The sequence below is a fragment of the Homarus americanus genome, unplaced genomic scaffold, assembly GCF_018991925.1.
Source record: "Homarus americanus isolate GMGI-L3 unplaced genomic scaffold, GMGI_Hamer_2.0 scaffold40565, whole genome shotgun sequence".
Classification (NCBI taxonomy): Eukaryota; Metazoa; Arthropoda; class Malacostraca; order Decapoda; family Nephropidae; genus Homarus; species Homarus americanus.
The window spans coordinates 681,813-803,708 of NW_024735503.1; the positions used below are offsets into that span (position 1 = coordinate 681,813).

Genomic DNA, 121,896 nt, shown 5'->3' on the forward strand with positions numbered 1-121,896 from the left:
CGCTGTCCTACGCTACGGTTGAGGCGCGCTGTACAAAATTTTGGCTCGTACGAATTTTCAAATAAACGGGGCAACCATTGCGAATAGTGGAAATGGGTAACGATAAATTGACTGCGGATAAACGGGGTTACGAATACCGAGGCTATGAATAACAGGGTTTGCCTTTACTGGACAAAACAATGTTCCATAATCTGGGCAGCTGAGACATAGTTTATATCTCTTTTTTTTTCTTATCAAATAACAAAGCAAGTTCAATATAACCTTATTATCTGAACATATAAACCAGTAAGTATTGAAGAATTTTTGTTTTATTTAGAGGGAGTAAGGTTGGTGACATCCTTGCTGTAAAGTTGTGTACAAAAACAAGAACATCTGTCTCTCTCGTGTTGTGACTGCCAGGTTTCCTAACTTTTGTCAGGCTAATGTATATTGACAGAGATCCCAATTAATTTAATTCTAATGATGTTTACTTGGTGATTTTCTTTCTTTTGTTGTAACTGTTAACCAGGAATCTAAACACTTCAAGTTAGTCTGTCAAATTGTTACACATTTATAAAAGGAAACAAAGGTTATTCACAATAATATTATGAAATACGAACTAATGGCATAGGGCAATAAAAAACAGCGGATACAGTTGCAGCTCTCATCTACCCATCTATTACTGAACTAGGAATGGTTTCCTTTACTAAAACATATAATATGCTCCTAGTGAGGTTGTAAGCATAGGTGAAAAAAGTAAAAGTGGGTCCCATAGGCATGAATGTCCCTCAGGGATAGTGTGGGTACAGCACACTGTATACTAAGCGAGGCTAGCATTGAACTCAGCCACCTTCACTTCCCCAACATGTAAGGTCAGGTACTCATTTACAACTAGGTGGATAAGGAGTGCCCCAGGATCAAACCAATTATAATTTTAGAAAAGGAGGCACATCCCTAAGGTACAGGCAGTTGTGAACAAACACATAGTTCCTCTTTCTCAGTAATGTACTTTTCTTTGGTGAGTTTCTGAGTGTCACAAAAATGTATTAAGCCTGATACACGGGCACACATGAAAATTTAATACTTGGTTATACATACTTTGTATAACTCTGATATTTTTAAAATATTTCTTTACCAAGCAAATGCTTACCTTAAATTCATCTTTTGAAGTTATACAAAGGAAAAAACCATACAAACACTAAAGAGTGTGTCATGACATTGGAAGAAACAACAGATCTTCTTACTGTTCTGATTTTAAATGAGTAATACTGTGAGAAGCTACGAGTGAGCACAAAGCCTATGAACCTGTATTTAAAAGTTTTCTCTAGAAATATAAAATGACTCAAAACATTCCTGAAACACCTTTATGCATACCTGCACTTTATGTGTAAAACTTACATATGTAAACTATTCAACAGTTCATGCAAAGCATATAAGCAACACCTAAATCTTATGCATCCAGCTTCCTTTTATTCAGATCCTGGGAACTTAAATGCCTCAAAATTCCCTTTAACTGAAATAAATTTTTGGTGTGCTTATTTCCTATCAAAGCATGCAATTCTTATGTTAATGTACAGAACTTAAACTGCCACATGCAAATAACACCCTAAGCCTCTACTCACAGAAATCATTCCCCATCAAAATTCTCAAAAAATGTATAAAAACTCAAAACACTCTGTTTGTCCAAAAAATTACTAGCTAACCATTAGTCCTCTAAAGACCTAATAGTATCTGTAATATCTACCTTCCAACTAATGGTTTCTACATTATACTTTTCAATCTCAATATATCTAACTCAACCTGGTTTAGTTGATTACATTCCCTCTAAGAAGAACTACACCCTCAAATGAAAATAGACTTGAAATAAAATGTTTCATCTTTTACAAAAAAGATGTAAGTCATTCCCATAATTCACAGTCCTGGTGCTACAACATAAAACTTTCAGGAAAAAAGATTGCCATCAAACTCACCGTGTGGTTATTGAGCATAAACTGCACCTCTTCAAGTTTGACAAGTTTACGAACACTGTTATAACTGATGGACAGGTCAGACAGAAGTGTCAAGGTGCGTGTCAAAATTTGTTCACAATGGCCCCAATATTTAAGGTTGGTGATACTGAAATGAGAGCACAAGATTAAAAAGAAATACAAACAATAACTGTGTCTTAACAGCATAATTAATCATGAATTAATTATCATATGATACCTCACCAAAGTAACCAGTACTCAGTGCCTGTACTTGCATCATACTTGTAAGGACTGAAGTTGAGCCAGGAGAGATCCTATCTTAAGTTTTCTGGTGTTACTTGATTTATAAAGCATAACCTAGTCATAAAAGTGGAGGGTTCCTGGTTACCCTTTGGGTCGCCCCTTCAGCTTGCTGACACAAGAACATGAGTTGCCCAATTCACTGTGTCATCATACTCAGACTACATACTGTAAATGTCAATGATATAAAGCTACTCATTTATTTAACTTCTTTAAAATGGTGCATTTTGTTTGTTTTTTATGTTGAGGCTGAACATTTACATATATAACTTAGAAATATTCAACTTAATATAGAAAGGTTTTAAAAAATTAATTACTTACATTTTCCTAACAAATACTGCTAAAACCATTGACTCATCATTAAGTCCAAGAATGTCAGAGAGTCGCCGATAGAACTTGGAAGTCTTGTGAACTTGGTCTCCAACATAAATTTTCCGAAACTGCTCAAAAAAAGAAATTGTGGCTAATTCGCGGCGTTCACATCCTCCCTGTGGCAGACATGTGTCTGTTAAGTTCATCAGCTGTAGAATCCTGTTAAAAAAAAATATTAAACAACAGACGGTGACAGGCATGACAGTAGTGACATTGCATTTGCAATGAAGTACATATTAACATGCCAAACATTCTTTTCATCAAAAGATTTTTCAACCATTTCCCATGTTGACCATCTAATCAGTATTAACAAAGCCTTCATTAAATGGCCCTTCACTTCACAGCTCATACTATACTGTACATTCGATGAATTAAAAAAAATGCTTTGAGACTTTTCATTTTAGAATACATTCCGTATTTAATATTTAATAATGTAATGATTACATTCATCCACTTCCTGTGCATTACCATTACAGTATAGGATGCTCCTACTTCATCACTTACCTACATACTAGCTCTCCATCCATTGCATCATGATCGTCACTAGTGTTGAATGATACACGACCACCAATAGCAGACCCAATCATGTATACCAACCACGTTAGTTGACCTTTAATGGGCAAGTCATACAATAATTAAGCACACTATAAATAATAGACTAAACAGTTCCAGAACCTAAACAATTCTGAGGAACTTATACTTTAATTAATTTATATTTACCACAGGCCATTTGTTCAGTGCAATACAACTTGAGATGCAAATATTTTAATATAAATTCAATAAACACCATACTGTACAGTATTATAGTTAGCAAATGCTTCTTATTTATCAAGAGCTGTTAATATAATCAAGGATTATCATCTGTTCAAAAGAAATGTGTAAAACAAAATAATCTCACTAGGGAAAATAGAGTATGTTTAAGACTTTCAGCTTTCCTGGATAAGCTTATTAACAATACCAAAGAAGAGCAGATAATGTGATAACTACCAGTTCATTCCTTCATATTTGCTTTTTAAACTGGGAATGAAAAGAAGATAACAGAACTTAAATTTGTCGGGTAAAGTATAAGAACATTATCAAAACCTAAAGACTAAAGGAAAAACAGATGTGTAATGATGGAAGTTATACCTTCTAATATTGCTATTTCCTCCATGGAGTGCTGTTGAGACCGGCTGTTCATACGTGCAGATATCAATTCCTGATAACGTTGAGCAGTCTGTTCAAACAGCTGCACCAGCAGTGCACACGTTTTTGCATACTCACACCGACCAATTGTAGACAGCTGAAAAATATTTGTTTAAATAAATTAATATTAAAACTCCCTGACAAAGTAATATATATATATATATATATATATATATATATATATATATATACCCTGTATATATATACGGTATATATACAGTGTGTGTGTGTGCCTGTTAATATTAATTATGCTTACCTGATCAAGCTGTTGCTGAATGACTGTAACATCATCTAATGGATCATCTAAACCTTCTCGCAGCACCACACTGACACTCTCCAACCGAGAAGACACATAAGCACGTACAACTTCTGGAGTGTAGGTTTCTAATAGGTGTGGTTCAGTAGCCTGAAAGTTAACATCAATTAAGTTAACATGATAGGGAGGAAACTAACTTCTTAATCAAAAGAGTTTCCTCTCCACAGCCGAAGAGAAAGTACTCACTGGTGAATCTTGGACTCCAATTCTTAAATAAGAATTATAAGACTCTACTGAGGATTGTCTTAGTGCGAGAAGAACCAACAAAAATATAAGAATTGAGAAAATGGGTCAGATGATTGTAGTAAATATGAATCCTGGTTTACCCTTAATGATTTTGTAAGGGCAGACAAGATGATGGCCCACACCTCCCCATTTCCAATTCAAAGCCAGAGAAGAACTTTCTTGCTCACATGATTTCATCCTCATAAGGGACTTCCTAGTATGAGCCACCAATTTATATGTCCATACCATATTCCCAGGCACTCCAAGTTCACCCAGCTGTAAATGGGTATCTAAGTTTATAGCTTGGGAAGTGAATGCGGTCAAGTGCAGTACTGGCCATGCTGCCTCCTTGTGTACTGAAGACTTAGTATACAGTGTGTTGTATCCTCACTGTCCCAAGTGGGAAATCATGCCTATGGGACCCACTTTCACTTTTCAACATCTTTTCCATTACTCATTTAGCTAGTGCTACTTGTGTCAGATCAGGTCTTAGATTTATAAGCAATTAAATACTATTCTTTTTCCAACAATGAAAAAATGGAAAAGTGTTTAAAGAAAGGTATGTATAATCTGGTTGGAGACCAAATTCAACAATAAAATGATGACTGTAACGTGAGTTAAAAGATTTTGAGTAACCTTAGCACCTAATCGCCATCTTTTAAGGGCAATGGCTGCTGCAGAGGAGCAGGTTAAACTGTGAATTAACCCTTGCCACCTTAGTCTGAGGTTTGCTGAGCCAAATTCATCCAACTTCAGTAGTGCTTATTATAAAGTTGTTCATAGATGGTGTTACTAAAAATTAATATCAACAGAAGCATCATAAATTTATTCCTCCAATCTTGAAGAATTAGAGGAATAGTAAAATATGATAGGTCTCCACATATTCAAAAGCTATGGTAAATAAGCTAGGGCTGCACATCCATAAAACTGAATTTGAAACCTTTACAATTCAAACTTAAGCATTCATCTACAAGTGTGGAATTCCTGGATGATCCACGAAATTATAGCAAAGTATTGTACCTGAATAACAGGAATCAAGAGATGCTTTTTCTTGTCTCAAATTAGCTAGGTGCTCATGCTACACATAATACCAAGTGTACATGGTGCCTCAGGGGTGGGGATCAGGATACTCACCCTGTACTCTAGAACTCATTTATTCTTACATTTTTCGTTTTTACAAAAGAACCACATTTCAACAATAATAAAAGTATAAGTGTAATACAGTAAACATGTAATGATGAAAGTGATGATAATCATATAGACAAACAACACTCATAAGACCTGACCCTTTGGGGGTGCCAGTAAATTTTTCTGCATGACATCTTTGACTCAAAGGTGAAAGGCTCTTTTCATTTTGAGACCATGAGTCACAAACAAAAGTTATGCACTCTTTGGGGGAATTTGCCACAACACTAACTCAATGATCATATACTGTTCTGTACTCTGGCTTAACATAGTGAGTCCAATAACTCCACTTTCTGACCTACAGACATCATTTTTCCTTCCCATTTAGCCTTTGATTCACTTGCTGCACTGAAACCACAAGCAGTGTGTGTCTCCTGTACAGTATCTGTAATTGTGATGTATGTATATAATGATTATGGTAAATGCATATTGAAAACAGGGGAAGAACTTCTTTATCTGTAAAACAACCATTTTTAAGACCAAAGAATGCAGTTCTAATGTACTGCACCTAACATAGTGTAAAGAATACACTAAAAGAAAGAAGCATAGGAAAGCAGAAGAAATAGTTCAATTTGTTTGACAATATGAATGAAAATTTACTCACCAAACATGCTTGGGTTGCACAGAAAAGTGACATGGCAGAGACTCAGCAGAAATGAAGTAACTACATTCTTTTGTTTCTACTCAACATTGAGTATACTGACCTTCATGTAGGGCACAGATCCAACCATGCGTTGCCACAGGGATAGCAAGTAATGCACACTGTTTGGTGCAAACTGCCACATATTTAAGGACTCAACAGTGAACTTTGCTATAAGTTGGATGGCATCTGGATAATGTTCTACTGTCACCAGCTCACCCAACTGATAGTTGCTCTTCAATCTCAGCAACAACCGGCAGAACTCATGGTAGTTTGAAGGGTCACTCAGGCCCTAAAAATAGGGGTGGGGGGTTATAATAATACAATAATCCATAGAAAAAAGGTTCCATCATTTCTGGTATCTTTACATGCTAAAAACCTGTACTTAACAGAATGAACAGCTTTTTCACTATACTGTACAATATTCCACAAATTCCAATTAAATCTTAAGATAAACAATCGCAGACATGCTATTCACATTAAATGTACTTTATAATCCGTCAAAACAAGCACAAAAAACATACATAATACTAAATTTTCTGATGATATTCTAAAGTTTGTAATACAGTACTTACAAGTTAAACAAAAATACCTTACTGAACTAACCTGTGGATTCTGAAGTATATTCCTAACACCATTGACTAGTTGAGAGAGAAACTTGGCTCGTTCCTCATTGCTAAATAGTGTTCGCCTCACAGAGGCTATTTGGACCAGACATGATAACGTCTGAAAAGATAAATAACAAGTTTAGGTTTTGTTATTACATGACTTAATAAAATAATCAGCAATACTTATAAACCCATTTTCAAGGTTCATATGGCTTGAAAGAAGTATGGGAGCTAAACATTTACTATACCTATGGGTATGTATGTGTGTATGTACTGTATGTAAATATGTATATACTGTATGTATGTATGTATGTATAATGTCTTGTTTTTGTATTAGCATTTCTTTTATTTACTAGGAAAATTAATGACATTCCTTTTATAATTTTCATATTTAGTTTTGGGGACTGAGGAGGATGGTTAAGCCATGTGTAACTTCCTCTGTGGTGCTGGCAAAGTTCAGAGTTGAAGGTCGATGTGATGTTTAAGTGACATACAGGAGGGCTGGAGAGTAACAAAATGGGCAGAGCAACACAGGAGATTGCAATTAAGATTGTTGGTGTTGTCTGCAAATGAACTGTTCAGCTTTTGAAGAAAGTGAAGAAGTAGGCACTGATATTTATACCAGTGATGTACCATTTTCGTTTTCATTCGTGCAAGCATTTTCCCCACTGTGATGTAAAGTAACCAAAGTGAAGAGTAAACAAAAAACTCTCCCTTCACATACAGTTACTAGGTTTTTTCATGGAATAAATGATACAGTACATTCACTTGAAGCAAACTATTCTTTTTCCATAACAAGACCTAGACATTCATCTGGTTTAACCTTGTCACTTCCCACAATCTAGTATCAGCCAGCAGTAAGTCAATCACCAAATTCTACTCATCATCATGTTCTCAAGTCATGCCATCCCTAATGCTACACCATGCCGTTACATCTCTTTGTACAGTGCTAATTATTTTCCTTTTACCTAATTATTCTATCTACCACAATCCCTCACCAATAACATGATGATGAACAAGTGTATCAATCAGAACATACACACACACCATAACAAGTAGCTGAATCAATGCGAAATGTTACAATGCTAAATATTGATAGTAATTTCCTCACCAAACAGTAAAACCTTACCACTGGTGACAATGTAGCAGGGAGGGAGGCATACAGGTCAAAAAACAGCTGAACTGTAGAAAAATCAAGGAAGGCAGGCCTCCATGCTGTGGGAATCTGAACTGTTCCTAAGTCATCACTGCTTTCATCCACAGAAGTACCAATGAAGTCAAATGTAAGGCAGTTTAGAGCTGAAATAATAAAAACAAAACAAAATGTAATTTATTGTTCATTTAGATTATCATTTATATTTATTTGATCCATTGTCTTACAATTGCCAATACTGTAATAAGAAAGAATGAAATAAACTGACTATGGAAGAAGGAATAATATTTTAAGATATTAAAGATTATAATATCTATTTCTCCAAGCACTCTCACCTAATCGCAGTAGATGTGTCATTAGTCCATGTTGACTTTCATCATTAAAATTAAGGGTCTTGGAGTTCTCTAGTGCAGTCCTAAGAAGTGTGCAGGAGAGCTGGAAGATATCATACAGCTGTGTGTCTCTGAATGAGCTTGCAATTTTGCGATGTTTAGTAAGGGATTTGTTTGCATCTGACTCTGAAATCTGGTTCACCTCTGCAGTCAGCTGAGCAAGCAGTTGCACTCCAATAACACAGTGGTCCACTGAGCCCTGTAAGGGAAGAACACATTTTATGACATACAATTTCACAGATTTACAGCTAAAAATTTTTTTTAATTAATATCCAAATACAGTGGTCCCTCAGTTAACGAACACAATTCGTTCCACAGTCATTCGTTAACCAAATCCATTGTTTCAATGGGATATTGGGTAATTGGTTCCAGCTCACAGAAAATTACATAAAGTAAAAAAAAAATGCAGTAAAGTACACTTACCTTGAGGTGTGTATGTAGAAGGTTCCTAATTGATGATGATGATGGGAATTAGAAGTGGGGGTGGAGGAGAAGGGAGAAGAGAAGGAAGTGGGGATGGAGGAGAAATCACCTTCCAGGGGACCCATGCTTGATGCAGTAATTTCACCAATAAAATTTTAAATTCACTAGGTGTAATTCAAGATTATTTTATTTAAATCAACACTGCACTATATATTATCAATATGTCAACTAAATTTCAGAATGACCAATAATTTTTATGTAAAAATGCAAAAATATTCAAGATACCAACAAAATCGATGTTCACTCCACTGTAAACAAAGCCACACTGACGCCTGGTGGGTGAGTCAAGCGGCTGATGGGCGCACAAAAAACTAGTTCCCTGTATTGCATATATTATCAATATGTTAACTTAATTTTAAAATGACTAATAATTTTAATATAACAAATATTAAAGAGCACAACTTTCTTGATATTTATTCCACTGGAAATGAATGTAAACATAGAACAGATTACTGAATTGGCAGACTAGCCCATCAGCTGATGCTCACAACAAAACGTGTTTGTCGTAAGGATTTCGTTAATCGAAGTTTTGTTCGTTAACCGAATTGAAGATCCTTATGGGAGATAATTCGTAAACCAAAATTTCGTTAACTGAGGTACCACTGTATAAAAGTTGACCACGAGGGTCTAAGGTCCTCCACACCACAGAAACAAAATTGGCCAAAAAATCCACAAAATATGGAGAGAAAATGTGAATATCAAATACGACCTAGAGCTTGCTAGATTACATACCAGTTTCATCGACATTCATTTCTATCATTTGAGATATCATATTCACAAGATGATTGGAAAGATGCACACAGACAAATACATTCCCATGTAGGCTATACATGCACAAAAACAGTCACAACAGATATTATAATCACATCCCCCACCATGGGGGATGGGGGGGGGGGGGGCAATCAAAGTTTACTTAATTTTACAAACCGATAAGTAGCTTTCACAGTGCTTGTCATCTAAATTTCTTATTTTGGGATACTGTACATTCAATAAAAGGATGAAATGCTTGCAAGAGTTATTTTTACAGTAAGCTGTAAAATAAAATGGTGAGAAATAATTCATAGTAAATTGTAAAGGATACAGATACAGTAATATCTAGGAACAAGAAACGTAAGATTTTACGGATGTCCAAATTCATACAGTCCAGAACTAAAGCAAACCTTTCCAACAGTCATGACAGGGATCATCACTGAAATATAACATTAAAGTACAGTAGATAAAATGTGGTAACTGGAACCTGGAAGTAAAAGTCAACTGTTTCCATCAACTACATCATGATCATACAAACACAACATTTGTAGTTTTGGTCTTTTACATGATACTAACTAACCATCAATACACATGTCGCTTACAGTAGGTGCTATAACATTCTGATTAATATTCTCAACATTTACGAAGCAGCTGGGTGCATGAATGAGCAAAAATCTTGACATCAAGTAATTTGTGGGAAAGGACAAGCTACTGCTTGGTGATATTTAAGTGTAGTGGCGGGATAACCCAAATTTGGGGCCTTTTGCGGAGGGAGAATACAATAGTAACACACATCTTTTAAAGCATTAAATATTAACCCCAGGTTTGGCGTTGGCCAAATAAAATATTAAAAGTGACGGGTTAAATAATGACAATAAATGAAGAGAAAACCATGCTTATGTGTGTGTCTGTGTGCATGTTTGCATGTATTTAGCATACAAGAAAAAAGGTGTGGGTGTGTGATTTCACTACAGTGAAATCAGCAGTGAACTGGTGTGGTGGAGCCCTGAAGGCTAGCTGATACCTACAAAGCCATATCCAATAATCAATGATAACAAAAACTGATCGGGGTTTGGGAACCATTTAAAAGCTCTTTTGTCGTTTTACGCTTAACTAATAACTACAATGTCTGTCATGACTTGTTTCCAATAGGAATCAATGGACTGGGGTAAGTAATTTCATTGCCATTGTACACAGATAGCACAACAATGTAGCAGTGTCATGTGTAGTGCATCTAACTCTAACAGACTATCTGCACACCTGTAAATGATGTAATATACAGATCATATTCATGCTTACCTGAAGAAATTGAGATACATCACCAATAACATTTCTGAATGCCCATTTTTCTTTGTCAAGGCCATCAAACCACCCTAGCTTGGTGATGCGGCCAAACAACACCACCAAGCCCTGAGTAACATAATGAACCAGTTTGGGTCGAGTTGCCAGATAATTCAGAACATAATTTCCTGAAAAAAAAAAAGGATTTATTAAATTATTCACACTGAATCTTTATTTCCTCATATCCCAAAGTTCCACTAAAAATCCTGCCAAATAATAATGACCTTGGCTGTGCAAAGCCAGCATTTCTCCATTCAAAAACCCTGTTTTCCACAGCTAATTTCCATTGATGATGACCACTGTTTTGGGGTTAATGATTTCTATACATTGGGAACCTATGTCCTCTATGCCAGCTGCCAAAATTAACAATCTCCCAAGTGTAACTGACTACCAATTAAGAAGGTGGCAGCATAACATGGATCAGGTGGTCAATCAAGTTAAATGTTAACTACCATGGACTAAGATATGTAAGCTTTAACAAGTTTAAGTGAAGACAGCATTCCTGAGTCATCTAAAAAATATTCACAAACACAAACACAAACACAAACACACACACACAAACACACAAAGAAAAGAGTTAAAATAAGGACATATTCAAACAGCCTTGGTAGCAGACAGAGATGACACATTTCATCAGGCCACAGCTGCCACCTTCAACTGTGGTAACTTGGGCTACCTACGTCCTACCAGGTGCATGGTGTATGACTAAGGAAGAAAGGTAGCAAAAGACGATAAGATAATGAGGAAAGCAAGGGCAAAAGGATAGTCATAACCAGGTATTAAGAGTCAAAATCGAAGTGTCTGTATAAAAAATTGGTACGTCATAAATGGTATGGTTAAAATCCAGGAGTCAAAACCTTATTACTGTATAATGTATTTAATTTTTTTTTATGTATGGGACTTTGAGCTGCAGTGAGTAGCTAAGGATGGGTAGCTTTTAGCCCATCATGGTCCAGTGGATGGCTGCTTTCTTGCCAAACTTAGTGGTCCAGGTTTGAATCCCGGCACTCATATGTGAAAATTGTTTACATTCATTTTCAAGTTAGAAAAATAAAAACTTATTGATAAATTCTAGTTCTACTTTTAGACTATCATGATGAATATTCATGTAGAGGGGAACAAATACACAGAGACATATAGCATGAAAACATAAACTTTAAACCCATATAAATACTGTATTAAACACTTACGAATATCAATCCTCTGTTGGAGTGAGAGTGTACACGGATTTCTTGACACGAGCTTGGTTAGTGTAGTAGCTGCCAAATACTGTGAGTAAGATGACTGAGCTCGATCTAGGAGCAACTGGCACTGACTGAGAGTAGCAGCTCCTCGACCTGACTGGAACTCCACCAGCGCTTTTTCTGCTTCTTGCCGCTGAACGCCATCATTAGCTTCATGAAGCTGCTTGCACAACAATTCTAGCTTGACCACCTCCTGAAAAGTCGATAATTCATAACAATTAAGGAGATGTACAATGAAAGACAAAAGTCGTGTCGTGAAATTTGGGCTAAACTTTTGGTGAGCTCTGCCTTGTGGTAGGGGGTTCTCATAATGTTTCACGAGTTATATTTAATCTTCGGACAAAACCAAGACATGAATTTTGTCTTTGATTGTACATAATTCAGTTACTCTAAATTCTTTGTAAAATTAAAAAAAACATTTTCCTTGCTGAAACTAAATGTCAAGAAAGTCTGGGTGTTTATGTTATCAACTTAAAAAAGTTCTTGATTCATTTTGAGGAAAAAGTGACTAAAGGTGGCAGCACACTGGGCACTTTCCTCCAAACATGTTGTCTGTTTTGCTGACCGTTGGCCTGACGGCCCAACAAGCAGCAGGATTTCTGCTGTTGCAAGAAATGGACAACGGTTTGGTGGGGATCTTTGCTGGCCTGATTAGTGCTCAAATGAGCTTCATATAATTTCAAGTAAAAATTTAAATAAATAATGAAACAATAATAATTTAAAATATACTGTAACACAAAAATGGTGACATACTTCTATTTATTCGCCACTTTAAAATTTCTTTAGTATTATTAAATCATTATTCAGGGTCTTCTTTGACCAGCCAGCCACTGCCACTTTTAAAGAAACTTTTCTTTAGCTTTTGCAGATGCCTCACTTGCTTCAGCAATTGAAGAACTATAGCACAATCCTGCAAGGCCTCAACTGTAGTAATGGGATCCATGGAAAACCTCGTCTAGACGCTTTGTTGTTGTTTTCGTTGCGATGGACAGATGCGCTAACTAAACTGGCCAGACCGTGTTTGCCAAACATGTTTGGAGGAAAGTGCCTAGTGTGCCACCACGTTAATACACAAACCTAGAAGGTCCATCTCTCATGAGGATTTTCCAAAGTGTATTGCTAACTCACTCCAAATGCACTGTACAATACTGTACTTCTGTTTGGTCTCCAAGATATATCAAAGACTGCCAAAAGCTTAGAATATCTAAAGGAGGGCTATCAAACTGGTGTTGGCACACAGACATTTACTTACTTTTGATTTTTTACATCTATATCTGTTGTCTGGTGGGGCCACTTCTCACAAAACACACCAGCCACTATACCCGTTATGTATGGAAGCAAATGTATATTTGAGAGCCAGTACATGCCAAGTACTTATCAGTAGTACAGTTATGTACCTTTCAACCAGCTAGTAAGCTGACAAGTGTTGAATAGGATAAAGTAATCATGTAAGGTAGGCTGGATGAAAACAAAGCCACAGCAAGTTCCACACCTAAAAGCGGTTCCTGGGAGAGAAATCTTGGACCCTGGTGCTTCCCTTGATTCCGGGCCCACCCCCTTAATCGTGTATACTGTACTTGTGCAGTATTATTTGTTTCCCTTGAAAGAACTACCAAAATATTGCTTAACCCTTATGCCCCGGACAACATAAGACCCACCGGACCCCCAACGTGGGCATATTTTGGCATAAAAAATAAAATAATAAAAAATAAAATATAATTTAATCCACACTTAAAAACTGGTATTTTAAGTGTAAAATTAGTGCAGTCACTCCAAGCATACTGTTGTGGCTGGCATGCATGTGGTCACCTACATCCACAACCTCGCTTAAGGGGTGGCTGGTGGGGTGGGGAGGAAGTGAGTGCCACTGTCTGTACCACTGTCCTTGCCACTGGCCGCCTCAACAAACTCTATATCATCATTCTGAGTCTGTTTCCTTCCCATCACTTTTTTTGTCACCCAGTTCTATATCAGTGCCATTCAAATCAACCAACTATTGATGGATAGCACTACTGTCGAGGGTGTGGAGGGACGAGGTGGGTCATGAAACGTCGAAGGACATGCATCCATCATGATAGCTGGTGGGTAACTGGACCACTAGACTTGAGACAAAGATTACATGCGAGTTGAGTTGTCAAGCAAATAAAAATCCCAAACAAAAGTATTTTGTCCTGCATGGACATTCAAAATACCGTACACTCTCTCCAATATTTACAACAACCCGGACTTATGACGGTCATTGTCGTTATATTATATTAACATATTCTACATTATTTTCGAGTCTAGACATTTGGTCGTAATGTCTAACAATGCCGTACGACAACTTCGGCTGGCACGCTGCCACATGCGTACAGCATCCATGTCATATCCCGCTCAGTTTGTGTATTAAAAGGGTAAAAGTTTTACAATTATTACCTGTACTGTACTATGTATTATTTTCGTCTGTTCGACTTACGACCTGGTCAACGGAACTCCGTCGTAAGTGGAGGAGAGACTGTATGCCATGAAAATTAAGAAAGTTGAGGAACGTGACTCGGGCTTTAAGGGTTAATTAAGATCTCCATGCTCTATACTGTAATAGCTTCCTTGAATTTCATTACATTTAGCTATAACCCTGAGGTTATCTACTAAATATATATCACTAACTGTGGCAGAAAAGTTTCATGTATCACTGTATCAGTATTGTACCAATACTGTATACAGTATTTGAAGAGAAAACCTTACACTGTACAGTACTGTACTTCAAAAAATTTTAAAGGGTTTTCTCAATATAGCTAGTCCAAAAATATCACCCATAACTACAGCTATAAAGTAAGTCCTCGATATTTGCGAAGGATGCATTCCTGAAAACCCTCGTATTAATTGATATACCAAATATCGAATACTTAGTTAAATGGGAAAAATAAGATGCGTTCCACACCCAAAATTAAAATGCTCGACCAATTTTTGAGACAAATAAACCATAAAACAAATCAATACAATATTATTTTCAAAATAATAGATAAAGCAAGTGTACAGTACAGTGTACTTAACAATAAAAGCAGATACATCAACTCGGGTAGACGAGTTGATGGAGGTGGTGGTAAAGGTGATGGTGTTGGAGTGACATCTGCAGAGTCATCGGGGTTGGAATCCATATCAGGGAGTATGACATCTCACATAAAATTGAATTTTGTTCACATTAATTGAATTCCTGGTAGGAATAGTGCCTTTTCATATGAGTGAATTCACATATATTGAGGACTTACTGTATTGTTCAGAACATTTCTCTTAAATGGCAACATCAACGGACAAGTGTCCATCAACCGGCTTCCAATAATCATAAAAATATCACCAGTAGCCAGTTACAGTTTTGGATGCCTCAGCCACCAAGACTTGACGCAACCTCTTAACATGGTCTAATGCGAACGTTCACCATTATGCAGCATCACCATATACATACTATTTTATTTTGAGGGTGAAAGGAAGAGGAGTTTTTGGTATACAGTAGTATGCATAAAAAATATTTGCTTGAACCTGGGGCCCTGTGATTTGCACTGGGTGCACAACCCCCCTTCCAGGCCCTGCTAGGAGGCACCTCAGTCTAGCAGTTAAAGATCATATTGCTATCACGTACTGACAATTCTTCTTAAACAAAAATTATGTTTTATCTACCTTAATGCAGGAGGACATGATATTTTCTTAAGAAAAAAAAAGAGGGCTAAAATCTTAAATGCAGTACAGTACAGTATACAGTACATACTGTATATTACAATTAAGACTAATATTTGCTCATACTAACCATGTGCACAATCAAGATGGTCCAGAGATTAAAGGCTATGATTAGGTTCACTTCCTTTGTGTGGGAGAGCTCCTCATTAATCAAAAATTTAATTAAAACTAAAAGAACATGCAGTGGAACAAGGCTTAAGCATATATATATTTGGAAACTGTCAGTCTTTATAGTATAAGAGATCCTCTTCTTAAAATGCCCATTAATAACATTGGTTGGTGTAAACTGTCCAAAACATACTGTTTACTGACTGAATAATTTACTGCATGGCATTTCAGGAATACTACCACATACTGTGAGCTATCTCTTGCCATCTCTTTTTCAACAGTTACAGTACAACAAAATCCACGATAAACTTTTATCCTCTTCACCACAATAAAGCTTCAATAGTCACTACAGTTTATATCAAATCAACACAATCCATTAGTGTGTGTGTTTGTGTGTGTGTAATGTAAATGTTTTGTGAGCAGATTGTTAGGAAAAGTTTGATTCTATTTAAACCTATCCAAGTCTTACATAACCTAATCTGATCTAAGTAATTCTTCATCGAATCTTCATTGTATTTAACCAAGTCTCTTATCCACACTCATCCTTATTCTGTCTTATCCCATTAATCTCTTCTTCAAAGCTCCACCCAAGTTTTATCAATTCAATTGCCATTTTTCAGATCTCCCTTACTCTCCTTTACTAAATTTGGGACTCCACCTTCACTGTATTAATGGCAGTGAAAATGCTGTCCAACAAAAACAAGTATATCTTGGATGGAGCAGCTCTGGGAGGCTAACAAGAGGACATCAACATCATGGTGCAAGTCACAGCCTGTAGCAACACTGCACAACAAAAGCTTCCTCCCAGACACCCTTGGTCTCAGGCGTCCTTTTATCATCTAATTAATTTATTATCAACCTTTAACCATACCTATTTAATCAGAAACATGTTATTGTTATAAATACCACACCATGAAAACGTGACCAGCATCAAACTTAATCGTCTTAAGTCTCTAGCTGTGAGAAGCTATGGCCCGACAGCAGACAGAGAGAGGGAAGTATCAAGCTAGGAGAGCGTGTCTTTAATATATAATTCAATGGATACATAAAGTATTCCATGGAGCATACATTTTATGGTGTCAATTTCTATTCTGCCGCCAATGTTGTCCGTTTAGGCTCCAAACAACAGGCTGTCACGGCAACTGCACAGCCAGACGAAGTTTAACATCAAAATGACGAAATGGGTTACCCTTCTTTACGCTTGTATTTAGTAGCCTTTTCATTCACCAATTTTCATAAAATCAAATTATAATGTTCCCTACGAATGACACTTACAGACTGTTGGGTCATCGTAACATTATTTATTCACAATATGAAATACATAAGATAAAAATAAGATTGTTTTGATGCGTACCTGGTCCTCCGCCATGGTGGTGCTGCCATCTGTCGGGAGCGGGGGTGAGGGGTGCGGAGGTCCCCCCCCCCCCACTCCCCCCCCGGACACGCAGGGGGTCACTGGGGAAACAAATAATAACTTGGGGGAAAGAAAGTGTGGCGTAATAACTTTGTTTCCTTCTGTTTTCGAAACATTGCAAGAGTAGCAAGCAGGAAGCGTAATTACAACTTTTAACAACTGGTGCCATATGCAACGTACTCGTTATTTCAATTGGATTATTTCTAATGACATGTACTGTATTTGCAAGTGGGTTGTATGAATTTGCTTGTGTGCGTGCAAAGGAGCCTGCGCACGTGTGTACACGTGTTGGGGAGAGAGGAGGAAGGGGAAGTTATAGTCTTTTTTTCTCTCTCATCTAATTTGGCTGAAAGATATCTCCAGATTTATATGTCGCTAAAAATATGTTTAAAGTGAATAGCTCACACTGACTTTCTGACCAGAATTCTTTTGGCCTTAAGAATAAAACTGCGGGGGCACCGGTTGGTAGAACGGTACCGCTCTTGCCTCGCAAGCGAGATGTCACGGGTTCGATTCCCGGGCCGGTGGAAAGTTGTTAGGACACACTTCCCAGTTTCCCTTGGTCCCTGTTCACCTAGTAGCAATGTAGGTACCTGCTGTAAATCGAGAGTTGCGAATTCGTATTCAGGGACAAGTTGTTGGAGCTTCCAATAACTTGCTTAGACATAAACCATTGACTCTTCAGGCTTCTACGCCCTCAACTCATGAGACATAAGGCAAGCATGAACTTAGCATGCTTCCCTGTTGGACGCTGTAAACGCTTCTGCGCTTCACCTTACACAAGGATGTAGGGGGTGCCCAATAAATAATAAAAAAAATAATAATACTGCAATACTTAAACTTTTGACAAACTTATTTCTTATCCATTTCCCCTACCTCAACCCCTTAATACCCCGAAAGTAATGAGAGTATTGCAACCGGTGTGTGTGTGTGTGTGTGTTTCCGCACAAGTTAGACCAAAAGTAGATGGATTTCAGTTAAAGTTAGTGAAGGTCATTTTTTATTTAGACACCCTTCCCCCCAAAACCCCTTGGAGGTTGGGCACTGGGCTGAGGGTAGGCATTTTACTTGTAGAAGCTTAGAATTTTTCAGTAGTTTTCTGATTTTCAGCTCACGATATCTCGATTATGGTTAAATGGGCCAAAAGTGTCAGAGATGAAAATTGTCTTGTTCTTATCTGAACTTATAACAATAAACAATATCGAATTATGTCATCTACTATAAAATAACCAATTCCCCTTCTATATTCTCTCAAGATTCGTGAGGTTTATATATTACTCCTGCAGTTAAATTTCCCCCCTACCTCGTTCAACTGTGTCCCAAGCTCTCTCTCTCTATTTATTTCGGGTTTAATTTACTTTTTAATGCAGTACCACATTTCACGATCGGTTTTTGAAACACTAAAGTATGTTGGTGAAATATACTTAAGTAGAAGCTCAACTGTATATGAACCACTGTCCTGCATGGCAGTGAATAGTGATATCACTCACATTAATATGATGTATGTATACTATTATTGAATATGATCTATTTCTTTGTGTATGAACCTCTGTCCTGCATGGCAGTGAACAGTGATATCACCCTCAATGTCAAGACCTGACTGAATTACTCAGAACAGGCAAACTGTACTTAAAGTTTTGCCAATAAATTTGTTCACCGAACCGAGGTGACGGTGAGGTTGCTGGTGTGTCAGTGGTGGCGGCACTATGACTGTGTCCTGTAGACTCCATCTTCATCTCTCTCACAGAGGAGGCAACAACACTCTCACTGCGTCATACCGTGGCCATCATCAGGTGGGGTAGGTGAGACCTACAACAGTGGGTATGGATGGATCATTAGCTGCTTTGCAAGATGCCACTTCTGATAAGGTCATTCAGTCTTTAAGTGGGGTAGTAGGTAGTAGGCAGCTATCAATCAGGGAGGTACTACCGCCTGGGAAGATATTGGAAGCTTAATGTGTTGTCTAATGGTAGACCCTGCTGCCATATGGCATCACAAAAATTGTGACCAAGTCCCAGGTTGCTGATCTGACTTTCTGCCTCATTTACACACAATTGCAGGGTCTCAATTGCTTTTCTTACTTTGACAACACAACATCCATATATCATTTCTCAGTCTTGATTTTTTATTTTATGGTTCTTTATTATTGTTTTCACTATTATCATTATTATTATTATTATTATTATTATTATTATTATTATTATTATTATTATTATCATATTTTCGCCCCCAGGTCCTGATGTGGGTCATTTACCTGTGCCCTGGTGGGCTAATCCCTCAGGAAAAAAAAGTACACTTCTGTACAATTAATGGAACCTCCCCTCTGCTTGTTTCACCTTAAAGTCGCAAATATTATATCTTTATGGTCAGTGTTTCCTCACTCGCTCCCTTTATGTCCACGTTACTGATAAGGTTTTGTCCATGTGACCAAAGTTAAAGTCTCCTACCATTGCAAACATTACTGTCTAGACGCCCTAATTATTTCATCTCCGATAAATTATCCTGTCTATTTAAGTAGAGGACATAATTCGATATTGTCTTTATTGTTGTTGTTGTTAATAATAAGTTAAGACAAAAACGAGATGATTTTCATCCATGACACTTTTAGCTAATTTTAGCTCATTTAACCCATTTACCGAGATATCGGGAGTTGAAGTTTGGAAAGCTACAGTAGTAGAAAAGCTATTATTGCATTGCAGGGGCGGATCCAATAATATCAAAAGGGGGGGGGGTCCAAGAAGTTGTGGGTGGGGGAACATGGCAAGCACAGAGAGACCATCCAGATGGGGGGATGGGGGAGGGAGAAGGCGCTGTACGCCAGTAGAATTTTTTTTTGAGATCTGACCAATATCACGAGCATTTTGAGGCCATTTTGAAGCCACGTGCACTTGATATTAGGAGATATTCTGAAGTCAATAGAAAATACCATTTATTATACAAAAAACGCCTGAGTACAATACTGCATTAAAGAACAAGTACTGGAATTTTCTGGTGAAAGGGGGGGTCTGGACCCTCTGGATCCGCCCTTGCATGATTGTTGCCACCAACCGAATCTCTGGATTTTTCTTTGTAAGCAATAGTTTAGTCAATTCTAATAAGACACTTTTTTAATATGACGTTTCCCTTGCAAACGACTTAGAACCGAGATAATTAATATGCGGGGTCTGGCAGGTGGAGTTTAATGGTTAGGCAAGATTATGGAGATTTGGTTTTTGATATCAACCTCATAACTCAGTTATGGGTAAATTTAGAGAAAAGTTTCATAGAAGAAATTCGTCTTATTTTTGTCTCAACTTATTAATAGGTCGTTAAAAAATGCCTTTTATCGCAACCGCTTAATTTTTTTCCGTAGTCATCTGATTTTTCAATTCCCGATATCTCGCTAATGGGTAAAACGTGCCAAAAGTGTTCTAGATTAAAATCGTCTTGTTTTTTTTGTCTAAAATTATTATACTTCCTAAGCTATCTGGGCGGTGGGTATCGTGTGATGCCAGTGGGGAAGGCAAACTAATGCTCGATAAACCGAAAACGCAGCTGAGAGAAGGCAGGTCTTCCGGTCTCACGGCGAGGCAGGGGGTATTTATATGATTCTGCCGAATCAAGACTCGAAGTGTGAAGATGGAAAATGCTGCTGAATGGCTGAGATGAAGGTGACAACTGGCCAATCACCGCGCAGTTCGAAAGTGAGGGCTGATTTGTGGAACTCGCCGCTGGTTGGCTGAGGAGCGGACGGCAAGTGACCAATCAGCAGTTGTAGAGGAGAGTATCCACTACAGTCTTCTTAGGTTATCTTGTTTATTCATCTGATGAAATAAATTAGGGTGCCTAACCTTCGGGTGAAATAAGTTGGGATGGTTAATCTTCAGATGAAATATGCTGGGGCTGCTAGATTCCCAACGGGATAAAGAAATAACATTAACAGACCGAATGTGAAAAGGACCAGTGTGTGTGTATGTTGACAATGAGCTAAAGTTCTCGGGCCGTTTTGAGAAGGTGAATCAAATAAATTATTAGGTCTTGTAAGAAGGTCGTTTAGATATCTAAATGGTCCGTCCCTCGTAACGCTCTTCAAGAGTTGATTGAAAATGTCCAAAAGTGAGTCTGGTGCCTGCGTTACGGCACCTCAGTTACCCAGAGAGATTAGAACGCCTGCAACTGCCTAGTTTATACTATATCGTGCAAGGGATGACGTAATTGAAGTTTACAAGCATCTCAGAGAACACTTACTCAGTCGAGTGTTTATACCTGGAGGTGGTGGACGCCCGACCCACTAGAGGTCACAGCTTTAGGTTAAGGCTGTAGTGGATTCCTCCCCTACAAACGCTTGTCGCTGAGTAGCCGACCCCGCGAATTCCCCAGTGTATGCCTCGTGGTCCAGGTCAACCAGCGCCGCCTTACATGACGGAGGTCAACTATTAAGCCACGCCTACCTCCGCTATATAAGACCTGACCTCGTGGTGACCTACCTCTTTTTCTACCTACAGCCAATCTTCAAGTAACACCACCTCCTCCGCTCCTGCCTGGCGGCCCTCGCTCCCGCCAGCGAGCATGGCGACCCACAAGCTGGTCCTCTTCTGAGCATCCCCACCAACCAGCTCTCTCTACATCACGCATGTAACCATGCTGCCTTCCCAGCACCAAGCTGCACTGTACATCCAATACAACATGTATACAGAGAGCACATTGTGAGTTTCCTTTCTCCATCCCATCCTGAGTGTGAACCCAAATATCACGTACCCCACAAAGCCACCCAGAAAATTGGGAGAGCAAATTTTTTGGGAGTGAGAATTATAAACTTTGGGAATAATCTGCCAGAGAGTGTTGTCAGAGCACCGAGTCACTGCGAGCTCTTTCAAGACCAGTCTGTACAGATACATCCTGGAGGCTGAGCCAGTACATGTCCAATACAGTATTTACCAACAGTGTGCAACAAAGACGTGACCGAGCGGTTAACGAGCCGATCAGTGGCGAAGAAGATAAAGTAAAAATAAAGGTAAATTAGATACCGATAGGCCTACAGTACCAGGCAGGAAGGCAACCAAAGAAGTGATGTACTGAGATGCTTATATTGGTGACGTATCTTGAAGCCTGGAGGGCTTCGTTATAACAGTATTTCGCGCATTGTGAAACAGAGTGTTATACTTAGAGACTTCACATCAGTGTCAGTGAGCTATGACCATGTGTAAAGTGGTATTTGTGGGTGGAGTGTAGTAATCACTGTGACAGCTTCTGGCATCCACAGTGCCCCGGTGCCCGCGAAGCCTACTCCCGGGCCCGGCCATGTGCCGTGTGGCTCCCAGCCTCACGCTCCTCCCTCCCCTCGCTCCGATATTGGTTGGCTCTTACCACACGTGTTAATGACTTCATGTGGTGTCTCACGTGACTACGGTGGTTATACTGGGCTGGTGGGAACAGGAATTTAACAAGTGAGTTGGTGAATATTGGGTGTAACCCCTATCAGTGTTACTCAAGGCTCACTTCAAGCAACTCAGCCCATTCACACAAGTCCCTGTTACCCGGACAACGCTGGCCTACATATCACCTCTCTGCCCCAGTGTATAAGACCTGGATTCCATTTAAATCTAACCATGGCAGGAGTCGACGCCGGGCGGCGCTCTGCTGATGTTCCTGACGAAGGAGATGAAGAAGACAGTCATGGCATTACTGAAGCTGACTTTCAGAAGTTTAAGACTCGTCAGCAGAAACGCAAAATGAGGACCCAGGGAAGGAGGCGGAGTAGAGCCAATTGGTGCATCCCTCCCATTGCTCCCCGGGCTAACTACATGCGCCTTGCCTTCCCCGAGAACACAACTTATTTGATGAAGATTAAGTGGTTGAGAGCCCTGAATGAGGAATATCACAAGACTACGCTGAATGTTGTCATACCAGGTAGCGCCCCTCGTTTCGTCTATGTAGGCCGAGAGGAGACGGATGCTATCCAACGCTTCATTGATGGAAAGGTCGGCTCACTACATCTCATTAAGCGAAATGATCCTGTCCGACCCCCCAAAAATGATGGAATACCTTCTCACCCACTTCCCCAAGGGTATTCCCCCCAGTGGCGCTCTGTTACTTCCGGGCGTCCACAGAGCAAGAAGACTTTATAAGGATGGTGCACAACTTAGTCAGATCATCATTGTTTGGAAAAGGAAGGAACCACCTCCTGAGGAATACTGCTTCTTCGGCAGTATGTACGGTACCCCTAGTAACATCAGTCGTTGGACTCCTCTCCCTGTGGTGTGCTACAACAGCTTTGGGGTTAATCATGTGGCGAAATACTGTCACAAGACAGCCACCTGCGGCATCTGCGCAGGAATGCATAGCACGAGGAGCTGCCCCACCAAGGAAGCTGCCTCTCGGGAGGGGAGACAGCAGGCCCCCCCCCACCTGGGAGGCAGTGTCCCAGGTGCAGGGAGGAGGGTGTGACGGCCTGGCACCCCGGTTGCCCTGGGAGGCCGCCACCACCCACAACAGCGATCACTCTCAGTGACGCCAACGCCAACACTGCCGGGTCGCCTCCATCGCCTGAAATCAACAGCCACACCTCCCCACCCAAGAGGCAGTGTCCCAGGTGCAGGGAGGAGGGGGTGACAGCCTGACACCCCGTTTGTCCTGGGAGGCCGCCTCTACCCACAACAGCGGCCCCACTCAGTGATGCCAACGCGGCCGGATCGTCTCCACCACCTGAAGTCAACAGCCACAGTGACTCTCCTTCGTTAGCCAATGCAGGTCAGGTTAAAGCCTGCCAAGTAAGTGTACCAGTAAACAATGGCAGTGATAGTGTTAGTGGAGCTTCTGAAGGAGCTCGTGCCTCTTCTCATAATGATGCGAACTTGAGGGTGAGTAGCCAGAGCGAGACCGATAGTGAGGGAAACGTGAATGGGGAGAATGAGCCCCAGACTGCCAGCGTGGTCTTTTTAATAACCCCAGGTCTGAAAATTGTCCATAACCCTGTACTTCTTCCAATATTTTCGGAGGAGGAATATGGGCTGTGAGACGCATTATCAAGAACTCCAGGGGTGATGAATTTGAAACAGGTAACTTATTGGTCAGGTTGATCTATGAAGCCAACGCGCGCCTCTCTATACTCAGTTCAAGGTGGAACGAGTAACACGAACGCTTAGGTTCATTTCATGGAACATCTGGAGTGTTAACCGCAGAATTAATGACCTACAATGGTTTGTTAAAGTTTTTAACATTGATGTAATTGGTTTACAAGAACCTTACACGTCCAGCACCCAGAAGAAAGCTGCACCCAGGATAGCTGGGTTTACAGCATACAATAGTGGAACAGGAAGTGACCTGCTCACTTAGGTAAAGAATGGTCTGGTCTGGTCTGGTCAGGTCTGTAAATGGATCAAAACTCACAATGATGAAAGTATTCACTATCAACAATTTACAGTAAAGACAGCAAACAGTCAATTTTCGCTGTAAAATTCTATGTTCGGTGTAATGAGCTGCGAGTGGACGTGTTACCAAAGCCATCAGGTAACAATGCTATGCTGTGTATGGGTGACTTTAACTCTCGTCACACTGTCCTCGGTGATGTCCGGTGTAACTCTAATGGGAGGGTGTTCGTGAATTACATCAATAATCATAATATCACTGTATACGACACAGACAAAGCGACACATCTGATGGGGGGCAGACTTAATTATGTGGTTGGGTATAACCTAGTAGACAGTAATGTCAAGGCTAAACTCATCTCAGACCACCTAGTCAGTGATCATTATTCAATACTTACTGAATACACTGTTGTTGATGTCAACTTTTATCCTCTTCACCACTGATCGGCTCGTTAGCCGCTTGGGCGATCGGTCACGTCTCTGATTACTTTTCCTTTTCATTTATCCTCTTCACCAAAAGATCGGCTCGCTAGCCGCCCGGGCGATCGGTCACGTCTCTGTCACGCACTGTTGGCTCTTGAATGTACCTGAACCTGCTCCAGTGTTGGTCAAGTCTTGTCTTGAAAGAGCTCACACTCGGTGCCGTCACAACACTTTCTGGTAGATTGTTCCAAGAGTTTACAACCCTCACTCCGAAAAAGTTTGCCCTTACAGTTTTCTGGACTTGCGGCTTCTTCAATCTTGAGCAGTGACCCCTTGTGGTGCGAGCGTCCGCCAGCTCCAAGTAAGGACACTCGACTGAGTAGTGCCCCTTGAGATGCTTATACACCTCAATGGTTACCCCTTGCTCGTCTGTAGTATAAGCTAGGCAAGTTCAAGCGCCAATCTCTCAGGGTAGCAGAGGTGCCGAAGTGCAGGCACTAGTCTGGTGGCCCTCCTTTGAACATTTTCAACCAACTGACAGTCCCTAGCATATCTCGGGGACCAGACGGGGTGACAGTACTCCAGTAATTTATTTGTCTGATTTACCTTCTCGCAATGGCCCGAAAACTTCAGCTCATTGTCAACATACACACCTAGGTCCTTCTCACATTCAGTCTCAAATAGTGCAGTTTCTTCATCCCGTTGGGACATATGATACGCCTCCTTACCGTTGGTACGCCCCAGGTGCATCCTCTTACACTTCGTGACAATGAATCTCAGCAGCCATTTCTTCGACCATTCTTGGAGCCCACAGAGGTCCTCCTGCAGCTCTTCACAGTCCGCTTGGTTCTTGATTTCCCGAAATAGCTTGGCGTCATCGGCAAACATTTGTATGGAGGAGTGTACAACGTCAGCCATGTTATTTATGAAACAAACAAACAACAACGGGCCCAATACACTGCCCTTGTGCCATTCCTCCTTGGCTGGATATATCATTTCCTATTAGTTACACTCCTGTTGGTAGTAAGCAAATGTTAAACACCGATGTGATGAGATGTGTCACACTAGAAACTATTAACAGACACATAGAGAGTATTAAATCAAGTGAATGTTATGCTTTTACTGATGGTTCTGTGCAGACAAACACAGGTAGAACAGGCTGTGCAATTGTAATATATAAAGTAAAAGAGATGATAGTGTCAAACAACTTGTTTGAAGCAAGCAAAGGCTGAACAACTGGGCCAGCACAACACAAACTGAACTAACTAGAATCTACTTAGCTATAGACTACCTTAAAGAAAATGGAGGTGAGGCGATATTCTGTGACTCTCAAAGTGCTTTGAAATCAATGAACAGCCCGTCAGGTTCTATGTCTAAAGTTGTATATGATATTAAAAGAAATGTGATAACTGCCAATGAGACCAACTCTCAGTGTCAAGACCCGACTGAATTACTCAGAATAGGCAAAATGTACTCCAAGCTTTGTTAATAAATTTGTTAAACTAAAAAAAAGTTTCGTTATAAAGTGGGTAAGTCGCCCTGAGAAAGTTAAATAGCGTTCTCACTTTAATACAAACGAAACTATTATCGAGATGGTGGTTTCATATATGAAAAGATGACAAGAAATGTTGACTGGTTAATTATATTTTGACTTTGATAAGAAATCAAGGATCTTTTATATAATTATTTACAGCATCTGAGAGATAATTAATATAAACCTTCAGTTTTTAACCTAAATAAGAGTATTTTAGATCCAGTTATATTTATACAAATACCATTTTTCTTGTGTGATAATTTTTTTTTGTGAATTTCATTATTCATATATGGAAGTCATTGTGTCATTTGACATTGAATTGTTAATATGATATTGTGACGCAATTTAAATTAGTATTAAGTTTAATTGAAAAACCCGTGTAATAAAACCATGATATAAGTCCAAAGTCATTTGAAATCGATATAATCTTGTTCTTTATTATGACTCCGGGGCACAAAATTTCCCTAAGACTTCATTGCGGCAAAGCGTTTTTCCCCCAGGAGACAGAAAGTCAATACAAGTAATCACCATTGAGTGCATGTAAATTATTGTGATAAATGCAAGAAATATAATATATGATTAAATTCAGTTATATTTTAGTTTTTAATTTGTGAAGTTTGATTGCGTATGGTGACATTTGGATGTAATATTCGTTTACATTTGCCCTATTTACATATAGAAAATATCAGACTTGTTCATTATAACAATAAAACAAAGCAACAGTAAAAAATATTATAGTTTGCCGATAATAGTCTTCATTTTATTAGAAATAAATAGACTAGTCGTTCGTCCTAGGAGAAAAATAGTCACATTGATCAACGTAGCGGCCGGGTAAGGGTGGCAGGAGGTGTGTGATGGTTCACCATGGATTACAGCAGCGGGGGCGGCCAGCACCTCGATTACGCCCACACACTCTCACACCAGCTCAACCAACTCAACCTCAGCTCCACAGGCCAACAGCTTGGCGCCCAGGAAGGAAATTATGGAGGGAGGAACGGCAGCCATGGTCCAGGTCATCAAGGCTACCTACCACAGCAGCTGCAGGAACCCATGCAACAGATGCAGCACCAGCTCCAGCATCAGCAGCAGCAGCAGCAACAACAACAACATCAACAACAACAACAGCAACAACAACAGTTCTTTCATCAGCAGGGTCAGGAACAGTTGAATTATGGATTGACAGGTATGCCCCATAAGAGCCAGTCACTCTTGGGGACAACCCAAATCTCGTCGTCTGCACATCATCAGTTTTCTCCTAATCACCAAGTTAGTTTAAGTCTACAGTCACCACATATCACACCTGCACCCTCACAGACTTCCTCACCAATACGCTCTGCATTAGGGACTGCGCATCTGGGCTCCTCCACTCTTGGTTCTAGACTTAATGAAGGTAACGTTGTTGGCGTCGGTTCTCCTTTGCCTGTACACACACGCTTAGGTGGAGCACATCTGGCATCCAGCGTACCGGGCTCATCACAGCCTCAGGAACAGCCGTCTTCTTTGTCTTTCACGTCTCAGCTGCCCATGCAGGAGCGCCTGAGTGGAACTCATTTGGGAACAAGCTGGAATGCCACAGGTGGTCAGACTTCAGGATATTCACATCAGATCCATGCAGCGTCTCAACAAATTAATCGAGGAGGGAACCTTGACATGCTTGGGGGAAACCAGTATGGGATGCCACTTGTTAATGGCCAGATGGCTGCTGGTATTCACTCACAGCAAGAATTGCAATATCAGAACCAGATGCAATATAACAGCATGCAGTACTCAGCACCTCAGCAGCACTACAGTGCCTATGATCAGGTTCAGGCATTTCCTCAAACAGGTAATTTCCAGTTCAATGTCAACTACATCGAAAGTTGTGATCCAAACTTATATCAAGATTATTATTATGGGGATTACCAGTACAATGGCAGCTATAATGGTTCCATGGAAAATCTGGAGCCAAGTTATCTGGGGATACCGTCTGGTGCACAGGCGACCACACCATATGGGGATGAAACGGTGGACGACCTTGGACCGGAGGAGGTCCGATGGTTCTATAAAGTAGAAGCAGACAAAAAATGGACTCCGTTCATTGGCTACGACTCTCTTCGTATAGAGTGGAAGTACCGAGACTTACTTCAAGATAAAACACCAGTAGGAACTGAAACCTCGTCGTTTGTAAATCTAGGTGGGAGTACATCACCCAAGGAGGAGGAGAAAGGGAAATCTCAAGTCAAGCAGAGAATTGTAGTCCGTGGAGGACTATATGAGGTAGACGTGAAGCAGCGCAAGTGTGAGAGCATATACTGGCAAGGTGAGTGGCTCATCTCAGGTTTTGGGTCAAATGAAAACACAAACTCATAATTTACCTTTTTGTATTAAATTCTGGTAATGTCTGAGAGCAGCTCTACCACCAAAAGGAGTTGTTTGATTTCATTAATTTTTTCCACAGATGTTCTTATCATTATAGTAAATACTTTAAAAAAGGCTACATTTATTGGAACCTGATGTAATCAACCAAAGAAACCTACCTAACCTTACCTAATTTCCTAGCGGGAGGATATACCCCCCGGACCACTTGCCATAGTAAACAGAAAGTATTTATTTTTATATGTGGTACTGTACCAATGAAAGCAACTTTGTTGGAGCGTCATGGTGTAATTTTAATTTTTTTTGGACGTGACAGTATGCTCAGACCAAGGGGGTCGGTTATAAACAGACAACAACATGGGATTTTTCAGACACCATATTATCAGTTTTCACCGTGTTTTACCCCACAATTTCCCTCATCCTTCATGTCCTGCCCACTACAGGTGATTTATGATTGTAGATAGAGAAAAAAAATAATGTACTTGTAATTAAAATAAAAAGTTGTTGCCTCTTGAAATACTTACAATAATGAAAAAAACATCTGTGTAAAAATTAATTATTTCAAATAAATTCTTGTGGTGGTGGTGCTGTTTTCAGAAATTACTTAAGTTCCTGTGCATTTTAACTACTGGGTATTATTTCATATTAATGTACTATAATGTATATATCTTTTATGGTGTTTGATATTTTAAGATGGGATCATTACAGATATGTTTAAATTTATAGAATGTAAACCTAGTTCAGTAGAAATAAAAAAGTGTTAACTTAGAGAAAAATTGTGCAAAATGTCCCAGTGAAGATGTTATTAACATTAAACACTGGCAGAGTGTGTGAGGCTAAACCATTAAGATAGGTAAACTAAACAAGTACTGTACCTACCCCCTGTGATGACAGGCAGCAGGTGCCTGTCTCAAGGTGAGGATAACCACTGTGGTTGGGGATTAAATATAATTTTTTTCTTGAATGTGAGTGTAAGACTGTAGGTGGTATGGTTTGTTTTAATGAGTGATATATATATATATATATATATATATATATATATATATATATATATATATATATATATATATATATATATATATATATATATATACTATATTATTACATACATATATATATATATATATATATATATATATATATATATATATATATATATATATATATATATATATATATATATATATATATATATATATATATATATATATATATATATATATATATATATATATATATATATATATATATATATATATATATATATATATATATATATATATATATAATCTCATAATGTTCGTTATGTGAATTCTTGTTAAACAGTACTGTACCTATTTTCCCTTAGGGTCCTATACTAAGAGCTGAGTTGCATTCCAACCCAAACATTTTTGATGAGAAAAAAGTTATAACTTAACTTGTTATGGGATACTGGAAATTCTATACAGTATAATTGGTAGTTACCAAATAGAAGATATATTCAGGGGTGGATCCAGGGGGGGGTTCCCTGGGGGTCCAGACCCCCTCATTTTCATCAGAAAGTTACATTGTTTTTTCTTTAATGCATTACTGTATTGTACTCAGGCATTTTTTTTAGTAAAAAGTAATTACTATTGACCTCAGAATACTATATCTCCTGATATCAAGTGCACATGGCTTCAAAATGCCTATGAAACCAGACAGATTTCAAAACAATTTCTGGGGGCTTAAAAAAAACCCTGCTGGGTGGGTTCGCTCTGCTCGCCATCTTCCTCCACCCATATCTTCTTGGACCGACACCCCCTCCTTTTTATATTCCTGGATCCATCCCTGTATATGTTTGCCGAGCTTTGTTAGTACCGTACCGTACTGTACTGTATACAAGTGCACTGGACAGGCTCCCTTGCCTCACTGCTAAAGCATGATTATTACCCTCTGTTACTATCACTGCTTCCCACCTTATGTATTTAATATAATTTTACAGTAAACATAATTTTGCTAAAGAAATCTTTTGTATTTTAGGTTTCATTAATGTTTGGTTTGATCTACTGTTGGAATACACTGTAGATAAAACTTTATTTAAATTTTGCATCCTTTTATACCAACTAAACCAAGAACTTCCCATCCCATGAATTTATGTTAATTTTACTGTAAACATAATATTGCTCAGCTACTTTACAATACACATGTATAATACTTTAGGTTCTGGTAATGTTTGGATTGTTCTACAATACAGTACACTGTACTGTCATAGTGAGAATTCACCTAATATACACTTTCAAGAACAGATGTTGTTCACTAAATGAGACTTCACTTTACTCGTATATTACAGTACAGTACTGTATGTATTTTTGTATAAGTGGTGTTTATTATTTTCAGGGGAGATTTTTATAATATCTCGAGGAACATGGTTTTATGATGGCACTTGGGGACCTGTGGAGGAAATGAAAGCTGATCGGATAGAGTTGGAACATCTGACTCACTTCAGAGGTCATCTTATGACCTCTCAGAAGGTGGATGACACCACTAAAGAGGGTGAGCTTCATATATAGTTCAGTATTAAATAGGTTCATATGAATTTCTTCTGGGAAATATACACTGTTTGCTTTCTTGTACAGGTATTGCATACTTATGTACTGTACAGTACTACTTGTAAGTTTATATCTGTATTTGTGAGAGACTAGATGAAATTTGAAACAAGGTTTACAGTACAGGTTGACAAACCCTTATCCGAAATCCTTGGGGCCAGAGGCAATTCAGATTTAGGAATTTTTCGGTTTTCAGATTTTTTTTTTAGGCCACCCGGGCACAAGTCACTGACCCACATTGGGGCCTGGGGAGCGAAAATATAATAACAACTATAATAATAATAATAATTCATAGGTCTAGGTCGTGTTTCTCACTTTTTATCTTTTTTCATTCTTGTATTTTTTTATTATTATTATTATTTTGTTAATACAGTATTATTGTTATTATTATTATTATTATTATTATTATTATTATTATTATTATTATTATTATTATAAATTTTAATATTATATATATTATTATTATTATTATTGTTATTATTTTATTTTGGTGTATTTTTTAATTAAAATTTTTATTTACTATGAATAATTATTATTATTATTATAATTATTAATATAATTAGTATTACTATTACATTTTTGCCCCCCCAGACCCCGATGTGGGTCAGTGATCTATGCCTGGGTGGGCTAATCCCTGTTTATAAAAAAAAAAAAATACCAAAAAAAAAACTTTTTGCTCCATTAAAAACTTTCGGTTTTCAGAGCTTTTCGGTTTTCGGTATTTCGGATAAAGGGTTGGCAACCTGTAATACAATACAGTACAGTATATTGATTTCCATTCTATGATCAGAGACATTCTCAATGAAAAAACGAAATCCTATTCTCAACGCGTGATGAGTTATTGCGTCATTCTCAATACTGCTGCTTTGTTTACATGGCGTGAACGTCATCTCAGCTGTCTGCAGATGTTCCACTTACCCTCCCTCATGCATTTCCAGCAATATTTTAACACTTGGGGCCCCACAGGGCACAGGCTGCCACCACCCAAGGTGGGTAGGGTGTGCTGAGCTGACAACAATCATTGTGTATATGTTTGCATTTCTTTTTTATTTCTGACATTATTTTCCATTTTTTTTTTTTTTTTTTTTTTGTATTTCTTCACAAATGTGTTACTACTTCTGTTTACCTGTTGGAACCACTGATGTATTATCCTGGAACTTCAACTTGGTAGGTACACTGGAAGTCACACTAATAAATGTATGTGGGATAAGTTGCAAACCCAAATGATTGTTTCTCCTTTTATTAAGAAAATAGTTTCTGCACACTTGACTGAGGACATCACCATAATTAATGCTATGAGCTGTGAACATTAAATTATATGAAGCGAAATGCAATGAGCTTCGTTAACACACATTCAGCGTGAGTGAGAGACAATGAGGGACTGAGCATAGTCACTCGTTGTGATGGGCTACTGACCGAGCCCTAGGCAGAGGAGGCTAGAGGTCAGAGGTCATTTGATAGGCAGGGAGATTATTTGACGAACATCACTTGCTTCAATATTAGAGTGAATAAACTAGACACTAGCTCATAGTTTAATTACTGTAGGTGATGTAATTATATAAACATAATGTATATAGCTCACATTTATATAAGTATTACTGTGTTTGACAGGGGCTAATACAAGTGATTGCTCTACAATACTATTATACAAACGAAGTTGAATCTAATACCAACATGTGAAAATATGGGTGAATATCGCCGAGTAGCGGGTAGCGTCTGTGCGCAGTAAATCCTTGGGACACACTGACGCTTGCAGGCCCACGTGGAGGTTATCCCGACACCTCATGTCCACCATAGTTTTGCAGCGAGAATGGGAAGACTTGAACCATGAAAATCAAGCTATCAAGAGATTTTTGGTGAATTTTTGAAGTTGATGACAATATTTTTGTTAACGGAATGCTAGCAAAAGTTTTTTGAATGATGAAATATTTGTCATTGGCCCACCAAAGTGTTAATGTAATGTTTTATTTTCTTGCAGTAGTCCACAGTTTATCACTTCCTGAGGGTGAAGTGGACTGGTTCAGTGCCTCTGAAGTGTACCTGTCCTCAGATGCTACACCCTCACGACTTATGCGTTCTGTTGGGAAGAAATTTGGCTTTCAGAAGAGTGAGTTTTGCATTTTTTCACTGCACAACATGGCTGGTCTCTCCACAGTTACTGGCTATAAATGTGTATTCTCCCACTACACACTAGTGAGGCTATTAGTTTCATGAATCATGCTTAATGAATTTACACTGTTCTTTAAAATGCCATGTGCTGTACAGTACAGTATAGGGGTTTGTCCACTTGGCTCTGATACAGATGCATACAGTAGTTATTAATACAGATATAAAAACATAGAGAGTGTATTAATGTTCTTAACCAATTGCTGATTTTAGAGGTACAGTACTGTATTAATAAACTTAACAGGAATATGGTTTCCATTATAGCTATAATTGTCCTTGAAAGGAAGCCATTCATAGATTTTGCCAATTGGTGTGGATCTGTAGCTTCCAATCTTCTTCCTCCTCTATTATTAATTCCAAAATTATTAGACGAAAACATTTGAGTCATAGATTTTCATGTTCGATTATCTCCTCTAGCTGGATACAAACTGCACCGAGGCTACAGTATAGATGCCACATCCAGTGACAAGCCGCCAGATATCAATCACATTGTGTTTGTCATCCATGGCATCGGCCAGAAGATGGAACGTGGACGCATCATCAAGAACTGCACTGCGTAAGAATATTAGCCACATTTCTTGTCCCTGAGAATTCTCTGAAAATTATTATTCACACAAGTCATACCAGTTATCCTTGGTTGCTTTTAAAAGTTCTGTTATTGGGAAGAAATGGATTTCCCTTAAGCCTTTGATATACTGTATATTTTTTCCATAGAGAGGTTATCACACTGGAGATTGCTTAAGGTTTACAGAGACCAGTGTTCCTTGTCAGCTTTAACAGAGAAGCATTATGCTTAGCTACTAATTTAAAAACCATACCAAGAATTTTCTAAGTTTCCCACCTATTTGGCCCATGTAGCAGGGGCGGATCCAGGGGGGGTTTGGACACGTCCCTTTTCATCAGAAAATTCCAATACTTTTTCTTTAATGCAATATTGTACTCAGGCATATTTGTATAATAAGTAATTACTATTGACTTCAGAATATCTCCTAATATCAAGTGCACATGGCTTCAAAATGGCCTCAAAATACTGCATGATATTGGTCAGGTTTAAAAAAAATCTGTGGGCTTACAGCACCCCTCCCCCACACCAAAAAACAGAAACAGCTGGGTGGTCCTGCTGTGCTTGCTTTGTTCCTCCACCCATAACTTTTTGGACCCCCCCTCCTCTTTAGATTCCTGGTTCCTCCCTTTTGTAGTGGCCAATATTTCCTGTTATTAGAAAGAAGAATGATCCAGGTAAATATGTGTTGTCTAATGGTAGACCCTGCTGCCATATGGCATCTCAAAAATTGTGACCAAGTCCCAGGTTACTGATCTGATTTTCTGCCTCATTTACACACAATTGCAGGGTCTCAATTGTTTCTCTTTCTTTGACACCACAAGTCCACAACATATACAGTTAACCCTTGTTATTCGCGGGGGTTAGTTTCCAAGGAATGGCGCAAGTAGGCAAAACTACGAATAGCACTTATACTACCTTAGTGCACTGCTGTATACCTATACCAAACAACCGACCAGCTGCGGCACCACTCATCCTCTCCTTTAACTTGTCTAATAATTCAACTTTTTTGGTTAGGGTCATCACTGACTTCTGCCTTTTATGTTTCACTCCACTAGCATCACTAACACTGATACTAGGCAGTCTTTTAGGGGCCATTTTCACACAGAAACGCTAAAGTTTTGAGAGTACAGCACGAGATGCTGTGTCAGGCAATGGTTGAGTGCGAACAGAGGGAGAGGAGATGCTGCAGGCGCGTGTGGGGTGACTCGTTGTGCTGCGGGAAAAGGCTCGCTCGCTAGCCACCGTAACCATCATCTGCTTACCGCGAATTGTCGAAATTGTGAATCGCAAACCTGCGAATGGCAAGAGTCTACTGTACTGTATACTGTTTCTCACTCTTGATTTGTTTAATTTTTTCCTATTTCTGCACACACACACACACACACACACACACACACACACACACACACACACACACACACAGACCCACACAGACCCACCACCCCACCCCCCACCCCACCCACCCACACCACACACACCCACCCACACCCACACCCACACCCACCACACCCACCCCCACCCACCCACCCACCCACCCACCCTTCCCGGCCCCGATGAGGGTCGGTGATCTAGGCCTGGGTAGGCTAATCCCCATAAAATAAATAATAAATAAAATACACGGGGGTTAGGTTCCAAGGAATGGCGCGAATTGGCAAAACCTTGAATAGCAACTTATACTGTACTACCTTAGTGCACTACTGTATACCTTTACAGTGTATGAGAAACTTAAGTCACCAATATTACTCTCCTTCGTATGTGGAAGTTTGGAGCTTGATGAAGTGTACTGTACAGTAGAGAGAAATTTGGTTACTGAAGCATAAGATCATCAGGTTCACTGTTGGAAAAGGGTGATGCAGTGGTGTTTGGAGAGACTGGGAGGACGGGAGGTGGGTGGTGGAGCGGCGACAGCTGACCGAGTAGGTGAGGGAGATGAATCAGCTGGGTGAGTTGCTGGTTCTTTCTTGAAAACATCGTGATTGGTAGTTGTTTTCTCTTGGCTTTGAGGTCTCTAAATGTTTCATTCCACTAACACTGACATTAGACAGTCTTTTAGAGGCCATTTCACATAGAAACATTAAAGGTTTCAGTACAACATGAGATGCTGTGTTGCAGGCAATGGTTGAGCGCAAACAAAAGGAGAGGGGTGAAAGGAGATGCTGCAAGCATGTCGGGGTGACTCGTTGCACTGTTGGCAGGTTCATAAGATAGCCACCATCTGCTTAATGCGAATAGTTGAAATCACGTATCGCAAACCTGCGAATAGCAAGAGTTTTCTGTACTGTAAATTTAAAGTTTAACTTTATGGGACCTCATTTGTTTCGGCGTATGTTCATAAGTTTGATGAATATAACTCGGGGACCTCCTGTAATATCCTTAGAAAAGAACAGCATCCTAGCTTCTTCTCTGCCTCCTTTTGCAACAGTTACTATGGCAATTGTCGAGCAGGCGGCTAGCATCCTTTGAGATTGGGACGCAGTGTGTATAGTAAACTTGTATAATTTTTATTTTTTTTTTACGCTTTTATCACGGCTATTTATATGCTCTTGTTATTGCTGTTTATATGCCTACAGTTTTTAGTTTTGATGTTACTTTTAGGGGTGAATCTAGCAAAACTTATAAATAGGAGTTGGTAACTGGTGGAAATTTGGTATAAGAGTTGGTAACACTGTTCATAGTGTCAACTGTTGTGGTGGTGGTCACAGCCAAGATGTGTTGGTGTGTCTTGCTACAAATTATGTCGAGGATTATACCTAGTACAGGGTTATTCAGTGGTATATGGAGAAACTCAGGGTCTTTTACAAAAAAATCAGGGGTCAAACTATATATGAGATCAGTTTATACACAAGTACTGTAAACAGTGTACAGTAGGGTGAATTTTTTTTAGGTTGTCATTGTTGACAAGCACTGCATTTCCACTTGTTCAGTGTCCAGCCACTGTTAATACAAATTCCAACACTCATTCACTCACATTCCTACAGTCAATTTGTAGTTTTGACCAACCACGGCTCTTGAGTTGAGCAATGTGTTTTTCCAATAGTTTAGACAATTTTAAGACACTTTTCTTCTATGACATTTCTCTTACAAATGACTTAAATATACCGGGAGATCCAGGGGTTAGGAGGTTTGGTTAGGTAATTTTAGGTCATTGGTGAGGGAAACATCATAGAAGAAAAGTGTCTAAATTATTGGAAAAATGCATTGCTCAACTCGAGAGCCATGGTTGGTCGAAACTACAAATTGGCCACTCCTACTACTGATGATTTGTTTATTATACTTCCTTTTAGTTTTCCAGTAACACATTTATAATCTTTACTATGCTTCATGTTATAACTTTAAATTCTTAAAAGTTTTTCTGTAATAATATAAGGTTGTTGAGCAGGTGCTAATTCCCTGGTTCCTAGTATTCAGCAGCTAATTTGTTACCCCACCCAATGACAGGATGCTTGTCCACCAGTGCTGCTACACCTGAATGTGTATTTATTGCAGAGTCTGCAACATGGTGTGTGTGTGTGTATAAGGAAGGCACCTAGTCCTTCACTTTGGTTGGTGATTGAATCCGGGAACCATTCATTTGTTAGGCAAACACTGCCACTGAGTTACAGAATTAAGGATTTACATATTACAGTATTTGTATTTACGAGACATTTTAGATCTTCCTCTTCATTAGCAAATGTTGATTGGCTTTTAGAGTTCGGATTTATTTTTTTCAGGTTGCGTGAGAATATTAGCTACCTAAAGCACAAGTACTTCCCTTCTATTGTCAATTCAAGCCACACCGTGGAGTTCTTCCCTGTAGAGTGGCGGTCATCATTGGTTTTGGATGCTGGTGTCATTGATTCGATCACACCCCAGAAGATACTCAACCTACGGCAAATGCTGAATGCTTCCTTCATGGACATTATGTACTACAACAGTCCCTTGTACAGGGATGAGGTTTGTGAATCTACAGTTTATTGGAAAATCTTTGGATGCCATTATATATTCAGTTCTAATCGGCATGTATGAAATATCAAGCTTTAAATTTTGCATAACTTCAGTATGTGAACTATCAACATTTACAGTAATACAGTACTGTATTGTACATTAAATTGCTGGTCACCTGCATTGTCTCAATTTTTGTAAGACTGGATTTGTTTTTTCTGACAATTTTATTTTTAGAAACGTAGTACAGTGGGGTATGCTATAACGAACGGATCCTACTACGAATATTCTATAACGAACGGTTTTACCTATAAAATTGAGAATACTATAACGAGCGAAACTCCTACAACCAACATTATTTAAATTTTTTTTTTTTTTATTAATTTATTGTTTTTTTATAACAAGTATTAATGATATTCTTTATTTCAGGGGTTTAGATGCATATTTATGCACTTTTTTACAATTTTTACAATTTTATATTATATTTCTCAGTGTTAAGTGGTTGTATTTGGGGGCCTGGAACGGATTAATCCTATAACGAACGAATGCTATAACGAACAAGGTTCTAGAACCAATTAGATTCGTTATAGCATACCCCACTGTACAGTGATATCTCCGTTAGCCAGAGCAAATGGTGCAGAGCACTTCCAGGATTGGGAGATTTCCAGTTAATGAGACGACTCTCTCAAAGCCGGAAAAAATCCCTCATCCCCGGAATTTTCTGGGTAACAGAAAAACTTTCTCGGAAGTTCCAGAAATTGCCAATTACATCATCTCTTGAACCCGGAAAAATATCCCTCATCCCCGGAATTTTCCGGAAAATGTGCTCCTCAGAAAATCGTTCCCAAAGCCGGATTTTTCAGGAAATTCCGACTTTGGAAACTCTTTTCCTAGAAAATTTCAATTCCAGCTATCGGAGAGTTCCGGGTTTGAAGGATTTCGGCTAATGTAGGGTTGCCATATCTGAACATTAAAAAAAAGAGGACGTTCCCGAAGACCCCATCCCCCCCCTGCCTGACACACACTTTGGCGCTATGTAACCTTGATGCAGCCGTGACCATTTTATGCTCTGGAAAAGTACAACAAATCGTAAGCACTGGCTGTGGCACCAAGCGACAAACCCACAACAAAGACTAAGATCAAACACTGTCACTGCAGGTTAAAGACTGGCCCACCACCGGTCACCGTCATAGTTGTCGACACACGTAAATAATATAGCGAAAGTGGCTAGATTATGGTTGAAAATTGCTAAAATGTCTTAAATGCAGGACAAGAAAAACAAATGCTACAGTGTAAAAAAAGCCATAAGAAAAAATGGTATACTCTCACCATTTCATTTATGGCTGTAATAGCACCAAATACAAAAACAAAAATATAATAATGCGCGTGGCTGAAGAACAAGGAAAAGCAGTACATGGCACTACAGGTTACCCCAAAAACTGCTAGCAGCTAAGTTGGCAGCACCATACAGGCGTACACGTGACTTATCAGCTGACGGAAACTGAACAAGATCTCTACTGTTTCCACCTCCCCTCTCTCACAGTCTCTCTCTCGCTCGTCATTACAGTTTCATGTTTCTTTCCGTGGAGAAAATGGTGGAAGCTGAAATTCCGGACTTTTGAAGAATTTTAAAAATTCCTTCCGGATGAAGATTTCGAGACCTAAATGGAGGACATGTCCGAGAAAATACGGACGTATGGGAACCCTAGGCTAATGGATATATTACTGTAGTAATATCTCAGTTAGCCGATACTTCCCAACACTCGGAGTAGAAATTGGCTCGGAATTTTTCAGGAAAAATGATCTAAATTCCGGGTCTGTGAATTAGTTTCCGAAGTTGAAAATCCGGCCCATTTTCTGAGAAAGTTTCAAGAAAATTCCAGAAAATATCTCCAAATAATGTTTTCCCGGGTCTGGAAGCAAATTTTGGGGATGAAAATCAAGCACATTTTCTGGAAAATTCCAAGAAAGCTCCTGGAAACTCCAATTTTTATCGGGTCTGAGAACAAACTCAGAGGATGAAATAGTGCGTAATTCTGGAAAGTTCCAGAAACTCCATTTTTTTCTGGGTCTGGGAGTAAATTATGAAGTTGAAATAATGTGCAATTTCCGGAAAATTCCGAGAAACTTTTCCCAGTACCGTATCCAGAAAAATTCCGGGATTGTGGGATTTTTCCAGGTTAAAGAGCTTTGCACCAATTTTTCCAGCTAATAGGGATATCACTTGTACAGTATTTGAAAAATAGCATCGCAATAAATATTATCTTCTACATTTTGGCCATTGATGAGTTAACCTTACATTAGCAGTATTATTCCAGTTATTTTTGTTACCATTCATGTCACCTCACATCTTTACAGTCAGCCCATAAGGTTAGTGACAAAAGTAAGGCAAAGGAGCAGATACTGTAGAGAGGAAAGATTTATGATATAAAATTCTGCACACCGATTAATTTTACCTATAGTACAGCATCCAAATTGTGTGAAAACATAGTTACCAAATTCAAGTTCCTTTCATCACAGTGTATATATCATACCAGTAACATCCTTCACTTCATATTCCTTTTCCAAACCTAACTGATTTCTGCTGATGGAAGGAATTCCTTTTGATTCTGTTCGTGTTGTCAAGACATGCAGCATGACTTTGATGCATGTGGGATGATACTGATTGTACGATGATCCCCACATTTAACAGTGTACAGTTTCTACTGTTATGTTATTACTGCTCTTGTAAGGCCTTTGATACATTCTCTCTTTATATACTGTATACATCTTGTCATAACTCAGTCTTCTCCTTTGTCCCTGTGTTGTAGTCTTCTCCTTTGTCCCTGTGTTGTTGAGGTTCTCTGACAGTTCTGTAGGAATGCTATCACTCTGTCTTTCCACTTCACATCTCCTTAAGCACTGGCCATTTTCTCACTTTCAGTTAGATATGGTTCTTTAGTGTTATTTCCAACCATTTCTTCTACCTCGAGTCCAAAGTCTTGTGTTTGTCTTATGCTCTTTGTCATATACAGTAGGTAGTCAGTGTGCCTCTTCCACCTGCCTTTGTTCAACTATTGATCATTTAGCAGGTTCAGATTTCTTTCCTTGAACCCATTTCCTTTGCTGTTGTTTTGCCCTCCTTTTAGTTCCTCCACCTTTGCACTGATCAGATTAGATCGTCCTTATCTGATATTCCATTTCATACCATTATTTTCCCCACTACTCCTCATGTGCTTCTTCAGTCTGAAGTTCATGTTTTAGACAAGTTATGACTAAATATGAACAGATATTTATGGAACTGATTGTGTTATACAGTATAAATAAGAATATAATAAATTATCATAGATTTTTTCATTAAAAGGAAGAGATTCAGGTATTTTGTAATGTATAGTACTGTACTTTACTTATAAAATAGTACAGTATGTCCAGGAATATGTCATGCTCTTCCAAGAGGAATGTCTGTTTTTTCATGAATCTAAAAAAAATTCTGGTATACAGTTCTTTGTTTCATCATGCTTTTAAATGTCATCTACATTTACCTAATTATTTTTCTGTATACAGTATAGTCCGGATTTACGCGGTCAATTGAACCCATGGAGGTCCGCGTAAAACCAGAAACGCGTTAATGAAATAACAGAACATATGGGATTAATTGAAATAGAGACTGGGCCGACCCCCAAACTCCACTTTTTCCGACACAATATGTACCTTGTAGTCAACATAACATCTTAATTTTATGATGGTATGCACACACAATTAATAATTAAGAGAAATATCAATAATATTAGGTTTTTTAACACTTACATTAGTGGAAAAGATGGCTGGGCACAAGGGGATAGGGGATTGGTTCCGAGGCAGAGGGCAGATTATTGGCCCTCACCTGTATCACTTGTATCAAATGTATCAATATCCACCACAGAGGCTTGCAGGGCCTCTTTGTCAAACCCCTCAAAGTCCATATCCTCACTATCACTGACTTGGGCGGCTGTGGTGGGTGGCGGGTGAAGAATTCGGTAATGTTTTGATGACTGGGCGACCTTGTGCGCACCCTGCCCGCGCCGCTTCCCGTGTAAATGACCAAATTTACCTCGTAATTAAAACATTTCATTCTGGCAAGGCACCGCGTAAATGACCAAACGCGTTAACAAAAACCGCGTAAATCCAGACTATAATGTACTTGACATTACAGCATTTAAATGCCCAAAGAAAGCAAATTGGTTTTGTTTGGCTAAGCATCCATCAGGCCAGGACTATGTGGTCACAGTCAACTTGCTTTTGAAAGAATCATTAACCCAACAAAATTGTGTTATCTCAGCCTTGAATCATGTGGACATGTACAGGATGGTGCCAGAAATGTTGCCATGTGACATTTATTTCTTTTTGTTTGAATATGTTATTTAAACAGAAGATCATATGTACAGTATGGTATTATAACTAACCCTCTGAATTCATATCCCGCAACAGTTATGAGACAGAGGGCTCAGTGTGCCAAGACTTATCCCGCAAGTGTTGCTTTACAATTTTCATGGGTCGTGTTTAAATCTAAATTTTTTGCCGAGTTGCTTTGTGGATCCTATTACTATTATGAATTGGGAGATAGGAATGATCTTTGAAGCAAAAACTTGTGCAACATGTAACAAAATGACACTCTGCAACACACTATAAATATTTGCATGTGTATAAATTGAAAATGCATTATACTCCACAAAGGCAATTACTTCATGAAAAACAGAAATGTACTGGAATTTGTTTAATAATTACCACAGTTAACTAAGATATTCCTTAAACTCATCTTTTTACCAGCCTCAAAATGCCTTATCTCCTTCAACACAACATCTAAAGTGATGGCTTTGTTGAGTCTCTGGCCACTAGAGGTATTGTTGCTCTTTATTTCACTTGCTGGTCACTTTTCTGGTTTTTATGAATAGAAGAAATTGTGTAGAAAATGCAAGAAATTGCTGGAGAGTTCTATCAAAACATAGAGCTTGATTCAGAAGATGTGGTTGGGTTGTAAACAATTTTGTAATGACATGCTGTAGCCAGTCAATCTGCTTGGAATATATGTAAAGTTCATTGCCTTTGGAATACAGTAATGGGTAATTATATATTTTCCACTTGAAAAATTAATAACTGCTGTATACTATATGCATTTTAAATTATATTATCATAAAAAAATAGGAAATATTGTAAATAGAAATAAAGGTGTACTGTAAATTGTTTGCTATCATAAATGAAAAATAATAAATGATAAGCGTTATTGTGAAATGAGGTAAACCTTTATTTGACACAAAGTGCACGAGATTAAGTTATATTTCTGAAAAGTGGTGGACTGTGGTTACCATGGAAGCACAGGGATAGGGGAAGTTTACCCAAGGAAGTGTTCGTTCTCTCCTTTATTCGTTTTTCACTGCAGCTACAGTACTGTTGTTCTACAGTGTCTTTTGTTGGTCCACTACACTGTCTCACTTTTTCAGGCAGCTTGAGCTGAAATTATTTTGCTGTCTTGTTTCAGATCATAACGGGCCTGACAGGGGAGATGAATCGCTTATATACAATGTTTACCCAACGAAATCCATATTTTGAGGCCAATGGTGGCAAGGTGTCAATGGTTGCTCACTCTTTGGGCTGTGTCATCACATATGATATAGTCACTGGCTGGAACCCTGCTCAACAGTTTGATCAGCAGCTTGTGCATTCTTTGGTCAGTTTTTGTTTATTCTGTTTTTTCAGATTGCTTGTACATGTATTGTTTTTTATTTTTATAAAATGTTAGATATTTAAAATAACATTTATTTAATAATGTGCATGCTTTAAAGGGCTCTAAAAATAATAGGTCAATAAAAGGAATCAGTTTTATTTTTTTATTTTTTAAGTTGAATTTCTGACCTGCCATCCCCATAAAAGGGGAGAGCTTATTAGTTTTGGTCTTGAGTTGTTTTCAGGTTAAATGCACATTAGTGATTCTGATGCATAAATATTTGTGAATAGATTAATTCTTAGGTTTACTGTACTTACCGGTACCTTGTTAGAGTGTAAGGTTATGTGAGTCATACCATGGGTTCAGAGGTGGTGTTCATACACAACACTGTAGCCTTAAAATTACCAGTTCCTCAACATTTCTGCCTATGAAAAGTTTTTTTTTTTTTTTTTTTGCTATTTCTTAGACAATCCTTAAAAATTCATATGTTCTTGTTCTGCATATTTTATTGTTTTCCTTTTACATGCGTGTTTACACTGTATATGTACCTTTCTTTTACTATTACATTTCCTTTTTATCTTGGTGAGGTTGCCTCCAGTGTTTCTACTCATTTTAAAAACAAACAGATGGAAAAATGTTCATTATATACCAGTACTACAGTAGTTTACAAGTAGGAAATTAAATCAATTGAAACACCACATTTCATAGATGTTGCAAGTGTTACTTCATAGTTATTAGTTTGAATATATGGAGAAATTAATTGACTGAAATACTTTAGATAGATTATACTGTACTGTATATATGTTATTACCCTTCAATTTACAGAAGAAGTAAAGCCTCAGATATAAAGGGACAGACTCAAGACATACTCAGTGTTCAAGCTTGAATGAATACAGTTCATATTTTGGCAGCTCTCCTACCAACACCATCACAGGTTTTTTCTTTGGAACTTCCTTTAGTTCTGATATCTCACTTGTCATATGTTTTGTTTTTTTACTAAAATCCTTGTCTGTATTGCTTGCTCAGTATCTTGGACAGGTATACTGGTACTCCTTTCATTGAATGCATTATTTTGTTTTTGCACTTAGGACTTAGTTTGTTCTAAGTGTTCTCCTCTCTCCTCAGTTTGATCAGATCGACAAAAGCAGAGAATTAAAGACTACTTCACAGATATCTCTTAAGAAAAACTTACAGGATATTCTCTTGCAACATGATTCAAAGCGTTTACAGCCATCCTTAAACTTCAAGGTGAGGACAATTATTTTTGTGTTGAGGAAAGCAGATATAAAAAAGGGCCCCTAACAAGGCACTTTAAAAACCTTAATACTGTACACAGATTTTGAGAAATTGTTACCCTTTCCTGGAGTCATAACTTAATTTTACTCCATATTATTTTAAAAGTATTTGACCTTACCAGTAGCTCCATAGATGAATTATAATATTAATATTTATTCCAGATAGAAAATTTCTTCTGCCTGGGTTCTCCACTGGCAGTGTTCCTAGCTTTACGCACGAAACACTCCCAAGGAGCGACCCCAGACATCATTCCTCAGAAGTTATGCAAGCGTCTCCTCAACATTTTTCATCCAGCTGATCCAGTGGCATACAGGTGACCTCTGCTGTTTCTACTTTACAACAATAAACTTTACTTTCTCATCCAGTGTTTTTTTTTTTTTTGAAGCTTTTGGGTGTGCAGTTTTACTAAAGCTGGTCAAAATGTTTACATGGTGAATGACTACTCTCTCAATGGTTTAAAGCCAGTGCCACATTACTGTATCTTGTGTGTTGATTCACCTGCTATCAAGACAGATCACCTCAAAACAGTTGTGTCAGTTATTTCCCTGAAGCATATCTCCATAGCAGGGAGTAATAATGATGATACAAGTATTAACAATGCCAGGGCTATGCTTTTCAGTATCTTTTTAGCCTTTATGGAATGAAGTGGGCTGGTTAATATACAGTATACTGTAATATTTTTTTCATATTCAGTTTTTATGCCTATTTTCAATTATTATTATTATTTTTATTTATTTATTTTTATAAAACATGGATTTCAACTAGTTTTAATCTTGTAAGAGAAAAAGTAATGATATTTTCATATGTCGAAAATAAAAATCATATGAACAACATTACCTTTTCTGGACCAAGTCACATTTTTAGGAATCTGGTCTAAAAATGACAAGTACCGGATATGTCCTTAGGGTTAAGTGGAAGTAAAGTAATAAAAAAATATCTAAATATTAGTTTGTGGAGGACACTATGAAGGGTGATTTGGAAGAAAGGTTACAAATGTTGATGAATGAATGGGTTTGGAAGAGCGTGTACAAGCAGTGAACATAAGTTTTTCTTTCTTGCAAGCCCTATCTTGTCATGCTGTAAGATGGCTTGAGTTATCCAGTAAATCCTACCAAATCCCTGGGATTTTGTTATGGTAGACCACATGAGTTTTAAACATGAAATCTTAACTAGTTGCACCAGTGATGTTTGAAACCTTGGAGTATGTAAGGGGCTCATCATGAGCCAACTTTTGTAGAAGAAAGGATTAGAAAGGCCTTTAGAGGTATATAAAAAATGATTAAATCAATAAAACTCTGAACAGCTTTTGTGAAAGTACCCTTAATTAATATATTATTTCAGAATTGAGCCTCTTCTGTGTCCAGAATACTCTAATATTGCCCCAGTGTTGATTCACTCCTACAATGCAGCTGAAAAAATACATTACAGTGAGATGCCACTTGAGCCAATTATTGTGTCCCGTGAAAAAGACAGAGAGGGTTGGGATAAATCGAGAGCAGACTCTGGGAATAACACACCTGTTTCGTCTGTGCCAAGTACACCTGTAAAAGGTAGGAGTTTAGTACACTATTGATCTGTTACAAATAATCAGTGGTAGTGCACATGTGGAGTGACATGTGTAAGGAATACTACAGTTATCCCAGATGATTACAATTCTTATATTGCCATTTTGAACCATTTAGAGACATGAATTTAAACCATAAATTTAATCAACCATAACCTTGATTTAGATAATGATTATGATCAGCCATGACTTTTCACTGCTAGCCTCACAATTTTGTGAACTAAGTCAGGAGTGCTTGGGAAGAAACTTTACTAGCAAACAAGCAGGCACAGCATAACCCCCCAAGCTGCCTTCAAATCCACCCTGGAGACCTTTGTCAATTTGCATTTAAAAAAAAAAAGGTTACCTTTCTTGCAAGCATAATAAAGTGTCATCATAGCTTTCCTGTACTATGTCACAAAGTGTCAACCTCACTTTTTAAGATATCATCAGGCCAGATATTTAAACTGATGCTTTGGTAACCTGAATTAAGATTCATTAGAAAAGGAATACTTACCTACCTTAGTACCCCCCAAAAAAAAAGTAGAATTTTTGGATCAGCTGGTAAAACTGTTAGCAGCAACTTCTTTTATTCATTTATTGCCATACTGTATGTATGTAAGTATGTATGAAATTTAAAAAATAGCACAATCTATTTTTGCTGATACATATTTTCCTGTCATTCAAATTTCAAAAGTCACACCCAAGATGCTTTGTACCACATCACACTTGCTACAACCTGCACCACTACACCAAATGGGATTCATTCCAAAAGTGCTATTCTTTTGCCAACTCAGGATGTCAGATCAAGGACCTGTCCTTCGTATTTGAATGACTTATGCTATTGGCATTTTTTATCATGTGTTTTGTTTGATGAAAAAATAAATAAATTACAAAAGCTTTTTGTTATTTTTACTCACAATTGAAAGATGTTGAAGTAATGACACAGGCATCTGGGAGTGTCCTTATGTTGGTCTGTCATTAGTCTGGGTTGTGTAGTTTAGAAAGGAGCATAGAAATTAAACTTGTGTTCAGTCCTCCCTCCTCTGGCAGAGAGGAGGTACATCTGCTTCTGCTCCAGTGACCTTCTCCCTGTAAGAAGCTTCCAGAGAGATATACTTATCAATGTGAATGAGTCAAACTCATTAGCAGTGAGAAAAGCAAATCCGGATTTCATATTTATAGAGAGTACCTTCGAATACAAAGTTAGGAAGATTCTCCTTCAACTGTACAGATCTTAAGTACATCCCAGTCTGGATTATTATATACAGGCATGGAAACCCTTCCTCCAGAAATTTCTAACATCCCTAGAGAAGATGCAACACAGAGCGAGTAAGATGATTTCGGAATTATGTCATCTTGATTATCCAAGTAGACTGAGGGCCTTAGGACTAACAACCCTTCAGACAAAGCAAAATAGGGCAGATCTCATTGAAACAATGAGAAGGATGGAAAAGGTGAAGCCGGGACATTTATTATGTCACGCGCCACCAACAAGAAGGGACATAACTACAAGCTTTACAAGCTATCATGCAGAACAAATACCTGTATAAGGAAACACTTCACACAGGCTGATAGACCTTATGGAACAGTCTACCAGCCCAAGCTGTGGAATCAAGAACAGAACTGGGTTTCAAAATGGCCCTCAAAAAATTATCAAGAGCAATGGAGGTATCCTACACAGGTCACTGACCACATAAAATTTAAAATTAATACAGGCTAGTTATGCTATATTCAACATCTGAAATGTTTCTGATTAGATTTTTTTTTTTTTTTTATTGCAGGAGGGACAAGTTCCTGGAGTTTATGGGGATTAATGAAGGGAAGCAAAAAGCCTGCTGAGGCTGGTGCCAACAGTCTGGAACTGCTTAGTGCTCTCCAGGATGCAAAAGGTAAGTTGACATCAGTAGTTTCATGAATGCTATTGTTATTTGCACACACTGTAGGCCCAATATGCATATTTAGATTACCTTCACAGTCAGCTACTGTTTCATGTATCACAAGGCCAATTAACACTATTGGTTTGTCAATTTATTAAGTGTTTCTTTGATTCTCAGACATTTAAAAGTATTGACATGATTGGAACTAATGAGATACAATAACTGCAAATGCTTATTATGGTACAGGTAGGCTTCTCAAATACATGGTTTTTGGTATCCCACTGTGGCCGAATTTCCAAAAGTCACAAATTTGCAGAATAAGCATCATTTGTTTAAAAACCAAATTTAATTGTACAACATAAATCTCTATTGTTTCAAACTTACAGTCCATTGCCACATAGGTACAGTCCTCTTGACTAGTGCATTTACAGGGGCTTGTCAGGTTTTGTGCAATGTGGCAGCCCTGTGTTTGTTTACATTCGACAGAAGGAAACTCGCAATAGTAAACATAGTTAGGAACCAAAGTAAAGCAATATTAAAACAAATATCTCAATGTAATGATTTGTGGAATGTTTATATGATGAGCCACTGTAAACGCACTAGTGAAGGGGACTGTACATCTCGATTTACACATGTTTGGTTTACGCCATTTTTAGAAAAGCGCGATTAGTCCATTTACACCTTTTTATAATTTATGTGGGTTTATGTTTGGAATGACGCAATCATCGACAAACATCATCTTTGGGCTACCAGTGCGGGCGTGTCACATTACCAGTGCCGCATGAGAAGAACATGTGGCATGGGTATGCAACTTTCCACCTTGCAATTCTTAGTGTGTGAATACAGTGGTCCCTCGGTTAGCGAACACAATTCGTTCCACAGAGTCGTTCGTTAACCGAATCCATTGTTTGAATGGGATATTGGGTAATTGGTTCCAGCTCACAGAAAAGTACATACAAAGTAAAAAAAAAAATGCAGTAAAGTACACTTACTTTGAGGTGTGTATGTAGAAGGTTCCTGGTTGATGATGATGATGGGAATTAGAAGTGGGGGTGGAGGAGAAGGGAGAAGAGAAGGAAGTGGGGATTAAGGAGAAATCACCTTTCAGGGGACCCATGCTTGATGCAGTAATTTCATCAATAAAATTTTAGTTCACTTGGTGTAATTCAAGATTATTTTATTTAAATTAACACTGCACTGCGCTATATATTTTCAATATGTTAACTAAATTTCAGAATGACCAATAATTTTAATGTAAAAATGCAAAAATATTCAATACACCAACAAAATAGATGTTCACTCCACTGTCAACAAAGTCAAACTAACGCCTGGTGGGTGAGTCAAGCGGCTGATGGGCGCACAAAAACCTAGTTCCCTGTACTGCATATATTATCAATATGTTAACTAAATTTTAAAATGACTAATAATTTTAATATAAAAAATGCAAAAATATTAAAGAGCACAACTTTCTTGACATTTACTCCACTGGAAACGAATTGAAGATCCTTATGGGAGGTAATTCGTTAACGGAAATTTCGTTAATCGAACCCTTCGTTAACCAAGGGACCACTGTACTGTACTGTAGCATTGTCATGAGTTTCCCGCCAATTTTAAGCCAATAGTACGAAGGCCTTAGGCCTGTCTTTGACCAATGAGAAAGCCTATGAGGCGTGACGTCATGAAAGTTTTGGCATCCCTTGTGGGCTCACTCTGTTTGAGTAGGAATTTGTGTAGGGAGGTGTGGGACGTCTGTGGTGGCAACATGGCAGGTATGTTTGTGTATTCTATTTGGTAAATCCTTAAGTTCCCATTTGTTGTGAGTTACGTGGTCCCCGTTTAACTAACTAGGAACATAGGCTCATTATTTTGAAGTGTAGCTGTTAAACCCTAATTCAATAAATACAGTAACCGTTAATAAGAGTCCTAATTCGTCCCTCCCTTATTAAGAAAGAGTGATGTGTTATATATGTCTTAGTATTATGCAGTAATATGGTGAGTCCTAAATATATAATAACTATCCTTTATTTCCCCTCTGTGAAGTATTGTAGTTTAATTCCCCTAACCAGCCTCCCGGCCAAGTCTCCCCTGGCTGGTGTGTGTGGGAGGGCCAACTGTAAGCCTATATCACCAGCCGACCGCAACCATAAACAATTACCTCCCTCACCCTCTCCACCTCTCACGAGTGTAATGAGAGAGAAAGAAGAATAAGTAAATAAATAAATAAGTAAATGAACATAAAGAATTAAAAAGACAATGAAAGTGTAAGTTGTTACATAAAATATGTTACATTAAATTAGGGACATATTATCATTATTGTTACAGTACAGTCTTTAGTCATGGAGTGCTACAGTTTTTTTGCGCTGCAGTACCCTCCCTGTACACTGTACTGTTTAATGCACATGTTTTGCTCCTTGCATCTTGCCACCAAAGCGTCATTTATATTTTGGTACCCTTGGTGCTAAGAAGCATAAGATCATCAGCATTGAGAGGCCATGAATAAAAGTTTATACACTTTTTCACTAGCCGTAAATATTTTCGCTCGTGATTGTTGCCTAAATGTAATGGGAGAGTGTTTATATGTGCGAGATATGTAATTTAGACGTTTAGACTCGGGAAGACTTCCCCCAGCACCTATGTGTAGTTTAGACTCGAAAAACTTTCCCCAGCATCCGGAAACATTCCAGGGATGTGCGAGCGTCTGTCTGTGCTAGATGCGTAGTTTAGACTCTTGAAAAGCTTTCCTCAGTACCAGGAAAAATTCCAGGGTATGAGAAATTTGTCTCAATACCTGGAAATTTTTCCTTCCCAGAAGAGCTTTGCCCTGTTTATTCCAGCTAAAGGGGATATCACTACTGTATTTTGCAGTTTACACGTCATGCTATATATTTCAAGTTATGCATGTCAGTATACACATTACTTAATGTTACTCCATAAACTCTTCAGTTCAACATTACAACTTGTTCTTGCCACTGATTGCTTGTTTCACTTTGCATCTCAATATGTATGTGTCTTCTGTTTATAACACATTATCTTTGCTATGTTTCCCTTTACATCTCACCCTCTTTCCCATATGGCCCTTATGTCACTAGTACCCCTCATGTTCCCTGTGTGCCCATAGCCCTTGTACTCCCCTTTGTCTGTGTGCTCAGCATTTGTACCCCCCATTACCCCTGTGTTACCCTTGACCCATTGTGATCCCGTGTTTCTCATGTTCCCTGTGTGCCCCCTGGCTTTTTTACCAGCCATTGATTTTCTTGTTACCCATGACCCCATGTTTCCTATGTCCCCATGTTTCCCAGGCCTCTGTTACCTGTCATAGCTCCCTATTATCCCATGCACCCCATATTTACTGTACCCTCTCTGTGAGCCCTCTTTCTCATGTGCTATGTTGTGGCCAAGTTTGTTTCATCAAGCATAACATTACCCCATCATTTACTTTTTTTTTCATACATTATGGCCCTTTTGAACTAAAATTAATTAGTAAGGTGGTGTATTATTAACGATATTTTAATTTTTTGTCCTAGGTTTGTCAGACCGCACAGATTTTGTGCTGCGGGAAGGCAGCATGGAGAATAGTTACATCTCGGCAATCACCTCACATACGGCGTATTGGAACAACTATGATGTATCACACTTCTTGCTGAGCATCCTGTACCCTGATATAGTGTCTACTGTTTATAAACCAGAGGTTGCCAAGCCTTAACTCCCTACCTTGCCTATCTATCAAATAAGACATTCCTTCTGCTTACACTGTAGTTATGTCTCAGACAAAACTTCTGATGTGTAATATAAGCAGCTTTATCAAAATGAAATGCCCTTTAGTACGAGGCTGCTGCTGTTATGTTACAAGTGTTGTGGAGGCAGTCTTTCATGTTAGCAGGAGGACAGATCCATTCATATAGGGAAATTTAAGGAATTTTTCTTAAGTGAAATAGCAGAGATGCAAATTCAAAATGTGTGATAGAACTGAAGGTGAGCAATTGAAGTCATGTCACCTGCCTCTTTGCTGCTGCTGAAGTATAAGGATAAAGCCAAAATATGGAACACTATCATATGCAAGTTTATACATCTGTGTCCTCATATAGATGTCCCATTTATACTGAAGGAAAAAACATGGCATTCTAACTGTAATGAATGTAAGATTTCTCTGATGATTAATGTTGTTCCCATTTGATATAAAATTGTGATATTGACAGTGGATGTGAAGAGTGTGCAAAACTACCACTTATTTTTTTTTAGTGTAGATTTGAATATATTTCAGAAGTTTAGCTTTATATTTCTGTGATATAGTATTTATTCTATTAGTATCTTAGATTTTTATATTGAGCCTGATTGATTACTTATCTGTATTAACTTTTAATCATAATTTGTTTATATTTACATTCAACTTTATAAATCCAATAGCTCAACATATATTCTCAAGGCATTGCTTGTTTTACAAATAGTATATAGTTTTAGTCATTGCAGAAGTGCACTGGGGGAATTGACAAATATGAGGAATGTATCTTTTTATTAACAGTGTTTATTGATGGATGAGTAAGAGGATAGCATCTGTGCCTAATGATAAGCTGGATAAGAGTTTTTTCCGATGTGATGGTCTGGGTGGGGTGGGGTATTCTTAACAGGTCATCATGAAATGGATGGATATATTCCACTCCAGATTAGCTTTAATTAAGGCCAGAAATGCATTGTTCATTGTTGACCAAAATCTTTTAACATTGTCAGTATCAATTTAAGCTAAGAAGACACAAATGAAGGAGATGTGGTGATAAAGGAGAAACACTGTATTTTTAATGTGTGGGGCAGAGGAATAAGCCAGTATTGGGAGGGTGGTATTCTTTGTGGTGTGTGTAAAGCTGGTAATTTTATGGGTGTCAGGTCCAGAATAAGCTCATCCATCCTGCTCAGTAGGTGTCACTTTACAGACCAGGGGGGGGGGGGGGGATATCAAGGATCAACTAAGTGTGCCCATCCTGCTTGGGAGGTGCTGCAGAAGGGAAATATAAAATTGATAAAATTTATTTCAGTATTTTATTATAAGTGCAATCTCTGCAAAAGTTATTTATTATTAATACCTGTTTGGTATGACTGAATAATCTCAGAAGAAGATTCTCATTCTTAAGAATAAATGCCTTGATAGTAGTTGTAGTTATGGTATATTACATAGATACTAATTTAGTTTATTGTTTTATGAATTGTTTGTTATTTAAATATTTTACTGGTTGTGTAATTTATATGTTTATGTTATAGAAGTTTATATACTGGTACTTAGCATTTTAGGTTATTTGTGAAGAATTAATTGTACCTGAAACAAGAGGAAAAAGAATTAATTAAAAAGGTTGGTCAGTATTTTTCTGATGAGTGAGTGCTATAAAGGTTTTTTTGATACTGAAGTACAATTTTACCATGGTAATGAAAGAGAGATCAAAAGTTGTAGTATTTTCTACAGGGAGTTTCTAATGTCAATGGTGTTGAGAATGTTTATATTACAGTTACATGAAAGATTGTAACAGCATTGTCTCAATGTGGCTTATCTGGTTGTGAGACGAACATCAGTATTGCAATGAGTAAAAATTTTGGCTAAAACTTTGTTAATGTATTGTCTCGTCAATGTTCATCATTACTTCCTCAGACTGTACATTGCACCGTCTTCACTTTACGATGCAGGATGGTGCCAGACATGGTTTATCCAGCTGCAGTATTATTTTAGTCCAGCTCAGTTTCTTGTGAGTCATAGTCATAAGCATTAGGCAAATCAAGAGTAAGTTTTTTATTATCAAAGACAACTTTTATTCATGTATCAACCTTATTGTAAATAGGAAAGATTTGTTATGGTTTGCTTGTTAATAGTGGAGCATAGTTGTCTTAAATTTTTTCTCTTTGCCAGAGTTATTTATACAGCCCCTTTTAGGTGTACGGCAATCAATATATGTCCAGCCACTTTGTTGAAATCTTGAGTTGTCACAGTTGCAGTGATATTTGAGATCTTATAGAGTACGCTAGACATTATTAGCCTACATTAGCCTACTGCAATGGAGCCCCACATCCTGATATGCTCGGGTCGGGGCCAACCTAGTCTGTGATATGCTCGGAGCCTCTCTCTGGTCCCTCGGCTACAGTCCACTGTTGTTAGTCCTGCCGAGTCCTAAATATTAATCATCGTGTATGGCAGATCAAGATTTAATTTTCTTCTTTTTTCTTTGTTAGGATATGCACTTACTGCCATATTTATTGGTTGTGAAAGAGTTACATGTCTGGATAGTAAGAGGAGGGATTACAGGTGGTTGATTTAGCTTGGATATTTTCTTTGTGATGGCCGGGAATCATTTGTATTTGAACATTTTACCCATAATGGGATACACTAAGCAAACATAATTTATCTCAAGACACTTTATCAAGGAGGTGATAAAGTCTTTTATAGAATGTCTTTTGATTAATGAAAGGTTCTTATATCAGTAAGGTTACTTCACATGTGCATCTTGTTTACATCTATCAATGAAGCAGTACAGTGTATTAGATTTAGAAATGATGGCTGCTGGTACTTGCAGTGATTCTGGTATTAGTGGATGATCTTCATATGCATGTGTAGCATAGCTTAGTTTGTATGTGTAACTTATCAACTTTTCTTATATCAAAATATTACAGCATTTATTTCTTTTTAATTTTTAAATGCCAAACTATTCCATAGTTGCTCTGTCATGATTTTCTGGAAAGTAACCTTTATAGATCTGCTGTTGTAATTATTTTCAACTTATGGACCTAAGGGAAGATTATCACCAAAAACTATGGCACTTCTTGTGATCATTGCACAATAAAATGATGGGATGACTACTGGAAGACAGGAGAAGACTTAAGCCAGGCAGGAACACTAGTGGAAGACCAACCATCCTGCATATCCACACCTTGCCACAACTGACTCATTAGTCTTCACTAAGAAATATTCCCTTGACAGGTGGATTTTCATGTGATCTGTTGCTCCCTTAGTTTGAGAAGGGATTACTTAAGCAATTTATGGCAAAACTGATACATTTAAAAGACTCTGTAACCTTCCAGCTATGGATGACTTGTAACTTCCTGTTAGAAGACACATTTCTGGGATGCAATTTGACTACAACAGTACTTGTACTTCTGTATGTCCATGTTCATACAATATCTAATTACTCAGTGCTGAGAAGTATACAATAAATTTGTATTGTATTATATATATAAACAGGTACCTAAATATCTTCTTGAGATAGATGGTCCATAATCAAAAAGATATTGATATACATGTATAGGTATACTTAATTTTGTTGAATTGTTCTCTTGCACTTTGTCCCCTTTGATCCTCTTTATCTTCACACACTCAGCCTCCAGTACATTCCCTGGGAAGAAAACAGATGTATTTTTTATAGGCTGTCACTGGAGAAAATCTTCATTCAAATTAATAGTGATATGTAATGTGAACTTCTTATCAACATAAACACAAATGGTGAATTGAAACATAGAGGTAAGAGATGATGTATTGTGTTAGTAATATACTCTAGTTATAGCACATGTTTGTCTGGCATTAAAAGCTTGCCATACTGAGGAAGGTTCACTACTGAGGACACAAGTCATAGCTGGAGGGTTAAGATCCTAATGAATGTGGATGTTATCGGTAATGATGTATTTCATAATGTATTGTGATTTTATGGATTCTGCATGTGTTAGTTCTAGAATATACTGTATTTTAGGTTATGTCACTTGCTGTGACGTCTTGGTATTCTTCACCAATACCTATTTCATCTTGACAAGGAGCTCGGTGTAGAAGATACGAGCTCAAGTTTGGATATGACTTTAATGCCTAAACACATTTTGACTAGCTACATCATCATTGTATTAGATATGAAGAGTGTTAATTTGCTAAAACAGAGTAAGGTTGTCATGTTTAGAAGTTGAGAGATGTGTTGTGGTCCTTTTGCACTTTTTTTGGATATGTTGTTGGTCTCAGGGAATTTTACACACATCTGTTAGATGTGCTGATATTGTGGAGACTTGCGTGGTGTAGTGTCGTGGTGTCTGGGTACCCTACTAGTCAGAAATTTTACTTTGGTAACCAGAAACCGGGGCAGTTCTGTCATAAATTACTATGGCTTAAGCCATCCAGTATTTTTAAATTCCCCTCACCACTCTTTTTTTTTTTTTTAAATCCATGAATGGAAAATTATGGTAACTACAAATATCAAGTGAAGTAAATTGTTTATGTCCAAGTTAGTCAGAACTTATTAGTCACTCATTTTTGTTAGTTTACTTTGCATGTATTTTTCCATTGGGCTTCTCATGGCAAAGATTAAGATTGCATTACTGGAAATTTCTGGAACCACCCTTACTGTGGAGTATTTGAGGAGCTCTTGTTAAACTGATGTTTGTAACTAATAGTTCAGCATCTTGTCATAGCAAGGCTTGGTCATACAGTACTGTAATACATTTTGGGCTGTATCATCCACAGAGTGATTTAATGTAGCTGCTTTTTCATTGGCATACCGACATCAGTTGTGGAATTTTTCTTATTTAAGATTAAGTTAGAAGTGTACGCCTTGAAATAATGTATACTCATTAATGAAACCCCAAAATTCTAAGAAATGTTGAGTGGTAGAAAATATGAAATTTCAGTTACTTTTTGTGAAAGCTTATGCACATTGATTGACACATTTTGATTCATTATAAATAAAGGTTAATATGCACAATCTCATGATGTGAAAATTGCGAGTTAAAGTATTTAACTAGAAATTAAATGTGAGGGGCTGAAACTCTCAAGATATATCTAGGAAATGTGTGGGAGAAATAATGTTCTTTTAAAATCTGGCAACAATTAAATTTTTTGGACATTATTGTATATTCATGATAAATGATTTTGTAGTCAATGACAAGGATTGAATTATGTAAAGATGTAAAGTCTTCAGTTTCTGGCTATTAGGATAGAAGCCAGTGTTTCTTTGATGTTTATTTTAATCAGAATATTTTATATCTGCAGAAGTGAATTTTCGTGTTCTTATCTCTTTATACCTAAGGTTGACTGATGTACCATTTGTAGAAATCACAGTGATATTGAGTATTCCAGGTACAATGACCTGCACAACTCTGGTTAAGGCCTAAAATAATAAAAAAATATCCCTGTTTCCATTTTCTGACCTACCTAAAAAACTGATCCTGTGACCATAAAGGTCTTTGCACCCCGTGTTGGATGGTGCAACTGTCATATGCTAATCATGGTGTCACAGTTAAGTGCACAAAACTTTTTTCTTTTTTTCTTTACTTCAGTTCAACTTCTGCATTCCAGACTTGAGTAATATTGTTCTAGCCAATTTAAATTTTTTTCCCTCTTGATACATTGCAATTTACCACAGACAAACAAATTTCAAGTTCAGAGACAGTATGTGGCATTACCAAAAAGTGTAGTACAGTAATTAAATTAAAAGTATCTGTATACAGTAGTCTAAATTTTTGGTGTCCTCTCAACAGAAACAGAGGTATTTTTTGGCCGATCTTGTAGTGAATCGGTGAAGTATAATTTTGTAGCATGATAATTTATTTCTTGTTTCCATTATCAAACATCTTTGTGTTACTGAAATTTCACGTGAAGTATACTGTACAGTAGTATTTATGAGTGACAGTTTTCGTATAGGTCATGGGATGGGATTATTTATTGTGGTGTATGTTATCATTTGAACATTTAGTGCTCCCAGGTCTCATAATCTATCAGTTTATATAACTTGGTAAGTTTTATGTCCAAACCTAAAATGGCATATACTGTAGATGATTTGGCAGTGATGGAGTAGGTAGAACTGAAGCAATTTTTTAATCCGACTTGCAAAACCATGAATAATCGATGTTATTTTATGACCTACAGGTCATCCAGACTGACCCGTGAGATCCATGTCTTCAATTGCCTCCTGATGAGCCTGTCCTTAAACCAGGGAACCTATGTAAGGCGGTCAGTGGAAGAGTAACTTATTGACCAAGTGGGGAAAAAAATACCTTGGTTTCAATTTGAAGTTGCCAGAGTAATTTATATAAAACTAGATACATTTGGAAGGTATAATGCCTTGGCAAAATATAGGATTTTCACCCTTGAACTCGATAGCTTTCACGGCTGGGGGATTACTGTATCATTAACCACGGAGTGTAGCCAGTCAGTAGCAAGCAATGTTGTGACCACTTGTGCAGCCAATAAGATTCTTTGGCATGCAAGGGTCTGTGTGGAGGTACAGTTTCCTCCACATGAATGTACCACAGCCTGGGAGTATGTGAGGGCTCTTACCTGTTCCCCCACACACTCCCAGACCATGGTACATTCATGTAGAAGCAACTGTACATAAGGAAACATGAGTTTTTGTTGTTCCTCTAATGGTAAAGGTATGGGGAAGACCATGGACTAATGGAAGAAAGAAGTAGCAAAGAAGAAAAGAAGTTGGGGTGAAGCATATGTGAGGTAGGGGAGAGGAAGATTGGGCCTCCCTGTAAGTAAGGCTGTCTAGCACGTGTGTGTAAGGATATATATCTCCTGAGCTTGTGAGTATTATATTTAAATTTTCATTGATATTTATTGACCATTATTGTAGGTTCCCAGGCGACTCCCTGACTTGTACTTGACTATGAATATTTATGGAGAAGCACAAGTTGATCAATGATTCCCAACACGGCTTCACAAGTGGGCGTTCATTACTAACTAATCTATTAACATTCTTTTCATCTGTTTTCGAATCTGGACGAGGGGCACAATTATGATGTAGTATATCTCGACTTTAGCAAAGCCTTCGACAGAGTCCCCCACGAAAGACTAATAAGAAAAGTGGAGGCTCATGGCATTAAAGAAGATATTCTAAAATGGATTAGGGCGTGGTTACAGGACAGGAAACAGCGAGTGAGCATTAACGGCACTAAATCCAATTGGAACGTCACTAGTGGAGTTCCCCAAGGCTCAGTACATGGACCATTATTATTTATTATATACATAAAAAACATAGATATCAGCGTAGACAGCAACATAAGTAAATTTGCTGACGACACTAAAATAGGACGTGTGATTAAATCTGACGAGGACTCCACAAAATTACAAGAAGATCTAAACAAATTTTTATTATGGTCTGAAAAATGGCAGATGAAAGTCAATGTGGACAAATGTAAAGTACTCAGTATAGGAGATGTAAACAGGGAACCCAGATGAACAACACTGTTATTGAGAAATCCGACAGAAAGATTTAGGAGTAATGATAAGTAGGAATCTTTAGCCAAGTAAACAATGTGTATTTGCTCGAAACAAGGCTAATAAAGTACTTGGGTTCATACAAAGGAGTGTAAGTTACAAGACTAGTGAGGTCATCCTAAAACTATATCTTGCGCTTGTGAGGCCTCACTTGGATTACACAGTTCAATTCTGGTCACTATTACAGAATGGATATAGAATCCTTGGAAAGAATTCAGAGGAGAATGACAAGGCTAATCCCGGGCATTAGGAACCTTGAGTGCAGAGAGAAGTTAAAGCATCTTAATTTGCACTCCCTCGAGAGACTTAGAGTGAGGGGCGATATGGTAGAGGTGTATAAATGGAAGTCGGGGCTGAACAAAGGGGTCATTACAAAGGTACTCATAACAATGGTTTTAAATTAGACAAATTCAGATTTAGGCATGAAATAGGTAAACATTGGTTTGGAAATAGAATAGTGGACAAGTTACCAAATATCATCATTAACTCGAATACGCTGGATAGCTTCAAACATAGGTTGGATGGATATATGAGCAATAGGGGTCGGGTGTAAATGGGACTGCCCAATGTGGGCCAATAGGCCTGCTGCAGTTTCCTCCATTCTTATGTTCTTATCACCTTGGCAACTTCAGTTTGTTTACATATTCTAAAAAATAATTAAACTTCCTATCTTTTGACAACTTACATCATAAAAATCGTGTACCAACCACACAATTTTGATATTCTAAAATTGGTGTAAGCAAACTTTAATCTCAATTATCTCAGCTCATGGTTTTGGCACATACATCGCTCTTCCAATGCTCGCTTTATATGCTTAAAGGCCTGACACACTAGCCTGGCAAAATGTCAAATAATGCTTTCTGCTGCTAACAGCATAACTTGTCTTGTTGGATTAAGGTCATATAGATCTCATTTGAACTGGCATTAGACTTAGAATTCAGAGGATTCAGGTTGAAAGGGTCAAAACTCCATCAAGCAACTAAATCACTAAAGAATCTTCTTCATTTATGAAGGCAAGTTCCTCCTCCAGTCACCACAAATATCCTCCCAATTGCCACCAGCCATCAATGTTTGGGGTTTGCCTTGGTTTTCAGCCTGGAGGCTTATGATATTACAGGAGTCACCTGGTCCAGGCTTTAACATAAAATGGGATTTTAAGATCAGTACTCCAATTTTAGGGTTGAAACTTAAAGTTTGATTGAGTCTTTTTGTCTAAATTCCTTACTATACATGTTAAACTAGCTCACCAGCAGATCATTACTCCATATTTATTAATGTGGTTTTAAAACCCATCCCTTTAAGGAGTATTATCTCTTCGGTATTTTATTCTGACGAATGCCAGACGATTTTATTTGGCTAAAAGAAACTTGTACCACTCAACAGGTTAAGTGAGAAGACATTCAACAAACATGGGTAATAATAATGCTGAATCTAGTACTGTACTTTACTACTGTATATTTTTATTACATTCATAATGAATACATAAATTGAACCATAAATGTTTATATTATTACATTAGGAAATTTAGGTGTACAGTTGACCCTCAATTTACGTTGGTTACATTCTTGTAAAAACACAACGAAAATTAAAACTATGTACAGGTAAAAAAAATACTAAGGGCCTATGGAAATAGGGGGTTAGGTATCAGGATCATAAGATCCATGGAAAAATATATACATTTAAAAATTTGTATTACAGATATTTAAATTTATAACTAGCCTTTAATGATGATGATAACAATAAAATGATAAGTAGGCATAAGGCAGGATGTAAGGTGGGGGTACTTGGGTGATGAGACAGCCCACAAAATTTGCATGTGGGTCATGCAAGTACAGTATACAGTGTATTAATTTTTTCATAACTTTGGGTTTTTAGTACGTAAATAAAAAACTCGCTTTTTTTTATCTCGGGGTTTTTGTAAACCGGATCTGAGTAAATCAGGGACTGCTTATACTTCATAACAGAAGTTTAATACATATGCTTCACTGCTTGTTCACCTGTGGTGGCACCCATGCTCAACTCTGTGCGAGTGAATTCCAACTGTTTAAAAATAAAAAAAAATAAAAAAAAAAATCAAGTGTCCCAGTTACCGGACTGTGCACAAGTGAAACCAGTTAAAAAGGGGGAAGGGGTAAATTGAGGGCCGACTGTATTCAGTAAGGTGTGATAGTTATAGCATTGACTGAATCTTTTTTTCAGTCCGAGATAATGGAGTGTTCAATATTGCTATGATAAATTCCAGCAAGAGTTAGTTGTTTTAAAGTTCAGTACAGGATACAGTATTAAGGTATTTTAGTATGATGCAGGTAGTTGTCAACTTCAGATATAGAGATCAAATTCAAATCAGTGGATGATCAATCTGTGCTACATAGGTGACAATATAGTTATTAAATTTTGGTACCTGTAATGGCCATCCTGCTTAAGTGGAGGATGACTTAAAAGATTCGTTGAATGTTATTTCATATCTTATGATATCTTTGTGTTTAAATGAGTTCTAGTTAAATTCTGTCACAAGGAGGCATGAGGGAATAACTATGAAACTCTGGGATGTGATAACTAATTCTTACGTAGCTGCTGTATGAAAATTCTTCATTTAAAAGAAATTTTCTCTCTTCGACAGTGGTTTTTTTACCACTTTCTGTATGGCTTCCTGATTTTCTTCTTTAAGCTTGTAAGCCATTTCCTACTTCAATGCCAGGTGGTTGTACGGTTTGTGGATTACCCTGCACCCTTTGGTTGGATGCTAGTCCACACAAGGGCTGTACTGTACCACCATTTATTGTTGAGTATACAGGGAGGGAACCCAATCCTCCCCTCTAGTCTGAAAATGAATCCATGACCATTCACTTGAGGGTGAATGCAGTTTTATTGCTTTTGTAAGGTTATTTAAGTTGTTACTTTTTTTATCTGCCATATTAGGGTATGTTGAATTACTGTTCCATTTTAATTACTATATATGGGAGCTTTACCTGCTACTGTACTTGGGTTTACCTGAGTACAAGGGAATTTAAATTGCTGTTATGTTTACTGATGTACTGTACAAGACTCAACAGTACAAGACTCTTTTTGAGTCACTAATGTTTTAACTAGTCTATAAAGGTATTTGAGTTGTGTTCTTGGTAAAAAAAAAAAATATGTATATGAAAAACTACGAATATTATGGTGGCAGGTCATTTACCTCATACATAAATGGTCATAGGTTTGATTCTGGCCAGAAGTGGAGGATTGGGTTCCCTCCCTAAATACTAGTCCTTTACACAGAGTCAAAAGAGTGTTTTGACAATATGACACAGCAGATCAAGGATTTTGATAACCCTACCAAGGGAACAGGAATTGCCATTTTCATTTTGGAATCTAGCAGACCCATTCATAAAGATACTTTTTTGTTTGTGAATAGACACAGCATCGAAACTTAGTGCACCCTCAGTTACTCTTGCAAATCGTGCTAATTTTCCTATGGACTATTATCCTATCAAAGGGGTGGGGGTTGTAACCTACTACTTGCTTAGCACCCATGGATCAGGGCATGAGCACCTGTCTGGCAAAGGCTTACATATACAGCTCCTCCCTGACTTACGACCTACTCGACATACGACCGCCTCAGTCGTACCAGAATTTTGTCAAATTACGTATTTTCGAGTCCCAACGTCGGTGATTGCGCTGTGTACTGACAAAATTTTCGTTTGTAATTCACTTTAAAATGGCTAGCAAGCTTAAAAGTGAGAGTTTTGTGGTGCTGAGAAGAAAAAGAGACACCCATTTTAGATTTTCTATGTATTATTTAAGCATTTTCGACTTACGACCTGGATTTGGGTCCCTAACCCCGTCGTAAGTCGGGGAGGAGCTGTATTACAAAAAAAAAAAAAGCTCAAAAAAGGATTATGTGGGTTTGAAAATTGGAGCCAGCCACCTGTATTAGCAAACTCATGTGTGGCAACAATCAAAACACCAAAGGAAAGAAAAAGTGAAGAATGATAACACATTCTATTATGGAAAATATTTAAAAACATTAAAATTTACAATTACCTATGGATAATAATGCTTTCTTGGGTGATAACAGTAAACTAATAAAAATTTCTGTATTTTATGGTAAGGAAAGCAGGAGCCCCCCCCCCCCCAAGATAAAACAGTTAGGGTAAATTGCAAACTAGTTGCTGCCAGACTTACTTGTCACCTAGAATACTACAAAATAATATGGTTACACTGCACACTAACTTATAATGAAACCATATCAAATGATACACACAAGATAGCTGGTATCTAGATTCAAAGTGATACAGGGTCATAAAGGTTCACAGTCTTTTATAAATCAAAACATGGTTTGTTTCTTACACATTATACTCAACGAGTTTTTGAACATTTTCCAAAGTACACATCTTTCCAATACCATTTTATGCATAACTTGGTACAGTACTAAAATATACGAGACTTTAATTCTAAAACAAGTCTTTTAACAAAGTTATATAATGTTGTATGATGTACAGTTTACAAAAGAAATTGGGAACCTTAATTCTGCATTCAAGAACAATAACTAGTGCTTTTTGAATAATGTTGATAAGAACAATCATGCTGTACGAAAATAATCTGGTTATATAAAAGTTGTGTCTTTATGTACATACAATCACTGTTCAGTCCCAGAATGAATTAAGCCTCTCATATTTTCATAAATCTGCAAGCACAGTACTGTATAATGAACATTTCTAAAATAATGAATATAAGATAACTCCTGAGTCAGTCATTGAACTAATACAGTACAGTACCAAGAAAACTTTCTTATGCCAAGACTATTGAAAAATACACCAATAATCACAAATTACCAGAAGACCCGTGTTAGGGGGTGTTCTGCTGCATATCCTCCATGTTCAATGACAGTGTCAGCAATTTTTGCATAGGTACTGTCATTACTTATGAAGGGACCATTCTCAATGTCCTTCACCATGGTCTTGATACGAGCAGAAGCTTCATCACAAAATGTCATGGCAAGCTGCACCTGTTACAAGTACAAATAAAACTGTTTAATAAAACAAAAGTATACAATATATGCATAAAAATGAGGAATTGATATTGAAACCCAAACAATGGGGGAATGATAAATTGCAACTGGGGACAAAAGGGGCAGATGATGGATTATATTTTTGTGGAAAAATTACAATGAAAATATCAGCAAACGAAATGGTGAAGAGGTGGATTGTTTAATATGTAGTGGAGGAAGTGAGGGACTGGTTGTTGGTGAGGTGAATAGCTTTGGACTGCATTTTGTCGTAACAGTTAATCCATTAAATGTGGCTGTTCTGAATTTCAAGTGTACCCTCAGTGCATCACCTTTGACACACAATAGGTTTCTGTTCCATATACGGCACACCCGCAATTGAATAGGTTAAATAATAGTAAGGAGCACAACAGTACACACAAGCAAAATTTTCCAAGTGAGTGTAGATAGGACAGTTTTAAAGGGCATGAAGTTGTGGAGAACTCCAGAAGAGGAAGATAAATTTTCTGTTAGTCTCGTAAAGAATACTCAAATTATTATCATCATATATTTCATATTGTAAGAGGGAGGCAGCAGTGCCTGATCTAAATTTTCTTAATTCATATTGGAGGAACCAAAAAACTTAATCAATGAAATTATTTCTAGTCCACTTTAAATGGCTTGTGTGAGTACTGTAATTCACTATGTTTATATGTATAGAAAGGTGTAATTTAAACTTATAAAATGGTGGACACTGGTATAAACCAGAAACTTGTTGCTCAATATAAAACATTCACCTTGTTTAATTAATATAACTAAAACCAGTGTGGTATAAGCTAGGACTATTTAATATCAAAGATCAAAAGAGTGTTAGTTAAGTATTTCTTTGTCTGTCCATAGGGCATGACTAAGCAGGTGGTGATAGTCTGACTATGAATAAGACTCTAACTTGGGTCACCATTTCCATGTGATTAACTTGGGGGTTTGAAGTTAGTAAGCTTGTGAGTAAAAGACACCTCTCCTTAATCCTCTACTGATACCTGAGACAACTAATAAATCAGGATACATCCTGGTGAAAAGACTGCACTGCATGCCTCCAGGGCACTGGCAGGCTTTGTAGTGGTTATGTATCACATAACTCATGTGGCTCAATAAACCATAAAACTTGAGCAAACATTGCAGACAGAAGGTGGTTTTCCTCATGAAATTTTAATCTGAACCGAACCAAAGTCCCCTACACCAGTAAAACAGGATAATTTGTTCACAATACTAACTTCATGAGAAGAATTTCTTACTCCTATGCAATATGCACGAGATGCACGTGACAGCACAGCAGTCATGGCAAAAATGTCCATTGCACAATTGGCAAGACGAGCTAACTCCAGCTGATTCTTGGGGTCTGCTACTTCTCGACCTAATTGGTGAAAACAAAGGAAAATGGTTATAATGATAAAGGTATGATTATTATTATTATTGATAATTATTTTTTACTGGGGCAGTTCATAATACAGGGTATTCATTGAGTGGTTCCATATCCTAAAACAAGTCCTCCATATTACCAGCCAGAGTTATGCAGGGTTCAATGAATATTAAACAACAAATAATGAGCATGAAATTTGACTCGTCCACAATTGTACTTATTTCAGCAATAACATCATCTTCATTATAGACAGGAAATCATTCAATGACCTCTCATTTCATGCTCCTACATAAGTCCATCACTGATAATCCATCTGTTCATTCTTTCTTTTAACACTAGTATCACTTAATGACTACTATATTACCTTCAAACTAAATAAAAAGGCAATCAATTTTTTTTTTTTTTTTTTTTTTACTCTTACAAGCCTTTTTCCCAGGACTGCACTGGGTGGTTGAAAACATGGGTAACACATAATCATGCTCATTTGTTGTCTTAAATATTTAGTAGATGTCTTATCACACAAGAAATCTTATTTCATCCTCTTCCACAAGAAGGCCTCATGACATTCATTCATCTAGTTTATCCACGTTGCTATAAGAAAGTTCACTACAGTATACGAAAATTTGCTTATCCAAAAATTCTATTCTTCACCGCTTTCTCACTATCCGAAAGTAACATTCATGGTGTTCCCTCAACACCCTCAGTATCTAAATTAGTTTACCAATTTGTAAGGCACAAGTAATATAATTATGTTTTTTATTTTATTTATTTTTTTTTACAGATTTAATTTTTTGAGTGTAATACTGTGTGTTTTTGTTGCAGTATGTGAAACTTTTTTATTTCATTTTAATATTGGGATTTTCTTGTCATTGGGAACTGAACTCTATTTTTCCCATTTATACAGTACGTATTGTACTATCCAAAATTTGATATCTGAATGGTTTTTAAGGAACATTACCCATTCAGATAGCAAGGGATGCCTCCATTATAAATCAATATACTGTTTACAGGGGGTACAGTCTGGTCTATAACACATGTTTTCATTATGTGAATTGGTTATAATACAGCCAATGTATTAAGGAAAAATTTTTTCGCAGTGCAGATGCAAATTGGGTATAATGTGATTGAGCAAACATAACTATGTTGAGAATGTAAGAATAAGCGGTTGTGCAGCTGCCTCAGCGTAGCATCACACAAGGCAGGATGCTGGTGGATGCTTCTAGATGCTGCTCATGGTGGCAATTTGGTGAACTTGGAGGACAGTGATAATTTTACTGCCCTGTAGAACAACTTTATCTACACTTCAGTTATATAAAGGTAAGCTAATTGCTGTTTTCCTTCATAAAAATTTTGAAGTGAAACACTCAATTTGGTAATCAATCTTGAGGGATCTGGTAATGACAGGATAATCACACATTGGTAACCCCACGTGCCTCAGTCTTTGTTCAGCCTGCACATTTATCACACCTGGACTGTGTTTCACCCTATATTATTTGTCTTCCAAACACTTTTACAAGTTTTTACATTTCTTATGGTTGGAAAAGTTTTGATATAAAAAGGTTTTATCATTAAAATCTGTTAAGTGATTCACACCCCTAATTTCATAATTTCCCTCTTCACCATCCTACACAGCTACGCTTTCTATTGTTTAGCAATGCAGAATAACACACTGTAACAAGCATTTTCGTTCCATTTCATGTTTTTATTCTATTAATCAATGATATTATGAAAGTTAAACAGTTATTATAAAAGAACACATTAAACTAACAATACTATAACAAACTGTAAAGCAAAATGTCAGTAACATTGGTGTTTTCAAACTTACTACCCCGTCCACCATTGAATCAACTGTTAATATTATAGGATGTTTATCAGAAATGTAATTATAGCAACATTCTTGAGTAATTCATATAACTTTCACTAATGTCAGCTAAAAGAAACTTAACACTAAGGTGCTAGTGTTTGTAACATCTAAACTAGAGATTAACACAATTATCAATCATTCATTTATCTTACCATGTCTAGCCAGTACTGTCTCTACACTATATTGGAAGCGCTTAACACAGTACTCGAGAATATCGCCCGCTGCTTTCAGGGATGGGTGGAGGCTGTCGGACAAATTCAGATCTAGTTTGGGATTATCTTTATGTTGGCGTATTCTCTCAATGCCCTTGCCAAGAATGAAGCCAGGATTCATCAGAGGGTTACGCAGTTTCTGGATCATCCCCTTCATTTCATTTCCTGCATGCTGGAGTCCTGTAAAAATATATAAATAGGTATAAAATGCAGTCTTGAAATTAAAGATGACAGCCTCCTATCTCCAAGGGATAAACTTTACCTCTTATCTACTTATTTTGGAGGTGATGCCTGTTATGGGCAACTGAAAGATGAGACAAAAGAGAGTCAAAGGGGGTGTTGGCATGATGGCTAAACCTCCAGAATTGGCTAGTACAGTGGCATGAGCAGCCTGACACAGGGCACCTTGATAGAAAGCTTTGTAAAAAAATGGCTTATATGTTCCATGGTATACATGAGAAGTCTGGCATCCATGCATTGAGTTTATATAGAGTTTATTCTCCCCAATCAGAGGGGTGGAATAGGGAAGATGTTCCTGTATCATTTAAACTTACCCCAATGGAAGGATAAATGTACATAGGAATGTCCTATAAGCAATATAATCTCCATCTGAAGTACAGAAAGTGAAGAAAAGGAACAAAGTGTACTTATTACATCCATATTCTGTACTTAGTGAGGAGTAACTTGAGCCTTCATTTAATGTGTTTTGGTTCACAATCACTTGTTATTGTATCTCTTTTTAGACCCATAGTAAGAGATATTGTCAGATAAATAAACTTACAACAGAGAATGATAGCCTGAGCAGCTCTGAGTGCAAGTAGTAAAGAACCAAAATGGTGCATTAATCACTTATTACTTTCATAGGTGATGTCATTTATAATGATAACAATATTAATTGTTGGAAATCCAAAAATAGAAAGAATGAATCTGAGTTTGGTATGCCAAGGTCCAATAAAGTTTCTGTTAACTGAAGAGTCTGGGACCAAGAGGCCTCTATAAAATGGATAATTGCATAAAGTTGATACCATCAAGGAAAGCATGTAATCAACCATAATAGTTTCTGCAAATACCTGTACACTAACTTACTTCATTATTCTCTTTCATTCTCATTGTTATCAAGTCTACAAATAAGCTATTATTGTCAGCATTCTTCTATAATCTCCATATAACTTACTCCTCAAACTCACGGTAAGACATAAATTCTTCACTCACACCACCACACAGTCACTGAGCCAGTTGGCTGATTGTCCAATTTCTCCTCATTTAATCTCGTGCAATATGTGGAAAATTTAATACAGTAGACCCTTGCCATTTGCGGGTTTGTAATTTGCGATTTTGACGATTCGCGGTAAGCAGCTGGTAACTATGGTGGCTAGCTTGCGAGCCTTTTCCCGCAGTCACGACACGCGCCTGCAGCATCTCCTCTCCCTCTGTTCACGCTCAACCATTGCCTGTGACACAGCATCTTGTGTTTTACTCTCAAAACTTTAGTGTTTCTGTGTGAAATGGCCCCTAAAGGAATGCCTAGTGTCAGTACTAGTGGTGCTAGTGGAGTGAAATGTAAAAGGCAGAAGTCAGTGATGACTCTGACAAAGAAAGTTGAATTATTAGATAAGTTAAAAGAGGGGAGAAGTGCTGCCGCGGCTGGTCGTTTGTTTGGTATAGGTATTAGGTATACAGCAGTGCACTAAGGTAGTATAATTGCTATTCGCAGTTTTGCCTATTTGCGCCATTCCTTGGAACCTAATCCCCTGTGAATAATAAGGGTTTACCGTAAAAAAATTATTCTCTATTATTCAATTTCAAACTCCAAATGGTCAAATCTTTTGTAAAATAGATTAATTTCAGTCAACAGATGCTTTATTGTACTAGTTATGGATATTCAAAGGCAATCCTTGAATCATGATGATGGCTGTACTGTGTATAATTACATGTGCAATCAATATATCTTTTAATTTCACTTCCCAATTAACTCCATATGTCCTACTTGACTCAATCTCAAACAAAAAATTACATGTAATAATAAAATAATAATAATTATAATTAACGGTTTATTGAAAAAGTTCTGAAAAATTCTGCAGCCCGAAGGCTGAAAATATACATTGGACATAAATGACGTATTACATACATTGACACAAAAGATGGGTATAATACAGATATGAAAGGATCTCTTACCACTTAGGGCAATAAACAGACGAAGAATTTCATTTGTCCCTTCAAAGATTAAGAGAATGCGAGCATCACGAAGATATCGCTCGAATGGGTAAGACTTCATATACCCGAGGCCGCCCAGAATTTGCAGACATTCAGAACCCCAATGCCATGCAGCCTCAGAGCTGAACACCTAGAAGAAAAAAAAATAAATAAAAAAGCTTTTTTACTAGAAACAACATACAGAAATCAAGAATTTTACATACATGTATCTATCAATACATCACATGTCGTGTGCCTCTATATTGCAGGGTGGCAAATTAAATTTTTTCTTGATACAGTAGTGCTCCTCCATGTCTCCACCTCTTCCTAAATACTCACTTTGTTGTTACCATATTGATTTGTTACCCTTTCAAGCCTTTTCCCACTTAAAGTAGGATTTTTTTTTTACGGGGATTAGCCCACCACCTACTACACAGGATGGTGGGAATCAAGGGCACGCACACACACACACACACACACACATATCCTCCCTTTGTTTATGTCAGTTATTCGTTTCTACTTTTACAATACAGATACTGTACAGTAAATATGTTCTGTTCAAGGATACAGAAGGTGTTTATCATATACACAAGACAGGATTAGAGGAACAGCTCCATTACTAACCTTGACAATAGCTGCTTCTACTGAACAGTCAGCTTCTTCTTGACCATCTATCATTCCAGCTGTTAGATATGCCATGGATTCCATAGCATAGATGGCAACACTCATGCGTGCAAACTTTTCCTTAATCATAGCAAATTCTGAGAGATGATGCCCAAACTGTTTCCGTGTAACAGCATGTTCCAGAGCCCAGCCCATTATCTTCTTCAAAATCCCTGCAGTGGAAGACACATAAATTTTTTTATTGCAATTAAAGAGTAAACACGCAAATGTACCGATTATTACTAAACTGTAATCTATTGGTCAATGCAATGGGTATAAAATTTAAATTACTAAATGCATGCATGAGATATATGAAATAACATAATGACTGTGTACAGTATAAGTATCTATGTACTGTACAGTACTTAGTATATAGAGTAAACTCTTGTTATTTGCGTGTTGACCATTTGCGGTTTTGACTATTCACGATAAGCAGATGGTGGCTAGCTCACGAGCCTCTGCAGGAGCACTGCGAGTCACCCCCACTCGCCCAGTGTCTCCTCTCCCTTGTTTGTGCTCAAACACTTTCCATGCCGCAGCATCTGTTGTGTTGTGCTCAAAACTTTAGTGTTTTTGTGCAAAATAAAAGACTGGCTAGTGCTAGTGATGCTAGTGCAGTGAAATATAAAAGGCAAGTCAGTAATGCCCATTACCAAGAAAGTTCAATTATTAGATAATTTAAAGGAAGGAACGAGTGCCACTACGGTTGGCCGGTTGTTTGGTGTGAATGAATCCACGGTGCGGTACATTAAAGAGAAAGAACAAGTGAATTGTGACTGTTGTTACAAGTGCTAAAGTGTTTGTGATAAGAACATAGTGAAAAAGGAAAAAGCACTGAAGATTTGATTTGTGGGACAGCACCACAAAAATGTGCTGAACGAGAACATCTTGATTCGTGAGAAGGCTAAGTCTCTATGCATATTTTCATAAATCAACAGGTGGTGAAGGGGCTAGTGCGGCTACTGAACAAACTTTTAGTGTAAAAGGTAGTTCGAGAATTTCAAGAGCGTGAAGACAGTGTTTTCTAGACAAAAAAGAAAATTACGGAAACAATGCACATGTAAGAGCAGAAGATACTTCAAATGAGGAAGTAAGACAAAGTGAATCAACAGAAGTATGAAAACAAAGAAGTAATATTAAGAAGATTAATCATGAACAGTACCAAACATGACTGTAAACGTACCTGCACCAGAGCTGCCCATGGAGAAGCGGCCTGAGTTGAGAATGTTCATGGCCACCTTGAAGCCACCTCCAACTTCCCCAAGAACATTTTCTGCAGGTACTGGAGTGTTGTCAAAGTAGACCTGAGGATGAGGAGTAATAATATTATTGGTATTTCAAACTCATAGAATCAATTACAGATTAAATTTTCATAATTTAAAATTCATTAAAAAGAGTACAGCATAATTTCATTATATCCATATTATCTCTGCACACTTTCATTCATGTCTCTAGACTTATGGCTCTCTCAACAGATTTGTCCACATCACATATACCTCCCACTATTTAACTTATTCTCTAGTTGATGAGTTAATTCATTATTCTGGACTGAGAGGGTTAAGACCAGTAAGAGTATTTACAACAGTGCTGATTTATCATTAACTGAATATTTCAAAGACCTGAAAGGAAGCCACAAACACATTGATTATAAAGACCAACAGTCTCACCTCACAAGTGTTTGATCCTCTGATACCCATCTTGTCTTCAGGAGTGCCGCTGCTCACACCCCCAAATCCCCTTTCCACAATGAATGCTGTTACTTTTTCTCGTACTTCTCCACTAGGTAGTACTTCCTATATGAGGAAAAGTAACTGGAATATTAAGAAGTGATGGTATTTGAAAGTGATTTTCAAAGTTATGGACCTGTTTACAGGGCATGTGGCAAAATATTAAAAACAGTGGATGGACGAAGTTGAGGAGCATGTGTTGAGAAGGTGCAAGTGTTGTACTAAGGAATTTATGGAGATAATGGAAACTGTGGTTTCTGTAGAAGTGCCTGCATGAGCCACCCTTGTGCAGTTAGAAAAGGTGAATCAGATATAAACAGATACTGTAGTAGTATAAAACGGGTAAATGATTGGGAAAGTTTTGTGAAGTGCTCACGTAAACACAAGATGCCACAAAATTTCGATCATTCTAGAAATACATAATTCCATTCCACTTCAAGTGCAGTACAGTGCCCACTTCTCTGCTTTCTTTAATTTAACGACCTGTGAATTAATTTTGTAATTTTTTTTTATCGGTTGGATTTCACTTGAACCTCTCTTCAATGTAGGTAGGAAAAGCATAAATCCATATTACAGAACTGCATATATAATATTTTACAATGAATACTGAACAATTAGAAGAATAACTCAGAAAATACATTCTGTTCCTTCAATTTCCAAAGTATCCTCCTTGGACCATACATCACCTTCATTTCTCTACACTTATTAAGCAACGTGTCACACACAAGTAATCTGTGCTGCAAGGCACATTCTTCCCATTTTATAACCTTTACATCTCTAACAAGTTTCCTATTTGATTTCCCAATGAGAAAGTAGTCAATCTGGGTTTTTGTGCCACCTGGCTCATATGAAATCAGCCTACCCGGTACTCACCCTCTTCTTAAATATCATGTTGCCTACAACAATGTTCATCACATCCCCAAACTCAAGATTTGTCTCCTTTCACATTCCTTGTACCATAGACTTTTCCACTATGCACACCTATATAACCCTCAGTATGTATACATGATCAACAGAGTATTTGTACACGTTTTGCACGAAACAATTTGACACCACAATGTATATTGCAAAATGCCATATATTGCTTGCTTGTGATTTTCCCTATTTTATCCAATATTAAGTACTGTACTGTGTTGTTATTGCAGTACTGTATATGCACATTCATAAGAAAATAGATTAATCTTGCGAACAATATGTAGCGTAGTTCATGTTACATTACGGCATAAGTGTATTGATCATTAAGGAAATCGTTGGACCCAATATGCACAGATACTTTTTGATCATGTGTAAACTCAGTAAAATTTCACTAAATAGGGGTGAAATTATTCAATACAGTACTTTAATTCATCAATCTATTAACCTACTTTAATTTCTACTTATATAGGATGGAAAAGGTGCATCAACTAATGTAGTAAAAAAATGTAGATTAAAACTATACCTCTTTCATGCACAAGACTTTACTGATACCTATGGTCTTTTATCATTCCTTTGGTGAGACATGCCTTTACATCTTAAAACTCACTTATTGACTCAATCCATCTTCTACATGTACAGTTTTCCCCCTCCTACAATTAACTTTAGTAATCTCTATCATCTTCAATTTAATTCTTAATAAAAACAACTTGTATCAGCCTTGTGCCAGATGATTATGAAAGCTAACCATATAATACTGTACATACTTGAAAATATTTTGTTCTTACACAACTGCCATTTTATTATTTTTTCCTTCCTGCATATACTTTGGACTAGTGATTCTTATTAGTCCTAATGTACACCTCAGATGTTGGACAACCACTACACAACAGTTAAAATGCAGTCCTAATAATGAGAACCACTTTTTTTTCCTATGTAAGACAAATCAAGTCAAAATTTAAGAGAACTGTTGATTAGATTATACAGGGTATCAGTAACTCAATTTTTTTTTCTGTTCAGTCTTTATGTGACCAATATAATTTAAGCACTCACATTTTTTTTACATACAAAAATTAGTAATACAGTGTCTTGACAATCTATACCTAGTTTTTGGGTAATGAACTTTTAAAACACGGGCACACAATAAACTGTACTGGATGAAATACTTACTGGAGTTTTAGCAAAAACTGTCATCAAGTCTGCATATCCACCATTGGATATCCAGATTTTGCTTCCATTCAGCAACCACGTTGTACCATCCTCTGAAAGTGTAGCACGGGTCTGAATGGAAGCAGCGTCAGACCCGCTGCTAGGCTCTGTTAGGCAGAATGCTGCTGTCCACTCACCACATGCCAGCTGAGGTAAGTACTTCTCTTTTTGTTCATTTGTCCCAGCAATCAAGATACCCTAAAAAAAGGATAAAATATAGAAAGTTAAGAGATCAAACAGGCAAATAAATTCAATTAATTTTTATATTACTGGATTATCAAAACTAAGATACAGTAGTTTATCATCTGATCTTACATCTACTTTAAGTTACAAACAATTTCAGAAATTTGAAGGGACTAAACTAAATTCACCAGTGCTAAATACAAAGCTTAGTTTTGATCTTTCTATTCAGCCTTTGTACTGGATATTCTCTCAATAATGTTTGTTTATACAAGTACAGCATGCCCTTCAATTTCACGGGGTTGGGTTCTCAAAATAGCCGCAAATAGCCAAACCCGCGAATAACATTTGCTTTAAGAACATGTAAACTATATTCCCTTTATGTGTTTGCCCTTAGGACAATTATTTATTTTACCTGTATTATATATGTGTGTGTCTACACACATATATATATATATATATATATATATATATATATATATATATATATATATATATATATATATATATATATATATATATATATATATATATATATATATATATATATATATATATACACAGTGGTCCCTCGGTTAACGAACACAATTCGTTCCACAGAGTCATTCGTTAACCGAAAAATTTTTAACTGAATCTATTATTTCAATGGGATATGGGGTAATTGGTTCCAACTCACAGAAAAAGTACATACAGTACAAAGTACTGTATACCAATAATAGAATTAACAAAACATTAAATATAAACTAAATACAGTACTGTACTGTACAGTATACTGTACAATAATAAATAAAAAACAATAGAATACTGTAGTTTAACTTACTTTGAGGTGTGTATGTCGTATTACCGGCAGCTTTGTTTACATATCAAACAGCTGATTGTAGAGGCAGTCGATGATGACATGCCATATTCTTTATAGAGTGCATTGGTTCTAATGCCTTCTTCATGTTTCATAATAATTTCTGCACTGTATATTATCAATATGTTAACTAAATTTCAGAATGACCAATAATCTTAATATAAAAAATGCAGAAATATTCAAGAGACCAACTTTCTTGATATTTACTTCACTGGAAACGAATGTAAACATAGAACCAATTACTGTATTGGCAGACTAGCCGATCAGCTGATGCGCACATCAAAACGTGTTTGTCGTAAGGATTTCGTTAATCAAAGTTTTGTTTGTTAATCGAACTGAAAATCCTTATGGGAGCTAATTCGTTAACCGAAATTTCGTTAATTGAACAGTTCGTTAACTGAGGGACCACTGTATATATAAAAGATGTTAAGGAAATTATTGTCTCTAGAACGAATGCCTTATTACAACTTTCACCTGTATTCATAGTGAAAGTGGATCCCATAGGCCTAATGGTAAAATAAATAGCATTAAAAATAAGTAACACCTAGTTCGGGTATTTCAGATTCCGGTATTGTGAAATCTTACTTTCATAATACAGAATATAAAGGAATATGTACTGCATTTGGAAAACTCGGCATGCAGCATCTTGATAATAATGTAGGAACTGACAAAAATTGAATACAACACAAGAGACCAAAGTAATAAATTCTTATTTCACTGTGGTACTGTACCTACTTTTAATCCAATGGCTTGGTGAGCAGCAAGAGTGACAGCAATAGATCCATCTATCGCAGTGATCTCAGCAATGCGTGCATACTCTGTGGCCCCCAGCCCAAGGCCACCATATTCTTCTGGAATCTGTTGCCCATACAATCCTAAGTCCTTCAGGCCTTGCAATGTTTCAGGAGGGATCTTGGCTTCCTTGTCAATCTTTTCTCCATCCACTATTGATAATAATAAAAAAATATAAAACTGATCCTGAAATCATATACAAGAATAACCACAAGGAAAGAAGAAAACAGTATATATATATATATATATATATATATATATATATATATATATATATATATATATATATATATATATATATATATATATATATATATATATATATATATATATATATATATTTATTTATTTCATGAAAAGTAATAGTACAGATGTGACACAACAGCTCACCTTGCTCCTCAAAGAACCGTTCAATAGGAACGATCATCTCGTGCAACAACTCATGCCGGTCCTTGTCTAACACTTCTGGGTATGTCAACATTTCCTTGTCAAATCTAAAATAAAGAACACACACACACACACATATATATATACATATAAGAACATAAGAATGGAGGAAACTGCAGCGGGCCTATTGGCCCATACTGGGCAGTCCCGTTTACACCCAACCCCTATTGCTCATATAAGCATCCAACCTATGTTAATATATAATGTAAGTCAATATGATGGAAGTTACATTCTTTCACAATATCAGTCAACCACCAAGAAACATTCCTACCTGCCCAAAAAGAGGTTTTTGATAAATGGTGGTCGTTTAGGCTTCCTGACAATGGACTGTTGAGTAGGTTCATTATCTGACACCTCCTTCACCTAGGGACAATGAACTTGATTATCATAAATGTTTATTAAAGTTTGTCAGGAGACAAAATTAAAAGCTTGTTTACAGTATTTATTATATCCCCTTTAATTCAACTGCTTTTTTTTTTAGCAAAAAAATTTTGACGGTGGTAATTATGTCACTAATGAGGGAAAGTTTAAAATCATGTATATTTACAATAACATTACAAATTGGTGCTTTTCACGGAGATATTACATAAAATTTATTGTATTAACAGTCATATGCGAAATGTCGATGTCTATTGATATGGCAGTCTAATGCACATACGAGGGCAGACGATACAATGATAGTTACTAAGATGGCCTTTCTGAACTAACCTAACCACTTGCCCAAGCGAAGAAAGCCCCATGTACCACATCTTGTGCATGCGTGAGTCTCTACCATACCAGTAACCATACGGCTACTGTACCACAGTGGATTAATAATTCTCAAACTCTATATTGTAATTTAACAAAGGACTGGCCTACTTTCCCTCATCTATCATGACTTTGCTTCAGACATTGGAAATAAGTGTTTTTATTACTTAATCTGTTATACTTGGTGAAAGTTTATATTTCATACAAATTTGGGTAAAATTGCCCTTTCACTACCAATCGGTTTTGGACCAGAAATCTAAGTTTTTTCTCATGGTATTTGGTTTGATTCATTCGAATTTTACATTCATTTCTGTTGGAAATAAGTAATTTTTTAGTTATAACCCCCCTTCCCTCCAACAATCTTGAGGGACCTGTGGGAATTAGATGTCTTTGGGTGGGGGGGAACCGAAGTTAATAGGAAGCTCATCTAACCTAACCCAACCAAAACCTAAGCAAAGCCTAACCTATTGATAGCTGGTTGGTTGAAGACAATGGAATAGAAGCTACAAGGCTCTGTAAATGAGGGACCTTTTAGGCCCACCAGGTGTCTTTGATGGTAACATTTTAACTCTTGGAAAAACCAATAGATGCCTGTGCGATATTTTATGTAAATTTCCTACGTCAACTGGTAAAATTGCAGATTACAACAACCGTGTTCTGAATTCCCAGTACTCTGTGCTTGCTAACTTAACAATATAACCAAACTAAACCTTACCTAACCCCATAGCCGGGGACTCCGCCCCTGGTTGCCCTAGCCGGGGTTATCGATTGAGTGCAGTGAATTTCCGGAATTCTGTGGTTGCTGTGAAGGTCCATGAATTTACCATCTCGGTTATTATCCATTTGCGACGGAAGTGATATTAGAAAAATTGTTGCACTTGACGAAATAAAACTTCTAGCAAACACAAAATTTCTCAAATCCAATTGGGAGTGAAATTGCAATGTCCGAATTTCTAAAAGAAAAAATCAAACCATACCTGGGCGCTGGTTGAGCTGTCCTGGTTGGTGGTGTTGAGGCACCTGCTGAGTCTTATGTGGGGCCTAGAATTACCCACTATAACCCGGCCATTGCAAGTGTGACCTAGCACCGCCTTCATTAATTGCTTATTCAGCATCATCTCTTAAATAGTAAGAGGGTGATTGAAGGTCTCGTTATCAAATTACAGAAGATGTAACTACAACACAGTAGAGGTCTTGAGGTTCCTGAAACTATAGATTTGATTACAGATGAATTGATGGTGATCCGCTACCACTGAGTGTGTATACTGAATAAGGTTATTTAAACTATCTAGACCTTCCTCTTGTCTCTTTACACAGTCATCAGCTGATCAGTGCTTACACAATCAGCTGTATGGGCCAGAGAGTTGCCAATACTTTTAAGCATCCGTCGTTATCGAGTAAAATATTCAGTTTATAAAAGACATTATTATTTACAAAATTCTTTTATACTAATGTTTGTGCTGATGATATTACTTAAATATTTTGGAAAAATTCTCATGTTTGGATCGTAAATTAGGGCAAGTAAATATTCAACACAGAACTAAAACCCTTTTTATTTTCAATCAACATGAACAAGACAAACCTAAGTTACTCTGAAAGTGCAGTGTTATTTATAAGATAGAATCGACTCATGTATTTTATTTCTACAAAAAATAAAATAAATTATTAGCGGGTGTGTTGGTGTATGTGAACCAGTGTCGTCCATGTTTGTGTTGTGTCAGTGTTGTGGCTCATAATGGAAGACTTATCAAAACTAGAGAGACTCTCACTGGTCTCTAAGATCTGTGTTGAGTTAGAAAATCATTTAGGATTAAATGACAAGGACGTGGGTTAGTATTAGGACACTCAGGTTAATTTTGTCCATGTTTTGAACGTTTTCGTGGGAAACTTAAAAAATTTGGTAATATTGTATATTTAACGGGGATGAAATCTCGAATGCCTAAGTTGACATTAATATTAACAATAATAATATTTAGGTAATAGTCAAGACCATTTATTTGCCTTATTTACTGTCTTTATATTAGTGCACCGTTCTATCTAACCTAACCTAATCAGGCCCCCCCTGGACCCCACCTGATTAGGTTTGGTTGTTTTTTGGCGATTTTCTATGGTGTTTTACAAATATTTCTAATACCCAAAGAAAGAACGGTACACTACTATAAATTTACCTTAATTACCTACTGTATGACGAAAACTGGACGAACAAGACAGTAAGCAGTTGGGTTAAGTTAGGTTGGGGGTATTATTATCTTTTTGGTCATGCAATAAATTTAGGTTTACGTTAGGTTAGGTTACGTTACGTTAGGTTAGGTTACGTTAGGTTAGGTTACGTTACGTTGAAAGTATGTTTTTCAGATTCTAACCTTTGGAGAATGGGTGCATAACTGAAATGATAATTTTACCACATTGGGTTGGATTAGGTTAGGTTAGAATTAGTTTGGTTAGATTTAGTTGGGTTAGTTTTAGTTGGGTTAGGTTTAGTTTGGTTTAGTTTGGTTAGGTTTAGTTTGGTTGGGCTGTTAGGTTATGTTAAAAAAGAAAAAAAAGAAACCCTAACTAAACTGTGACTTTTTTCCTACATTCGTTGAACATATTTGTCTTATATCTCAGCATTAGTGAGATACACATGTAACTAGTATTTTAGGTTAGTCATGGGAACACAAAGTATCAAAGTACAGTACAGTATTGTAATGTACAGTATTCTAAAAAAAATAACAGACAGTACGGTATTTCTTTCATAAATCGTGGTGCATCTCACACACCAGTAGATACAGTACACGTACTGTGGTTCTACTATGTGGTACAGTATTATGTATCTGTATGGTAATGTATTTTGTTAGCTTTAGAGTTTAAAGGAAAGAGAATAGAATAGTGAATTGAGGATGTGTTGGTGCCCTCTGTTCCCCAGGCCTCTTATTTATTTATAGCTCGCCACAGAAATACTTCGTTGATGGGGATTTTAATTAATACAATTAAATTTTGCAGCGGAATTCATCATTTCCCTTGCTGAGAAGAGTAAGCGCCTGGATAAGTTCAAGAAGGAGCTTGAAGACAATGGAGGAGATCAGTTTGCGGTAAAGTAAAAGAAAAGAATTTTTGCAATGCATTATATCTATGATTTATCTTTAGTTTTAACAATTGTTTAACACTTTTTCTATAAAGTACAGGGATTCTTTATGTCACTGAAAATGGAATCTCATTAGACATGTATACTATCTTAGTAAGGTTTTAACTTTTTTAATATTTGGATTACCATCTTTAAAAACCTTTTTTCACAACTATTATAGATGGGACCTATAAGATAAAATAAACGGTGATCATCAGAATCATCAACTTCATATTATGTAGCTACAGTACAGTAAAAGGATGTGAAGCATTGTGAATGCTGAAGAATCACACTATATAAAGCAGGGGTTTCCAAGCATTTTCCAGGGCAACCCTATCTACTGCTGTCACCTATCCAGTGTGACCCCAAGTCATTACATACTGTATATGAGGATTCTTAGAATAAATGCAGATAAATTTTTTTTACACATTTAACTGTAAAAACAAGTAAGGAAAATGATTTACAAGTACTGTACATATTTGAGGAGTCTAAAAGTAAACAGGTTACAGCTCTTTCATGTTTAATATGTGACATGTTTATAACATCATTTAATGTTCTACACCTGGGGGTATAATGTGTATTAAACAACATAACATACTGTACAATTTTCTAAGTTACAACATGTCATATGATAAAACTGTCATACCCGTACTCATATTTCATATACAGTATGACATATATACGTCATCATTTGATTAATTCTTTATACCTGGAGGTTAAGCAATATAGCATACAATTTTCTTAGTTGAAGTTTGAAATACCGTTACAGTAATCATTTTTTATTAACACCATTAATGAGAGAGTTGCCTCACAATCATAGGCAGTTCCAAATTGTACTAGAGCCTTGGTAGCTTGATTTTTAACCATTGAATTTGCTATGTCATCATAGATGTCAAAATTCACCCTTGCCTTGTTGTGAGCCTGTGATACTAATACTGTATTTTGAGTGCAAAAGAGCCACAGTAATTTACATCTGTCTTGAACGGAAACTGAACAAAATTAAAAGACTCAGTAAGCAACTCAGGGAATCTATCATTTATATTTTCTATCTGCACCCATTGGAAGTAGAGAGTGAATTGAGCTGAGAACAGTTCAAAGGTAGGAGTGTGGAACTTCTGTCGCAAAATGTGTCATCAAGGCAAGCCTGACCTGGACTGACCTGACGTGACACAAGGAGAGTAACTGCATTAATCTCGTGACCATAATTTATGGTCCCAACTTAACGAGACAGTACTTGTCAGCCACATCCTTCAGTCCTTGACACTTGGATTAAAATAAAAATCACATGTGACTGCTGCAAGCCCCAGGTGACTCTTGCGACCCCATGAGCTATATGAGAGCCCAGCTCTCTGCAACCCTGTGTTTGAGAACCACTGATATACTGCATATGCAGGTTTGGGAAAATCTGCATGGATATGTCTAGATGCTGTCTTATTCCTTTGTTGTTATTTTTTACACTTGCCTCACCAGACATCACAAAATATTAAAATTTCCAGTTGCCCCTCAGGCAGGCACTAGATGAAATTTGGTAACCTGAAGCTTTTTTCACTTCCCTGAAAATTATGTGCTAGCTATTCTAATTTATTTAGCTGAAACTAAGAGGATATATTTCATCTATGTTATTAATTATTGCTTATTTTTCAGGATTCATTTGTTGAAAGTCTGTGGAGACTGATCCAACACATGATGCCTTCTCTGACAGCTGTTCCTGCTAGTGAGAAGATCAAGGAGGAGGCAAACAAACCCAAAACAGATAAAGAGAGAAAGCGAGCATTATTACCTTTCTTAGCACTACCAAATGATCCCAAGGTCATCCATATGTTTGATGATGAAATCAAACCAGAATTGAAAGTAAAAGAAGAGATTTCTAAAGTATGTAAAACCAGAGTTAAGGAGGAAAAGGAGAAAAAGAAAGAGAAAAAGAAAAAAAGGAACAAAGATCATGACAGAGACAGAGAAAAGTATGATAAAGGTATTAAAAAGGAACCAGAAGCTGAGGTTGATGATCTCATGGCCTTTCTAGAGTCTCATGCTCCTTCCAAGCAGAATGAAATATCCCGAAGTAGGAGTAGGAGCAGAGAACGGAAAAGAAAGTCTAGGTCCAAAGAAAGGAGGAGAAGTCGTAGTAACAGTAGAGAAAGGTGGGACAGAGAACGAAAGAGATCCAGAAGTCAAGAGAGACACAAAAATCGAAGAGATCGTAGTCACAGTAGAGATAGAGAGAAAAGACGTCGGAGTCACAGCAGGGACAGAGATAGAAGAAATCGTAGTCATAGTAGAGACAAGGACAGAAGAGTAAATGGTCATGAGAGAGACAGAGATAGATACCATGACAGGAAGGATCGTGACAGACGAGACAGAAGTAGGTCTCGTGGCAGAGACAAACACAGTAGACATAGCAGAAGCAAGAGTCGTGAGAAGGACTTAAACAGGAATCGTATGGGGAACAGGGATGTGTTTATCAATCGTCCTCCAGATGAGAATCCTGTTGTGGGTAAGGTAAGTGGACTTCACCTCTCAGTCAATTGCACGGTATATACTCCCGCAGTGTTGTGGAGTATGTTGTCATCTGGCATAAACTTTCTGGTCATTGAGTGTATGGTATTCACTCAGTATTTATTGCTATTTTTATCAAGTCCTTTAAAGAATCATTTATTTAAATTATCTTTTATTATTATGTAGAATCATGATCTTATGAACTTTCTTATGACATGACTGCAGGAATGTGTAAGTGTGTCTGGTATAAGGAAGAACATCTGCCTGGGCTGTCATAAATTATGGTAAGAAAACAGATACATATTGGATTGTAGCTAATACATTACAGTATCCCAGATCCTGTTGAATATGTACAGTATGTAGCATCATTGTTGACATAATGGATAATTGTATATTTTATATTCTCTTTCTCCTAAATTTGCAGGTTTATGAGGGTAAAGTGACAAACATCTTGAATTTTGGCTGTTTTGTGCAGCTAGAAGGGTTAAGGCGTAGGCTGGAAGGCCTTGTGCATATCTCACAACTGCGACGGGAGGGTCGTGTTACCAACGTGTCTGATGTCGTTATGCGAGGTCAAAAAGTGAAGGTTTGTATGAGCTCTTTGCCTATATATAATGTTTGGTGTGTACCAGAAGTCTGTGTTTGTATAATATTTTATTTCTGTTAATATCTACTGTATGTAATGTATATTTCAAATTGAGCCAGAATCTGTCACTGTTGAGAAGCTTTCAAAGAAACGTGGATGAAAAATACAGTATATAATTGTATACTTGTTAATTGTTTGTAGTTTAGTTCATTTATTTTAATAAAAGTTTATATTTTTTCTCAAGATACAGAATTTTTATACACACTGTATACACAGGAATTATACTGTATTTTATTATTTGAATTATCAAAATAACTGGTCATTGCAGATGACCTTTAAGCTGTACCTTATGTATTATGGGTACTGTGTTTTGTTTATACAGGTGAAGGTGTTATCATTTACTGGTCAGAAGACATCATTGTCAATGAAGGATGTCGACCAGGAGACTGGTGAGGACCTTAACCCCAATGTGGCTCCTTTGGGTAACAGCAGCCAGGAGGAGGATGCAATGAGGAACCCTGATAGACCCATGTCCCTCATGGAGCTCACTAAAGGTGAGGCCTAATACAAGAAAAACTCATTTTCTGTTTGCTAAGTGAGGCAAGACTTGGTTTGTGGTTGTGGTTCTTCACAAACTAAACAGGTACTGTATATGTAGCTAGAAAAGAGATGAGAGTTAGTGAGAGAGAGTGAGTTTGTGTTGCTCTGATTTCAACTACCCTCTGCTATAGTGGAAAAGGCCTTGCAAGAGTGAAAGGTTTAGTGTATACTGTACGTATATTCATATAAATGTTAATGATCCTTGACCTTTTTCTGTAATTAAATTTCATAAGATTTTTATTACCTGATATTGGGTTTCAGTAACTGCATATACATGATCAGAAAGACTGGGGTCTAGAGCCCGGGTCACAGGGTCCTTGACTTGTGTTATTAGGGTAAAAAAAAAAAAATTGAAGAAAAAAAAAGTTTAAATGCCGGTCTCCCAAAGGATAATCACTTGGTAAGAAGGTACAGTCCCCTGAAAGATATGACTGCCAAAGAGTTTTGCTACCAAGTTTAAGGACAGATGTTCTTCATTTATTGACATTGGCTAGCAAAGAGTGAATGACAGGAAGAAGCCATCAGATGTGATCACACCTCTGCACAGTGTGGATCTGGTCAGCACCTGCTTTGACATTATTATGGTAACCACTGCTTCCACTTTCCCTAGAGTTAGCTTTATACTCTATGGGTAAATACTTCCTAATGCCGAGATTATTTATTTTGTGTTAAAATAATTGTATCATACGTGCATTGTCTAGCCGAGGTTCTTAAGAGGATATTTTGGTTCCTAGGAATTAGTTGCTTTGGTGTGGGACTTCAAGAAGTTCCATATCTGATGTTTACACTGGTTATCCCACCTCAAGTGTTTTTAAGTCTCTTTGTAAAATGTGCTTTTTGGGTTTAATGTTTGTTATTGAACTTATTGAAATCTTTCAGAGGATTTGAAAGCCGGTTGTCTGGAACTAGGTTGTTCAGTGGGAGCAATTACATCAATTAAGTGGCGATTCATCCTATTTCCTATACTGTACCCCTCTACAGTCTACACCACAGTATTTTTTCTCTCCAAAGCCTATTACCATTGTAGTATTCAGGGCATCATTGATCCCACTGCGTCACAATAAATTGTTTTCTTCAGTACATTTCCAATATGATTTTACTTAAAATTAGTTTTCATTGGAGTAGTACAATACTATATAGCAAGCAGATCAGTGTCTACATTATGATCAGTAGGTGAACAATTCAGCCTTCTTGCTTTTTTAGGATATTCTCTTACCAAGTGGTTATCCCTCAGGAGCCCAATCTGAAGGTTCAATAATGGTAATGTTATTTTGAATCAATTTGATTTGTAGATCCCAATCACAAGGTGGGGCCTAGAGTCTTAACCCCTACATTTGCTGGCTATAGAGAGATGCTCAGTCCTGACCTCATTATAAAATGGGGTCATTAGTTTGTCAATTTTCCATTGATGTTTTATATATTAGAGGATTTTCAGTATTGATATATATATATAATGGACAACTTTAAAGATGACATACCCTAACTTTTTGTGACTCACTGTTGATCTAAACAAATACCAAAGGTCATCAAGTTCAATGTATTTTTCCTCCTCATTTTCCATTGTTCTCAGACAAAAACCTAACACTAACAGACACTGATTGGATTCTGATATAATGTAGAATATAAAATTTTTCAGAGGGGATGCAAGTTGAGAATAGATAACCCCTTCCTGTTATCCTCTGTTCCTGTCTTGTGCCACCCTCCCCCTACAATTTCCCCTTTCCTGTGAGGTATTTGTACCCCTTGACCTACCCCTCATTAAAGCTTGAGAGAAATTAAGATAATAGGTTGATAAACAGATAAATAGACAAAAGTGAGAGAGTCTTTAATCAGCTTTCAAGGATCACACGTTTTCAACTCATGGATGACAGATGGATACATTTTAAGAATTTTTTTATTAATCATACTTTTGGAGCCCAAATGTGCATTAGACATAAAAACTGATATAAAAATGGGAGGAGTCCTTGGATACCTCCTTAATCACCTGTGCTTCCTATATGGACTCGGTAACATGAAATCATAATGTGAACTAAACGGTATACTGACCACTTATGCCCTCTTGAATGAATAAATTCACTATGTGGATGAGAATATGAATTACTGTTGGCTATGACTTATCAAATCTCTCTGGGTTTTTGTTATATAGTTTGAGAGACTTCATAAAGCATTTATAAATTGTAGGTTTTTGAATTTCAGGCACTGATGAAGAAGATCTTGCAACATACAAGCGGGTTAATCGAATCTCTTCACCTGAACGGTGGGAGCTAAAGCAGATGATGTCTGCAAGCTGTATCAGTAAATCAGAGATGCCAGACTTTGATGAGGAACAAGGGGTAATGGGTGGTGAAGATGATGATGAAGAAGATGTAGAGATTGAACTTGTGGAAGAAGAACCTGCCTTCTTGAGGGGTTATGGTAGGGTAAGGGAGGAGCTCAGTCCTGTAAGGATCATGAAGAACCCTGATGGCTCATTAGCACAGGCAGCAATGATGCAAAGTGCACTGGCAAAAGAACGAAGAGAAATTAAGATGGCTCAAAGAGAGAGTGAAATGGACTCCCAGCCATCCAATCTTGGACAGAACTGGAATGATCCCCTTCCTGAAACTCAGCGCAATGATCCGACTATGTCTCGTGGGTTACCTTCTCAGCAGCAGGAAGTGCCAGAATGGAAGAGACACATCACAGGTTGAGTAAATCTTGTCAAAAGTTTTTATTGTGCAACTCCTATTCATTCTTTGTGACAACAACTTATACTGTATAGTACTTCAAGCAGAAGCAAGTGTGGAAATTGCCCATAAAATGTTGATGATGATTTAAAGTAATCTCCTGAATATCTAGAATCCTTGGAACTGAGGAGATGCTAGATTTTCAAAATGTGTCCATTTGCTGAGAATAATTTAGGCCCATGTTGAGATTTTATCAGAAACTGGTTCACTGATAAACTTGAATAATTCATCTCTATGATCCTTTGAAAATTTATGTTTCTTGGGAAACATGGTTTGTTATGTGCCTGATATTTAAATAGTTTACTGTATTAAACAGTAATATTATTCTGAAATTAACTCAGTTGATGTGCAACTAATATGAAGTGTGGAAATCAAAATTACATTAAAATACAAAAAAGTTTTATTAAAGTAATACAGTAATGATGACCACTGACATCCTCTTTGGTTGTAAATAATAAAGTAAGTGAGACTGCAAAGAGCATACATATAGAGGAATGCTGCAGGAATGAGTTAAAATGTTAATCTTCAGGTCCTAGTACTGTATTGTACTGTACTAACCACATCCAAGTGTGGTAACTTGGGTTTAACAGAGGTTCTAGTCGGAAATTCTCTTAAAACTGTACTGTAATAAGGCAATAATTGATGGGTTTAGTTTATATACAGCACCTGCATACTTACATCTAGAATAAAATCATTTTATTGCTAAATGAAAGAAATTGAAGCTGTGTTGTTTTCTACAAGCTTCTGCATTTTAGATACCAGTATGGGTTTGACTTCCAAAATTGAAATTCACATTATTTTGAATCATTTTAATTGTTTTACCAAGTGTATTGAGAGAGTAAATAGGATCATCCATACGAATACCCTGTACATGATACATAATATCTACTGTAGGTCCATTAGGTTCATAATAGAAGTCAGGCTTGCATCTTTTTTCTCTCTTTTCATATAGAGTTTGTCTATGTTGTCGATGGTGTCTCACACATTCCTCTAGTAAGATTTACTGATACAATGGAGTCGGGATAATTCACTGGTTAGGTGCCAGAGGACATCATAAATTATCAAATTGTGAATTATACTTGTAGATTAATTGATTTAAACTGAAATAATTAGTTGAATTCCAGAGGTCAAGAAATGTGCATAAACTGTTCCAAAGCTGCTTTACTTAACACTAAATATTGTACAAGATACTGTACTGTACATAAAATATACAGTGACACATTGATATTGTATGTAAAGTAGTTCTACATTACATAAACAGGTCCTTCCCTTCTCATAATCATCCTCTGGGTTACAACATTACACCAACATGGAAACAGGCTGGGGGTGGCTGGCTGGTCAACAGTTAATACTCTGTAAACAAAGCACCAGGAATTTAATACCACACAATACAGTAACTCATCTGGGGTTAAGCATGGGATTTTTGGGGTGTAGGGAAAATTTATTATTTTATGATAATGTTTTATTAACCCGGCACCAAGAGAACCAATAATATGGAAATTAAAGTGAAATTGCATACTGTCATTATAAATGGGTTGTGGGGAGGGGAATTAACATTTAGTCCAGCCAACCAACTGCCCTACCTCCTATCTTTTCCACAGAATTCACTTCCCATTCTTCATTTTTCTTATTTTATAGTTTTATATTAAACAGTGTATGTATTTTCTTTATATCTATGACTCCTATGTTTTTTTTGTATTGTTTTTTAATAAACTATGCAGCACCTGATGCTTGGCCATGAATTGTGAATATTTGATTGCAAAATTTAAAAAAAATCTGTTTTATTATGGGTACTCACAAATTTAAGAACGTGAATTTGTATTTTGCGAATTATCACATCTCTGCTGTATTGTATAGACCCTGACAATTCTCTTGGTGTCACATAATACTGTATATACATTACTGTATTTGGCTTATCTCTCCACCCACCTCCTTTATCTGTCTCACTGAGTTTTCTTTGTTAACTTTGAACTGAGCAAGAGTTTGTGGGTAAGTTGTTGTAGCCTTTTTCTTTTGCTTCTTACTTTCTTCTTACATCACTCTCCTTATTACAGTATTTCCTCTTTTTTTACATTTCTGTCCCCTGTGAACCACCTAAACAAAACAGGAAAAGGAGCAAAGGTATTTCAATTGTTTCTCTTACTTTGACAATACAACGTACATAATGTTTATCATTTCTCATTCTTGATTTATTTTTTCGATTTTGTATTTATTTATGATTATGTTTAATATTTTTTTTTTTTAGTATTTTGTTATTAATATTTATTAATTATTATTATAATAATAATAGTTATTATTATTATTATTATTATTATTATTATTATTATTATTATCATTATTATTATTATATTTTCGCCCCCCAGGCCCTGATGTGGGTCAGTAACCTGTGCCCGGGTGGGCTTATCCCCGTTAAAAAAAAAAAGGTACCGGCTGCTTATTGAAGCTTCCTTATGACTCACTTGAGCCATAAAGTACATTAACATGTTATCTTATTCTCTTTATCAGGTGGTACTCGAGGATCATATGGAAGGAAAACCAATATGTCCCTTCTAGAGCAGCGGCAGAGTCTTCCTATATACAAACTACGAGACCAGCTTATTAAGGCTATTGATGACAACCAGATCCTTATTGTTGTTGGTGAAACTGGGTCTGGTAAAACTACACAGATGACTCAGTATCTCGCAGAGGCAGGCTTTACTGCTAAGGGAAAGATTGGCTGCACCCAGCCAAGGAGAGTGGCAGCCATGTCAGTTGCCAAGAGAGTCTCAGAAGAATTTGGGTGCAGACTCGGACAGGAAGTTGGTTATACCATTCGTTTTGAGGACTGTACAAGCTCAGAGACAGTTATTAAATACATGACAGACGGTATGTTGCTAAGAGAGCGTCTCATTGACCCAGATATGTCAGGTTATGCTTGCATCATGTTGGATGAAGCTCATGAAAGGAGTATTCATACAGATGTTTTGTTTGGTCTTTTAAAGCAAGCAGTGGAAAAAAGACCTGAACTGAAACTTATTGTTACATCAGCCACGTTAGATGCTGTTAAGTTTTCAGAATACTTCAATCAAGCTCCAATCTTTACAATTCCTGGTAGAACTTTCCCAGTCGAGATCCTCTACACAAGAGAACCTGAAACAGATTATCTTGATGCAGCTCTTATTACTGTAATGCAGATTCATCTCTCTGAGCCACCAGGGGATGTTCTTGTCTTCCTCACTGGTCAGGAGGAAATTGATACTGCGTGTGAACTCTTGTATGAACGCATGAAAGCTCTTGGGAGTGATGTGCCAGAACTTATTATATTACCTGTGTATTCAGCACTGCCTTCTGAAATGCAAACAAGAATATTCGAGCCAGCACCCCCAGGATCACGAAAGGTTGTGATTGCCACCAATATTGCCGAGACGTCTCTTACTATTGATGGCATCTATTATGTTGTAGATCCAGGTATGTAAAAACATAATGAGTTTTTTTTCTTATAAAAGAAACTGAAACTATATAAAGTGTACATGTTGCTAAAGGAGGATAAGATTAAAAAAATAGAAAATCCAGAGAGAAAAAATATGTATCATGCATTACAGTTGTCCTTGTAGAGATTTTCTTGCTCATGTATTTCAAGTTACTTCATGAAAAGATTTTGCTGTTTTTTCCAAATTTGTATGCAGCTTATAAAATTCTTGGATGTCATGAAAAAATGCTTTTTACAGGGTTTGTCAAGCAGAAAGTGTACAACCCTAAGACTGGCATGGACTCATTGATGGTCACACCAGTGTCCCAAGCAGGAGCCAAGCAGCGTGCTGGCCGTGCTGGACGGACAGGACCAGGAAAAACATACAGATTGTACACTGAGCGTGCTTACAGGTAAATCTGGCTGTGCTATTGTTTAAATGTTAGAGAACTTTCTTCTTTTTTTTGTAAACCCTTTCCTGTTATGGGACGGTATAGCTGGAATGAGAACAACTAAAACTTTTATTTGGTTATGTTTACAGAGCCTGTGTGTATAGTTTCAGAGAAATATTCTCCTCCAGTTGATTGAAGGCCATTGATATCCAAAGTAGTGTTTCAATGGATTTAAATGGCTTTAATAATTTATGTTTTTATCTTATTATTTATTATATTTATACAATATATATTTAATATGCAATTAAATTTTTCAGAAATTTTCTTGTATAGTTTTGTAATTTTCAGGGGAAAGTCATTGGTAACCTTTGTGAAGAGATTGGTGACTTAAATGGCTTTTGAACTTTTATATACAGTACTGTTTTATATATACTGTACTGTACTGTATATTTATATCATGGCAGTAGTCTCAGAGCTGGAGAACAACTGGCTATAATAATGATAATAATAATAATCCAGTAATAGTACTTGTAATTCATATTAAGGCATCAGTTGTTCCCAGGCAATACCCATCAAAGTACTAACCAGACACAATATCAGTAAACTTCACTGATCGGGCAAGAAGCTATGTTTTCAACATGGTATGGCCATTTACCGTTGGTATGACAACTGGTTTGTTTTAATGTGTGACACTAACTAATGTACCTCACTTGGTGTTAACACAGAGATGAGATGTTACCAACAAGTGTACCAGAGATACAGCGGACTAACCTTGCTACTACCGTGCTGCAGCTCAAAGCCATGGGAATCAATGATTTGTTGGGCTTTGCCTTCATGGACCCTCCCCCAACAGATGCTATGGTAATGGCTCTTGAAACTCTTCACTCTCTCAGGTAAGCCAGCTTTACCTCTTTTCTTTGGGGAAAAATCTTTACTACAATAAGCAGGCAATAAGGATTGAGTGGCTCTCTATGAATAACAGTGAGTAGGAAAGGATATATAGTACATGTATATTAATCCCAAATATGGTAACAAGTATTGTTACTCATGTAAGTCAGGGAAATTTCCATGTACTGTAATTTTGAAGGGAAACACTGCAGCAGGATACCTCAGATATAACAGTTATGAATGACAGTGAATGATGAGAAAGTTTGTGTCATTACTAATTACAGCCACCCTACCTGTTTTGATAAAATAATTTTAAGGATTAAAAAGAATTCCAAGAAGATAAAACTGGTAACATGGCCACGTTGCTTACAGTGCACTAGACGATGAGGGTCTGCTAACAAGACTGGGTAGGAGAATGGCTGAATTTCCCCTGGATCCAAACCTCTCCAAGATGCTTATTATGTCAGTGCATCTACAGTGTTCAGATGAAATCCTTACCATTGTCTCCATGTTGTCGGTGCAAAATGTATTTTACAGGTGAGTTTTCGCGTGTTTTTCCTGTGAAGCTTGATTCACAGACTAAATTATATACATACAGTACTGTATTTATTCCCTGCTGCTTAGGAGGAGGGGACCTGAAGGTTTTGTCCACCTTTCTTATCATTGTGTGCATGATTCTGAGATGTGAATGTGATATCTCAAGAACAGATTTGGTTCAATGTGGTAGCTTTAAATGGGCCTCTTCAACGAGAACAATAACTGCTATTTTCTCTCCATGAACTGAGGGGTCATGGATTATTTGCACTAGGGTTTTGGTCACCAGTTGTGATAGTGAAAGACCAAAATTAACTGGGACTTATTGACAACTAATGTTTTGAATTTTCTTAAATTATGTTATTTATTGTCTTCTTCTTAAGCCATTCTTGCTTTGATAATACAGAATGTATTTCTACTGTACAGTAATAGTTTAACCAAGGAACACAATGATTTAGAAGCTCTTCATTATTACCTCAAGACATCCAGCAATGCAGGTAATAAGTACAGGTACTCCTCGACTTACGACCTACTCTACTTACGACCACCCGGACATACGACCGCCGCAGTGATATAAAATATTTTTCAAATTACATATTTTCGAGTCCCAACGTTAGTGATCGCGCTGTGTACTGACAAAATTTTCGTTTGTAATTCCCTTTAAAATGGCTACTAAACGTAAAAGTGAGAGTTCTCGTGGTGCTGAGAAGAAAAAGAGACACCCATTTTAGATTTTCTATGTATTATTTTCGCATTTTCGACTTACGACCAATTCGACTTACGACCTGGTCGTCGGTCCCTAACCCCGCCGTTAGTCGAGGACTGACTGTACATGTGTATCACCTATCCAATTTATAATTGAAAATGTTGAAAAGAATCATTTTCCAGGTTAAAACTCATGACCATGCTGGGGGAACCTGTGTTATTCATCCAACCAAATATTTTGAAATAAGAACATAGACAATTCTAGATTTCTACAACATTAATGGTAAGAGTCCACTTAAAAGAATAAGAGTTTGTATTTAAAGAATAAAGCTAAAGGATCATTGTCATGTGAGCAATGTTTGCTGATAAGATGGCGAGGCGATCTCAACATTAATTCATCTTCAATCTGAGCCGTGCTTGCCTTTGGTCAGCTTGCACCTGTTCTACTTCCCCAATTCCAATCACAGTATGTCTTTATTTGTCGTACTAGTTGTTTGCAGTTGGGGCCACACAGTTTAGCATTTTTTCCTGGTAGAATGGTTTCGCTTATAAGGAAAACATTTTCTTGCTTCTTCATGGCACTGAAGTCGTGTTTAGTTAGTAACTTATTTTGAGTCTCACAAATCAGTTGGTTACACGGGACCTACATAGCAATTGGTGTTATTAAAAAAATCAGCCATTTTATAAAAAGTACAGTTCAGGTGATATCCCTGTTACCCAGAGTAATTGGTACAGTAGGCCCTTCAAATTTGCAGGGGTTACCGGTAGGTTCTCAAAATGGCCACGAATAGCCAAATCCGCAAATAACACTTGCTGAGGGGGGGGGTTACAAAGAAATGTATACAGTATTCCTTTATGTGTTTGCCCTTAGGACAATTATTTCTTTTACCTGTGTATATATATATATATATATATATATATATATATCAGTATACAGTATTACAATAAGTAAACCTAGTCATACTACAACTTGTCTTTATTGAGATATGTATAAAATGGAAATACCTGTACCCTCTGGCAGACTAACAGTACAGTACATGTATCGGGAATTGCGGATGGTTGCCCCATACAAGGTCACTGCTTAGCAGATTTAGGGATAGACCGGATTGGTACGATTTGTTTTAATGAATGGATGTGGCTTTACACTTCCATTAGTGATTAGAGACGATTTACCTTTGGTAATTATAACACATATACTATATATTAATGAAGGGATGTTTCTTACAGGGACGTTAAAAACATGTACCGAAATTTTGTTAATTGGACCGTTCGTTAATCGAGGGACCACTGTGTACAGTATATATTTTATTTGAAATGTATAAATATTACTTGCCATGACAATATTTAAACTCTTTTGACAGACCTAAAGAAAAGCAGGCTTTAGCTGATCAAAAGAAAGCAAAATTCAATCAAGCTGAAGGGGATCATCTCACACTACTTGCAGTCTACAACTCTTGGAAAAACAATAAATTTTCCAATGCTTGGTGCTATGAAAACTTTGTACAGATGCGCACACTCAAAAGAGCTCAAGATGTCAGAAAGCAACTGCTTGGTATAATGGACAGGTGAGTGTCTTTAAATTTTTCCCTCTGTTGGGAGTAGAATTATTTAGTGCAGTACCAGTAGGTTTAGAGATAAACAATACTAAAGGGAGTTTAAGTTTTTAAAATTGTTGCGTGCAAATGATAAAGTAATAATTGGGAGCCTGTCATAAAAATTACAATCTTTGTTGAAGGAGCCTAGAAGATTGTGTGTGTGTGTTCATGAGAGAGAAAGGGAAAGTTAAAGGACAATAAAAGTCAGGAGGACCCTTCAGAGTAAGAGGAGATGAAGCAAGATCTAGAGTACAGTATTGAATATTGATATATTCAGCAAAGATGCTAGAATGGAGAATGGAGATAGATATCAGAGATAATATTAAAAAATGATGTATAAAAAGAATTTGGAAGACAAAATTTAAGCCATCACATGTGGTAAGGTTTACTGGATAGAATGGCTCAGCCTATTTTAATGCTGTTCAAGCAAGCATGTTATCCATTGTATGCAAAGTTGTTAAAGACATGAGGAAACTTTTAAGGATACAGTGTTATGAAGAACATTATTATTAATGTAAAGGGCAAAGATTACAGAGAGAGCATGTGCATGTGGGTAGATGAAGTTTAGAAAATATAAGTATTTGAAATTGAGTGAATATGGTGAAGGGGAATTATAGGGAACCAAAGATAAATTCTGTGTAAGAGGAGTGGTATTATGAAAGAGTTTCACAAGATGTAGATGGAACTTGGCATGTGAAGGGAATTCAGTAGTTTGCAATAGGTGTGAAATTCGTTGTCTGCTTTAATGAACTTTAAAGTCATTTTGTGTGGATAGCATTTGGAATTTTTGGCAATACTGTACATACAGTACAGCATGCCCTAACAATTCGCAGACCTCAATTATTCATGGATGACACCCTAAATGTACCCAAGAATGTCTAAGAGTAGTTTTAAAGTTGCTGGCATTTACACGGACCAGACAGAGAGCCATTTGTTCTAGAGACAGTAATTTCTTTTACCTGTATAGTACTGTATTGTATATAGTGATATCCCTGTTAGCCAGAACAATTGGTGCAGAGCACTTCCGGGAATAAGAGATTTCCGGGCACCGAGACGACTCTCTCAAAGCCGGAAAGAAATCTCTCATCCTCGGAATTTTCTGGGTAATGGAAATATTTTCTTGGAAGTTCCAGAAATTGCCCATTACATTATCTCTCGAACCCGAAAAAATATCCCTCATCCCCAGAATTTTCCGGGTAACGGAAATATTTTCTTGGAATTTCCAGAAAATCCTCCTGATTGTCATCTCTCAAACCCGTAAAAAACTCCCCCTGGAATTATCCGGCTTTGGGAACGATTTTCCGAGAAAATTTCAATTCTGGCTATCGGAGAGTTCCAGGTTTGAGGGATTCCAACTAAGGGAGATATTACTGTATATGTGTGTGTAGACACACACACAAAGCACATACTACAAATAAATAATAATGGGAAAATCCTCTCACAAATAATCGGAAACAAGACAACAAAATTAAACAAAAATGTGAGTCTACCCTCCAACTAAGTGCTTTATTTTTAAAGGTAAAGCACGGAGTTGACTTGAAGGTAGACTCACATTTTTTTTTTTAATTTTGTTGTCTTGTTTCTGATTATTTGTGAGAGGATTTTCCCATTATTATTTACTTGTATGTGTTTGGTGCATGTCTGTGTGTCTACACACACACTTACACATATATACAATACAGGTACATAAAAGAAATAATTGTCCTAAGGGCAAACACATAAAGAGAATACACTGTACATTTCTTTGAACACGAGTAAAAATGCCCCCCACCCCCCTCTGGTCAGCAAATGTTATTCACGGCCATTTTGAGAACCCAACCTCAGCGAATTTTAAAGGCATGCTGTTTTCTTCTTTATCTTGTGTGATATTTTTCAGCTTTTAGTCATTTGGTACATAATCTCATTTGTTTGTGTAAAGGATTATTCTTTTAGGGATAATTTTTTCTGTTTAACAAAAGACACAAACTGGACGTAGTGTCCTGTGGCAAGAACGTTGCTAGAGCTCAGAAGGCAATCTGTTCTGGGTTCTTTCGAAATGCAGCCAAGAAGGATCCTCAGGAGGGCTATCGAACACTAGTGGACTCCCAGGTGGTGTACATTCACCCTTCATCAGCTCTCTTCAATAGACAGCCAGAATGGTATGTAGAACAAGAAAATTCAGTAAAGCATATTTTCACAATATACTGTATGTATTGCTACAAAATTAATTTAAAATATTGTATCTGCACTTCCAGAGGCTGGGGACACTGAAGTGGTGCACATAAAATTTCCTTTAACATATGACATTGGATTTTAGCCACACTTGGTGTGTTGATACATTACATTATATTACAACTAAATTAGAGAAATTTGATAATTAATCAGTTTTCTCCATTGCTCTAGTCAAGAATTATGGACTTGACAGCAGAAGGCATGACTATTATTAATGGAAAACACTATATTTTTCACTCTCATTCTCTCTTTTTAGGAGTATTGTATTGGATGCCTTACATGTTGAGTGTTATGTCATCTTTCTGGATGGTATTAACATATTCTCTTGCACTGAATGTTAGATATTTATTAGTTGTTGAGTATTATTTCCTAGGGTTTTCATCTACCCTGTATTTCAATTCCATCTGTTTACTTCTAGTCTCGTATATTCCTTCTGAGTATATGTTTAACCACTTAAGTATAGTACAGTATATTCCTTTTATTATTTTCAGACTAGTACTTTACTCTTTTTCAGGCTGTCTTTGAGGGCATCCTATGTTTTCAGACTGCTCTCAATCATTCAGGCAATGTGATACAGGTTGAACCTCACTAATCCGGGAAAATTAGGACCAGACCGGTTCCGGATTAGCGAAAATTCCGAACCACCGAATCCGAGGTTTAAAAAGGCAAAATACTGCATAAATGTACTAATTTGTAAAGTAGAGACATCTTTTCTAAAATAGTTAATGTCACATGCTTACGTTTCGCTGCATTATAACCACTTCCACTGCTTGTTGGTCTCTTAGGAGGCATATTTAGGAGTTAATTATAAGTATTTAAATGTAAAATAGTGGCAACAGCCACTAGAAGTGAGTTACGACATCATCCCGAACCATCGAAGCAACCGGACTATCGGGTCCCGGACTAGCGGGGTCCAACCTGTATATTAACTCAAAGTGTACAGCTTTCATCCCCACTTGCCTGTCTCACCCATCAACCCAAAATTTGGAAGATCAGGTTCAACAGCTGCCATCAGGATGCAGCAGGCATTAAAGGGCCATGTCTAACCAAACAGCACACTTCTTGCTATTCTAATGGCCCCGTCATCCTGTTTCAGAACCATTCCACCATCTTTGATTCAGTTTGTAGCTGTACATTAAATGCAGACATCCACTCTTTTACCATACAGTCACTTAATGTTATACTGAATCCTTGGTTCATCATAGTCTCCAAATAAACTGTATTTACAGTCCCATTCTGGTGGAATCATTTCCAATGTGTAAGCCATAAATATACGATGCAGGCAAGGGGAGCCACATAATTATGTGCTCCCCCTTCCCAAAAAAGAGAATTTTTGACTAAATTTTCTATATCTGATAACTCATATATTCTGCATTTATTTATAATTTTGTATTTGTATTCTATCTAATGTACCTTATTTACTTCAGGGTCGTTTACCATGAACTGGTGCAGACTACAAAGGAATACATGCGTGAGGTGACAACCATCGACCCAAAGTGGTTGGTGGAATTTGCCCCATCATTCTTCAAGCAGGGTGACCCAACCAAACTAAGCAAGTATAAGAAAAACCAGAGACTTGAACCCCTATATAACAAGTATGAAGAACCTAACGCTTGGAGAATATCCCGAGTCAGAAGAAGGAGGAACTGAGCAACATAATGTCCATTCATTTATTTTTGCGTACAAGTTAGTGTTCTTGTATCTCACATAGAAGTCTTGCAAGCACTATTCAAGACAATAAATATTATAGAAATTACTTTGTACTTTAGAATGTCAACAAAATAAATTTATTTATAATAATATAAATACAATATTGTATTTTTTCAAGATATTTTAATCAATCCTCTTTGCCCTTCTTTACTAGGAGCCAAAACCATGGAAGTATGTTCCTACACCCCTGTGGTAACCCATATCTCCAAACAGCCAACCTATATGATCTATAGCAAACCTATCCACCAATCAAGTCTGCCATTACATGACCAATACCCATTCATTCATAAATAGCAGGGGGGTCTGGACCCCCCCTTTTCATCAGAAAATTCCAATACCTTTTCTTTGATGTAGTAGTATGCAGTCAGGCATTTTTGTATAGTAAAAAGTAATTACTGTAGACCTCATAATATCTCCGAATATCAAGTGCACACCTTCTCAAAATGCCCATGATTTTTGTCAGATTTAAAAAAAAAAATGAGGGGGGGGGTTGCTTACAGCAACACCCCCCCCAACAAAAAAAAAACCAGCTGGGTGTGCTCGCCATGTTCCCCCACCCACAACTTCTTGGACCCCACTTTTGATAATCCTGGTTTTCGCCCCTGAATAGTGATATTACTACTGCGACATTGTCATTTGGAGACACGGGTTACTACAGGGGGTGTAGGAACACTTTTCCACATCTGTACAATAATCTCCTAAAAATGTGTTGAGGTAGGGTACAGAATAGCATTGTAGAGTGAAGCTGTGCATGAGCTTAGTTAACTTGTCTTGGGTATAGGGAGTTAGACTTGGATACATAGAGTATATGTATGATCCCACCCATAGGAGAAGTGTTCAAATAAGTATACTGTATATGCTTCTAAAGGTAGGGAAACATTAAGGCCCGTCCACACGATCGAGCAGTGCCCGGCGGGCACGCGCTAAATGCCCGTTATCGGACAAAATTGGTGGGCAAACCAGGAGTGCCCGTGCCCGTCGTTGAGCGAAATCATGGTCCGCCTGCCTGGTGGTTTGCTGCCGGATATGGAGCGACGACCTGAGTTACGTACTGCAAATGTGATACGTATATGTTCCCCGCTCGGTCCAGATGTCCAGTGTATAACCAAATAAGCTTATGCAGTGTACATTATTGGCATGACAATAAACGGGAGATTGTTTATGTATTATGTAATGAGGACATTCGTGTGTGTTCTCCATTCCTGCCGCTCTCCTCACTCTAGTCCCATAGCTTCCTGTCTATGCATATCATAATTCTAACATTATTCAATGAATTTTTATGTTCTACAAATCTCACCTGCAAGTAATCTTCCTTGAGTGTTTCATACATGGCTTGACAAGTTGCAGGTATTTTGCGAGACAAACTTTGTTTTGATATCCTCGTTCTATATTGAAGTGACATGTAGGTGCACCCAGTTGAAAGATATATGAGCATTGCCTCTAGATGAGCCTCTGCAGATATACTCTCCCTCATATTGGTATCCTGTTTTTTTTATATATGGTTCCACTTTTGCTAGAAGTTTGTAAAAGCTGTTGGGGTCCATTCTCATGTAATTGGTGAAGTCTTGCTCATGTCCATCTTGCAGTTCACGTAAAATCGTGGCATGACTTCCCAATACTTTTCTTCAACCTAACCACTCTTTGTACCATTCCCTTTTCTGCATTTGGTTTTTCTTTTTGCACATAGCAGCAATTATTATAGTACACAATGCTATGCTCTTCGCTTTAACTGTCCGGCGATTATTCCTGCGACACACCATGGTGATCGTACCGCACCCGCCACTGCCGACCACCTACTAGCTACCGGCGCCCGACTATGACTGCCGCCAACCACCCCCATGTGTACAACACACAGGCTTTGCCCGGTAAACGGGCAAAGCCCGCTGGGCACTGCTCAATCGTGTGGACGGGGCTTTAAACTGACCAGTGGTGGATGTTTGTGATGGTCAAGGAAGCAGGTGGGCAGTGTGTGCAATTTGTTTTGTTTATAAAGTTAAAACTTTTCATGTTAGCTGTAACCCTCCAAAGGGTACTCAGGAGCCACTGTAATAGACATAGAACTAATACACAGGGTACAGACACAGCACAAAAGCTATAACATTAACTCTGGAGTGCAGTGGTAATCTAGAACAGCAAGAGGTGCATGACAAATGATGCTTCTGCCTCTGGAGGAGTGGCTAGTTGCGGTTTCAAAATACTTTTTCATTTTCTTAATAGCTGTAGTATCACTAGAAAGGTACTGTACATGAGCATTAGGGGGGGCATAATAAAACACAGCTAGTACAGTTGAAGACCCTCAAAACTGGATTTCAGAAAACCAGAGATTCTGGAAAACTTAACATTTTTTTACCATGGGTGAAGATAGATTTTCTTTCCCTTACTATGTCAAGTTTTCCTTGCAGATTCTGGAATAAAATTCAATAAATTAATTAATCTATTTAGAAGTTTAGTTTCCTACAGTTTATTTAAAAGTTGAGTTTTCTAAATGTAAGTTACAATGTTTGAGGTGACACCCCAGCAGCATCTGGCATAAGTTACAATAAATCTTTGGTTTAATTTTACTTGTATTGATTTCAAAAGTTATGTGACAACAAAAATACAGTAATATGAATAAATACAAGCAAAGATAAACAAGGTAGTGGGATATTTTTTTCAATCAGAATAATTATTTATGAACTCTGCTTGTGGCAAATGTAGGGACAACTTAGAAGCTGCTGGGCTGAGGTGTCAACAAACCCTGTAACTGTAATTGGTGTTTGGAAACCTCTCTACTTCTAAATAGACTGTATTTAAGGTAAGTTTTTATCTCATGTATGCATACAACGATTTTTTTAAGATGTTATTTAAAAAGTAAAACAAACATAAGACTGAGTGTGTGGGGAAACAAATATTGTCTGTCTCCAGGTAGGCCTTTAGGTAACATGGATGACCAATTTGGTCTTGGTCCCAGATTTGAGGAGCTACACTACCTGTACAGAGTAGATATAAACTCAAAATGCATGGATTGCACTCAGTCCTGGTGTTACAAAGATATGTGAAAACTAAAAGCCTGGGTAGCTGCCAGTTGTGGTCACAGCAGGTAATGGTGGAGATGGTTAGCACCAGAAAGACTTTATGGAATTGCACCAAATTTTCAAATGTTATTTGGATGATACTGGGTAATAAAATCGAAATGACAACATTGTAGTATTTTTTTCTTTTTAACTTATCATTTGATCATAAATTACTTGTTAGTGGGCATATGGCAGTAATTTTACATCTACGTGCTTTGTAGATGAAGATATAAATTATTTTCCTTAATTATGGCGCCGTCAGATCTCCTGTGGCAACCATGTTTTGGTTCACAGTCTGCTATATGGGAGCATCAGTGGTCTTTGTTTATATTATATATATCAAGAAATGAACGACAATTTCATTGGGCATGTTTATTATGATTTATATTGGGCTGAATTCGTTTATATTTTTCTAGAGATATTGTTTGGTTAGGTTAGGTTAGGTCAGGTTGTGTATTGTGATTTTTCTTACTTAATATCGTCAAAACAACATCATCTGAAAATTTGGTGCAGTATCATAAAATACTTCTGGTGCTAACCGTCTCCACCATTATCGATGGTTCTATCGAACTTTTCTACAGCACAGCGGGCCAACAAAAGTTGCTTATTATCTATAAAACCCTTGTTAATGACTAAGAATTTCTAAGGAGACCCAAATATAGTATGCCACTAAATCTATAGATTTAAACCTGAGGCTGTTATTCAGCAAACACCACCTGAGTTGAGGTAGGGTGAGGATTAAGGATAATCTTGATGACAGTACAATATTCAGGATCGGGTCTGGGGTCCACTGACCTGATCCTGGATACTCAGGAGACAGGTCATGTGACCTGATCCCTTAGTTCTATGTCTTTCTCCCTTGCATTGTTCTGTTAGTTGGCTGAAGAGGGTCCTAGTATACCAGCTCCAATATTTCATCTTTTATTTCTCCATTGTGGGTACTTACTTCATTTACCAGTGTGACCGTTAACACTTTTGAAATATCATCTACATATAATCAGCTCGCCTCGCAATATAAGTGTTACATTTATTTATTACTTAATCATTTACTCTTATTATTGTTTGTACTGTACTACATTTAAAAAAAAGTCTTTGTTTGCACAGTAATGACAAATACTGTACAGTATAATATTTTGTGGCAGCCAAGGCATGGTAATTGATTATGTTTGTTGGTTGGAATAATGAGGAACAATCTTCAGAACGATCCGAATAAGGTGCAAAAACAAATGAATAATTGAACACAAAAATTAGGAAATTGTCGAATACAGTACTACAGCATAATGTCAAAATGTACTGTATACAGTACAGTACAGTATTTACAGTATGTACTATAAAACTGTAAAATAAGTAAACTGAACAGCATGGGTATGTATGTGTGGGATTAGAATGTCAGTATACTGTATTGAGGCAGAGCTGTAACTGTGGCCAGTTGCACTCTCCCTTCCTCCAATGTGACATCACTTCATACAGGCAGCAACCACACACTTCTTTTGAGTCAGTTTGGTGACTGGCTGGATAAACTGTCGTGTATATACTGTACCAGTAAATGTGAGGAATAAATAAAAATAATAATAATAAATAAAAGAAAAAATACTGCATTGCCATTTGGGAATCATTTCACGGGACAAGAGACAGAGAACAGCCGAGAGATATCCCCGTATATCGTGAATTTACAAGTTAAACAATAACAGACCTCACAGCTCAGCCTCACTCGCTCCGAGTGCTTCTGGGTGGCGAGTCGGCTACACAATTACATGCCAGCTCCATGGATATTATTTATTGTTTTCCCTTCATTCAGTAATCATTTCACTTAGCGATAGTTTTTCAGGAACACATCCCAATCACTAAACGAGGGATACCTTTGCTTGTTATAAATAAAGGTAATAGAGATGCATTGTTACATTTAGTGTGTGCCACCCCCTATAACATGCTATGAAAAATATGTGTGTGGGGGGGGGGGAAGCCAAAGCACTAGTCTATTGTCCAAATTTCAAATTCTTAGCTCAGAAGTTCCCAAGATATTGTCCGGACAAGCAAGAAAGATGAAAACAGGGTACACACTTTGTGCAACACCAAGGGACACAATGGGGGAGGATGGATGATGCACTTGTTTAGTTTAGAAATATTATTAACTGTAAATAGCAAGTACAGTATTCATATGACAAAATATATACAGTATATTTATTTAGTAAAATAAAGACCTAGTTTTTTCTGAAAATTTTTATTTTCCAAAGACCTAAACAGATAATCGCTAACCAAATCACAAAATAATTTTAATCTAAAAATGGCATATGAAAAAAATAAGTTGATTAGACAAATAATGTGAGGGAAATCGACATATAAGTAAACAAATATACAATAAATAGAACAAAGATGCATCTTCCCTGCATCCTATAGCTCAAGGTATGGTACATTAAGTTTCAAATGACAAATTTAAAACTACAGTATACAAATCAAAGTAGAAATACTAGTTTATTTCCACAACTTCTTGATAGACATATTCTTTTCACTATCCTTCTGCATCACCTTTGCAACAGCCATCTCAAAATCTTCTTGCGTAACGTGCACACGACGCTCTCGCAATGCGTACATTCCTGCTTCTGTACACACACCTTTCACTTCAGCTCCCGATGCTCCAGGCATCATTTCTGCAATCTTTCGTAAGTTTATTCCTCTTGTCAAGTTCATCTTGCGAGAATGGATCTGAAATATTAATTTAGAAATTTAAATTTTTTCCAAAGACTTCATTCAACTGTTGTTCTTTTGTCCCTCCTAGAAGAATGACTAAGGAAGCAAAGTCCTTGAAAATTTTGGTCAATAACCTCTCCCACTCACAGTGGCAAAACTCAAGCAACAATGTTCTAATTACAGGCAAAAGAATAATGCACATCAGGATAACTATTAAACAAGTGTAGTAGTCACCACTTTCTTGTACTAAACTAGAATAATACAAAACTGTACAGTACTGTACACTCAATTATCTGTAGAAGTCGGGGATCAGGCCTCCTGTATATAGCTGATACCACATTATAAGGGTCAACTAGACCCATAAAGACTTAATTCTGGATACACAAAATATATTAATTAAACACACGACTATACCTTAATATTTTCCATTAACTTCATGTACTGGCTCTTTGCCAGAGCGAAATTTTAAGTAATAAATAATGACAAGCCATGAAGCTTCAAGACTCAAAATACAGGTATCCCTTGATATAATGTATGTATGCTGGATAAACGAGTTTGTTTTAAGTTCCACTTGAGACCTTTTTTTTCTTTAGACTAAAGCAAACAAATAATAATGAAATTTGTTTCCCTTTTCTTTTCTTTCTGAGTGTAAATGTTAGCTTTAATGAATAACTAACATTCTGACACCTCTTTTTCTTAAAAGAATGCGAACTTGTAACTGTTATGCGGTCAACAAGGATGCACTGTGGCATTTGTACACTTTACTATACCAGTACAGTATACAGTAGTGTTCACCATTTTCAATGTATTTATTCTTTACTATTATTTTTACAGGACATAATTAAAGTGGTGAATTTTGTGTGAAAAACCCACTAGTTCCACCAACATTTTTCCTCCCAGGAACATAACCCTCAATAATGCATGTGTCCTACCATTTAATACGTGTTTTTTTTTTAACAAATGAATTTTCAGGAATGCAACTCCTTCATATATCAGGGAATACTTGCTGTTGTTAGACTTAATAGTCAGAGCTTAGCTTGCTGAGAAATTGAGTTTAAAGGCAAATGGAGGAATTTCCTTGAGGCATCCCTTGGCATCAGGTATGTAGGACTCATATCTTGTATCATGAACAGGTTGAGTTAGGATAAGTACTGTATATAACCTCCTCTCTGCCTGGATATTTCTGTACTCTTGTTGGGGTCTTTGCAAGTTGGTAGTTATACAGTTAAACTACTTTGTTTTAGTCAAGCATTACCTCCTTGGTGATAATCTAAGTGTATGAACAGTGGATTCCAAACCCAATTTTATAAGAACTCTGCTACTGTACCTTTTTAAATATGTGAATATAAAATTAAGCAATAAATAATTCTTCAATGGAGCAACCAGACAGATTTAATTCTGTATTCATCCTAAACTGATGTAATGCATACAAACCTTTAGAATGTCTAGCCTAGCCTCTTCATTTGGAGCAGGGAACTCAATCTTGCGGTCAATACGTCCTGGACGTAACAGAGCTGGGTCCAGTATGTCAATACGGTTTGTGGCCATAATAACCTGTTGAGGGAAAAAATACTATGATTTAACTATGATTTTGATTACAAAATTATGGCACTGTTAACTTTTCTTTAAGCCCACAAAGAATTAAGTGTATACTTTCATTTTTATCACACTAAGGGGATAGGGAAAAATATTAACAAACATTGAATCTGGAAGTTGTGAACTCACCTCAAGACAAATAATTCAATATTGTTCTGAAAGACAGACAGATGTCAGGATCTCTCAAGTGAATGATAAAAGTATGAATTTAAGTTTTAAAATGTAAAAAAATTTGCTTATCAGTTTACTTTGAATAAAAAATAAGGGTATGATTTTGAGGTACTGCTCAGCATATTCTTGGAGTTAAGAGATAGGGGAGGGGGTCATATCAAGGCCGTGTTCAGCATATTACAGAGATGGGTGCATAATTTTAGATTGACAGGGAAAGGGAAGTAGTAGGGGGTAGATTATCTGACAATTGGTTGTCAAGTGTGAACAATGAACAGAATAATGAAAACATGAGATGAAAACTCAAATTCTCTGGAAGTACGTGAAAAAGATGAATGAGAATAAGTTAATAAACCAAATGTATGTGGAATGGGTGAGTTGAAAGGAAAATGGGGAAGAGACTGTAATTCATGTGGAAGGTCAGAGTAAAAATACAGTACAGGCTGAACCTATATCAAAGGCAACAATAGAAGAAATCCTGACTTCTGTCTACATTACTGCAATAATATACAGCTCCTCCCCGACTTACGACGTGGTTAGGGACCCAAATCCAGGTCGTAAGTCGAAAATGCTTAAATGATATAGAAAATCTAAAATGGGTGTCTCTTTAACTCTCACTTTTAAGCTTGCCAGCCATTTTAAAGTGAATTACATTTCAAAAATTTTGTCTGTGTGCTGACGTTGGGACTCGAAAATACGTAATTTGACCAAATTTTGGTACGACTGAGGCAAGTCGTAAGTGCGGGTGGTCGTAAGTCGGGGAGGAGCCGTAATGTACTTATTAAAATACCTTCATGCAGAGGAACTTCGTGCATTCATAAATACAATACCTTGATGTTTTTGGTGGCCTCAAAGCCATCCAGCTGGTTCAGTAATTCCAACATCGTTCGCTGTACTTCAGAGTCGCCCCCACTACCCGATTCAATGCGAGAAGATCCAATAGAGTCAATTTCATCCATAAAAATAATAGAGGGAGCATGTTCACGAGCCATCACAAAGAGTTCTCTCACCATTCTTGAACCTTCGCCGATAAATTTCTGAACTAGTTCTGAACCTGAGACACGAATGAATGTACAGTCTGTGTGGTGTGCTACAGCTCGGGCCAGCAAAGTTTTACCTGAAAGAAGTACATTTAATTGCCCAAATTAAATTTTTATGGAAAGTACATAAAGTACAGTATTTTATCCTAGACTGATTCCACCTATGGGTCTTACTAATTGGTTAATCAATTAAAGTTTTGACTAAAATGGTGGATACTGGTTGCATCGTGGAGGTGGTCATGGGGTTAACGAAGGAAATTTGAGATTGGTTATTCTTCATAAATTTTAAGTTATATTTTGTGATCAATTACAAAGACCATTACTGTATACATATAGGCAACATAAATATTGTGTACCAAACATACTACAAAATGCCACCGACAATATTTTCAATTCAGAAAACAGGTTAGTCGATTCTTCAGATTCAACAAAAGCAAATATGTTCTTTACCTGTCCCTGGAGGTCCATACAGCAACACACCCTTAGGCTGAGCAATACCCAAGGCATCAAAGAGTTCAGGATGTTTAACAGGAAGCTCTATGACTTCTTTGATCTCCTTGATTTGCTTATCAAGACCACCAACCATCTCATATGTAGAATCAGGCACCTTCTCAACCATCATCAGACTCACCAGTGGATCAACCTAAATGGGAGAGTCAAAGTAAATGTAAAGAAGTTTTACAATTGACTATTATTTTTATCTCTGAATATCAATAGTGCATTGCTTTAGTTTACAATTAAAGTATCCTTTAATGTGGGATTGATTCCAAAGCTAACATTAAATAATCATTGTAAATTCTTAAATATATATACATATATATATATATATATACCTTATTGGGTAGAATTTTATGAAGAGTATATGAATCGTTCCGTAGTGCCACTCTGGCATTGGCTGTGACCTGATTGATGTCAATGTTTTTATCAAGGTCAACAACAAACTTGCCCTCTGGATGAACCTTAACTAACACCTTCTTCTTGTCCATTGGCTTCACTACTTCCCCTACATAAGAGCCCTGCTCTTGCAGCAGCTGAAGCTCCTCACGAAGTAGGCGAACTGTAATATCCAAGGAAACACACATAACAGTTAATGTATGCAGGCAAATTCTTTTGGTGAAAAAATTAATAAGTTCAATATGGTACTTAGAAATGCAATAAATCTTATATAAAATTTGTCTACATTTGCAAGATCTTCCCTAATTCTCTCTCTCTCTCTGCTATACCCATGCCATTTATATGAAGACCACAATCTCCTCCTCATTGAGCACTTACTGCATATTCTACCATATATAGGTTATAAAAATATAAGCAAAAATGTCAAGAAAGCATTTACCTTTTGCATTTAACTCATTGCGTTGAGCCTGCAGTCTTCTGAGGTCCTGCATTTTCTCTGATATAATAACTTGTAGATTTTCTGTCTTGTGAGTATAGTAAGGCTTGTAGCCCTCACCTTTCTTGTTTTCCACCTCCATCTGTAAAAATTACCATACAGCATTCTATGATCAGTAGCTATGGTAGACTCCAACTGTATGAAAGCACCGTAGAACAGATGATGACTCTTTAATATTATACATGTTTCAGTGTCAATAAATAAAATAGGAATAATGTTCTGAACATGACAAATTACGTAATTCATTTAAATCAGCAATGACTATGTTTAATGGTTATTAACATTAAAGAGACAGTGGTCACTTACAACTTGTATCTCAATAAAAATAGTTCAAGCGTGGCTGAGGATGGATATACAATTTCTGGAGTGAAAACTATCCACAATTTTTATAATTAGTTTCTGGGGTGAATGTAGGCTATTCACTGCATATAAAACTTTTTATTTATACAAAAGTTTCTATTATAGCTGGTCAAGGTGCACAACATTGGTAAGAATTAACATAATTACAGTACTTCTTGAGTCAATACTGGGCTATTGGGGTTGTTGCTCGAGGATACAGTGGTAATGCAAGCACCTTTCACGACTGTCCTGGGTTCAATCCCCAGTCCAACACAAATATGAGAAGGGTGTTATCCAGTGTGACCTACGTGTGACCTACTAAACATTTACTCTTGTATAACACTGGACAATAAAGGCCATAATAAAATATCAAAGAACAGACCAACAGCCCGAATAGCTAGTCAGCTGACAAGCGATGAAATAATTTAATATACTGTAGAAGGAACTATTTTACAATAAAGTTTTAAGAATCTGTTGTTATTTCAAATACAAACTATCGTCAGTGTAGGGAAGGTTCCTTAATCCGGTAATTTTAGAAATACTATAATGAAATCCGCGACCAATAAAGGTACCCATAACGACAAACGATGCACTGATCGTTATCCCCACATTTTAAGGTAAAAGCAATAACAGCACAGTTCCTGTCACTTCCACTATATCAATTTAACTTTTCATTATCCTTTCCTCTAACCTATAACAAGTATATACAGAGAATATTAATAATATACAGTGAGAGCATCACTGTTTACCTTCTCCGCCGTCCCCATTTTGCCTGTCACTGGTTATAGTCGACTTCATATAATAAATTCTGGGATTTTAATTCAAAAACAAATTTAATATACTATATTTATAACTCAATTGCATAAAATTATGACTAAATTTGGTAATAATTAGTTTCATCAAGCCACAAGCTAAAATATTACCTGATATACATGATTAAGTCAACGCTTGATACACGTTCAACCCGCACAACACACTGTTAAAAATGTACCACGAACTAAACCATAAATCTCTTCATATTTTCTAAGTTAATCAACCCCAACAAAAATTACACTATCAATTCTAAATTAAGTTATCTTTGGTTAGGTTTGTGTCAAGTTATCATAAAGCAAATAACATTTATTAAATCGTTTCGGGCTGTTGGTAAATTCTATGTTGCGCACTGTTGGCAAGTACTAGGCATGTACTTATTGCACTGGCTTTTGAAATTAACCAGTGGCGAAGAGGATAAAGGTAAACTTAAAAAAAAAACTACACCATAGAAAACTTAGATACTACCTTAGATAAGATCTTGTTTGTTATGCATCTGTAATATAAATAATTAAGGATTGTCGAGACCAATACTACTTTTATCCTCTTCACCACTGTACAGTACACCAACTCCATCCTTCACTCTTATATTTTTTCTTTGGTTGAGTCCAGGTTTTACGGCTTACAACCAAAGTGGGCTATGTGCATTTCGTAAGCACATCTCTTGTTGGTGCCACTGTAGTATACGGACTACTGGGATATTTACAGTTGTAGCGTCTATTAACCCAACCTAACCTAACTTAATGTAATATAGCTTAACCTAACCTTTCTTAACTTAACCTAACCTAAGGTAGGTTGGGTTAATGGATGCTACAGTGTAAATATACCGGGAGAAACAACTCCAGCTCGGTAGACCGCACACTATAGGAGCTTACGCTCTTGTTAGTGTTACTTTATCCTCTTCACTACTGATCGGCTCGTTAGCCGCTTGAACGATCGGTCACGTCTCTGTTACACACTGTTGGCAAGTACTGGGCATGCACCGGCTCCTGAATGTATCTGAACCTGCTCCACTGTTGGTCAAGTATGGTCTTGAAACAGCTCACACTCTGTGCCGTCACAACACTCTCTGGCATATTGTCCCACGAGTTCACAACTCTCACTCTGAAAAAGTTTCCCCTCACAGTTTCCTGGACTTGCGGCTTCTTCAACCTTGAGCTGCGACCCCTCGTGGGGCGAGCGTCCGTCAGCTCCAGGTAAGGGCACTCGAATGAGTAGTGCCCGTCTGTAGTGCAAGCTAGGCAAGTGCAGGCGCTCTAATCTCTCTGGGTAGCTCAGGTGCCGAAGTGCAGGCACCACTCTGGTGGTCCTCCTTTTGGACATTTTTAATCAACTGACAGTCCCAAGCATATCTCGGGTGACCAGACGGGGTGACAGTACTCCAGTCGGGGAAGCACCTCTCTCTTGAAGATAGTTACGAAGGACGTACCGTCTAGATATCTGAACATCCTTATAAGCCCCAATAATTTAGTTGATTGGTTCACCTTCTCACAATGGCCCGAGAACTTCAGTTCATTGTCAACGTACACACCTAGGTCCTACTCGCATTCAGTCCCAATGCGGTTTCTTCGTCCCGTTGGGACATGTGATAGGCCTTCTTACCGTTGATACATCCCAGGTGCAGTAGAATCTTAGTTTCTTCGACCATTCTTGTCATTGAGATCAGCTCTTCATAGTATAGGTTTTAATGGCATCGTCTATTTGTACTCCCAGCATATCACAAACAACTACACTACTTGTCACGGGTACACATGACGATTTCGTGCCATTAATCAGGCGATCGTAAAGAAAGTATCCACGTCTATACCCTTCCAGTTGCCTTTCATGCGTGTCGAGTCTTTGTCGATCGTTCCCGGGTCCAAATATCTTTGAGTAAATAGGCGTAGTACCCTCGTGGCATACTCTCTAGTACTGGTCAGGCTCACTATACTCTATAATTGTGCGTATGTCGATACAGACTATACTACTACGCTAGCTAGTTGTAATAACAACAACAATGATAATAGTAATAATAAGACTGTAGTGATGAAATTAACAATAATGTCAATTATAATAAAGAGGAAGAATGTGGATTTCTGGTAGGGATCAATGTGTAAGTGGGACGCCAGATATCTACATAATAACCAATCGACCTCCTGGAGATTGCTAATACTTAAGAAAGGTCATCTGTGAAATAATCAATATAGTATCCTGTCCGTGTTACTCACCTATGTGTTTTTATTTTCATAGGAATGTGTAGACTTTTGAGAAACGATTAGATTAACATTCTATGATGGTTTACAGAGGTCTGAAAATAAATTAAAAAGTTATAAGTCAGTTCGCTATAATATCAATTAATGATATCTAATTAGATGAATTACGGGATATACAGAAGTTCATCCCTGTTCTAATCTTGGCAATATTATAGTATTTATTGAAGTAAATAGACAATCCGGACCAACTGGAAGACTCGTTCTGTAGGTCAGTCGAGGATGAGACTGTGAGGGACACGGTGGAGTACAACTTGTCGTCCAACTTTTACATTCCTCCCTCGCTAGTGTTCTTCTTCAAATCAAAATGCCATCGAGATCTGAAGATATTTTACAAGGGTTTAAAATGTATCCTTTACCAAACTGATGGTTGTGTTTTTTGTGGTTAAAGTCGTGATGGAAGTGAGGCAGAGGTCTGGTTGCTAGGGGTGACGCTGTAAACACACTTATGCGTGAAGCAAGGTGGCCAATGTTACCAGGAAAATTATGATTGGAATTGTTAGATATTATATTCACTTAGTATTTCCATGAAAACAATCAAGCCAAACCTTAAGCAGTGTACCAGTATTAAAGTAGCTTTGTAAAGGTATTGTTTGGTTGGTTCTAGGCCGCTGTAAAATGTGTTCTTTTTGGCCATGTTTATAGTATTTTCCAACATTGGACATATCATGTGTGGCTCCATTTATCGCCACATCTACATGTCCTACAATTAAGCTCTGATACTTTTCTAGGTTAATATTAACGACTGGCCCGCCGAAGCATTATTAGTTTTGATGTTTATTTTCTTACTATATTTTCATCAGTGAGGGTAAAGTTATCGTTTCGGGTATCTAACGAATTTTAATATATATATATATATATATATATTGCTAGGAAGTTAGGTAAGGTTAGGTAGGTTTCTATGGTTAGGTTCTGCCACTTGGTTTTTTCTCAACTCAGGTTAGGTTAGGTTAAAATTATAAATAATCACCTTTTAACATAAGCTACGACAGTGTCTACTATAAAACACAGTGAAATTGTGGTGTTTATATAATCGTTTTCTATTAAAATTCGCCGGCAGGTCAGTCATCAATAATTACCCTTATCTATTTTCGCATCCAGTGTTTTCATCCACTTTTTATATATGCATCTTTACACGTGTGTAATGGATTTCTTATACTTGTGGTGCATGACATCAGAAAGGAATATCCCAGGTTCATATTTTCTGTCCCTTTCATGGTTTTGAATGTTTCAATGAGATCTGCCTGGTCAATATTTAGAAGTTGCCACCACCTAATTGACTTTTGGAAATGGGTTTTTATAGTGTAAATTATTGTGTTAAATACAAATTTGACCTTCCTTTCCGTTGGAAATGAGCAGTAGTTGAGATATTGAAAAAAAAAAAAAGGTGGAAGGTCAAACAGTGTATAAACCTAAAAAAAAAAAATTAAAAAACCTGACCTAATCTCACCTCACCTACCTACTTAACCTAACCCCTCGTGTGTAAGAAACTTACCTTAAGAGATACAGGATAGAGTGATGCGACTTGAATGAGGAAGTGGTGTCTTCATAAGTGTCCGTCTATTATCACAGTACTGTACCATACATGGTGATCTACACAGTATTAATACTGAATTACATCTCGGACACCTTACAGGTAAAACAAAAACACAGCGAGCCCTAAAATTGACAACAGCTGCTGCTTCATTGTCCAAAATGCACTGAGTAATGCAGCAGTCAGCCAATGTACATCCATCTCACACACACACACGCCATCGTCCAACTGGCCGTGAACACTGATTAGTGCACGAGTATTACGTCACATCGGCACTCACGCTGATTGGCGTGCACGACTATGACATCATATCACCACTCGTGCTGATTGGCCAAATACAGTATTATAAAATAAAGTTATAATAACTGATCAGAGGTAAAGAGGTTTAAAGTAAAAGTATACAAAGAAAATGGCCAGTAGGCTGTGGCCCCGATGCCTTTGGAGTTTCAGCCAATTGACAAAACCCGTCACTGAATTATGTTTGATATTAGTAAGAAGGAACCAGTGCATATTGCATAATATTTGTCAATATGCCAAATATGCAGATGCCAAAGCATACGTGTTGATTCTTTAATAAGCCAAAGCTGTTTTTACAATATACTGTACAGTACTTCTTTCCCACTGGAATAGGGTTCAGTGAATTTAGATTAACAATAAATGTGTAAATATAAAGCAAGTTTGCGGATGACACCAAAATAGAGCGGCAGATTAATTCAGGGCAGGATGCAAATGCACTACAGGTGGATTTAAATAAACTGTGGGAGTGGTCAGAAAAATGGCAAATGAAATTCAACACCAGCAAGTGCAGCATACTGAATATTGGAAGAACAAATACTCTCAATGTATACAGCCTTAACAACATCAACCTAGAGGATTCGACTTGTGAAAGAGACTTAGGGGTACTTGTAAGCCCTGACCTACGGCCTAGAAAACAGTGCGTAAATGATCGAAATAAGGCAAACAGAGTATTAGGTTTTATATTTAGAAGTGTATGTAATAAGAGTGCAGAGGTCTTATTGCAACTATATCTTGCGCTAGTCAGGCCGCACCTCGATTATGCGGTTCAGTTCTGGTGCCCCTATTATAGAATGGATATCAATTCACTGGAGTCGGTGCAGCGAAGAATGACGAAAATTATTCCGGGACTTAGAAACCTTGCATATCAAGACATTGTAGGTTAAAGAGACTAAACTTGCAGTCCCTAGAAAGACGAAGAGTGCGGGGAGATATGATAGAAGTATTTAAGTGGGTGAAAGGAATCAGTAAAGGGGATATAGATAAAGTTCTTATAATATCCGAGCAGGATAGGACTCATAGCAACGGATTTAAGTTGGATAAGTTTAGGTTTAGGAGGGAGATAGGAAGGAACTGGTTCACAAATAGGGTGGTGGACGAGTGGAACAAGCTTAGCAACTTTGTAGTAAGTGCTGAAACGCTGGAAAGTTTTAAAAGGAGACTAGATAGATTCATGGATGATAGAGAGTGGTAGTAACTTTCGACAGGAGCTGCCATGCACAGGCCAATCGGCCTATTGCAGACTCCTTATTTTCTTATGTTGTTATGATTTCAATATACAGATACTGTACACTTTGTCTGATCCAATGAAGAATTCCAGTTAATGTTTTGGTAATAGTTTAAAAGGCCCTTTGAAGTGGAACAAAGGTACAGATTTGATAAAAGTCAACCATGAAACTCTCTATTGATTTTGATATGGAAAACAAGAAATATAAGAATTATCTTCATCATTTTCATCAGAAATGTATATTTTTCAAGTTTTTCACTTTTCTATTTCACTTAAAAAAATCACTTTTGATCACACAAAGTGGGCAGGGCTTTGAAGTACAGTAGTATATGGAAATTGTGCAGTTAAAATACAAACAACACTGACAAAACCAAACCTAACATAACCTAATTACAGTAGGTATTACAGAAAATTTTACAGTGTAATACTTTAACAGGTGCCCGGGATAAGAAACCTGCAAATGAAAAGATCAGAAAAATATTAGAGCAAAGTATTTATAAATTTTAATCTCTGTCTCCTTATATTCAAATCAATATAGAGTTCCGTGGTTGACCTTTAATGAATCCTAACCAGAACAAATTTAGGGGAAAAATCTTTATACTAGAAGAAAGTTTTTTCTTGCCTATGAAATATCCAGAAAAGGTGGGAGGAATTTCATCATTCCTAAAAAGAAATTCATTATGTTTATATATATTATTTTAAGAATAAAAAGTCTGTTCATACTTTGATGCCATTTTTCCAGTTTAACTATTGGCAAGCTTACCACGGATCAATTTTAATGCTCAACAACTGAACACTTCCCAGAACACACTCTTACTTACTTGACCTAACAACCTAACCTGAAATAATAATGCACTTCCACCCTAGGATAGGTATGTTAGGCTAGGTAGGTTTCGTTTGTTTACCTTGTTTTCAAAAAATCCTCGGTCTGTTGTCGTGTGTATGATGGATTGATAAGATAATGTTTGTGTGAAATTCTACCCAGTACAAAATCTCCAAACTAATAATAAAGAAATTGCTGTGAAACCTTGTTATTTTTGTTTTATATACTGTTCTGTACAGTAGTCCTTCGCCAACAGCGGGGTCAGGTTCCTGAAAAACACCGTGGTTGGCAAGACTAATGATTTATGGAAAATAGGAGGTTAGGTTACACAGCCATGGATAACATTTGTCAAAGCCTAATTAAGTTGCCTGTTCCTTTATTAAACAGTACCTATATTGTACATCTAATTAAATTTGAGTCAAATACATTTACAGTAATATAAAGTAGCTTAATTTAAATAAAGTAGTAATATAAATTTTACAGTAAGGTGGTATTTAGCTTTACAGTATTGAGGACAGTGATGTGGAGAGAAAGGTGGTTGCTACAAGGAAGAGGTGGGCAGAGACCCATAGCACACCCCACTGATGATATATTCTCACCACTTGCTAGTCTATCAAGCAAGTAAACTTTCTTTTCTAATATTATTATGTTCCTTTCCCTTCTCACCTTTATCACTAACACTCAATGAGCAATTAGGGGCAATAGTTAAGGGCAAATTTATTGTTATTACAATAGAAAATAAGTGAGAGAATTTGGAGCAGTACATTACATCAGCACACTGCGAGATCACAACACCGAGAGAGCAGTGGTGGGAGGTGGGTCATTGTGCACAGCAATAGATTAGACTGCGGAGGGATAGAGACACAGCACTAATCCATGAACACATAAAACTAAATGCTGTGGTTGGTGAAATGGTACAATATACAGAGTGAAAACTGTGGATAAATGGAATGCATGGTTGATGACGGTTTACTGTATTATTAATACTGTACAAAAAAGAATTTATAATAGTCAATACCAAAATGTTAAAAAGTTGCTCTGTTTTTTCATGAGTATGGAACAAAAGCATTTATGGACATGAAATGATTATTTGTCTGTCTTTTAATGCTCATAATGCTCAGGTAAACAGTTGAGAATGACAGATTCATGTTCAGGATAAAAAAAAATATATATATATATATACAGTATATGAAAAACAAAGTAGGAAAGTTACAATTTCTCCATATTTCTTTTGGGTATTGTATTGAATGGGTAAGAAATAAATTATTCCTATAGAATTTTTGCCAAAAGATGCTCCTTCTCACAGGGACATGTTGTAAATTACAGTACAATATTAACAATACTTTAATGTTAGGATATATAGATTTAGTATTTTACCAGTCAGTTACAGGTGTCACACAGAGTTCGAATAATACTGTACATTAATTGGGAACTAAAAAATAAATGGCTATAATACTGTACTGTACATGTATGTATATAATTGAGGATGAAAATGTGCATGTGTTCACTATAGCAAGTGTAAGTCAGGTAAATAAAGTGATAGGTGGGAATATGTACCCAAAAGGTAAAACAAAACTTTGTGTTTTAGTTCAAGTTTTATTTACTTGACTTTAATTGATTGGTTAGGCAAAACTTATATTGAGGCTTGCAGTAAATATGCCACATCTCGACATGCTCAAGCAAATTAAAACAAATCATCATTGTACATTGATACGGTATAGCTTAATTGATTTCTTGTTACATTGAAGTATCTAGTACATATACCATACAAGGATGACCCTCTTCCCCCAATCCTACCCCAATCTCTAGCTGTTGCTGATATGGCGAGCAGGCACACCAACTTATGATCATGCAATGGGAATCATATCAAAGCATTTCATCTCACGTTTCAAATTGTAGCGACGGAAAATCTAACAATACTACTGTATTTGGGGGGACTGTACATGTTGGAAATCTTGAAATAAATTTTGCTGGTCATTGTATAGCATATGTTATTCCCTTGACTGGATTTGTCAATGCTGTACTGTACTGGACTTTCACGTGTTCACAGTACAGGACTGGATTTTCTTGTCTTTACCCATATTTTTTTTCTATAACATTTAGTGACAGTGGTCCAGGTTAATCAGTTACTTAACAGAAAATCTTTGTGTGAGAAAACTTATATCCTACTTAAACACTACCCAATTCATGTGAAGAAATTGCACTACGTATTTACATTACAATCAAGTAGTATCCTTAGTTTTTTCCTTATTTTTTTCGTAACTAAAAACACTCGTTCCCCCCATCTGACAATGACACCATGCTTGTTTGTGATTTAATTGTTAATACAGGAGCAGGAAATGTTCATAAATATTAATTATTCCATTTTATACTCGCAAATATACAGCATTTCTAGATTTTCTTTTTATTGATGATGACTACAGTACTTCTTTCTAACATTTAGAATATCCCAGAAATGGACAAGAATAATTTCCAATTTTCACAGTGTTAGTTTGGCGATACACACAAATATTTCCCAGTGTTTTCCTGTCCATACACATGAACACTTAAAAGTTATGTTACATTTGATTAGAGAGTATGTTATGTATGTTACCGTACTTAAATGGATAAAAAAATATATTTTTTTTGTGCTATTTCATATTTAGTTACATCCTTAACACACTCACTACAGCAATTGGATGAACCTTCGAGATGCAGACAGCGGCAAAGTTCTCTGGCAGGGCACAGATGATTTGTAAGTTTTTTTATCTGCAGTACATTACTGTACAGTATGTACTGTCTTTTACCTGTTTTGAAGCAGGCTGTGTAGATCAGCAGTGCCCAGTAGCCCAACCGTGTCCAGGCTGTAGGCTGGGGAAGTTATTTTTCATGTCCATTTGCCTGGCAGACAATCTAATATTTTGAAAGGAACACCTAGATGGGAATTTGTCAGGTGCAGCAACACCCCTCCTTCCCATACCTGTTTAACCAGGGAGGTCCCTCAACAGGCCGCTTGTCTTCAGTGTACCAGGAATAGTGACCTATATCAGGGGCAGGTAATTTATCCCTACATGAAGATGTCAACCTGCCTCTTAGTCAGTTGTTGTCAAGTTGACAACATTTCAAAGGAACCTCCAAGTAGAGGGGCTGAAGACATGTGGTGACAGGATCTCTGGGGTATCAACAAAACTCGTGGGTATTTCCCCTATATGTATTGTCGGTTATGCGAATCGGCAGATTTGGGGTATACCTGTAGTATACTGTATGTTAGTGTTTGGTTACTTCCTAAACAAAATGAAGAAAAGCAAGTTGTCTGTCAAACCAAGAATAATATTCCAAATCCTTTTGCAGCACCAACCCAGACGTAGAACATGAAGCTCGAGTTCCTAGGAAAATCCTCAAATGCCGAGCCATCTCACGAGAAATTTCCTTCTCTTCTGTCCACTCCATGGAAAAGTTCAGGCTCGAGCAACGAGTGTACTTTAAGGTAACAATTAGTACAGTTGAGACAAGTACATTACGTCCAAACCATGCAAGCAGTAGCAGCAGTATATCCAACTCAGACTTTGTGATTTATTTCTCCCCTGAAACCAACATCAGTTGCCCTCCCATTGAGGACTTTTTTTTGTCTATATCTGCATCTTTGTAGAATCAAATTAACTGTATACTATTTAAGGTTTTGTCATTATATCATTTACTCCTCATAAAAATGTATTCTGTGTATGCTAACAGGGTTATTTGATTTCAGGATAGAATGCTTGAAGAATGGTTTTTTGAATTTGGTATAGTAATTCCCAACTCAACAAACACATGGCAGAGCTTGATTGAGGCTGCTCCAGAATCCCAGATGATGCCTGCACAGGTGTTAAGGTGAGGACCAAAGTATGAAATACGTGTTTGTAAATACTGTACTATACAGTATTGTTCTCTTCCTGTATGGTCAGGTAGCCTGTAATGTTAATACATACAGTATATTTGAAATATAGACAGTAATCATGTCAGTGCACTATCATGAAACACGTACATGTACTGTGCGGATATATTTTTGTGTAATTAAGGTGCCATATATCTGTGGCTTTTTTTCTGATATTAACTTCTTTTTTCAGTGGAAATGTTATAATAGAGACAAAATTTTTTGATGATGACTTGTTGGTGTCAACATCAAAGGTTCGTCTCTTTTATGTTTGATGCTGTACCAGCTTCACCTCTGAGATTTCAAAATTATCTACAACAAACAATCCAGAAGTCAACAAACTTACAATGGATGATGATCTTTTCTGGCACACTGAGGTCATTATCATTTTTACAGCTGACTCCAATGACATATCTCGACTTTTACAGTTTTGAGTGTTATGCTCTTCTTCAGGAAATTTGACATTTACTATTTTTTTTTTCACCACATTTTGTCAATCATATATATTAGTTGTTTCTAATTCACAGAATATATGTGTTTATTGAAGTTTGTTTTGATATATACAGTAATAGGTTATTTTGTGGTGTGTAATGCCACATTCCTGAAGAGTGATAACCTTATGGAAAGGGGGATATTGGTCCTCTGAATATACTGTACTGCCAGGACCTTTATTGTAATGTGTCTTGAAATGCTTCTTTCTGGTCAGTTAAAACCTTGTATTTAAGACTGTTATGCTCCAGTAAGCATATTATGCATAACAGTATTATAATTAATGAGCAATATGTTTAAAGACAAAATCATAGTGATTAAAAGAAGTCATTATTTGAACCATAATATGACTGATTGAGAGGACCATCATGCGATATGAATCGTCAGGCTTTAGACATTGTATTGGACACAGTATAAAGGGTTTAAGATGATAATGAAAACTGATCAAATTTTAATAAATATCATAACTCTTGGTGATTAGCTGCTGGAGACTTGTTGATGGATGTTATCATTTCTTGATCATTCACTCCAAAGGAAGCAGTTGTAAACATTAGAATAAGAGATTATTTATTTTAGTTGTTATGTCTTTTATGGAAATCATATTTTGTACCTCTTTATCACCACACCAAAAGGTAATTGATGCAAATGATTAACATATGAAAAGTTCTTCCTTCCATAATTAGTCCACCTCTTTAAAGAAACAATTTGATTTACTAAATATTTATATTATATTGGTCTGGTGAATGTATAATCTGTCCTTTGAGTATAATATATATATATATATATATATATATATATATATATATATATATATATATATATATATATATATATAATATATATATATATATATATATATATATATATATATATATATATATATATATATATATATATATATATATATATATATATATATATATATATATATATATATATATATATATATATATATATATATAAATATTAATATTGAGCATAATCTTTTGGCAAATTAATTCAAGCTGAAATGTGATATAAGTTATATACAGAAGGCTGCATGTGCATGCATTTATTTTTTAAGAGAAAAAATATTGAAAAAGCCTTTATAGTTCATCATAGCACTCCTCGCACTAGCTGCATTAACTTGGCTCACTGCACAAGCAATTAAGAACCTTCTGCTCTTCAAGATGTGTGTTGACTGTCACAAGAAGGTATAAGCAGCTAAAAAAATCATTTTCATCATCATCCTCCTCATCA

General features: G+C 37.1%; 6 protein-coding genes across 13 annotated transcripts in view; 3 read left to right on the forward strand and 3 right to left on the reverse strand.

Annotated features, from left to right (window-relative positions):
* Positions 1–17,392, reverse strand: part of LOC121871169 (exportin-7-like) — a 48,305-nt gene extending 30,913 nt beyond the window's left edge. For 6 of the 7 annotated variants that reach the window (XM_042373330.1, XM_042373326.1, XM_042373328.1 and 3 more), the window contains exons 1-12: positions 17,314–17,392; positions 12,087–12,333; positions 10,855–11,024; positions 8,266–8,521; positions 7,907–8,076; positions 6,776–6,895; positions 6,234–6,461; positions 4,060–4,209; positions 3,747–3,900; positions 3,123–3,228; positions 2,568–2,777; positions 1,950–2,094 (exon numbers count right to left, since the gene is read on the reverse strand). In XM_042373330.1, coding sequence (XP_042229264.1) covers positions 1,950–2,094; positions 2,568–2,777; positions 3,123–3,228; positions 3,747–3,900; positions 4,060–4,209; positions 6,234–6,461; positions 6,776–6,895; positions 7,907–8,076; positions 8,266–8,521; positions 10,855–11,024; positions 12,087–12,333; positions 17,314–17,328 — 1,971 coding nt within the window. In that variant the 5' untranslated portion in view covers positions 17,329–17,392. Of the gene's footprint in view, positions 1–1,949; positions 2,095–2,567; positions 2,778–3,122; positions 3,229–3,746; positions 3,901–4,059; positions 4,210–6,233; positions 6,462–6,775; positions 6,896–7,906; positions 8,077–8,265; positions 8,522–10,854; positions 11,025–12,086; positions 12,334–16,870; positions 16,891–17,313 lie in introns of those variants that run through there. The other variant, XM_042373325.1, reaches the window with a different exon arrangement.
* Positions 17,393–27,471: 10,079 nt separating this feature from the next.
* On the forward strand, positions 27,472–53,588 carry LOC121871172 (phospholipase DDHD1-like). The gene is made up of 11 exons (XM_042373332.1): positions 27,472–28,975; positions 31,390–31,545; positions 33,577–33,705; positions 34,182–34,320; positions 38,040–38,262; positions 43,745–43,933; positions 45,056–45,178; positions 45,388–45,539; positions 46,568–46,776; positions 48,554–48,661; positions 52,174–53,588. The coding sequence occupies exons 1-11, from the start codon at positions 27,541–27,543 to the stop codon at positions 52,350–52,352; spliced, it is 3,042 nt and encodes a 1,013-aa protein (XP_042229266.1). The 5' UTR covers positions 27,472–27,540; the 3' UTR covers positions 52,353–53,588.
* Positions 53,589–63,848: 10,260 nt separating this feature from the next.
* On the reverse strand, positions 63,849–79,447 carry LOC121871174 (complex I assembly factor ACAD9, mitochondrial-like). The gene is made up of 12 exons (XM_042373335.1): positions 79,045–79,447; positions 77,592–77,683; positions 77,264–77,367; positions 76,817–77,025; positions 75,007–75,243; positions 72,865–72,990; positions 72,381–72,501; positions 71,159–71,370; positions 70,517–70,685; positions 68,282–68,521; positions 66,120–66,259; positions 63,849–64,866 (listed from the first exon to the last, which is right to left on the reverse strand). The coding sequence occupies exons 1-12, from the start codon at positions 79,183–79,185 to the stop codon at positions 64,690–64,692; spliced, it is 1,968 nt and encodes a 655-aa protein (XP_042229269.1). The 5' UTR covers positions 79,186–79,447; the 3' UTR covers positions 63,849–64,689.
* LOC121871173 (ATP-dependent RNA helicase DHX8-like) lies at positions 79,381–99,177 on the forward strand. 2 transcript variants are annotated; one of them, XM_042373334.1, is made up of 13 exons: positions 79,381–79,464; positions 81,053–81,141; positions 82,818–83,672; positions 84,094–84,255; positions 84,638–84,809; positions 87,052–87,540; positions 90,087–91,028; positions 91,289–91,442; positions 92,147–92,314; positions 92,682–92,846; positions 94,910–95,113; positions 97,102–97,281; positions 98,782–99,177. In XM_042373334.1, the coding sequence occupies exons 1-13, from the start codon at positions 79,419–79,421 to the stop codon at positions 99,002–99,004; spliced, it is 3,849 nt and encodes a 1,282-aa protein (XP_042229268.1). In that variant the 5' UTR covers positions 79,381–79,418; the 3' UTR covers positions 99,005–99,177. The 2 variants fall into 2 exon arrangements, with proteins under 2 accessions (XP_042229268.1, XP_042229267.1); XM_042373333.1 differs by lacking the exon at positions 79,381–79,464 and adding an exon at positions 79,740–79,896.
* A 5,156-nt stretch (positions 99,178–104,333) lies between these two features.
* LOC121871175 (26S proteasome regulatory subunit 8) lies at positions 104,334–110,131 on the reverse strand. The gene is made up of 7 exons (XM_042373336.1): positions 110,088–110,131; positions 108,943–109,081; positions 108,443–108,666; positions 108,060–108,252; positions 107,400–107,686; positions 106,240–106,359; positions 104,334–104,820 (listed from the first exon to the last, which is right to left on the reverse strand). Exons 1-7 carry the CDS (start codon positions 110,103–110,105, stop codon positions 104,590–104,592), a joined length of 1,212 nt encoding a protein of 403 aa, XP_042229270.1. The 5' UTR covers positions 110,106–110,131; the 3' UTR covers positions 104,334–104,589.
* A 2,461-nt stretch (positions 110,132–112,592) lies between these two features.
* On the forward strand, positions 112,593–120,649 carry LOC121871176 (retinal rod rhodopsin-sensitive cGMP 3',5'-cyclic phosphodiesterase subunit delta-like). Its single transcript, XM_042373337.1, has 5 exons — positions 112,593–112,745; positions 118,948–119,010; positions 119,607–119,742; positions 120,004–120,125; positions 120,362–120,649. Exons 1-5 carry the CDS (start codon positions 112,705–112,707, stop codon positions 120,441–120,443), a joined length of 444 nt encoding a protein of 147 aa, XP_042229271.1. The 5' UTR covers positions 112,593–112,704; the 3' UTR covers positions 120,444–120,649.
* The last annotated feature ends 1,247 nt before the right edge of the window (positions 120,650–121,896 follow it).

Excerpts from the sequence above, each read along its gene's own strand:
- LOC121871175 (XM_042373336.1), bottom strand. Across the intron at positions 108,667-108,942 it reads CAATGAGTTAAATGCAAAAG|TTCGCCTACTTCGTGAGGAG; the intron begins GTAAATGCTTTC and ends TGGATATTACAG. Across the intron at positions 104,821-106,239 it reads CTAGGCTAGACATTCTAAAG|ATCCATTCTCGCAAGATGAA; the intron begins GTTTGTATGCAT and ends TTAATATTTCAG.
- LOC121871176 (XM_042373337.1), top strand. The coding sequence starts at position 112,705 with ATGCCATCGAGATCTGAAGATATTTTACAAGGGTTTAAAAT. Across the intron at positions 119,011-119,606 it reads TGGCAGGGCACAGATGATTT|CACCAACCCAGACGTAGAAC; the intron begins GTAAGTTTTTTT and ends ATCCTTTTGCAG. Across the intron at positions 119,743-120,003 it reads AGCAACGAGTGTACTTTAAG|GATAGAATGCTTGAAGAATG; the intron begins GTAACAATTAGT and ends ATTTGATTTCAG.
- LOC121871174 (XM_042373335.1), bottom strand. The coding sequence starts at position 79,185 with ATGATGCTGAATAAGCAATTAATGAAGGCGGTGCTAGGTCACACTTGC. Across the intron at positions 68,522-70,516 it reads TCTGTTTATTGCCCTAAGTG|GACTCCAGCATGCAGGAAAT; the intron begins GTAAGAGATCCT and ends ATATTTTTACAG. Across the intron at positions 66,260-68,281 it reads GACAGTACTGGCTAGACATG|GTCGAGAAGTAGCAGACCCC; the intron begins GTAAGATAAATG and ends TTCACCAATTAG.
- LOC121871173 (XM_042373333.1), top strand. The coding sequence starts at position 79,803 with ATGGAAGACTTATCAAAACTAGAGAGACTCTCACTGGTCTCTAAGATC. Across the intron at positions 91,443-92,146 it reads TACACTGAGCGTGCTTACAG|AGATGAGATGTTACCAACAA; the intron begins GTAAATCTGGCT and ends GTGTTAACACAG. Across the intron at positions 97,282-98,781 it reads TTCAATAGACAGCCAGAATG|GGTCGTTTACCATGAACTGG; the intron begins GTATGTAGAACA and ends TATTTACTTCAG.
- LOC121871172 (XM_042373332.1), top strand. The coding sequence starts at position 27,541 with ATGGATTACAGCAGCGGGGGCGGCCAGCACCTCGATTACGCCCACACA. Across the intron at positions 34,321-38,039 it reads ATCATCAAGAACTGCACTGC|GTTGCGTGAGAATATTAGCT; the intron begins GTAAGAATATTA and ends TATTTTTTTCAG. Across the intron at positions 45,179-45,387 it reads AGCCATCCTTAAACTTCAAG|ATAGAAAATTTCTTCTGCCT; the intron begins GTGAGGACAATT and ends TATTTATTCCAG.